We start from the raw sequence: 144,179 nt of genomic DNA, 5'->3' as shown, positions 1-144,179 counted from the left end.
CTCCTCGTTCACCAGAATTTCCCCCACTGACTTCTTCTTCTGCGGTATGCAAAAAGGAGAAGGTGTACTCAATGAAAACCACAGATGGAACACACTTGATTGAATGCATAAAGAGTGAATGTGCTAAAATCAACGGCAATGTGGAGTTACTGCATCAAGTTCATATGAATCTTGCAAAGTGCATTTTATTTCTTGAAAATATGCATTTTTGCCTATGTGTCCAGACTGAAGGGACACCCTGTACAGTTAAAGCTTCATCTCACTGAAATTGCACCCTTTTCCTACAATAACTCACCAAACTCCCCTGTCCAGGTCTAAAGTCCTACCTGGTTTCCTATGTTCCACCTAACTGCTACTAAACAGGCATCCAGATGTGCAGACATTTTCCATCTTTAATCCTCTAAAACCATTGCTCAGCATGAACAAACCAAGAGTCACTTCTCTACTTCGGTCTCCTGCTATGTTTATCTGTACCAGGATAAACTGCAGCAGTAAAGCTAAGTTCTATTCTAGCATTAATCGTGTTTGAAGTCTGGATGAAGTCAAAGCGAAAATGCTTATGTTTTAATAAGCGGAGGAACCTTCTCTCCAGCAGCCCCTCGTCATCCTGAGCTGAAAGCTAAAAATACACATGCACAGAGTGATACTAAGTGCCAATTGAGGAGCTTCGCTGTATATTTACACAGCTTATTAGTGTCCAATTGAGCATGTGTCAGATTTCCCCCCGGGCACAGCTGAGCAAAAACAACATTATGCCATTTCCCCAATTTTATCTCTTCATAACTAGAATATGTTGTTCCTATTCCATTTAGGTTTTAATAGACACTTTTGCAAGAGCACTTTAAAAGCTCAAGTACCAGTGAAGTGAACTCTACATCAGATTTCACTCTCTGCAGCGCTGAATTGTTTATATCCACTGTAGATGAGCTTGCAAATGTGTGCTCAAATTGGCAAACGGCAATTCAGAGCAAAATGGAGTTTATGCAGTTGGTTCATAAATGACCAGGAGGTGCAAATAGATGAACTGAGATTCTAATCTAGAAATGACAGATGCAAAGATTTTTCTTAAAATAAGGTAGAGGAGGATATGAGTACATGCACAAGAGCAAAAACAAGCAATTGAGCGTCTGACTGAAATGAAGTGAAGTGAAAAAGTATGTAATTCATAAACTATTATTTGAGCACAGCGATACAAATGCTCATATCTATCAGAGAGCATTTCCAGGGTCACCTGAATGGAGTGCAGCATTGCTCAAGCCCGAAGCCCACACTGCAGCAGCACTCATTAGCCAGGTCTCCATAGAGACAACCTCAGCAGCCTGCACTGGACCGGAGCCCTAAAAAGCCTTTATTTCAGGAAGCAACTCAGTCCAGAAGAGGTGTAAAATGTACTGTTCTGGTGGAACCCGCTTATTAAGGCTAATCTTTTCAGGGCTACTCATTAAAACAATGTGCAGCCGAAAAAAAATCTCATCAAATTCAACAAACAGCCTTTGATTCTATATAAAATCACCTGTTTGTTTCTGTACTGGTCAATATTCTCATTTATTAAATTAAAATTGCTACGAGCACTGAATTTGAAAGTGAGATGTGTCATAATGCACTCAAATAATTCTCATTTCTATAATATTTTAATCTTGAAATCGGTAAAAAATGAAAAAAGGTCAATGCCAAATACATCAAGTCGGTCGATATGAATGGCAGCGCATCAGCAGCAAACACAAACGTAGCCTTCGTCACAATTAGAAGTGCTGTTGCTGCCATTCAAAGTTTCCATGTAGATGTCTGTAGCAGCAGCCATTTTGCAACGCTGTTGCCTGGACCAAAGAGACTGAAAGCCATTCACAAGCAAAGCAACAGACCGTGCTCAGCAAATAGAGATTTCAGCACAACACACCGAGAGAGGTCTGAAATGGACATCAGTGTCCTCTCAGGAAATTGTCACGCCTCACATAGAGAAAGGGGTCTTTGCTACGTGCCGTAACGCTTTTACCCCATTCTCTCCTATAAATAACAACTGCCTTCATTGAACCCTTCAGCGTGGCCACAAAATGGTTTTCCTGTCATCTTTGCTTGACGCATCACCCTCTACTTTCAGTTTGCAATGTGTCCACTTTTTCTTTAACCCCTTTTTCTTGGTCCGTCTTTCAAAAAAATCTTCTAGATGCCCCAATTTTCTTTCGAGCTGATTTCTGCCCCCCAACGTGTGCACATCCCACCCTCTACCCCACAGCCCCTTGTCCTCCCTGTTGCCCCCCCTTCCTCACACACCCTTCTTATATTCGCTGTAAAAACCAGGAGCCTTCAGTCCAAATGAAGCAAAAAAAAAACAAACAGCAAAAATAAAAGAAATTGCAAAAACACAATTACCACTGATGAAAACCTATCTTTGGAGGAATTCACAGTGCACGAAGCAGGATCTGAATGCATTTTTGAGAGATGTGCACTTGGGTAAGGGTGATAAGGGCTTGTCTATTTTTTTCCCCCAATCCAAAATGACTCCATGTCTGTGCTTCTAATATGGCGGGTGTAATGCCATAAAAAAGCACAGCCAACCTATTTAATCCTTTTTCTAGTAGATACTCGATAGATCTAAGACCAGCCATGCAACATGGAATCTCATGTGATATTTATTTTATTTAATACTGAAAATAATCAGAATTATAACTTATATTCTGCAGTAGGAGGTAAATGTGACACACTGCATCTTGATTAAGAACTATTTTTCTGAACTGAATATTAACTTTAATACCATAGAAATAAATCATTTCATTTCCTTAAAGTGAATAATTGTGATATTTTATCCAAATGCTCAGGCAGATTTTAAATTTGACACAAACAACAAATGCTGCTTACACCAGGTTAACATGCAAATGTGCTTCAATTAAACTAATTTGTAGAAAATATTTTTTCTAAGCAAAATGCATTAATATCTGGCTGAAAAAAATGTTAACATACACATTAAGCATTAAAAAAAATGATCAGGGAAAATGCACCCAGACTGAGGCCCAGTGCAGTGCAGAGAATAAACAATCCTTAATGACTGTTTGACCTACTAAGAATGAAACTGAATGATTAAGAGATTTGTTCTAAGGCCTACAATTTCCAAGAATTTAATTGTACCAAAATAAAATAGAAATCAGATTAAAAAATTGTTTTGTTCTTCATGCAGTACAGGCTGCACCTATCACTCAACCGACATTACAGCCTCTCTCTGTGGAAACCTCTCTCTTTTTCCATCTATTTGATAAAAGACCAATGTCTGGATGGAATTTAATGACTAAAATGCATTAAGTGATCAAACCCTCTTATTGTGCAGCTCTATGAAGGTTAACGTTAACGTAACTATTAACCCTCCACCACCACCACCACCCCCCACCAACCCCCCCAAAAATATTCCCAATGCTTCTGTCAGGACATAGCAACAGCCTGTTCCTCCGTTCATTTTTTTTCTTTTTTGAGAAGAAAAAAAGAAGGCATGGAGTCTTTTCTTGATATTAACTGTACTTATTCCTCTGGGATAATTATCATTAAGTTGGAGTTTAATGTGCACAAATGCATCACCTACCATTCAAGATGCACTGGGAAAAGATAAGAGCCAATATCCACATGCCCCGCTCCGTTCAATATCCAAGATTATGCTTTTTCTTCTTCACTCCCGCACTCTTTCTTCTTGTAATTTCTTCCTTTTATTTCTTCAACAAGTCAACTGCAATGTAAGGAAAGGAGAGCTCGCAAATCTCTCTCCCTCTCTCCTTCTCTCTCTCTCTCAATCCTTCACGTTGGGAAGAAGATGAAGAGGAGGAGGTTTGAGCTTCTTCCTGCTGCTGATTGTCTCCTGGTTCAGCGGGAGATGGTGTATGATCCACAACTGTGCGTCTCCCCTGTTTGGACTGACCGCACCGCACCGCACCGGGCCTCAGTGCAGCCGTCCCCCCGCGTCGGAGCGCTGCTCTGCGTGGAACATGAGGGAGCTCGGCTCGGTGCGCTCCGGTCCAGGTGAGCTGTGCCGCTGCTGCTGCTGCTGCTGCTGCTGCTGAGTCAGACGCTGGAGACGCATAGGACAAACTGCCTATGCGCACACCCAACTCCACGGTTAAACAATTAAATAAACACAAACAAAAAAAAGGCTCCCAAAGATTGAAGAAAGAAAACAAACAATAAATAATGGAGAAATAAATTAAACGTCTGCGTGCGTAAAAGCGCAAAACGTCATTGCAGGTTAATGAGGGGGGGAAAAAATGCGTAAAAGTTGGATTTGCACAGGAAATAAAAGCGCACGGAGTTGATTGTTAGCTGCGCTGAAAACTCATTCTCTCTTCGCCGCCTCTCTCCGTCCGGCGAGCAACAAGCACACGCATCTTCCCCCCGCAGCCGCACACACAAACTGCGCACACTGGTCCCTGCGCTTATAACCTGCCCTGCCTGAGAGCACTGTGGAATAAACCCTCGCCTCCTTCTCCGCAGCCGCTTTTCTCCCTCTCCATTGCCTTAAAGGTGCAGGGGTGGGGGCGAGTGGGGGGGTGGGGGGGGGGGGGGGGGGGTGCGCACAGCTGAGCCTCTGAAGGAGCCTTCAAAAAAAAAAAAAAAACAAAACAAAAAAAAAAAACCCTTGTCTTTTGTTTTACCACAGAGAAGACGCATCAAGGTGTCCCACCCATTGAGGGAAAACTGTACATTTATATAAGCAGGAGAGAATTAGTCCATGCAGGACATCCGTGTATGATTTGCTTGGCACTGCTGTGGTGAAGCTGGAGGAAGGATGCTGAGGGAGGAGGGAGGGAGTGATGTAGGCTACACCTGACTGGATACTATGTAGGCATTTTGTGGGGGGAAAAAAATGCTAAATTATCTTAATTGGAGGAGATCAAATCCTGTCTTTTAATGTATTTTCTGGATAATTTATGAGCCCCAGGGGCGTTTTGGGGATCCTGCCAGCCTTACCCCTGCATTCATTAATTGACCTTGACAAATATAAGCAGCGACCCCCCCAATGCACCAGGGGGCATCAAACGGCGGCCATGTCAGACATCCACAGCCCCCTGCAGGAGTCCACCTCCATGCAAACCACACAAGAAACACTGGATTAATGTGTGAAGGCTAAATCACTTACTGGAGCAGAAGAAAATGCATTACAACAATACAGGCCTACTTTATTTTAATCAGTGTGGTTGTAAAAATAGCTTAGTTGTAAATATCTGCAGAAATCACTCATGTCACTGTGGAGTAACGAGATGAATGTGTGCTTTTGTAACGTCATGACTGTAAGATGAGGATTATGATGCATTATCCATTAATTTTAATACGCGTTTTAAATTTTGTACACAGTGGTAACAGCTGAGATATCCAATGTGAATGGCAAGAAACATTTGAGGTGTTGGACCAAGTAGAAGTGCATCAAACATCCATCTGATTATTTACAGCAATTTTTTTTTTTTTTTGGATAAACTTTGTATTAATGCATGACCTTCTGGCCTGGGTAGACATGGATAATTGTGAATAACCACAGTTTGTCAGTATAACAAAATAAAAGACCACTGTGTTGTAGTTTTGGATCACCAATCAGAGAAGGCTTATGTTGAGGATGGAAGGCTAAGTCGGGTTATGCATCTCGAGTCATAGACAATCTATGTCGGTAACCTCCCAAACCATGAAATGTGCATCATATCAGATACTGGATCTGATATGACACGCATTTTGGTTTCAGACATTTGAGTGGGTGGAATATTCATGTGCAGATTATATGCTAAATCAAACCCTTCACTCCTCCTCCTGTTTTTACATTTTTGAGCAATGTGTAGCTCCTGCATGACAGAAAAATGCAAGGAAACAGTCAATTTGGAAGTATGTTTTTATAACAAAGGAATCTGTTAGTTTCTGTCCCAATACCTGGCTTTGCTCAGCAGTGAACTGATTTTAAAGGTTTGTGACAATCTTCTAGCAGCTACGGACTTCTGGGAAGGTCCGTCTTTGTTCTTTTTTAATTCTCACTGCTGAAATCATCACACTAGACCATAATATCCTCATCTCTTGCCTGAAGCGTTGTGTTTCATTAAAGCTCTGGAATGGTGCTCATCTTACATCTCTGATAGAAGTTCATCTGTAAGCCTTGGTGATTCAGTTTCCTCCTCAACGCCTCTCCCTTGTGGAGTTCCTCAGGGCTCTATTCTCGAGCCAGTTTGCTTTTTCCTTTAAATCATCCCTTTAGGGTTAATTCTCGGAAAATACTGCACCTCATTTCACACAAATTTACCTGCCTTTGAAACATAACGATGCGAACTCTTTAAAACTACTGTTGAACTGTCACAAGGATGATAATACTTGGATAGTATTACATTTTTTACAGTTAAATGACAGGAAAATGGACCCAGCAGTACCTTTGCTCTGTGGAACCCAAATTATCAGGCCATCTGGATTTTTCCAGTCTATTTTATCATTTAATGCTTGAAACACAAAGCAAATTTTAGTGTCAGTCTGTAGATATCGCTAAATATTGCATTTGCAGTTGGAGCTTACATCAATGCTATGTTGCTGCCGTATTGGATGGGTCAAGATTAGAAGTACTCGACACATACAAGGAAAAAGTGGAGCTGCAATTTTTATGAATAGATTATAAACCCTGGAATATAAAAATGACCCACTGAAATCTATTTACATGCCATTCTTAAACAGTCCAATAGGGCAGACACATTGACGTTTCACATCAACGGGGTAATGTGGTCCGTACAATCTTACATTTGAAGGAACCCATGAATGCCACGCGACTGCTTTTCAGACCAGCCCCATGTCTTTATGACCCTTATGTTCTGAAGAGACTTTCTCACTTATTTCCTTAACCTTATTTCACATCACACATGCTGCACTTGCCCTCATAACAGATCTTAATTCAGTTAATCGTCAGTCAGTTGGTCAAGGATGGCTGTTTGTAGCTGGTTTGTAGCTTCGTACAGCTATGTTATGACTGAAAATATGCTAGAAGATGTTGTATGGAGTCTGTTGCATTGAATGTGGTTGCCATTATCATTAAAATTCATTGCTAGATAAGAAAAAATTGCATTAAAAAGTGGAAATTCTTTGTATTTCACTGAGAAAATTCTGAATTGCTGTGGTATTTTGCTTAAAAAAAACAACAACAAATAACACTATGCACTTGAAGCCTTAATTGACAAGAAAAATGTATTTGCATATGTTCTACAGGATTTTGGGAGCTAAATATTACTGGCTGGATCAACGTCTCATGCATAATTATTCGTTTGTAGATCATTATAATACTCCTAGGAAATCAAAATGAACTGAGAGATCCCACACTAATTCTTAAATGATAATGCCAAGCTTTGGGGGTCTATGATTCTATTCTGCCTGTTTATAACCTGGTCTAAAATACATTCTGATCATCCACCGTGAGAATTGAAAGAATCCTTTTGTCTTTTAAAACATGTTATTACATTTCCATTGTGTTGATTTTGTGGTTCTGGCTGTTCTTTCATTGCACAGCCCTTTGGTACAGCAAAAAAGCGCTTTATAAATACATTTGGATATAGATTTATGTTGAAATTGTAGGTGAGTCAGGTTTTAGCCCTCCGCTCAGATACACTGTCTGTCGCTTAGGCTTAGCATCCACATCAGACCTGCACATGAACATGCTCTGCACCAGGAATACAGGACCTGTCACTGCCTGTCTGGCCCTGCACAAGCTTCCAGGAAAGCATCCCAAAAATAAAACCGATCATTACCACCGACTCCAGCCACCCGAACTGAGACGGCGTGGAGGAAAACACACGTCGCTCCTCACACATTGTATACAAAGTATGTTTTGTTTGTGGTGAATTTGCCTAATCTCTTTCTCCTGTCAGTCTCTTTGCCTCTAAGCAGACCGAGGGGTTTGTTGTTCATCCAGTTAAGGTATTGTGTTCCCTAATGTACACTCCTCCTGTTCTCCTTCCTCTACCTGCCTCTGTTCAGCACTGGTCTGCAGCCTCTCAACGCCCCACTACCCTTTTCAAATGGATTATTATTAGAAACCCTACTGTACACATTTTGCTCCAGTTGCAGGCGCTCTGAAAATATGACAGCTACCTACTTAGGCTGCCTGCAAAACACACAGCGACTCATTAGAACTGGCCTACACAACAACACCTATTGATATTACATGAAAACATTCGCGGTGTATTATTTTCATCTCACACCATAATTGTCTACAAAATGAAACATGGGGAACGAGTAGTAAAATCCAAACCGCTTCAGATGTCATCTTTTATAAGAGGTGTCCGATTTCCTGAGTATATCTGAGAATATCAATTGACTCGGCGCTGACATACTGAATGTCGCCTGTTTTTCTTGCCACTCAGCCATATGGTAAATATTATTCTCTTCAGTGCTCATCCCAGTGGACTGTTTGGATACAGAGATTGGATTAAAATCACTGGCTGCATGGCCATAAAGAGCTAAATCCCTATTTCTCTAATCCCTGCTTTACCCTCATGATATGTTGCGAGGTTATGATCAAATCAAAGGTATTATCCTCTTTAAAGCCTTCTGTTATTTAAATGAACCTTCACAGACATTTCTGGAACTTCTTTTTCTGTTGACAAGGACCGTAGTTTGCCTAAATCCAGGACAAACGTCAACGCCTTTATGTCTGTACTTGTTAAAACAGCTCTGAGCACTGCTGCTGCATATTGTAGATCCGTGAAAACACATATCAAGTATAACCGATCAGTGTTTGCTGTTGCGTCAGGGGATTAAGACTAGCCAATGTAGTCACCACAATGAAATGTGATTGTACGTTTTTGCAAATAACAGATACATGTAATCTCAGTGAATGGTCTGCTAATTTTTCTCTTTTGTCAATAGGAAAGATGTGATTAGGCTGGACAGTGGGTGCTCAAAATCCCCGACTTGGCTACCAGAGATTGGAGCTCATACTGATTTTTTTGGGTTTGGGTACAAAAAGTGTGTTATTGAGTGTTAGGAAAAAATCCTAGTTTGGTTTATCTCCCTCCCAACTCATCATATATTGATGCTTGGCCGGTGTGTCAAATTCGACAAGTATTATACTCCTAGATCATCATATCTAGACATCTACAATGTTGTGGCTGTATTAACCTCCTCAGACCCAGCTATGGGTTTTCTGTCCACATTTGTAGACAAGAGTTTCACAACTTTATACAAAAAAAAGAAAAGAAAACTGTCCAACACAAAGGACATTCCATAAAAATTTTAAAGACTGCATCTGAAAAAGCTGTTGCATCATCATGTTTCCAATATAGGCACTTATTTAATAAAAAACAAAAAAAGTTTGTACTTTGCTGACACTTCCTGGGTCTCAGGAGGTTAAATTACTTTTTTAGACAAGGGGTTGGAGTGAATAATATAAGGAGACAAAACACAAAAAACACAACCTAGCCAATCTCATCAATTTTCTATGTCTAACTACTTGCATGAACTTTTTTATGATATCACGGGCATCAAAAATTGACTGCAGGACTCATGAAGCAGCAGTATGTGATAATTTGAGAGTGACAACAGGCTTATTTGGGGTGGATACTGGATGCAAACCAGAACTTGGCCACTTAAGACTGGACTTAGCATATAAATGTCACAGATCTTTACATTTAGGCAATAAAAGTGCTTTGACTAGGGTTGGGAAATAATCATGGTTTGATTTAGGTATCAAACATGTTACTCCCATCTCATCACATACCAATGTTTGGCCAGGGTGTCACATTTTGACACACAGGGTCTAACTAAACCATAATTTTTCAATATATGGGGGAGTCTGTAAGATGCGCAGACCATGCCATAGCTAAGGGGTCAACAGGTTTAGGCATAAATAACAACTTATTTAAAGTTAGACAAAGGCTCAAGGTTAGTGTTAGGGAATAAGTTTCAGGGAACATCTAAAATAAGAATAACAAAGAGAGAAAACACACACAAAACAAAAACTTTGGAGTTCCACCATAACCATCACATCCACCTCCTATTAAGTCTTTTTCTACTCAAGCTAATTTAAACTTATCACCTTGGCTATTCAGATTCAGAAAACTATATTTATCCCATACGGGCAATTCATTTGCAGCTACCCACAGACATGAGCTCACATCCGAAGTGCAATGTGACAAACATAAATAAATAAATCAGAGCACAAATACAAGATCATTGAAAGCAACTATGAATAATGCATTTAAATAATCAACAATAAATAATCAATAAATAGCAGTGCAGACTAAAAGACTAAAATACCCTATTGGTTCTGCTATCATAAAAAAAGAAAAAAAAAATCAGTTTCCATGTCTAAGAGTTTGCATCGACTTCTACCGACTTGGGGACAAAGAAAAAGCTCGTGTGGGCTGGACAATGGATATAAAATTCAAGACTTGATCTCCAAAGCCTGCACTTTGCATGTCAGCTCTCATGGAACTTTTGGTTTTGGTAAAGAAGGAACTTTGGTTAGGGTTAGGAAAAGACCATTACTTTTCTGTATCAAACCAAGCCCCCAGTTTCCAAAACTCTAAACTAGTGTTGTCTGCCTAAACATAACCATAAAAAAAACACATTGTAAATTGTTCTATATGGATTTATTTAATGAGAAACACACTTGTAGTATAAGAGTCAAAACAGTATAATTCCATAAATGTTGGGATGAAACATATTTTCAATTCTAATATTATATGTATTTAAGGTTTGCAGATAAATACAATATTGATTTTATTCTGACAACTACAGTAAGACTATGTTCTATTGTTTAAGTATCATTTATTCTATAATGAAGATGCGATCAGTAGTTGAGAAGAACATTCCGTTCTGTTGCACCTTAACACAGCAGCACATATCGATGTAAGATGTCCTAGCCTTCGCAGTTCACGGCCGGTATCAAAAGAGCTGGCACAAAGCAGCAGCAAAACAAACGACACAAACAATATCTTAGACGGATGCAGAAGAAACTATATGGAAAAGTGGTTGTAAAGTTTACTGGGAGATCAGCAAAACTGTGTGATGTAATGCGAGTACAGCAGTCAGCCTGTACTCATTATTATACACAGAGACCAGAACATGGCCTATAAATATCCCACAGAGAACATTTTGTGGCAAACACTTGTCAGGTCATGAGTATCCAGGCTTGACCGAAAACACTGCAGCTGATTTGCTCTGTAACGGTAGTTTTAATGTGAAGTGACAAGAAGTAAAAGAGCGGTGAAATGGATAGTAATGAAAACAATGGCTGATAATGTTAAGTAAACACACTTAATACGGTTCATTTTATGTATTTATGTTATATTACATTATCTGAATATCACTGTTGGTTTGTTTTCTGTCATTTCTTTGCGTGGTGCAGATTCACAGCAGCTCGTTTCTAGTGTAATGTACTGGATGTATATGAGCTCAATAAGGAGCTAGAGTACAATGGGGAATAATATCCATCAATCTTAACAACAAAGAGCTCCATTCCACAGTGGTAACTTTTATGACTCTTATTAACAAAATAGTACTTTGATTATACTCAAACAACCTAATAAATATATATTTGATAATGTCTTAAAGATGACCAATGATGGCAACTTCATCTCAATCTGCAACTCATAAGAAATGAGAGCGTTTCACAGCCTGGGTCAGACTGTTGAATAATTCAAGGCACGTTATGAGGTAGAAATGGAGAAACAGTAGTCCGACGTACATCCCGAGACCCCCATTTTATTAGATCATCTTTGAATCCCTCTCTCTGCCCATAAATTCTGAACCAAACGTGAGACCAAGTCACAATTCAACTTTAATGAGTCGACATGTCTCCAGAATAAAGAAATGGAGAAACCGTGTTCCCTTTGAGAGTAATTCCTCGCCATTAGAGGGTGGAAAGTGCTGTGTCTGCTTTAAAATAAGGATATGTACCATAAGCTCTTCCACTTCAGGAAATATAGGTCTGAGGGGAAACAGAGAATTTAAGTCCACCTTTAAATAAACCGCCTTAAACTACTGATGGGTCAGTGAAGTGATGCTAAATGTTTTGCGTCCTAATGGCCTAGAGTTAAAATGTCAAAACAAACACAAATTACTTCCATTTATTAATCTTTTAGTCTAAAATTTCTAGTTTTAATTCATCTTGAGAGAATACCTGAGAAAAATGTCAAAAAAAAACTTCCATCCAATAATTCAAACTGCTTAAAAAAGTAGAAATTCTTAATGAAGAATTTGTCTGAAGATGTTGAACTAATTTAATATTAAATACATATTAAGTCAAGTCACATTCAAGGTGGTGTAATGTAAATCATTAATTTGCAGTTACATGATTTGACATTTTCAGGTGCATTCAGTCTTACGCTTGGCTAAAAAAAATTTGCATAAATCCAATTTTAACAGACAGAAAATAGTTTAAATGAAAAACAGGGGTTGACAGTTTGGTGAAAAATTCATATTATAACTGTGGCCAATGTTAGAAGAGATTTTTTGCTGAGCCCCGCCCAAAAATGGCAACTATCCAATCCTATGTTAGCAACCGTAAGTAGACAAAGGGGTTCTGCTGGGTTTTCAAGACGAGACGATGCTGAAACTGTGTTTGTATGGAACCTAAAAATCTGACGGTAGACATCGTCAGCGTTTCTATAAGTGACAGAGATCTCACAGCTGAATCCATCTGCGATAAAGACAAACTCGTACGTTTGATTCAAGGGCAGGAGATAACTAACATTACTTACTGTTGGTCTTTGCTGTTGTGTCTTTATTAGATCCAATGTACGGATTAAACCCACGATATGGGAGCAATAGCACGATGCTGTAGCCACTTCAGCCCAGTACCTGAGGCTGCCACAGTTCCGTCTGTGTTGCCATAGTAACGCTACGTGACCTTGTATCAATATTCCCATCCTATACATCCACGTAACCAGAAGAGCCTCGCATAAAATTTCAAATAAAATCAATTATCAGACAACAGAACACAATCCAGACAACAAGCACTTAAATGGACAAATATGTAAACCAATCGAAGCGTATGTCATGAATAATTTAATAAAACAACAGACCAATGAGACAAACAATGCAGCGCTAAGCTAACACTAAGCAGATCAAACAGTACAAGTATTATTTCTTTCCCACTAAAACTCACTGAATGAGACACAGAAGAGCAAAAATAAAGGTCATGTTATGATTTTGATCATGAATTTTGTCTTACCTTTGCTGTTTTCTAATCTCAGGGCTTAAAGGGCTCATATTTTGCTAAACCCACTTTTATTGGTCTTTGGTTCATTTATTTGTGTATTTGGACCCCAATAGTTCATAAAGTTTGAATTTGAACCCTCCAGGTGCTACAAAACTATCTTTATATTCATTTTGGCAAAAATCGAGTGGACTCCTACAACCTGTTTTAATTTCGGCTTAATTTGTTACGTCTATAACTCGTTACATCATGACATTTGCACATATAAGGTCAAGACTTCCGACGAACATTTCTCCGACTACGACATAATTCTTTGTCAGCAGCAGCAATTGTAGTAAAAACTGAAAATATGTCCAAACGTCGAGCCAATTACCTAAAATGTTCAGTTGTTGGTTGAACAGGACAGAGCAGCACAACCAACAACCTGGAGGGGGCGGGGCATGAAGTGGCTCATGTGCATTTAAAGGGCCAGCGCTCAAAACAACCTTTCTGGTGTCATTACTCAGAAATAGGGTTGACGATGGACCTGTGGAGTTGAATTAATAAAGAATACAGACCCAAGCAGAGCATTTACAGTTTATGTAGATAGACCACAGGGAAATGTTTTAAAAGGCATAATTCTAATTACAAAAGCAAAAGATCGATACTTTAAACAAACAGAAAACCAGGATAATATTAAGCTAGCAGAAAGACATATGCAGACAATGAAAGCTACGGGAGGTGAAAACGAAACTTCAGCTTAAAACAACATGATATCACACACTGCCTTATGCACATGATGGTTATTTTCTGTTTCTTCTGAACATGAACTGTCCAGACGTGGGCTGTCTACATCTGTATCTTACATTATGAGCGAAGAAGTTTCACCTTTCCTCTTCCTTCACAATGTTATACATACAGATGCTAATATGAATGTAGCTCTCAAATGCATATTGTAGATCTTCCTGTCTACTTCTTTTCTGAATTTCCTTTGAAATATCTCTTGGTCATGTTGTTGAAAAGTTGTCAAAGCTTGACAGAGGTAGCAACTGTAACTAAGGGGGAGGCAGACTTTATTGAAGGGGTCAATTACAATGTGACTTTACTTGCCTCGTTTTCATGGAACATGCACAGATTTAGAAAAGTCAGGTCAAACATACAGACTGCAATTAAAAAAGAAATAAATATTTTTTCCATTTGTGCCATTAGATCCACCCAACATCTTCCTTGAATTAAGGCCTTTTGCAGTTATTGACCTGCAAATCAGTACTGCGATTTCAATTGTGACTCACACTAATTGCACAGCTCTATTACAAATGTACATTTTAAGAAACTTAAGTCATGCTTTTAGAATAAAGTCTGAATTTCTTATATTGAAAATTCCTGTCACTGATCTTGATCCATTTTACCTTGAAAAAAAGAGATTTCAGATGTGTGACAAAACATCTTGTAAAGCACATAGATGCTACTATAATATAGATACATATTCCCAGGGTTGTCTTTACTTTTGCTACATTTTCACCAATTCCATTACCATCAAAAAGAACTGCAGGGATATGTCGTACTTTTTAGAGATGTTTTATACTACTATACCGCTCCCTTTCCTTTTTGGATGAGCAGCTTCTTATGTTTAACCCATAGAGACCCAAATAGCCACCGGCAACACAAACCATTTAAAGATATAAACTGTTTAATACCTGTTGATCCACTAATCCTATCAATACATGTAAATAATTGGTGTAAAATATAGTTTGTCATCTTTTCATGGTCATCAGATATGACCCGCTTGGACGTTCAGAGGCTCCATAGTTACCATGGAAACACTGTCACCTTCTACAACAATGATTCAACAGTAAAACCCATGGAGTTGGATCAATGACAGTGGGTGGACACACTTGTTTTTACATTCAGTTAGCAATATCTTTGCTAAAAAAGTCACTTTTTCTTCATTTTTCCCTGTTTTGACAAAATTGACTTCGAATTTACAATGTGTTTTCATGAACATCTACATGATCTGTGAATTAAATATAGAAAAATACATGATTTACACCAAAAAATGCAAAATACAGAGGCTAATATTATAAAAAGAATTGGTGATAAATCAGTTAAGAAAGGTAGAAAAAGAAAAAAATCATTTGGAAACTGCCACAGAAGTAGCAGTGGGTCTTTATGGGTTAAGAATCGAGGAGTAACTAAAACACCCGCTAGAGTCCTGCTTAACAAAGCTGAAAAGCACTAATTTTCCCTCGCTGGCCTCCATAATCACCCTGCCTCATAAAGAAGTGAGTGACCAATTGAGTCGACAGTGCCGAGCTCCTTGATGGCCCACCTTAACTGATCCATACATTGATTCCACTCATTGACTAGTTTGCATCTCATGGCTCAATGCACTCCTTTAGTGACTGAGTGGATGGCAGGGTCATCCAGAGGTAATTCTAGGATTTTATGGTATCTAACCGTACACAAAAGAATTTAGAACTTGTATTTTCCATTGATTAGTACAGTCATAGCTGTGTTTTTAAGATTCAGTATTTATTTATATACAATATTAATAGTTTATTTGACATGGATAGATACAGTGCTAAGCATAAGTCTTGCTTTTCAGGGTTGAAATGAGGATATGTATTTATTTCTTTGTCTCTTTTCTTCAGATACAACAAGAAAAAAATAGAAAATATGTGCACAGTCTTAAAAGACACACAAATATTCAATACTCAGACAGAGATTCACTCACAGAAAGAGATTCGGTTACTCACAGGATCTGCTGCAATGCAAGTCTTCTGTTTCAGATTCATGCTTTTGGGTGTAATTCTGGCTTTAATGACTGAAGACACTCCTTTCAGTGAGTGATTCAGAATGACCTGGACCCTTAAAATGATCCAAGTTTCCCATCAGTACTGAACATGAACCATGGGTCAGCAACTGTCAAAGAAAAATACAGGAAAGTTATAATTAAAAAAGAAGAAAGTTAGTTTCTAAACATGACTAAAAGAGGATAAAACACATTAACGTGATGAAAATGATGAAAACACATGCAATAAGACGAACATGACCTGAAACAAATCAATGCAAGTGAATGTCAAAAAGCTGTTTAATAGTGTAAATCTTAATTATCTTGGTTTGTGTACATCATTTGTATTGTTTATTCCTTGTGGTTTCCATATTTTCCATTGTTTGTCAGTATTAAGAAGAACTGTTAACATTATCTTGTTGGCTTGCGTCCTAAAATGCATTTAATTCTACACTGTTTAGATGACAAAATTAATTTAAAAATTTAGACATTTTTTTGTAACTGTTGCAAACTGCATGCTGTTTAAGGTGAGTAGGTAGCATGTTGATATGGTTTCGTGTGAGTTCTGAAGACAGAGTGATTCATATATTGATTCCATGAATAGAAAAATAGGACCAGTGTCCCTGTATCTCACTGGCATGTTCTATCAAGAATCAATAACAAGTCGAATTTGCAAGATTGTCAGGTTCTGTCTCTATGTTAGAGTCCTGTGGTCTTGATGCGGGAGATCAATCTCCCAACAGAAGTGGGTGGTACTTTCACTGGAGGACAACTTAACTAATTCAATGAAAATCCATGTATGACTTCCTATCAGTGGTCAATAGTAACTATATTGATAGCTCTAACTATTTACATGTTATAAACCAACAAAATATGGACCATTATAACTAAAGGCAAATTTGTAATATTTCAAAAATTGGTAAATCACACTGGTCAACAAATTTATTGTTGAAGTTTTTTGAGCTGATTTAGGATCATTTTGGTGTGCTGAATCCAAAAATAACAATAATTTTGCTCAATCAGGTCAACTTTCTGAACTATGCTACATATTGGCTTTTTAACATTTGTGCTTACATTTATGGGCATTTTCACATCATATGATACAAAATTCTTTCATATTTCTTGCAATAAACGAGTTCTGAAGATTTTACTTTTGCCAATTTATGATTAATGGTTTTTTTAATATTACAGGTGAATGAAATGGCTTCGATTAGAAGATCTTGCAAAAATAAGCCTGACGTATTCTGCTACATCTGCGGTGAATACACCATTGTACCTAACAGGAATCCTGTTAGAAAATGATTTTTTCTTCTCTTAAAACCTGTTTTGGGTGAGAACTATATAAAAAAATCAACTGATAAAGTCACAAAAATGTAATCAATTTTGTGAGAAGATCAAATTTTTCAAAATCCAATTAGCAAAAAAAACCTGACCTGATTGAGAAAAACAGATGTCATTTTTGGATTTAGCGGTGCAAAATGGTCCTAATTCAGTTGGAGAAAAACCTAGACAACTTGCAAAAAACATTTTTTTGTAACCCAGTGTAATTCAAACCCTAACCCAAAGAGCCTTGATTGTTGTAGATATTTCACCATAGCTTAACCTTCAGAGACCTACAGCAGTTACCGACCTCGACCAGTTTATTTAGTCTTTCTAAAGTATTTTCTATAGTATCAGACAGGCAATATCAGGCATTAAATATCATCAGATTCAGGAGAGACTCAGAATCATTTAGTTAATTTAGTCACAGTTTTACATCTGCTTTGTCTGAGAATGAATAAATGAATTTATGATAAAAACACACTTTACAATTTTGTTTTTAAAGTGTTGCCTATAGTACGCTTGTTTTTTCTTACTTGGACAGCTGAATACATCCGTGTCAGACTTTCAAATGAATTATCATTGATATCTAATCTTTCCTGAGCAAGTTTACAGACATTTATTGGCTCACATAAAGAAATTACGATGAATCAATTCACTATGGAGTCTCTAAACATCCAAATAAAACCTATGTGGCACCATTGAAAAGCTAAGAAACAGTACTTTACCTGAATTTCTAAAGCATATGGGGAGGGTTAGTGGGTCGAACGTTAGGAAAAAATATTTGAGAAATAGCCACTTTAGGCACAGATGGAGGGTTAGATGTGAAAATGAATATGTAAAGAGTCTCTAATGAGTGTAAATGTGTGTAAGTTCGCTTTTTCTTTGCTTTCATATGTTTTATTTAGATATGAATTGATTATTTCTGGAAAAAATATTCCTTACATTGTACATAGAACCCTCTAATCTGGTGCATCATCAAAAATATCCATGTTTGCTTTAAGGCTTGATTTAATGTATTTTTAATTTACAATAATTAATAAGTGCAATAAGTGCAGACATGACTAACAGGGTTAAACCTCAAGCTGTATTCATCCAGAGGAAAGAACTGATACACTATATGGACAAAAGTACTGTATATGGACACGCTGAATTCAGGTGTTTCTTTTCTAATGGGTCTGGGATACAAAACAATAATAACAAATGTCATATTACAGTTCTATATTGGGATAAATATCTTTACAGCATGAACAGGACATCTCACAGCTGTAGACATGATGTGTCCTAATATTTATGTCCATGTAGTTTATAAACATCGATATTTCCTTAAAGTTTAATGGGAGATTTTTCTTCCTTGGTGAGATGTGAAGAAAGTAGATGGTTAGTTGTGATAGAAAATTATTATTTACAGTCAGATCATGAAAAATATTTAGGAAATTTAGAGGTAGAATATTTAAATCATAGTCACAGATAAAAAGTAATTTAGTTTAGTGATTATATCGAAATTGTGATGGGTCAACTTGTGCTTTGGTGCTTGAGGAAAGAAGTGGACTTTTTACAACAAATACATGTACTTCTACTTGAATAAACATCATGTACTTTTTCCACCTCTTCTCCTACATGTTACGTACACTATATGGATGAAAGTATTCAGACATGTTGAATTCAAGTGTTTCTTTTACATCTAACCATCTACTTTCTTGACATCTCACTTAGGAAGAATAATCTCCTATTATACTTTAAGGAAATATTGATGTTTATAAATTACATGGACAAAAATATTGGGACACATCATGTCTACAGCTGTAAAATGTCCTGTTCATGATGATTTGAGATAAAAACATCAATATTTCCTTAAAGTTAAAAGAAGAAAAATAATGAGATAAAGCAGGAAAAAATGTCAGTAGAAGTTGTTCAGTCAACCAGTGTGGAAATATAGTTAAACTGTGCCATTCCTGTGAGTTTTTATACAAGTGAATGGGAAGTTTATCACAATTATGCAAAATAAAGATGATTATTGCAAATAACTGCAAATGTAGTGATTATATAATAATTGTGATGGGTCTACTCATGCTTTCATGCTTGAGTAGAGAATATATATGTATAAATATGTGTACTTCTGCTTGAATAAACACTGTGTACTTTTCCCACCTCTTCTCCTACATGTTACACACATTATATGGACAAAAGTATACGGACCTGTTGAATTCAAGTGTTTCTTTTATATCTAACCATCTACTTTCTTCACATCTCACTTAAGAAGAATAATCTCCCATTAAACTTTAAGGAAATATTGATTGTTTATAAACTATATGGACAAAAATATTGGGCCACATCATGTCTACAGCTGTAAAATGTCCTGTCCATGAGAATTTGAGATAAAAACATCAATATTTCCTTAAAATTTAATGGGAGATTTTTCTTCCTCCGTGAGATGTGAAGAAAGTGGATGGTTAGTTGTGGTAGAAAAGTATTATTTATAGTCAGAGCATGAAAAATATTTTAGAAATGCAGAGGCAGAACATTTAAAATCATAGTCATAGATAAAAAAAAAAAAGTCAAACAAAGACCAGTGTTGAAAGAATTTAAATAAAAACCACCTCTGAGGCATTTTGGAAGCAAAGATAATTTAAACCAAACTAACCAATGCAATGATGTTTATCCCAATATAAAATTACATGTATGTTATGACATTTTTCATTATTGTTTTGTATCCCAGAGAAGAAACACCTGAATTCAATGTGTCGTGTCCACATACTTTTGTCCATATAGTGTATCTATGAGGGAAGAGACTGTTGGAGTATCAGTCACAGAGCCATAGTAAACATCTTGAGTTTGACTCTTCTGGTCTGTAACTGTCCAACATGGGGTGGCAGTGTTGCTTAGTAACCACAGCACATGGCTGACCTTATCGGTACGGTCATAAAAATGTATGAAGTCCTTTTATTCATTTTCTGTGCTCCGCCGTGCTCTCTCTGCCTCTTCCTCTCTCTCACACACAGTTCACATAAACACATTCTCCGTGCATTGTTCTGTGTGTTTCAGAGAGAGAAAGAGCAGCAGGGTGGTAATGAAGGGCTATACCTGACACATGCCACAGACTGCATCAAGCAGCATGAAGAGGGAGGTGGGGGGGGGGACATCTAGTGACAGAAAAGCAGCCGTCACAAGAAGAAGCCACACAGGAAAATCAGCAGAGGATGTGAGAGTGAAAGCAGCTTTTCCTGAAATATCTGCATTATTGTAAAACATGTAGAATCCGGAAATATGATACTGGGATTAATGTGTGACCGGTAATCTACTGATCATCGTTGTGTAGTTGTAAATCTGTTTAGTTTGCAGTGTCTTAATCTGGGTTTAATCCCCAAAACATATTTAATGAATTGAGAGATCCTGAATCACAATTTTTTTAGCTCGGAAAAAAATATTGTCAAGTTACAACCAAATTATGACAAGTTTTCCTCTAATTTCCTGTTGTTTCCTGCAGTGGCAGCTGCTCGTCTTTCAGACAGGGGAAGCTCATTGTAGACTTACATAAAAAAAAAAAAGTCAAATTATTTAAACATAAATTCGGCCCTCCGTTCCTTTTTAAGAAAATGGTCATATCGTATCAAGTAAACAAGAAAACGTTGAAATTATGTTAAATTGAAACAAGGAAGTACAATGAGTGTGTTTTATTTACAGTGCAAGAAATGAACAAGTAATTTCGTAGTGGTTTGTCTCTCGATTTCACAGCTGAATGCGCGACGGTATTAAACTGAACTCTGTCAGTGAAGAAGTAGATCTCAAAAATAGCTGTCAATCAAACGGGATTCAGCCTTTCAACTGATCCTCCAATGAGCATGTGAAAACCTGACGTCCAGTCCAGCAGAGCTCCGCCCACAGCTCCATTCACCCCCAGAGACACCCGGCGTCTGGGGGCGGGACAACATCGTGGCATTTATCCAATTACCATCCAGTTTTGAGGCAATGAAAAGAACTGTTCCACTCAGTCCCATTGAAGTGCATTGACGCCAGGCGCTTATGGGAAAATGCATTAACCATATGAGAAAACAGCGCAACGGGAATGTATGAGAAGTGAACAACATCGAGTCCGTTGATTTGTGATAAAGCTGATTCTGAACAAACTCGTCTGTGAGATGAACGCGTTCTAACACATTTGTAGTCAATGAAATCTCAACACGACCGTACATATTTAACCATTTAATTTACATAATTTTAAGGGAAGCCGGGCTTCCCTTGCAGTCTATGAGAAGTCGCCACTGGTTTCCAGTGGTTTGGACTGTGCATGATGGCTCTGTGTTGTTTAATCTGACTAAAACCTCTGCATTTTTGCATAATTTTGGACCACAGTATTGAAATCTTCTTTATATTTCATCCAGTAAATACAATTCCACATTTTTCCAACTTTACACACATCGGTGAAGGTGCAATGGGTCAATTTATTACACATAGAGCTCAAACAGTGAATCAATCAACTGAACTATATTAAAATATTTTTTCTTTAACTGAAGCCTCGTTTTCTTAATTTCACTACCTCTAAACATTGGTTCCACTGTTGTGTTTCATACGGACACTTATTGTGATGCACATGATGTCAGGATCAACACAAACAACATGAGACATTAGGACATAAAGGCAGAAAATGTTACTTCTTACACAATATGCTCACTTTTCTTCACTGGAACCATCACTTACTTTTTTAGACTTTTAAGCTTTCACACACACAAAAATATTTCTTTATTTTTCAAGTTGTACATTAGTTACATCTCAAGTTAATAGTAAGTGGGATACAAATGTATTGAAGACTCGGTGCACATATTGTTTGTAGATGTCATTTGACTTGTTTCTTGTTTATACAGTCACGGAAAAAATTATTAGACCATCACAAGTCATCAAAAACAATGGTTACGCAAACAAGTACTAACTCCTCTGTGTATTGTTACTTAAATAGACAGAAAAGAAAACATGGAATACCTAAAAGCAGTGTTTTTGTCAGTACAATGCCATACCTATTGATGTAAGAACTTAAGTGAATCAACAAAACCATGGAAAACGGATAGATATCAGGTCTGAAATTAAACTATGAGCTATTTTTGTTGTTATCATTATATTTGTCCAAACAAATGTACCTTTAGTTGTATCAGGCATTAAAATGAACAAGAAATTGAAGAAAACAAGGGCGGTCTAATAATTTTGTCCATGACTGTACCTATAGATATCATATACATAAACTTTTATACTGTTATTTATATAGATTTTTTTTGTTTGTTTTTTTTCTAAATGCTTTTACTTTTATACTATTGTTGTTTCCACTGGTTCTGGAATAAAAGACAAGTTGTCATTTTCAAACATGTCTTTTCACATTTTTACTATTTTGTGCACCTGTTAAAATAATCGTTTAATCGAAGAAAACAATGGATAACTTAATCAATTCAAAAATAATCGATAGCTGCAGCTCTAATGACATACACCATTGGCCTAATTTGTTTGCGATTTAGAATGAATCGAAACTCTTGCTTTTGGAATCTAAAGTAACACTAGAGCATCACTTGTCGCAGACACCACACAAGAAAATCAGCAGAGGACGTGAGAGTAAAAGCAGCTTTTCCTGAAATATCTGTATTACTGTAAAACATGCAGAACCAGAAATATGATACTGGGATTAATGTGTGACCTGTAATCTAGTGATCGTCGTTGTGATCTACTTAGTTGTAAATCTGTTTCGTTTGCAGTGTCTTAATCTGGGTTTAATCCCCAAAACATATTTATTGAATTGAGAGATGCTGATGCTGTGCTGGCTCTGTGTTTAAGTGCATGTGGTTTTCAAAGGTCTTTACAAGCCAAAAGCAGCAGAGAAGATTCTTCACTGCAGAGCACCACACAGGACGTTAAGCACTCCGTCTGTCAGCTCATTGACACAGTATCACAGCGACTGGCTTTCTGTTAAGTGCTACTCTGTTGTTCCCACAGGGAGCACAGATGTTAGCCTTGCTGTCGCCACCGTCGCCATCTTCCCTCCAACCCCCCCCCCGTTGAACACGACAACATCTGCACAGCTGTGTTGTCGGCTGCCGCACTCGGGCTCCAACGCCGCAACCCGTTCTTGAACTGTTGACAGCTAGGGGCAGGTCGGCACAGATGGCAGTGGGGGGTGTCAAGGGACTGGCACCAGGGCGGAGGGTGGAGGGGGGTCTGGGGGGGGGGGGGGGGGGGGTGGCAGGTAGAGACCCGGGCTCCCATCTGGCCTTGGTGCTGGCACTTTGCCCCGGGGCATCTTCAACGTTTACTCGACAGAGAGCCTGTCAGGAGTTGGAAGTCACCTTGCGCAAAATGTTGTACTCTCTGGGCGGTTTCAGAGTTGAGGAGGGTGGGAACAGGGGGAGGGGATGGCGGGAGGGGGGGTTGATGGGAATTAAACACTGCAGTCTGGGATAATTTCAAGAGGCGGTGGGAGAAAGAGAATGGGAACTAACTAATTAATCCCAAGACAATGGTTAGCTCATGTTTTTACAAAAGCCTCATCCTGGTCAGGTTTTGCGTTGTAATCGCACAACAATCTAATTAACTGTGTTCTGTCATAAACACTCAGGAGCCAGAAGACGGGAAAGGTGGTGTGTCATATAACGCACTGCTGAGACATCTGAGAACTTTGGTGTACCGATTTTATACTACAGCATGTTTTGGTCATTTAAAGTGGCTTGGATTTAATAAGTGTACAAACGAATGCAGAAGAACTGGATGTAACCACGAAATAACTGCACTGCACGACACGTTGGGTTAAAATGTTGGTCACATTTAACATGTTTTTGACGCTGAACTGTTGATAAGTAATACCTGAATCATCTGGCAAAAAAAGATCCTCCAAAAGTCTTTCGAGTTGGATCCACAGTGTGAATCACAATTTTCTTTCCTCATAAAAAATGTAGTCACATTTTCCACTAATTTTCTCTTGATGGTTTAAAGTCTAAGCCATCAGAAACAAGAGAAAATTAGTCCAAACTTTAGACCTTTGTGTGTTGTTTTATCTGATTAGAAACTCTACATTTCTGCATAATTTCATGTAAAGTGTCTGAGTTCTATGAAAAGCGCTATACAAATAAAATGTATTATTATTATTATTATTATTATTTTGGACAACAGTATTGCAACATTCTTTATATTTCATCCAAATTTCTCTAACTGTACATAACATCCGTGATGCTGTTGTAAGTCAATTTATTACATACACCGTGTCCTAATTGGTTTAAGATTGATAATGAATCAAAACTCGTTTTGGATTGTAAAGTAACTCTACAGCACAGGTGTCAAACATGCGGCCCGGGGGCCAAATCCGGCCCACCAAAGGTTCCAATCCGGCCCGCAAGATGAATTTGTGGAAAATTGCAAAAATTACACTGAAGATATTAACAATCAATGGTGTCAAAACCATTTAAATTCAGGTTCCACATACAGACACATACAGTCTAATTAGATTTCAAGTGGGTCAGACGAGTAAAATATTATCATAATAACCTATAAATAATGACAACCCCAAATTTTCTCTTTGTTTTTTGGTGTAAAAAAGTAAAATTACATGAAAATGTTACATTACCAAACTATACTTTTACAAAAAAATGTGAATAACCTGAACAAATAGGAACAAACAGAAATGTCTTAAGAAAAGTAAATGCAAGTTTACCAGTATTCTGCCTGTTACTGAATGTTTTGTGTGATTGTAATGCACATGCGTAAAGGATAAACTGATAAACCGAGGCATAATATTGTTAAAATTGCACTTGTTTTTCTTAAGACAATTCAAGTTGTTCATGTTATTCAGATTTTTAAGGAAACTTTGTAGATGTAAACCTGATCATAATAGAATTTTACTTTTTTCACTGCTATTATTTTACTGGTCCAGCCCACTTGAGATCAAATTGGACTGAATGTGGCCCCTGAACTAAAATGAGTTTGACACCCCTGCTCTACAGCATCTGTGTGAATCAGACTTGTTACTACTAGTGTTTGTTGTTTTTTCTCTAAGTGGTTTTGGACCACTTATTGCTCTTATTAGTTACGGGCCAATGTTTGAAGTGTCAAAATCTAAAGTTTTCTGAATGTCCACTGGGGGGCCAACTCCAAAAGAGTAACAATCCCTGTGTTAAAATATCATACTTTACAGTGGAAATAAACACGTTTACATCCTGGTTCTGGTCTCTATAGTTCATTTCTTCCTCTGTGATGAATCTACAGGTGGTGAATTTATATATAATTCACCTGTTTAGATTTTGTTAAGGCAAAAAGGGCGTGACCACTGTGATTGACAGGTGAGTGCCATCTAAATTGTCCTTTACTGGTATAAGCTCAGCTGTTGAGTCGGATATTCAGAGCTGTTGTTTACTGAATGAATCTTATTGCTGTTACTGATAAACAGCTCTGCTACAGTTGTGTTTATGAAGTTACAATACCCAGGACGGAGGATTGTGTCATGAAGTTTACTGGTGATTTATTACAATAACCTGAGGGACTTAGCTGCATTAGCTGATGTTAGCATTAATATGTACTGAATTCTATGGTCTGTCAGCTAGCCTGCTAATTAGCTCTTCATAGTGTGTTTGTACATTTATACTGTTATCAACACAACTATTTGTTAACATTTAAGGATCTGAAATGACCTGATGGGGTTTATTAACTTTTTTTTAACTGTTTTTATCTGTCTTACTTACTTTATATTTTTATTCTCTGACTTCCCTTTTAATCGTATTTATTGTACCCTGCCTGTAGCACTTTGGGGTTTTTAGATAAAAATGTAAAGTGCATTACAAATAAAATTTACAATTATCATTGTTAGTGGATGTGGGCTGGGTTTTCCCCTCCCACTACTCCACCCACTTCAGTTCACAAACCAATGGGTCACATTAGAGGGTTTGTTCACTATTTATTTACAGTCTATGGTCAGAATATGATGCCTGTTGCATGTTTTCCTACCCTGTATTCATGTGAAAATACAACACCTTACCATATCATCAATATGTACTGAGAACTGTGACTGAGCATGTGTAAAAACGACACAATAGTCACAGATCTGTTGACGACAAAATACAGATATTACATGTGCTTGTGGTTTATAGAAATGTACAATGGCTATTTTTTTCTGGTGAGTGCAATATCAGCTTTCATTAAGTTTTAATAATGTATTTATTGTTAGAAGGGAGTGGTACTAATGTACAACATGTACTTGTGTTTGTACATTTATACTGTTATCAACACACCTGAATGTGTTAACTTTTATTACGGCTCTGAAATGACTTGACTGGGTTTATTATGACACTGTGGAAGAGGTCAGTCCCCTGTTTTAGTTCTTAAAACCAACAGCTGCAGTTCACAAACCAATGGGTGCCATCTGAAAGGTTTGTCCACTGTTTATTTACAGTCTTTGGTTAAAAAAATGATGTGTCTGGCACATTTTCCTCCACACTGTGTTAAAATGCAACACCTTGAGAAAGCGTCAGTGTGTGACAAGTTGTGACTGAACAAAATTCATAGATATTACATGTATTTGTAGTTTACAAAAATCTACAATTTCTAAAAAAAAAAGGCCTCTGGTGATCAGGTTGCAAAATCAGCTTTCATTAAGTTTTAATAAATATTAACTATGTGGGCAAAAGTATGTGGACACGTTGAATTCAGGTATTTCTTTTCTACCAGGGGTCTGGGACACAAAACAATAATGACAAATGTCACAATAAAGTTTTACATCGTGATAAATATCATTGCATTGGTTAGTTTGGTTTAAATTGTTATATTTGCTTCCGAAACGCCTCAGAGATGTTTTTTATTTCATTTCTCTCAACAGTGATTTTGTTTTTTTTTAATTCATGATTTTAAATGTTCTACCTCCAAATTTCTCAAACATTTTTCATGCTCTGACTGTAAAAAATAATTTTCTACCACAACTAACCATCTACTTTCTTCACATCTCACTGAGGAAGAAATCTCTCCCATTAAACTTTAAGGAAATATTGATGTTTAGAAATTATATAGACAAAAATACTGAGACACATCAGCTGTAAGATGTCCTGTTAATGCTAAACAGCTGACAAAAATGTCTGGTGATCAGGCTGCACCATCAGCTTTGATTAAGTTTCGGTCATATATTTGTTGGTAGAGAGGAGTGGTACTATGCCCACCATGTATTTGTGTACTTGTGTTCCCCCCCAGGCATCTGAAAGTCAACACAGTGTTTTTGCTCTGACTACAGCACTAAGCTGCAGACTCCCATGACCTTCCCCAAACTGCAGCCTCAGACCGGAGAGGCTGACGGAGCAGACCTGCACATCCGGCTGCTGTTTGACGGCATGGGCATCACCCAGGGGGGGGCATCACCCAGCGGGGGCAACGCCCGGCGGGGGCTCTGCCTTGACCTGGACTGGCTGTCCAGGGCACGGGGCCAGCACACAAGAAAAGCGCTTTACAGATGGAGCATGTGGTCAGGCCATCGCTTCTACTTCTCTTCCCCCCTTCACAACTCCCCCTTAATCCCCCACCCCCCCTCCTTGCCTTCACTCCTCCTCCCTCCCCGTTTCCAGCATATCGCGAGGAAATGCCAACAGATGCCCAGTGTCTAAGACAGGCATTATGTTCTTAGAGGATGTCCTGGTAATTCAGGTTTTTGCCAGGCCACTGATTATTACAGCACGGACGACAACAGGTAGCATCTCTGATGGGCTGGGGGGGGGGGGGGGTGATGTGATGCCACGATCCACAAAGCAAAACAACATTTCAAAGACCCAGAGGGACATCTGTCCGTTTGTAGAACACCATGAAGAGATGAGATTAACATACACAGAAGAAACACATTCATAGATAGTTACATTTTCATTTTCATTCATTTGCTTTGGATTTGATGCTCATTTTCTTCATGTTTTATTAATTCTTATTTATTTTATTGATTATTTTGATCTATTTAGTTAATTTTGTCAGTTATTCTATTCATTCTCCTTAGCATTGCTTTGAATTTTGTTTTGGTTTTCCTCATTTTTGCTCATTTTGTTGACTGTTCTGACAATATTTAGTCATTTTCTTTTGATTTCCGACTCATTTTGTTCATTTTTACTTTATTCTCGCTCATACTATTGACAAAATTGTTAATTTGTATTTGATTGTTCAATTATTCTATGCATTTTTGATGATTTTATGCTCGTTTTATCCACATTTGCCTCATTTTTGTTGTTTTCATTCATTTATCATCTTTGTCAAATATTGCATCAAAGTACGACAGATTATATCGAGGATGGATGGATTGATGGATGGATGGATGGATGGATGATAATTCACCCTTAGTTTTAATTTTCTTGGTGCTCATTTTGTTCTTGTTTTCTTAATTCTTATTTTTTTCATCATTTTGATCTCTTTAGTTTATTTTTTAAATTATTCTGTTCATTTTTTGAGTCAGTTCTAATTTTTGCCCCTTTTATTTCTGATTAATATTTGTTGTTTTTCATTTGGTGCTTGTTTTGTTCATATTTATTATCTGTTGCTCATATTTACTTTTATTGATAAATGGATATATGGACAGATTTAGTTCATTTTGTTAATTATCCTGTTAATTTTCCTTCATTTTCTGTAGAATTACTTTCTTACTTTGTTTAGGTTTTCGTCATTTTGTCGACTGTCCTGTTAACTCTTTTTTTCATTGTCTTTTGATTTAGTGCTCATTTTGTTCATATTTTCCTCGTTTTGGAAATATTGCATCAATAAAATAAGACAGACTGCATTTTGGATGGATGGATGGATGGATGAAAAATGTCAGATCAATTAAAAAGTGGACAAAAATGGACAAATATATGCAACAAAATGAGTAAAGACAAAAAAATAAACAGCAAAATTAGTGAAAAATTAACAAAATGAGAAAACAAAACCAAAACAGGCAAGAAAACGGGCAAAAACAAACACAAATAAGTAGCACAATGAGACAGACAGACAGACAGAGGAAAAAAAACTCAGATCGATTAAGAAAGTTAACAAAATAAGGAAAAATGTGGACAAAAATGGACAAACATGCATCAAAATGAATAAAGACAAAAAATAAGCAGCAAAATTAGTGAAAAATGAACAAAATGAGACAAAATTCATTTTTAAAAAAGAACAAAATAGGCACAAAAAAAAATGGACAAAAGCAAACAAATAAGTAATAGATAGATAGCTAGATAGATGAAAATGTATACAATTGGCAAAAAGATTGGCATATTCATCCATGTACTTACACTTCTAATACGTAGGATTTTTAGATGTGTTTCTTAATTCTTATTTATTTTACTGATTATTTTGATCTCTTTAGTTCATTTTGTTAATCATTATGTCCATTTTCCTTCATTTTGTGTCGATTTACTTTATTATTTTTCTTAGGTTTTTCTCATTTTTGGTGCTTATTTATTTCATATTTTCCTGATTTTTGTAAATATTGCATCAATAAAATAAGACCGACTGTATCTAAAATGAATGAATAGATAGATAGATAGATAGATAGATAGATAGATAGATAGATAGATAGATAGATAGATAGATAGATAGATAGATAGATAGATAGATGTGAAACTAAGTGGTATTCAGGGATACATACCTAAATGAGAGCGAACCAACGGCGGCGTTTAGCCTCGTATTTTCTAACATGTTACTCATCAAGAATTTAAAACCGGAGGAGCAGGACTTCATTTACTATCAGAGAATGTGTCAATCACAGGGACTCCGGGAGAAAGTGGTTTGTCAGACCCTGAGGGGGCCACACTGACCTAAATACAAAATCGTCAACAGCAACACAACAGTGACCGACCACAAGAGGACACCGGGGAAAAAACAAACGTTTAACTCTGCAGAAAAACTCCTCCACCGGGAAATATCATCTTCAAGTGTTTGTGAAATTTAAGACCCAAGTGAAAAACATAAGGGTTTAATGTTGACGTGAAGGTTTATTTATGCGGTTTATCTGTAAATCCAGATGTTGTTGTTGTTCTTTAAGCAGATGTTTGCGTCTTATTGTTACTGACGTATGGTTTTTAAATACACGGTGAAAAGAGATTGTTAAGATTAAAGTCCAACCCTTCCAGTAAAGAGGATTTCCTCTGTGTTGAGCTCATCAATGGTGATGAGGAGGAGGTGAAGACTGATTCCCCCGTGTGGTCAGAGGAGGAAGTGCAAGCGAGGGTATAAAAAGATTTTTTTTTTTTTTAAATTACTGAGAAAAAAAATATTTCCTAATAAAAGTAAACAATGCTAAATTTTGTAAATATCTTCACATATGACCTCAATTCAAATGGAAGATAATATATGTTTGAAATAATATTGTCATAAACCATTACCATATAAAGATAATTAAAGCATTTTATCAGATATTATTGATAAATATGATAATTTGAATAATCTATTTATGCATTTTTTTGAATGACAAAATCCAAATTCTTTTGCTTTGAGGTTTTTCTTAGTCTTATCTCATCATAAACTGAATGTATGGTTGCTTATAAATAAAACTGATTACAGTTTTATTAAATGGATTACATCTGTCTGTTGGATGTTAAAATAATATTATAATAACCATTTTATGTTGTTTTATCAATATAAATAATATATCAAATTAATTAGTAATAATAACATTCACAAACTGCAGCCATAGAATGAACATTAGATTCGTATAAACATATTTTTTGATAAATGCAACACTGGAAAATATTAATTAATAGGAATTCTGGAATATTAGATTGTCATCTAATGATATTTCATTCATACTGATATTATATATAACATACGTTACATTTTAAAGTATGTAAAAAAAAAAAAAATGCAACCTCAGAGTATTTCAGTGTCAGATATTGGTAAATGTGAACAGTATTATTTAAATTAATATTTTATAAAGTTTTAGTGAAAACTGTTTCATCTATTTGATTTTTGACAAATATTGCATCATTAAAATATGAGAATATATCAATTATTTTTAAATCAACTCTTCTGATTTAGTGCTCATTTTATTCTATTCAGGTTTTCTTAATTCTTGTTCATTTTATTTATTATTCTGTTCATTTCAGTTCACAGTTTTGATTAAGTGTTAATTTTCTTCATGTTTCACCAATTCTTGCTAATTTTGTTGGTTCTTCTGTTAATTTTTTTTATCCATTTTGTTTTCATTTGATGCTCATTTTGTTCATGTTTTCTAAAATGTTATTTATTTTATCGATTTTCATGTCTTTAGTTAATTTTGTTAATTATTCTGTTCATTTTTATTAATTTTCTCTCAATTTAGTTTTCATTTTGTTTATGTTTGCTCCTGTTCTATTAACATTTGCTCAGTTTATTTTGATTTAAAGCTCATTTTGTTCATATTTACTTCGTTCTTGTCCATTTTATTGATGATAGTGAGGTTTTTTTGTTCAATTTGTAAATTCTTTTGTTATTTTTTCACAATTTAATGCTAATTTCATTCATTTTTTAAATTATTGTTCCTTTTATTGATAATTTTGATGTATTTAGTTAATTTTGTTAATTACTCTGCTCATTTTTGTTCATTTCTTTATGATTTATTGCTCGTTTTCTCACCTTTTCCTGATTTTTGTAGTCACTTGGCATCTTTGACAAATATTGCACCACTAAAATAAGATGGACTGTATCTGAAAATAGGATTCTGACCTTGAATGATTTCTAGTTTATATAAACAAAAAAACTGAACATATTTAAAGGCGTATAAACAGACACGTTTCATTCTTAATGTCATATGTAATGAAAAAAAATGTCTTTTTTAGTATTTAGATGCCTATTTTGTTAATTTTTGCAAATTTTGTTGATTATTTTCCTCATTTTTTTCCACGTTATTTTGAGTTGCTGCTCAATGTATTCATATTTTCTTCATTTGTGTTGATTATTCAGCTCATTTTTTCCGTTTTCTTATGAGTTATTGCTCACTATGTCCATGTTTTCTTTAGTTACAGTCATTTTGTTTTTTATTTTGTTATTTTTGGGCATCTGTCTTTTGATTTAGTTCCATTTTGGGTCATGTTTTCCTCCTTTTTGTTCATTTTCTTTCACATTATCCTTATTTTGTCCATGTTTTCTTCCTTTTTTGTTCATTTTGTTAATTAGTATGTTAATTTTTTAATAGTCCACCACTAAAGACTGATTATGCATTTTTCTACATGACATAAATGAATGTTTTTAGACCATATTTAGCCTACTATAGACAATCCTGCTGTTTTCTACATGTGTTGAATGTAGCTTCACCAATGTTTACTGTGAAATTAGACTTGCAGATCATCGCTTTAAAAAAAAAGAAAAGATTAAAAAAAAATCAATAGACAGTTTTCTTCCCCAAATCTGGCCAATATCCTGGATGTTTGTGAATGAAATTTCCTATATGACCTTTGCTCCGTGCGCGCTGAATAAACGGCTGCACACGTGTACATGTGTTTGCGAGGCTCGATACTGGTTGACCTACAAAACCAGTGAGAGTGCTGATGTTCATCACAACCGCAGGACCCTGGTGTGTCGTAAAGACTCACGCTGATCTGAGAGTCTATGAGGCTTGACGCGTGACATCGACCTCACGAAAGAATGGGGGGGGGGTAAACACATAACTGCCCGGTAACAAGGGCTCGCTCCTCATTGGCTGCTCAAGAATGTTGCATTGATCATACTCTTGGTGCAAAAATGACACATGTGGTTTTGATCCACACGCACACGGGTGGGATTACAGCGGCGTGCTCGCTCGCGTGGATGCGCATGCACCGTCTGAGGCTTAGACGTGCACTTCCTGTCACGCACAAACACACCAACGTCCAAACCTCACGCACACACTGACAAAGTGCTGGTGAGAACTAGGGCAGAATCACACCAGTAAGCCTCTTTTTTACTTAAACATCCTCTGAGAATTCATTTTTTCCCCCCACCCAAGATTAGCACTTAGCCCCTAGTAACAGCGCTGTCATTTTGTTGTTATACGTCACCCACCGCCAACACTGTTTCCTCCTCAGCAAATGAGTTTCACAGCAGCACTTCATCCTGGAAATGTGCAGCGTTTGCACCAGAGCTGCAGTGACTAGTCGAGTAATCCATCGGTTTGTCGACGGTTAAATTCATCAGCCCGTATGTTGATAATCAATGAATGTTAAAAAAAAAGTCTGATTTCAGCTCGAAGACATCTTCAAGATCTTAAATATTAGATCAGGACATTGTAGATCTGCACCATTTACAGTTCAGTTCAGTCTAGATATTTCAAAGGAAAGATTCGATATATTATATACTTAGAATTTAGTATTTATATGTGTGTTTTGTTCATTTTTGCCAATTTTATTGATCATTTTCCAATTTTTGTTCTTGTTTTTTTGATTTGCTGCTGATTTTGTTCAGGTTTTCCTCATTTTTGCTTGTTTTGTCGACTGTTCTGTTAATTGTTTAATCAAAGGAGTTACTGTTTTTTTTATATATATGTATTCTTCATTCACTTACGTTGCTTGTCACAATATGGCAACTTTGGCTCTTAAAGGGATAATATTTGTTCATTTCATTCATATTTCCTTAATTATTCTTCAGTTTATTGATGATGAAGTGTGCAGCGTTTGCACCACAGTTGCAGCGATTAGTCAAGTAATTGATCAGTTGTGGATGGTTAATTAATCAGCTGATACATTGATAATCGATTCACTGCTTTGAGGTTTTTTTAAAGAGAAAATGAATGTCAAAAAAGTTTAATTTCAGCTCAAAGGCGTCTTCAGGATCTTAAATATTAGATCAGAACGTTGTAGATCTGCACCATTTACAGTTCAGTTCAGTCCAGATGTTTCAAAGGAAAGATACGATATATTATATACTAAGAATTTAGTATTTATATGTGTGTTTTGTTCATTTTTGCCAATTTTATTGATCATTTTCCTAATTTTTGTTCTTGTTTTTTTGATTTGCTGCTGATTTTGTTCAGGTTTTCCTCATTTTTGCTTGTTTTGTCGACTGTTCTGTTAATCGTTTAATTAAAGGAGTTACTTTTTTTATATATATGTATTCAATTTTGATATCAAGATTTCAAAAAAGCTTCATTCAGTTATGCTGCTTGTCACAATATGGCAACTTTGGCTCTTAAAGGGATAATATTTGTTCATTTCATTCATATTTCCTTAATTATTCTTCAGTTTATTGATGATGAAGTGTGCAGCGTTTGCACCACAGTTGCAGCGATCAGTCAAGTAATTGATAAGTTGTGGATGGTTAAATTAATCAGCCGATACGTTGATAATCGATTCACTGGTTTGAGGTTTTTTAAAGAGAAAATGAATGTTAAAAAAGTTCAATTTCAGCTCAAAGGCGTCTTCAGGATCTTAAATATTAGATCAGAACGTTGTAGATCTGCACCATTCACAGTTCAGTTCAGTACAGATATTTCAAAGGAAAGATACGATATATCATATATTTAGAATTTAGTATTTATATGTTTATTTTGTTCATTTTTGTTCATTTTGTTAATCTTTTCCTCATTTTTGTTCTTGGTCTTTGGATTTCCTGTCTATTTTGTTCAGGTTTTCCTCATTTTTGTTCCTCAACTGTCCTGTTAATCCTTTAGGCAAAGGAGTTTCTTTTTTTTAAATATTCAATTTTGGTAAAGTATTTCAAAAAGCTTCATTCAGTTTTTCATTCAGTTATTTTGCTTGTCACAATATTGCAGCTTTGGCTCTTAAAGGGATAATATTTGTTCATTTCGTTCATAGTTCCATAATAATTCTTCAGTTTATGGATGATGAAGTGTGCACCGTTTGCACCACAGTTGCAGCGATTAGTCAAGTAATTGATCAGTTGTGGATGGTTAATTAATCAGCTGATACGTTGATAATCGATTCACTGGTTTGAGGTTTTTTAAAGAGAAAATGAATGTTAAAAAAGTTTAATTCCAGCTCAAAGGCGTCTTCAGGATCTTAAATATTAGATCAGAATGTTGTAGATCTGCACCATTTACAGTTCAATTCAGTCTAGATATTTCAAAGGAAAGATACGGATTTAGAATTTAGTATTTGTAAGTTTATTTTGTTCATTTGTGCTAATTTTGTTGATCTTTTTCCACCTTTTTGTTCTTGTTCTCTTGATCTGCTGTTTATTTTGTTTGCGTTTTTGTCCTTTTTGCTTGTTTTGTTGACTGTTCTGTTAATCCTTTAGGCAAAGGAGTTAGTTTTTTTTATATTCAATATCAACAATTTCAAAAAGCTTCATTCAGTTTTTCATCCAGTTATTTTGCTTGTCACAATATTGCAATTTTGGCTCTTAAAAGGATAATATTTGTTCATTTCGTTCATATTTCCATAATTATTCTTCAGTTTATTAATGATGAAATGTGCAGCGTTTGTACCAGAGTTGCAGCGATTAGTCAAGTAATTGATCGGTTGTGGATGGTTAAATTAATCAGCCGGTGCGTTGGTAATCGATTCATCGGTTTGACATTTTTTAAAGAGAAAATGAAAGTTAAAAAAGTCAGATTTCAGCTCAAAGACGTCTTCAGGATGTTAAATATTAGATCAGAATGTTGTAGATCTGCACCATTTACGCTTCAGTTTAGTCCAGATATTTCAAAGGAAAGATACATATTTAGAATTTAGTATTTATAAGACTATTTTGTTCATTTTAGCTAATTTTGTTGATTATTTTCCTCATTTTTGCTGCTCTTCTTTTGATTTGCGGTTTATTTTCTTCAGGTTTTCCTCGTTTTTGCTTGTTTTGTCAACCGTTCTGATAAACCTTTAGGTAACAGAGTTGCTTTTTTTGGTAATGATCTTCACATATGACCTAAATTCAAATGGAAGATAATCTATGTTTGATATAATGTTGTCATAAACCATCACCATATAAAGATAATTAAAGCATTTTAATAATCTTTTTTCCTTTTTTTTTTTCTTATTTGCCGTATTTTGTTTGGGTTTTCCTCATTTTTGCTTGTTTTGTCGACTATTCTCTTAGTATCTGCAAATTTTTTTTGTAGACATCCTGCTCATTTTGTTCATATTTCCTTAATTACTGTTCATTTTATTGATAATAACATGTGCAGCATTTGCACCAGAGCTGCAGCAATTAGTTGAGTAACAGATCAGTGCGTCGACAGTTAAATTAATGAGCTGATACGCTGATAATCGATTCATCAGTTAGAAGTTTCTTAAATAGAAAATGAATGTTAAAAATGTCTGACATCCCCAGGAACCAACTACGACTATTAGATCCATAAAAGTCAGTTACTGATGCTGTCAACACTCGTTTTACTTTATCTGTGGTCTTTGGGCCTTTTGGGGGTTTTGTTGAATTTTAATAACAATGTCAAATACAACAAATAATGCATTTTTTTTAGTTGAAGCTAAAAAAAAATCATGTTTTCCAAATGCAGGAGGACATGTTTGTTTGATACAGACTTCAACAAAAGTCACATGAATGTTTTGTCCGAGCGAAGATGAAATAAAAATATGATCCTTCCCACTAAAAGCATGCCTCATCTTGCATTTGCAGTATGTATCGAAATAACTGAAATATGCCGTTTTCTCACAGACCTACTGACTTCATTTGATAAAGACAATTAATAAAACAGGACTTGTATTTTAAACGTCACCCAATGCATTCATATCATTTGAAAAGACTGCAATTCAGAGAATTTAGGGTGAATTATTTACAGAAATATGAGGAAAACTTACAGTCAACCTCTATTTTCTGGGGATATTTTGGATGTAATGATGAACAGAGAGAGAACTGCAGTATTACTCACAATAATCATACAACTTTTTAACCAAATCATGCAACAATTTACAGAATAAGACCAGTTACGGTAACCGTCATGATAATAAACCTTTAGTTGACAATTATCTGTAGAAATAATTGTGATTAATGATAGGGTTGTCATTGTATGCTAGTAGTTTCATTTAATTTAGTTCAACTAGGTAAAATTTAAATCAATAAAACAAAAGTCAAATTAAACAACTAATTCTCAAGATATAAACAAATAGCCATGTCCATAACCATAATTTCAAGGAAGTTAGAAGTACTTATTAACCTCTAAACAAAAACCTTTATAATTATATTATTTGCACTTCATATTATCAGTGTGCAAATGCAAATAAAATGATAACAAATTACATAATCACCAAAACAGATAGTGATCACTGCAGTCCAGTTATAAACCATGATGAATGTCTAATTACAGGCCTTGTCAAACTGAATTATATTTGTACTTTGACAGCTCAGCTTTTCTACAAACTGAAAACACAGATGCACTGAAACTAATGAATAAAATAGTAAAAATGATTGCATTAACAGTAATTTATTTATACATATTCGGCCCATCTAGTGACCAAGAGTTGCACACTGGAACATATACAAAAAAAAAAAAAAAAAAAAAAAAAAAGCATTTGTGCAGCTTTTTAGCTTTTGAAAATAATGAATAGTTAAGCAGGTTATGTAAAAATAACTAAAAATGGCCAATTCAGAAACAGAATAGAATCAGAATAGCCTTTATTGTCATTGTGTGTGCAATGAAATTAGGACTGCTACTCCAGCCAGTACAACAATAAGAATAAAAAACAAACAAATAAATAAATAAATGCAAGAAAATAATAGTGCAAATATAAAATTACAAAAAGCAAAACAAAAATAGGCCTAAAATAGAATAAAATGAAAATAGACATAAAATATGAATAAACAAAATATTAACAATATTAACATTATTTATACCTATTAACAATATTAATAATATGTATATCTATGCACAAGTCTATAAAAGTGCATTTATGTTTGACTAAATACTGAATAAGTATTGCATTGTTCTTGCAAGAACAGAGGATTTTGCACGAACTGCAGAAGATTATTGCGTGAACTTTTTGCACACAATTCCCTTTACACAGGGTTATTGCATATTATTGGACGTTTCTCAAAATGATGAGGAAACAGTGATAGAAATATGACATTTCTGTTAATTACAAGTGAATGATCACAATTATGAAAAATAATCACAATTAACTCTATACCAGGAATATGGTGATAATATAATAATTGTAATGGGTCTAAAAGTAACCAGTAAAAGCCGTAAACAGCTGATCATGGATCAGTTTTACGTGGCATCCGGCCTTATGTGCTTTTCCAATGCTTTGGCCTCATCTGAGCGGTACCGGTGCCAGTCTGGAGAGCTAATTTAAGGATGGAGTGAATAGACTGTTTGCTCAACACACCGGGGTTCCCAGGCCTTCCCACGCCTCATTTGAGAGGAAACAAGAAAAAAAAAGGCAAATAGTTGAAAGGCGGACCCCTACCCAGTTGGAGATGATGCAACAAGAGTCCTCACGCTAAACAGGCAGCCATTCAAATGAGTGGCTAATTGTGGCATCTGTTAACCCATTGAAGAGGTGTCAGTGCAGTATCATGGCTCTGTTAATTGGTACAAACAGGTAGCAGATGCAGCCTCTGGGATTGAGCATCTGCCAATTAGTGAGCCAACCTCCATGAGCGCTGATTAGACAGGCCGGTGATGGCGAGAGGAGAGGGGGCTGATGGGAAAATGTACAACAGGAAGCAGGAAAATGTGACTATGAGGACGTACAAAAGTATTGGGACACGTTGAATTCAGGTGTTTCTTTTCTAACAGGGGTCTGGGATACAAAACAGTAATGACAAATGTCATAATATAGTTTTATATTGGAATAAATATCATTGCATTAGTTAGTTTGGCTTAAATTATCTTTGCTTCCAAAATGCCTCACAGATGGTTTTTACTTAATTTCTCTCAACACTGACTTTTTTTTTTAATCCATGACTATGATTTTAAATGTTCTACCTTTAAATTTCTGAAATATTTTTCATGCTCTGACTGTAAATAATAATTTTCTATCACATTGAACCATCTACTTTTTTCACATCTCACTGAGGAAGAAAAATCTACCATTAAACTTTAAGGAAATATAGATTTTTTTTTATCTCAAATCATGAACAGGATATGTTACAGCTGTAGACATGACGTGCCCCAATATTTTTGTCCATATAATTTATAAACGTCAACATTTCCTTAAAGTTAAATGGGAGATTTTTCTTCCTAAGTGAGATGTGAACAAAGTAGATGGTTAGATACAAACGAAACACTTGAATTCAATGTGTCCGAATACTTTTGTCGATATGGTGTATGTAACATGTAGGAGAAGAGGTGGAAAAAGTACATGATGTTTATTCAAGTAGAAGTACACATATTTGCTGTCAACATCTCTAATCAAGCATGAAAGCATGAGTAGACCCATCACAATTATTATATAACCACTAAATTTGCAGTTATTTGCAATAATCGTCTTTATTTTGCTTAATTGTGATAAACTTCCCCATTCACTTGGATAAAAACTCACAGGAATGGCACATTTTAACTTTACTTCCACATCATTTGACTGGACTTCTTCTACTGACATTTTTTCGTTTAATTTGAGTCACAGTGTTTTTTTTGTGCCATAGTTGAATATTTCAATAATGTACATTGTATGTTTAAAATTGTCATATCTACCAGGTCCAGCTTTATTAACAAAAGGAAAACAGAAATATAATTTATTTTATAGATTAAATTCCGTCTTCTATATTCTTCCTCATAAAGTGTATTTTTATAGTTAAAATTTTACTAGATTTTTACTACAGTGGCAGCATGAAGTTAGCAGAACAAACAATAACATAAACTCAATATGACAATTAACCATCTTAAATTTAGTATCATGAGAAAGAAGAAAGAATCTCTGAGACAGTGGACACCAGATTCATGATTATTGGACTTTTTACATTTGTATTTTATCATTATTATGAATGTATTTAGTTATAATCATGTTAAAATAATGTGTCCTGTATAATCATTATATATCATAGATCATACCTTTAAGGTCACATCTCCTTTTCCTCTTTGCTGTTTGGTTTCTGTCTTTTAATGCTTCATGTTTGTAACCAACTCTTTTATTTTATTTCTGTATTTTACTGTTGTGCTGCTGAAGTGGTTAGTTGAGCATCAGTGACTTTATCAAATGTGCAAAAAAGAAATACAATCACAAATATAGACACATTTGAGAGAAGTAGACATAGTTTGTTTTGTACAATTCTAGTGTTAGTTTAAGTTGGTAGGTATGTTTTTATCTTTCTGTTTGTCACAATTTTTGACCGCATATCAGGAGAACCTGAGTAAATATTCTGGCCGTGGATGAAGGAACTTAACGTCATCCACTGCTTTCTAATTTCCTGTATTGAAGCCAGGAGCTTGTGATTTTGCCATATTAGCCTTTTGAAACCAGAAGTGACCATATTTGATCAAAAGGGGCAGGACTAGGAGCCCAAGAAGTCTGGGATGTGCTAATGCTAAACACTAGCTTATTAAACTCAGTAAAACTGGAAACTTCATCAAACGCTGCAAAACGCAATCACGTTATGGGCTTGTCTGTTTGATTACATAAACAAATACTCTGAAAGTCATGACTCGACGTCAACACTTCTATTTGATCTGAGGTTTGATTAATGGAGGAAACATTTAAAGAAGGACCAGATCACTTATTAGCGAAATAAAAACAAAAATTGATGAGTGAATCCTGGATAAAAAAGAAAATGACTTATTTGAAAAGAGAAGTTGTAGGTGAGTCTACAGGAGGCGGGGCTTTTTACAGCAGCATCTAGTGGCCGTCAGTGGTATTATAGCTTTAAGATACTGCCACATCGTCTTCAGTCTGGAGCTGAGGTTCTGATCACCTGTAGTGAATTATTTTTACCTGTATCTGCTGAGAGCTCTGGTCCACAAACATGTACATGAAGTTCTGTTGTAGGGCCACGTCTCTAACCAATGCTTTGTGTATGGTCATTGTAGAAGATCCAGGAGTGGACTTACAGCTCGTCTCCAACCCTTGACACATAAACATACACATAGGTTCAGTTGATGTCCATAAGCAGGTTTTGATTAAAAGATCTCAGATCAGTTTGTCACTGATAAGAATACATTTATTTTTTATGTTTAATGACATCTAAGACAGCTTTGTTTCCAGGAACCATAGTTGTAAAAATACTGTATATAATGTTGTTTTAATGCATCAAAGTGAATATAATGTGGCTTTTTATCTTTCACTTTACCACAATATGGTTCGTTCCTTGTTAAAAATGTCACTGAACATGAAATATGCTTGAATTCATTGTGTTAAAACATACAAATTCTGTAGTCACACAGTGAAGAGAGTTTACAGTGAGTTTAAGTTACTTATCAGGCCATGAAATTAGAAAACAGGACAAAAACTGACATTGCCTCCAGTTTTCTTACCAGTTTAACCAGTCAGTGAGCAAACGTCTCCATGAATATTGACAGAACGGCCCAAATCAGACAATTAAGAGCGATTAAAAACCTGCAGAAACACATAGAAAAAAGAAAATACATTAGTATATGAAACACAGGCTTAAATTAGTTTTTACAGCTTGAAAAATCAAGCAATAAATAGATAATAAAAAATAAAATTATATTTAAAACTTCATAATGCGATGTGGTCATGTCACCACTAGAGGGAGCTCCGCCTCTACTGTGATACTATGATTTAATCTGAAATAAATTTTTAATTCATTTTATTTGGCTTTGTGATATTGGTGATAAGACTCACACTTAAACTCCTGTTCATCTTTTTTTTTATCTTTACGTCTTTCAGGGCACAGTCTAGATTTCCAGCTTTTTTGGCATTCTATTTGGAGTCTATGTGACAGAATATTCAACTCAGGTCACACACTCTAGCTTTCACTTGACCCCTTATTAGTTTCACAAATTTCCCTTCTACTGACAGCTTATGCATTATAAATGAAGAGGAATGTGTCTTTCATTCAACACTCATTCCACTGTGACCGATCCCTTTAGCTCTTCCACTGACTGTAGCACTAATTCAGCCATAACACATTTTAATAAAAATACAATTAGGGGTTTTAATATTTTTTTCACATTTAAGGTTGAAAACAAGTTACTTGTCATTTGTAACTTGTTTTCAACAGATGTTAAACTTGAGATGTTTGTATGGTTTATGTAGATGAATAATAATAGATAAAAACATGAAGGTAAATAATCAGTCCTGGTTCAGACTTAGTCAGGCTCTGTCCCAAAATGAGTTCTAATCTGGTCCAAAGTCAGGGATAAATTAATGCAAGACTGCAAACATTATTGTCACATATTGTCACTTCATTTTCCAGAGATGTGCACAGTAGATATTTTTTAATTTTTATGATTGAATTTGGCAAAAACAGGGTGATAAATACCAACAAAAACTAAAAATAAAAACAGAAAATAAGATCTGGATTCATATTCAGAAAAAAATGTCATTTTAAGTATTGGTGCGTCCACGTGTGTTGGATAAAACATCAAAAATATGAGGTGAAAACAGGTAAACTGAGTTATTAAGTTATTTTAATGAGTTATTGTGTCAAGATGATTAAGAACAGAGTGTAGACATCATTCATCACAAAATGTCAGGCTTTCTATTAACACAGATCTTTAAAGGAAAGATGAAGAGAAATAAAAATTAAGATAAATAAAAACCTGAGGATTTTGTCAAAGGATCAGTTATGAAAATGTCATGTATCAGATGTAGCCAGAAGGGGCCACTGTAAAGAGGAGATGAGGTTTGTGGAGTTAATCCTTTTCTTTCTTTTTCATTTCTGATGCTGTTGCTTCTTAAACCGAGGCAGACAAATTTATGGCTCAAGGACAATTAATTTTAAAACCGACAACGGGCCAGTGTCAGAAGAATGGAGAGTGTTTGTGTGAACTAAGAAAATAACATTTAGATTCACATTACCTTTAGTTTCAGTGGGAACACTCTTGTTGGGCGCCCCTTTTTTGCCAGTGCGTCAAAGATTGGTTGTGACAGGTTCTCAGGAGGGATCTGAGGTGCTCATCACTTAAACTGGGATCTGTGGCGAGTGTGTTCATGTTCACCACCTGTAGATCTGCTCACACACAGGTAGAGCCCAAATCGATGATGCTGGAGTAAATAAGTTTTATAGCTGGCATCACTACACGATTAAGCTGTAACACAGACTTACACAGGGCTTCCTGGTGGATTACAGTGGAGGGAAATTACATCCAGCTCAGGATTTTCTTCTTTCACCTTATCCTGGATTCTTTTCAGCAGCCCGACGTTTTTTCTTGCCAAGTTTGGTGATCCATCTGTGGTGACACTGGCAACTATACTCCAAGGCATCTTCAGCCTCTTGATAATATCAGTCCCTTTACTAAAATTTAAGAGTTGAGCGGTGTCTTTTATGGCATTACTTTTGTCCAATGCAAACAATCTAACTCAAATGAAAGTTTTTTTCTTGAACTCCCTCAGTCTTTGTCAATTATTTCTACATGGTGAGTCTGTGTCCTACTGAGAAACTTTTTCAAATTACTTTTTTCTCTCAGGACACAAAAGACCTGCTGTGTCTAATATGAATTTTCAAAAAACTCAAAGGCTAACTGGTGTTGTGCCAAGGTACATATCCCAGCTCAGATGCGTTTCCCATGGCCACAGGAGCATAATTTCAACTTTTTATCTCATAATTATGACTTACCATGAGAATTTTTTATTTTTCAGTGGTGGAAACGGGCTTCCATACATAGAAAGCCCACTTCTACCACTGAAAAAAAAAAATCCCCATGGTGAGTCATAACTATGTGATAAAAAAAAATAATTCTGAGATAAAAACCAATATTATGACAAAAAAAAGTCCTAATTATGAGATAAGAAAGTCATAATTATTAGATAAAAAGTCAAAATTATGAAACAGAATTATGAGATAAAATGTCAAAATACTGATATAAAGTCATAATTATGAAATAAAGTCATAAATATGAGATCAAGTCAAAATTATGAGATTAAAAATCATAATTATTGGATAAAAAGTCAGAATTATGAGATAAAGTCATAATTGTAGAGCTGCAACCGATTAATCGACTAAATGCTTGAAGTCAATGCAAAAAGTCCCGATTCCACTAATCGACTCGAATTGACTGAAGGGAGATATTCTATTGCAGTTTTCCTGAATTGAAGCTTCTTTGTGCATCACAATAAGCGTCCGTGTGAAACACAAGAGTGGAACCAATGTTTAACAGCAGAGAAATGAAGGAAACAAAGCTTTGATTCAGGAGAATTGTGGTTGAAGGATTTTTTTGGATCACTTTGAGTCAATTAATCGGTTGCAGCTCTACATAATTATGAGATAAAATGCCAAAATTGTAAGATAAAAAACTCATACTTGAGAGATAAAAAGTCAAAATTATGAGATTAAAAAAGTCATAATTACGAGGGGAAAAATATCAAAATTAAGAGATAAAAAGTCGCAATTATGAGATAACGTCATAATTATGGCATAAAAACTCTAAATTATTAGATAAAATGTCACAATTATGAAATTAAAAGTCTTAATTATGACATAAAAAGTCAAAATTATGAGTTAAAAAAAGTCATAATTATGAAATAAAAACTCAAAATTATGAGATTAAGTCATAATTGTAGAGCTGCAACCGATTAATCAACTAAATGCTTGAAGTCAATGCAAAAAGTCCCTATTCCACTAATCGACTCGAATTGACTGAAGGGAGATATTCTATTGCAGTTTTCCTGAATTGAAGCTTCTTTGTGCATCACAATAAGCGTCCGTGTGAAACACAAGAGTGGAACCAATGTTTAACAGCAGAGAAATGAAGGAAACAAAGCTTTGATTCAGGAGAATTGTGGTCGAATGATTTTTTTTGGATCACTTTGAGTCGATTAATTGGTTGCAGCTCTACATAATTATGAGATAAAATGTCAAAATTATAAGGTAAAAAAAAGTCATAATTATAAGATAAAAACTCAAAATTATAAGATTTAAAAAAAAAAAAAAAGTCATAATTATGATGGAAAAAATATCAAAATCAAAAGATAAAAAGTAGCAATTATGAGATAAACTCATAATTATGACATAAAAACTTGAAATTATTAGATAAAACGTCATAATTATGAAATAAAGTCTTAATCATGACTTAAAAAGTCAAAATTATGAGTTAAAAAGTCATAATTATGAAATAAAAAGTCTTAATCATGACTTAAAAAGTCAAAATTATGAGTTAAAAGTCAAAATTATGCTCCTGCAGCCAGGAGAAACAATTCTGAGGGGAGGTACTTACCTTGGCACAACACCGGCTTTAGCTAATTTCAATGCCAGCCAATAACTTGTTTTGGTGCTTGACTCTTGAATAGTAGTTTGGAAAATATCTTGGCAGGTCTGTAAATTAGCTCCAACCTCTGAGCAGTAACCGCTGTCCTTTGACCGGATGCTAATGTAGTTAGCATAGTTGCAAGCGTAGTTAGCATGACTACGCTAGTTGCTAGCGTAGTTAGCATGACCAGGTGAAGAGTGGACTGATGTTGTACTCTTTAAAAACTGCAACGGTTTCTGAGTAATTAACACATAGAGCCTGTGATCGGACTTAGGTAAAAAAAAAAAAAAAAAAAAAAATTTAGCAGTCCACTCCACTCCATTCCTTCTTAAACATCCGGCCCTCGCTGTGGACGTGGGGTCAAAGGTCAAAGGTGAAGCTCAGACTCCAGTAAAGGTCATCTGTGTCTGTAGTGCGCCCTCTAGTGGGAGCGCCTAATGAACTGACTATTGCAGGAAAAAGGCTGAATGAATTTGGCGTTTTCTATAATTTTGACAACTTTATACCTATATTTGACAGGCCGGATTAAAAAGCCCAACGTGTCGTGTAAGTGTTTCAGCTATGTTTATTCTAAAATCTTCCTGATCAGTACATTTAACCTTTTACTTTCCATAGGGATGTAACGATATGAAAATTGCATATCACGGTTAATGTGACCAAAATTATCACAGTTATCATTATTATCACGGTGTTATTGTTTGCACCTGGAGGATTCTGTTGGGTTTCTGTAAATTGGCTTAGAGTCTGGTTTTGACCAACTCTATATGTAAAGTGTTGAGATAATTTTTGTTATGATTTGGCGCTATATAAATAAAATTTGATTGATTGATTGATTGATTGATTGATTGATTGATTGATTATTGAAATTGTGCTCGAAATGTTCAAAAAGTACTAATACACACAGTGAAATAATTTAATAAAGTTGTATTTAAAAATAAATAAAATAAAATAATAGGCACAATGTCCCTTCTGTTGCAGAAACATTTAAGTATTAACTCTTAGTGGTCTGAGCCTATTTTGTCCATTTTTCAGTCCTTTTGATTTTGCCTTAATATACTATATAAACAAATGTTTACTATACCCATGTTTGGAATCTTTTTTTTTTCACCATAACTTCATTTATATCATCTGTCTATTATTTTTTTTCACTTTAACCTACTATATCAACACAAAAGGCCAGAAAACACAAAAAAAATTAAATCTGAAATGAAAAATGTATATACTTTATTGCATAAATAACACACAGATGCTTAACGAACCTTTTCAAAGACTTTAAAAGTGAATATTGGTTCCAAATATTAGGTATATAAAATCAAAATTGTAATAAATTAAAACTATACTCAAATATTTGACATAAAAGCAGATCTTTACATAGGCGTTTTTACCCCTAAAAGTGCAGTAATCAAACACTGTTATCATGATAATTACAATTTAAACGGTAATACTAACTGTCTGCAATTTTACCACCATTTATCGTTATACTGGTAATTGTTACATCCCTAGTTTTCCAGTATGTCGTGATAGTGATGTAATGTAATGAAATGAACATGTGATATTTATGAGTGAAAAGGAATAGTTGATATGAATGTCTTTATTTATGATACTATAGAAAGTGAAAGATTATCATAAAATATGCTCTATGTGATCTGAAAAATGTGAATTATTTGTCATCAGCGGCTGTGTTAGTAGTCAGCTATTTCATTAAAAAAAAAAAAAAAAAAGTTACATTAAAATCTGTAATGTATTGATAAAATATAGCTCTTTTTATTATTTTCTTGGCTGAATTCATGGCATTATCACACTGAGAAAAAAAAACAATTTGTTGTATTTTATTTCAACGATCTATGAACAGCATTTACAACGTATCATATACAACATATTAACTTTATCATGATTTATATGAAATGAAGGATGCTACAACAATAAGGTGCAATGTGAAATAAATAAATTCAGTCTTAATTTAAGATGAGCAGTGAAGAGAAGTATTAATAAGCACCCTTCTGTTGGGATTAGAAAAGGTGGAAATAAACCACTCAGATAAAGTAGTAATACCACATTGTACAAATATTCCATTACAACTGAAAGAGTTCAAATTGTTACATCAGTAAAAGTACACCAGTAACTAGAAATACTGAATAAATGTAATGCGATGAAGTGCAATAAATGGAAATACACCGGTAAACTATAAGTATTCCATGGTAAACGGATTCAACTTTAGGAAGTGAAAATGTTCAGGTGTCTATATGTAATATTTCAACTTTAAAATATAAAAAAAAAAAAAATACTTGAAATTCTTATTAGTGTTTAGAATAAAGAGCTGTGAAGTTCTGCAAAGATGACAATGTATTTCAGTGGTCTCAAACTCATTTTCTTTCAGGTTCCACATTCAGCCAAATTTGTTCTCCAACGGGTTGGACCAGTAAAATAATAGCAAAATAACCTATAAATAATGACAACTCCAATTATTTGTCTTTGTTTCAATGCAAAAAAAACCCATTAAATTATGAAAATACTTACTTTTCTAAACTATCCAAACAAAAAAGATGTGAATAACCTGAAAAAACAGAAATTTCTTTAAAAAATTAAATGCAATTTTGACAATATTATGCCTAAACTTATCATTTCTACATGTGCATTATGGTTCAGATCTACAAAGACAATGTTGTTCATCCATCAGTCTCTATGACAACCTTGACTTCAGTTTTTGTGGGTCCTGGAGTGGCTTGTCGGCCCAATTTTTGCCCTGAAGTATTTGCCACAAAGACAATAAACACTGAGGAACAGACAGAAAATTGTTAAAATTGTGTTGAATTTTCTTTAGACATTTCAGGTTGTTCATATTTGTTCAGGTTATTCACATTTTATTGTTTCAGGATAGTTTGTAAATGTAAATATTTTCATAATTTAATGTTATTTTTTGCACTAAAACAAAGACAAAAATTTGAAGTTGTCATTATTTATAGACATAATGTAATATTATTTTTTTCACATCAAACCGAGAAGAAAATATGGAGTCATTGTTTTTTGTAATTTATTACCTCTGGCTTTGTGTGTTTGTGTGCGTGTTTGTTTGTTTGTTTGTTTGTTAGCAAGATAACTCAAAAAGTTATGGACGGATTTTCATGAAATTTTCAGGAAATGTTGATACAGGCACAAGGAACAAATGATTACATTTTTGTGTTGATTGGGGGGGTGGGGGGCTGATCTGCCCTGGTGGAGGTCTGCACTCTTAGTGCTTTTCTAGTTCCTCCTCCAATCACTCCTGCTCAAACTCTCATTTTCCCATTTGTCCCACATTTGCTAATATTCCCTCCACTCTTTCTCCACAGCATGCACACACACTCACAGCACGTTACATTCCAAACATCCAGTGTTGTGACTTCATTTGTCGGCCAAAAACAATAGTCAATTAAAGGGTTCGGCCTGTCAATCATCACACTGTACTTCATATCAAAAATATGAAATGTTTATAGAATCAAAATAAATCATGAATAACAATGGGTTTTTTTTTCCATTAATTTTTTACTGCCTCTGGACATACAATTTAATGCTTTTTAATGCCATTTAAGGACTCAAATTTCACAAAATCTGTTGAATGACTTTTAATGTTTTTTAATGACCCCTGTAAACCCTGACAATGTTTGTCTGAGTTTGGAATTTGGAACTGAACTATGAACAATTTCTACAACTTCACTTTGCAAATTCATTCCATTATTGGAGCCTTTGGTGGGCCGCATTTGGCCCCCGGGCCACATGTTGGAGACCCCTGATGTATTTAACTGTAGAGAGTGAATTTATTCCCAGTGATGGGTTGGGGGGGTTTACGTGGCCACTAGAGGGAGTCTCAAAGCATCAGGAAATGACCAGATGGGATGAGAACTATTAAGAAACAACTTTTAGAGTAAAAAAAAAAATAGGTGATTATAAAAATAGAAGCTGTTGTTTTCTCTTCTGAACTCAGCTGTAAATGGATAGAATGGCGTTTGATGCTGAAATGTCTGCGGTTCGTTGGTTCAGACTAAACTGTGACAGTTCTGACCTTGTTTGTTGGATTCCAAACAGATCTTTAGTTCAGCTACTGACAACACAAACTGTACAGAGAACAGCGGCGATTTGAGCTTTTACTGTGTCTGTTTTCAGTCTAAAAACACAGCTAAGCTAACAGAGCTTTCATGTAAACTATCAGCTGATGCAGCATGTGAAGATTATAAGACACTGTGTTATTTTGAGCGACTGTTAAAATAAACGTCTATGAGTTTTAGTTTGAAGAAGAAAACTTGATGATACCATAATACAGATGTGCGGGAACAATTAGCTTTATATTTTATACAGTGAGTGATACCGTCTGTGGATGCATAGGGTTGATTTGTAAGTGTGTTCTGATCCCAGACTGACCCCTGCTGGAGAGAGTTTGGAACAGTAATACTAAATAGACCCTTTTCAAAGTCTAATTAGATTGCATCTTAAGGTGATTTATCTTATTTTCATAAGACCATGTTTTTCCACTGTAATGTACATATAAAGTGGGTGTATCGTGTTTTTACAGGAGTCATTATCTGCTCAGTGATTTTCTGGACCAGAATTATGTAAAATTCTGCCTACTTTCACAAATTATAATGATTATTTATAAGACAATGTCATCTTTAAACTAAACCTCTATTGGAAACTGTGCTTTATTTCAATAAATAGTGAATCTGTGATAATGACAGTAAAATAAAACTGATGAAATGATCATACATCCAGTTGTTTTTGGTGAAAATGTTGTCCTCAGAATGCTTCGTACATGAAAAGGCTCAAAGACATCTTCATTAATTATTCTGTAAGAAAAAGAAAATTACAATCAGTTTTCTGCATAAGGATGCCATTTGTCTCACTGCTGTGTCCATGACTAGACTGATATGCAGCACATCCAACAGAGAATATACAACCCATAAACATATATGTTTATATTATAAACAAGTTATAATTTATGAAAGAATATCTCATCATTTCATGCAACATAAAAAGCTGCTGTAAAACAGATTCCACGGAGAAACAGATGCAGCTTCAACTTGGTGCAACTTTTAAGCTAATTTATTGATGCATAAGGTTAATGTATGAATAAATGTGCAAAGGAAACAAAAACATCACAAATCATTCCAAAAATTCACATTGGACTAATATTATTCAGACTTCTGTGGTTGTTGAAGTAGTGGAGGTTGCAGTGGAAGATTTACTTTACAGTTTACAGACACGGAAGATTCTCAGTTAAAACTAGTTCCATCTGCTTTTCGTTCCTGCCTGTGGCCATTAGACGGTTTAATTCCACATTATAACGACATAATTTTTAATAACACAATTCTTGCACACTTATTTCTGTATATTTCTTTAAATATAATATTCACAACAGCTACAGTATATTGATAGCATGTTGTCTGGCACACATTGAACTGTTGTATATCATATTGTATGTACATATATATACAGGGTGGGGAAGCAAAATTTACAATATTTTGAGGCAGGGATTGAAAGACAGTGTATGACCAATTAGTTTATTGAAAGTCATGAGAATTTATTTGCCACAAGAAAATGTCCATAATAGAAAATGTTTTTATTCTATGTGTCCTCCTTCTTTCTCAATAATTGCCTTCACACGCTTCCTGAAACTTGCGCAAGTGTTCCTCAAATATTGGGGTGACAACTTCTCCCATTCTTCTTTAATAGTATCTTCCAGACTTTCTGGTAATAGTTTTGCTCATAGTCATTCTCTTCTTTCCATTATAAACAGTCTTTATGGACACTCCAACTATTTTTGAAATCTCCTTTGGTGTGACGAGTGCATTCAGCAAATCACACACTCTCAGACGTTTGCTTTCCTGATTACTCATATGGGCAAAAGTTTCTGAAAAGGTATGGATAATAGTGTTAGGTATGATTATGACATCAGTATATGTTTGGTTTCAAAACAATTGACGTAGTGCCTGCTGAGAAAAAACAACTAAATGTTCAGTGTAAATTTTGCTTCCCCACCCTGCATATATAAAACATTTTCTTTGTTTGTCATATTGATAAATTCTTTCCTGCTATTTTTTATTCTACTTGAATGGAGCACCTTTAACACACAAAAATTTCCCCCTGGGATTAATAAAGTATTCTGATTCTGATTCTCTGATAATTATAGATCTATGGAATAACATCTCGTACCTTCAGCTGCTCATGTATCCAGTCAATAAAGTAGGTGACGTTGGTGTAGACTCCAGGTTTATTAGGCAAAGCACATCCAATCCCCCAGCTTGTGACCCCCATCACCCACCATACACCTCCCTTCTTGACCACCAGGGGGCTGCCGCTGTCCCCCTGAATGCACACGAGTCAAATATTCATCAGGTTAGAGCAAGGGTGTCAAACATACGGCCTGTGGGCCAAAACCGGGCCGCTACAGATTCCAATTCCACCCATGGGATGAATTTGTAAAATGCAAAAATTATACTGAAAACATTAACAGTCAAGGGTGTCAAACTCATTTTCACCCAATTTGATCTCAAGTGGGTCAGGCCAGTAAAATAATAGCAGAATAACTTATGAATTAGGGGACTAAAACTCATTTCTTTCAGGTTCCACATTCAGCCCGATTTGATCTCAAGTGGGCCGGACCAGTAAAATAATAGCAGAATAACCTATAAATAATGGCAACTCCAAATTTTTGTCTCTGTTTTAGTGCAAAACAACCCCATTAAATTATGAAAATACTTATTTTTATAAACTATCCAAACAAAAAAGATTTGAATAACCTGAAAAAACTGACATTTCTTAAGAAAAATAAGTACAATTTTAACAATATTCTGCCTCAACTTATCATTTCTACATGTGCATTATGGATCAGATCTACTGAAGACTTAGTAATAGGCAGAAAATTGTTAAAATGGTGCTTAATTTTCTTTAGACATTTCAGGTTTATTGTTACAGGATAGTTTGTAAAAGTAAATATTTTCATAATTTAAGGTTATCTTTTGCACTAAAACAAAGACAAAAATTTGAAGTTGTCATTATTTATAGGTATAATGTCCTATTATTTTGTTCACATCAAACTGAGAAGAAAATATGGAGCCACTATTTTTTAATAATAATAATAATACATTTTATTTATAAGTGCCTTTCAAGACACCCAAGGACACTGTACAACAAGATAAAACAAACAATCCATAAAATACAAAGAAATAAACAGATTAAAACAAATAATTACTATATATAGAAATGAAGTAGTAGAATGGAGATTAGAGCTTATGGGGGGTAGGCTGTTCTGAAAAGGTGAGTTTTGAGTCTGGATTTGAATGTGGGGAGAGAGTCACAGTTACGGATGGATGGTGGGAGGGAGTTCCAGAGCTGAGGAGCAGAGTGGCTGAAGGCTCGGCCTCCCATGGTGCTGAGACGGATAGGGGGCACGGTGAGGTGGATAGAGGAGGAGGACCTGAGGGAACGGACTGGAGTGGTGACATGGAGGAGGTCAGACAGGTACTGAGGAGCGAGATTGTGAATAGATTTAAATGTGTACAGGAGGAGTTTGAATTCAATTCTCTGTTTGACTGGGAGCCAGTGTAGTTCCTGGAGGATAGGGGTGATGTGGTGGTAGGAGGGGGTTTTGGTGATAATGCGGGCGGCAGAGTTGTGGACCAGTTGGAGCTTATGGAGGGACTTTTGGGGGAGACCGAATAGGAGGGAGAGTTTTTGTAGGTTCTTCTGCTGTTATTATTTGACCGTAGATCATATTGGTCTGTATGTGGAACCTAAACGAAAATGAGTTCCACGGCCTTGACTGTGGAATTTTTGCACTTTGCAAATTGATCCCATGGGCCGGATTGGAACTTTTGGCGGGATGCATTTGGCCCCCGGGACGCATGTTTGAGACCCCTGCTGTAAATACTGACAACTACAAATTACATACCAAAATTTTAACAATAGTCTGCCACTAAATGTTTTTTGCCATTGTAGATGCACTGTCATCTGTAAAACCCCCTTTACAGAAGAGCGGCGATCGTTGAGAGATCATTGAGCGATGAAAAAAACGGCCAGATCTCTCAACGGTCTTTCACTAATCTCCACATTCACCATGGTCTCCTCAAAGTTTTGACTCAGTCCAAAACAATCTCTCAACAATCGCCAAGGGAAGCGATCTCCCAATGAACACTCAAGGTGCCCTCAACGATCTCATCGATCTCCCAGTGATCTCTCTGTAATCTTTCAATGATCGCCAAATTTTTCCACCCTGAAGATACAGATGGTTGGGAGATCAGTGAGGGAACGGGTACAACTATCTCAATGAACCCCCCCCCGCCTGATCCAACTGACCAAACAGTTTAAAGTAGGGGGTCAAAGCTTCAACAAGTGCACAAGGGTCTCCCAAACATTTACACAGACAGCTTTTTTTGAGGCTTAAGACATTGTTAAGAGATCGGGCCAATTTTTGATCGATCAATGGTCACCGAAAAACTCTGTGCTGTGTAGAGGGCCTTGAATGCACATATATAAATGATAAGTTGATGCATAATATTGTTAAAATTGCATTTATTTTTCTTAAGAAATTCCCGGTTGTTCAGGTTATTCATTATTTTTTTTAAAAGAATGTTTGTAAAAGTAGACATATTGACAATTTTAGCATTTAATTGGACTTTTTTTTGCTCTGAAACAAAGAGAAAAAATTGGAATTGTCAATATTTATAGCCTTATTTTTCTATTATTTTACAGGTTAAGTTCACTTGAAGTCATATTAGGCCTTATGTGGTCCCTGAACTAAAATGAGTTTGACACCATGGGTTAGAACAGGGCTGTCAAACTCCTTTTAGTTCAGGGGCCACATTCAGCTAAGTTTGCTCTGAAGTGGGACGAACCAGTGAAATAATAACATAATAATATATAAATAATGTCAACTCCAAACTTTTCTCTATGTTTTAGAGTGAAAAAAGTCAAATTATATTATGAAAATAGTTGCATCTACAAACTATCCTTTCAAACAATGTGAATAATATGAACAAACTGGGGAAAAAATGTGTAATTTCAACAATATTATACTTCAGTTTATCATTTCCACATGTACATTATAACTTACAGATCACAGTGGATCTACAAACACACAAAACATTTAATAACAGGTGGAATATTGTTAAAATTGCATGCACTTCTCTTGAGACATTTCAGATTGTTCATATTTGTTTAGGTTATTCAGATATTTGTGCAATATTATACTTTGTTTTAGTGTAAATACATGAAAACATTTACATTTACAAAGAGAAAAATTTGGAGTTGTGAGTATTTATAGGTCACTATGACCCACTTGAGCTTGAATTGGTCTGAATGTGGAACCTGATTGTTAATTTCTTCAGTGTAATTTTTGCATTTCACGGATTTAGCCCCCGGGCTGCATGTTTGACACCTGTGGGTTAGAATCTGAACATATCTACAGGTAGAACGTGAGGCGAGGACTAACCTGACATGCATCGACTCCTCCCTGCAGAGTCCCAGCACAGATCATGTCCTCCAAGACCTGCCCGTTCAACACCTGCCTTGCGTTGCAGGTTTCTCTGCTGTAAATGGTCACCTGGGCCTGATTCATGGTGATGGGACGAGTTCCTGAAAGACATTAATGATTACAGATCTGCGTTTGACTCAGTCTGCAGTTAATTAGGCGTTAAATTGAACTGTACTTGTACTTTAAGCCCTAGAATGAACTCACTAATGCATGGATTTCCAAAGCTTTCATGATTAAAAGAGAAAAACTATGTCTCCACAGGAACATAGAAAAAAGAAAAAAAACATCATGAACTACAATAATTTAACATGTTCTCTGTTTCTTCCGTTACAAATGAACTGACCAGTGAAGCTACATATGACTCTGGTGGAGGTGTAGAAAGTATTCACATGTAAAAGAGTTCAAACTGCTGCTTCAGTAAAAGTACAGTAGTAACTTGAAGTGCTGAATAAATGTATTAGAGTAAAAATAAGTAGAAATGTAGCAGAGATGAAGTAGAACAGAATGGACATATACTGGTAAACTACAAGATAAAGTTAGTATTAATGTTGCACTTGAGTAAATATAGATCAAGTGAAAGTGAACATCAGTGTCAAAAATTACAGTTTCACCTATCATTTCTCAAATAGGCTCATTTTTTAGCTTAAGAACTCTATTTTATTGAACTGTTTACAAAATGTCAGTATCACTTGTCGAAAAAAAGAGATAAAACTGATTATGTAAAGTTATACTTCTGACATATATGTAAATGTACAGAAGAGGATTAGGGCCACTGGAAAAAAAAAAAAAAATTAAGGCCCAAATATATATTTTTTATTATTATGATGAGAAAAAAGTCAGAATTCTGAGTTTAAAGTCAGAATTCTGAGATTAAAGTTAGATTTCTGAATTTTAAGTCAGAATTCAAGTCAGAATTCAGAGAAAAAAAGTCAGAATTCTGAGATCAGAGTCAGAATTCTGAGATGAACCCTTTCATGCACAAATTATGAGAACCTTGCTCAAAATTTTTTCCAAAGTGTTTTTATTCCTCTTTAGGCATGGAAAAAAACAATGCAATTGAAAATTTTCTTCTGAAAAATACATTTAAAAAATAAATACATAAAAACATTTTTTTAAAAAAATGAAAAAAAAAAAAAAAAAAAAAAACATAAAAAAAAGAATTAAAAAAATATTCTTATTAACCTGTTTTTCATGAAGTTACAAAAATGTCCACTCAGCTGGACACCACACGTTTAATTTTTGACGCACAGAAACATGTATTTAGTGATAAATTGTGTGAAAACTATGGGGAGGGCTTGTGATTCTGGGGGTTTATACTCAGGAGAGATCTACATAATGTTACCAATTCATTTCAGAAAAGATATGTAGTGTCTTAAAACTTTAATAAAGATATGTGTAAAAAAAAAAAAAAAAAAAAAAAAAAAAGGACAACAAAATCCATGCATATATAAGAATAGCTGTCCACTGTAGTGACCAGTATGCATGAAAGGGTTAAACAAAGAATTCTGACTTTTTTTCTCAGAATATAAATAAATAAATAAATACATACATACATACTGGACCTTAATTTTTATTTTTTTTCCCGTGGCCATAATCCTCTTCCATATAAATGCACTATTAACTCTAATAATAACATTTTTCTTGCTTGTATCAGTGATATTTTAAGTCTGTGAACCTGTAGGAACTAATTATTCAACAGTACAAGAATATAGAAAGGTTATGTACAATCCAATTATCAGTCAAATATTCTCTGCTATTAGCTGTATATATTACTTCAGTTGTAATATGTGTGTTAAATAAAAGTTTATGAGTATATTTGTAGTGTTTTAGTCCCAAAATATTTTATTCTGATACTCAACAAAGGTACAAACTGCTGTCCCTGTGTCACAACATATTTGTGTTCATAAGAACTTAGCATTTTAACATTTTTTATTCAATATTGATCAAAATTGTATTTTAACATCAGAGCTAAAGCCCTATGTTTCATTCAGGATCAGTTTCTCACGAGAACAGCATGTTTTGTACATTTGCGTAAAAGTGGAAAAAAAAAAGAGTTCATTTTGCATCCCTTTGTCACGCAGCAGTAATTTAAGCATTTTTGCCCCAAAGTTTTATTTCTGTACATCGTAGCATGTGTCATGTGAAAGTACTTACTGAGACTTATTCATACATGTATTAAACATGGAGATCAGTTATTTAATTTTCAACACAGAGGTTATTGAACAGGAAATGTATCCCTGTGTCATCGCTTAATCTGCCCCTCGTGTAAATTACATCCATCCCTACAATCAGGAAAATGTATGTATGTCATTGCATTTTTTTAATGTACTTTACCTAGCCATGTGTGCCCTAATAAAAAAGACTGAAGGACAAGGACCTTGGCTCCAATATGAAGTCAGTATTTTGTTATCTTATAGTGTAATACCACTGTAGACCACTAGGTGCTGCTGCAAAAAGTCCATAGGCGAGCATGGAACATCTTTAAAAATATTAAGATAATAAAAATACATACAGTACGTATCAAAAGTCTTATTCCACCTTTATCTTTGTTGTTTTTCAGGGTTTAAATGAGCTTACATGTTTATTTCTCTGTCTATTTTCTTCACATACAACATGAAAATACAGGAAATATATTCATGGCCTTAAAAGACACACCAAACCCTGTTAAAACATCTACATCCACGACTGAAAAGTGTACAAAGGTGCTTTTAATTTTCTGTTTTCTGAGCCAACATAATGTCATTTGTGTCTGTCTCACCATGAACGCTCAGGTATCCATATCCTGTGATCCAGCCTTTTTGTTCAGTCAACAGATCCGTTCCAACATGAGGGAGACACACCGGCTTTATCGTACCTAAACACAGAAAGTCGCAGTTTAATTATGTGGCTGAATTTCTCTGTATCTGTAGATTAAGACAACAATTACAACTGACAGATGAGAGAATATAGAGGACCAACCATGTCATATTTAATAATATATACAGAAATATAAAAAATGGTTCGATAAATTAATTCGTATGCCAATACATGATACAAAAAAAACCCATTAAAAGGCATTTTCTATGAAGTTATCTGTAAAATGTGACAAAAATGGTTATTTGTATTGTCATTTCTAAGCGTTGTAATTAAATATTGTGTTAAAAACCCTAGTTATTTATTTTAACATTTCATTTTCTTCATTTATTTTATCCGTACTTATACTTTTCCTTCTTTAATTTGTATCCAGGCATTTATTTTTTGCATAGTTTTCATTTACATTTTACATACAACTTATTTATTTCTATATTTTATTTTCATCTGACATTTTATTAATTTGATGCCATTCTTTTTTAACCCTTTCATGCATGAATATTGAGAACCTTAATCAAGATTTTTTTCCTGAGTGTTTTTATTCCTCTTTAGGCATGAAAAAAAAAACAAAAAAACAATGTGATTGAACTTTTTTTTTTTTTTTTAAATCAACCTGTTTTTCATGGAGTTACAAAAATATCCTCTCAGCTACACCATGAATTTTATTCTTGAAGCAAAGAAACATGTATTTAAAACCCAATATCATAAAGTGATATGAAAACAGTGAAATGAAACCATGTTTAATGCAGCTAATCTGATGTTTTCTCACATTTTAACATATTCTAATACTAGTTATTACTCACTTCATGGTGATAATATGCAAAAAATAAATATTAACAATTGATTTCCACTCAAGAACCAATCAAGAACAGCAAAGTTACAATAATGGTATGAATTGCAGTTTATGAGATGATGCATAAGTGTCCACTGTGTTGGCTGATATGAAACTAAAACAACAAAACCCATGAATATACAAGAGAACAGCTGTAGAGTAACTGTCCACTGGAGTGACCACTATGCATGAAAGGATTAAATTCATAGTAATATTTACCTCCCCAGTATTCCACCTATTGCATTTTCTTCCTCTATTTATTTCTCCAAGCCTATTTATTCCTGCATCTTTATTTTACATTTCTGTGTGTTCCTCTTACATTTCTGTATGCATTTTTGGTTCATTAGGTAAATGAAGGGGTGGTCTTTAAAAGTGTGTCCTTGAGTCAGCTCTTCAACCATTTCATAGAAAATGCCTTTTAAGTTTTTTTTATTTCATGTATTGTCACATGAATGAATTTATCAAGCCATTGTTATATTTATATATATATATGCATATATTTGTTAAATATGGCAGAGTCAGTCCTCCATATTATTCTTGTTAAATAAGGAAAATGTGAATCCAAGAGTCAAATGTTTACTTGTTAATGTCAGAGGTGTTCTGAGCTTCAGCAGAGCGATGTCATTGGAAGAGGTCTTTGGGTTGTATTTTTCATGAACGATGATTTTATCGATTATGTTGCCCAAATATCCTTTTGATGTTAATAAGCTCACGTCGCCAGCGAATACAGTCCACAGGTCGGGTGTTCTGTCCCTGTCACCGACCAGAAAAACACAAAAATAAACATCCTAAAGAGTGAAAGAATCAGAATCTGAATACTTTGTTAATCCCAGGGGGACATTATTGTGTCTTACAGCTGGTCTGTGCAAGTGTAATTAAAATAACAGGAAAAAAATTATCAATCCTACAAAAAAAAAAAAAAAAAAAAAAAAAAAAAAAACTATATGGACAAACGTATTGGGACACATTGAATTCAAGTGTTTCTTTTCTAACAGGGGTCCGGGATACAAAACAATAATGACATCATATAGTTTCATAATGTGATAAACATCATTGCATTGGTTAGTTTTCTATAAATTGTTATTCTTTGTAGTTCTTCTCAGTTCAACTGGACTGGTTTAGCTCTTTTGAAAACATTTCGTCTGTCATCCAAGAGACTTTCTTCAGTTCTGAACTGAATTTCTCTCGACAATGATTTTGTTAGTTTTTTTGTTGGTCTTTTTCTTTTTCTATCCATGACTATGTATGTAAATATTTTTCATTCTCTGACTGTAAATGATAATTTTCTACCTCAACTAACCATCTATTTTCTTCACATCTCACTGACGAAGAAAAATCTCCCATTAAACTTTAAGGAGATATTGATGTTTACCTCCGCCAAGGAGGTTATGTTTTTGCCAGGGTTTGTTTGTTTGTTTGTCTGTCTGTTTGTTTGTTTGTTTGTTTGTCCGTCCGTTAGTGTGCAACATAACTCAAAAAGTTATGGACAGATTTGGATGAAATTTTCAGGGTTTGTTGGAAATGGGATAAGGAAGAAATGATTAAATTTTGGTGGTGATCGGGGGTGGGGGGGCCCACGGGGGGGGGCCACTGATCAGCCTTGGCGGAGGTCTGCGCTCTCCAAGTGCTTCTAGTTTTATTTTGAATCGTCATGAACAGGACATCTCACAGCTGTAAGCATGAAGTGTCCCAATACTTTTGTCCATATAGTTTATAAACATCAATATTTGCTTAAAGTTTTATATTTCCTTAAAATTATATATACAGTATATACCAAATATAAACTAGAAGCATTCGGAGAGCGCAGACCTCCGCCAAGGCTGAACAGTGGCCCCCCCCGTGGGCCCCCCCACCCCCGATCACCACCAAAATTCAATCATTTCTTCCTTATCCCATTTCCAACAAACCCTGAAAATTTCATCCAAAGCTGTCCATAACTTTTTGAGTTATGTTGCACACTAACGGACAGACAAACAAACAAACAAACAAACAAACAAACAAAAAAACCCTGGCAAAAACATAACCTCCTTGGCGGAGGTAATAATAAACACTCTATTAAACACAGAACAGCAGTTTGTACAATATGTACAAAACAAATATCAACATAATAATTACAAGAAATGTAGATAAATAAATGAGTAACTAGAAGCACTCGGAGAGCGCAGACCTCCGCCAAGGCTGATCAGTGGGCCCCCCCGTGGGCCCCCCCACCCCCGATCACCACCAAAATTCAATCATTTCTTCCTTATCCCATTTCCAACAAACCCTGAAAATTTCATCCAAATCTGTCCATAACTTTTTGAGTTATGTTGCACACTAACGGACAGACAAACAAACAAACAAACAAACAGACAGACAAACAAACAAACAAACAAACAGACAAACAAACAAACAAACAAACAAACAAACCCTGGCAAAAACATAACCTCCTTGGCGGAGGTAAAAATACTGTTGTGTGCCATTAAAACTATGAGGTTATAAAGTGGAATTAAAGAGTCTGGTGGCCATGGACGGGAGTGATGTCCTGCATTTGCCTTTGGGTGGAATCTAGGGCTGTGTATTTGCAAGAATCTGACAATACGATACAAATCACAACACTAGGATCATAATACAATATATCACGATATATCATGATACTGTTAAAAAAAGGCAATTTTTTGTTTGTTTCATTTTTTTTTAAAAATGATTATTTCCTTGAAGAATCAAATGACACCAGAAATCTGCACAAATACTAAAAACATTTTTATTTGATCAAAGCAGGATCTAATGTTATATCACAAAAGGTTCCTGTGTTCAAACTGAAATTGTGTTTTACAGACATTACAGTTTCAGATCCTGTTCAAATGTTTATATTCTATTAGTTCAGAACTAACATCAGAACATTATTTTAGTTCAGTCCCAACAAAGGAACTACCATCTGCCTCTCAGACTGTAAAAAGTGCTTTTAGGATGATTCAAAGAACCGTTATTTAATAAAACTGTCTTAAATTATAATAAATAAGATATAAAGAATAAAGAAAACAAAAAACAAAAATGAGCCTCCGTCATATCTGCATATGAATAAATACCTAAAAATATCAATACAGTACTTTTTAATATCGATACAGAATTGTAAAATGAAATATCACGATATATTGCAGAACCCATATTTTCGAACACCCTTAGATATGATATATCGCAATATGTCACGATACTGTCAAAAAGACAATTTTTTTTGGTTTATTTTGTTTCTTTTTTAATAGAAATCTGCACAAATACTAAACACATTTTTATTTGATTCCAACAGGATCTAATGTTATATCATAAAATGTTCCTGTGTTCAAACTAAAATCCTGTTTTACAGACATCACAGTTTCAGATCCTGTTCAAATGTTCAGTTTCTATTAGTTCACAACTAACATCAGACCATTATTTTAGTTCAATCCCAACAAAGGAACTAACATTATTTAATTAAAGAGTGTTAAATAATAATAAATAAAAGAAAAACAAAAATGAAAAAAAAGAACCTCCACAATATCTGCAATTGAAAAAAAAATCGATACAGTACTTTTAATATTGATACAGTATTGTGAAATGAAAAATCGCGATATATTGCAGAACCGATATTTTCTTACACCCCTAGTGGAATCCGTCTGTCACTGAACCTGCTCCTGTGACTGACCAGAGTGTGGCGGAGTGGGTGAGTGGAACTGTCAGCGTCTGTGTGTGAAGCTCACGTTTTGAAGCAGTGAGCAGCAGAAAGGATCCAGACGGGGCTGATGATGGAGCCTCCACAGACGTTTTGGTAGTCCCTCTGGAGACTGATCTGCCACGGCCAGGCCCCGTTCACCGCCTCGGTCCCACCGACGATACGAGAACTGGGCTGAACGTCAGTCACTCCACACTCTGCAGTCAAACACATTAAAACCCAGTGAGGATACAAACAGAAAACACATAGAAATGTACTCGCCTTTGGTTCTGGAAAGTAATATTTACACTTCATTCTCATATTTATTTTATTTTATTTTTTTATTTAACTGTATTTATTGGTTTATTTAATCCATAAAGACCCAGGGCTTGTTTTATGTCAGTTCCCAAATGAAATTTTCTCTCTATTTAACCTTTCTTAAGTGATTTATCACCATTTATTAAATGGTAAATGGTAAATGGACTGAACTTATATAGCACATTTTCTACACCTTCATGGTGCCCAAAGCGCTTTACAGTTCCTCACATGCACCCATTCACACACACACACACACACACACACATACACATACACACACACACACACACACACACACACACACACACACACACACACACACACACACACACACACACACACACACACACACACACACACACACATACACCAGCTGCCATGCAAGGCGCTGCCTAGCCCTGCTGGGAGCAATTTAGGGTTCAGTGTCTTGCCCAAGGACACGTTGACATGTGGACAGTCAGAGCCAGGATTTGAACCGCCGACCCTTTGGTCATTGGACAACCTGTTTTACCAACTGAGCCACAGCCGCCCATAATATTATTATAATATTATGGGCGGCTATATAATAATAATTATAATATTATAACATTATTATAATATTATCCTCTGTATTTTACATTTTTACCTGCAAATCTTTTATTTTCCTATATTTAATTAAGATTTCCATGGAAACTCAGAATTGATTCAAAGGTTATTATATCAAAATGGAGAAAACTGAAGAAAAAGTGACTTTTTCAGCAAAGATATCAATAAGTGAATGTAAAACCCAGTGTGTTCATCCACTGTCATTGACCCAACTCCATAGGTTTTACTGGTGAATCAATGTTGTAGAAGATGACAGTATTTCCATGGTAACTATGGAGCCTCTGAACTCCCAAAAAGGTCATATCTGATGACCATGAAAAGATGACAAACTGTATTTTACTCCAATTATTTACATGTATTGATAGGATAAGTGGATCAGCAGGTATTAACAGTTTAGTTCAGTAGATGCTTTCGGTCGCCAGTGGATGTTTGGGTCTTTATGGGTTAATGAAATAACATACATTTAAATTTCTCTCAATATATTTAATTTGGAAATTACCATTTTGTTGTTCTTCTGAGCAAATATGTTTAGTTTATTGTTTCACTCTAATGCACATTCATCAGCTCTTAATAAAATCTTCATACCTATATTCTCAGTTAACACACACTATGACACTAGACATGCCAGTATGGGGTGACAGGTATTAAACAGTTTAGTTCAGTAGATGCTTTTGGTCACCAGTGGATGTTTGGGTCTTTATGGGTTAACAGGGACTTTGTACATTAATTCACATTGCTGTAAATACCTAATGGCTATTTCTCATCTGTAGTCCCTTACAGGTGTTAAATTGTCACCATAAAAGGTAGCACAAAGTCATGAACATGCAATTTCTTTTTAAAATCTAAATTTAAAATACTTAAACACAGATGAGAACAAGACGATTGTGCAATACAACAATTTACAATTTATTACACACTGGACAAAGTAAGTAAAAAAAATGGTTAAAACACACTTTGCACTTAGACATATTAAAAACAGAACACAGACAGGACTAAAACATTTGAAACGTCGGCAGCTCCAGTTATTAACCCTTTCATGCATGAATTATGAAAACCTTAATCAAGATTTTTTTCCTGAGTGTTTTTATTCCTCTTTAGGCATGAAAAAAGACAACGTGATTGAATTATTATTTTTTTTATGAACCTGTTTTTCATGGAGTTACAAAAATGTCCACTCAGCTGGACACCATGCATTTAATTGTTGAAGCAAAGAAACATGCATTTACTGTCATACTGTGTGAAAACTATGAAATAAACGTTTTTTTATGTTGCTAATCTGATGTTTTCTTACATTTTAACATACTATAATCGTAGTCATTACTCACTCAAATAATATGCAAAAACCAACAAAACACAACTTAAAAAAACCCCAAACCTGTTAATTACAGTCTAATAACAATTAGCAAATGATTTACACTCAGATATGTTACTGCAGATCAGGTTTATCAAGGACAGGAATGTTACAGTAACAGTATGAATTGCAGTGTATTATGGGATGGTGCATAAGTATCCACTGTGTTGGTTGATATGCAAGTAAAACAACAAAATCCATGAATATACAAGAGAACAGCTGGAGAAGAACTGTCCACTGGAGTGACCACTGCGCATGAAAGGGTTAATGTAGATGCATTTTGAACTCGTTATAAAATGTCAGTTGTCTGATTGAACTGGAATAGAGCTCCACTCTTGTGCAGCTGCTCAAATATTTGCATCTTTGGTTTGGGCATGGGGGGAAAATTATATAAAAGGCAATGTATAATGAATGCACTGTAATTCCACTCCTTTGTATGTACTGTTACATTGCTTTAAAAAAAAAAAAAAAAAAAAAAAAAAAAACATTTGCATCTTACCAATACACTGAAGTGTGACGCCTCTAGTTGAACAACTTTGGCTGCAAAGACCAAACAAAACAAAATATGTGATTGTAGTGTTAAACTTAATTGAACTGTTTAACCCTTTCATGCATGAATTATGAGAACCTTAGTCAATATTTTTTCTTGACTGATTTTATTCCTCTTGAGGCATGAAAAAAACATTGCAATTGAATTATTATTTTTGTTTATTAACTTATTTTTCATGGAGTTGAAAAAAAAAAAAAAGTCAATTTTTGTAACTCCACTAATTTCATTAATTTTTTAATGTAATTTTTGAAGCAAGAAACATGTATTTAAAACGCAATAACAGAAAGTGATATACTGTGTGAAAACTAAAAATAAAACCATTTTTAATGCTGGTAATGCTCACATTTTAACATACACTAATACTAGTTATTACTTACTTGGTGGAGATATGAAAAAAAACTTTTTGTTTAAGAAAACTGTTAATTACAGTCTAATAATAATTAGCAATTAGTTTACACTAAAACATGTTACTGCAGATCAAGTTTATCAAGAACAGCAAAGTTACAGTAATGGTATGAATTGCAGTGTTTGTGATGATGCATTAGTGTCCACTGTGTTGGCTGATATGGAACTAAAACAACAAAACCCATGAATATACAGTCGCAGAAAAAAACTTATTAGACCATCAAAAGTCATCCAAAACAATGGTTATACTATCCAGTCCTAACTCCTGTGTGTGTCATGTGACTAAAACAGACAGAAAAGAAAACATGGAATGCCTAAAAGCACTGTTTTTGTCAGTACAATGCCAAAGATATTGATGTAAGAACTGAAGTGATTCTGGTTTTTATCAAGAAAACATGGAAAATGGCTAGATATCAGCTCTGAAATTAAACTCCTATGAGCTATTTTTGTTGTTATCATTATATTTGTCCAAACAAATGTACCTTTAGTTGTACCAGGCATTAAAATGAACAAGAAACTGAAGAAAACAAGGGCGGTCTAATAATTTTTTCCGTGACTGTACAAGAGAACAGCTGGAGAATGGGCGTCCACTGTAGTGACCACTATGCATGAAAGGGTTAAAGAGGAATTTTCTGACAGAAGTTGACATGTTGAACCTGTGAGAAAGTTGGAAGGATCCGAGGTTACTTTCATCCGACAGCCTCAAGTATCCGTTAGAGGACGAAGAACCGACGGTGGTTTCACTGAAACCCACATAATCCTGACTGTGAAAGACACACAAAGAGAAAAATGTGAGGTTAAAACATCATATTTAACTTTCCATGTCGATATCACAGTGAGTGGAGTTCAGGTTCTTCAGACATGCTTTGTGGGTTTCACTGTTGGGTTTAATATTGAGGATGGAATAAATGCAGTGTTTGGAATTTAACCACTGAAACTGGAAATAAGGCTGAAAATGCCTGAAACATACATTTAAACCCAGAGCGAGTTTGTTTACATGAACAGTATCATTCTGATGTTTATCCAGATGGTCTGATTTCGACAGGTCTGGATGTCCTAACTGAGGCCTTTTTCCAAATGGAGCCGGACTGATACTGTACTGATGCCATTCCAATATTATGATGATTCATAAAATGCGTTCACACTCATAATGGACTTGTTTTACTGCAGATAACCATATATGATTCCTATTTCCATTAGTTGCAGCACAAAGATCCTCTCTGGTGGAAATGGATGAACTGTGAACCCACATTTCTGATCAGAACAAGAAACTTAAAGAAAAAAATAAATCTTCTATTTCCTATTTATGTGCTAGTACGTTATCAGCTGCAGTTATTACACTTTCAGAAGATTTTCTTAATGCTAGGCCTATAATGTAATAACACTGGGTTACAAAAAAATGGTTTTTGCAAGTTGTCTAGGTTTTTTCTACTGAATTAGGACCATTTTGCACCACTAAATCCAAAAATGACATCTGTTTTTCTCAATCAGGTCAGGTTATTTTTGCTAATTTGATTTGGAAAAATTTGATCTTCTCACAAAATATAATAATTAATACCAAAATAAGACTGGTAAGCACACTTTATGAAACTTGTGACTTGATTCCTGTTAGGTACAATGGTGTATTCACCGCAGATGGAGCAGAATACGTCAGGCTTATTTTTGCAAGATCTTCTAGTCGAAGCCATTTCATTCACCTGTAATATTAAAAAAAAACATTAATCATAAATTGGCAAAAGTAAAATCTTCAGAACTCGTTTATTGCAAGAAATATGAAAGAATTTTGTATCATATGATGTGAAAATGCCCATAAATGTAAGCAAAAATGTTAAAAAGCCAATATGTAGCATAGTTCAGAAAGTTGACCTGATTGAGCAAAATGAATGTGATTTTTGGATTCAGCACCAAAATGATCCGAAATCAGCTCAAAAAACTGAAACAATAAATTTGTTGTTGACCAGTGTAATCAGCCAATATAGTATTACCTTTATACAGCATATTATTAGCAAGTTATAACATTATTGGCTTTATTATATTTAAAATGGTAAAATTATGACATTAGTGGGTGCTACAGAGTTAAAGACATGTTAAATGTAAAGGGAGGTCACGCTAAATACGACCACTTTGGTTTGTAGAAGTTGTTTTTTCCCTGAAACTTTAGGTTTTCTGCTATACGTACATACTTCACAGACACTGACAAATGCATGTGTGTGGGCGTTAAAACTTTACTAAACCAACAAACAGAATGTTGGTCTATGACTGTATGTTTCTTCATTTAATGATTCGTCATTTCCTGATTACACTGGTCAACAACAAATGTATTGTTTCAGTTTTTTGAGCTGATTTAGGATCATTTTGGTGCTGAATCCAAAAATCACATTAATTTTGCTCAATCAGGTCAACTTTCTGAACTATGCTACATATTGGCTTTTGAACATTTTTGCTTACTTTTATGGGCATTTTCACATCATATGATACAAAATTCTTTCATATTTCTTGCAATAAACGAGTTCTGAAGATTTTACTTTTGCCAATTTATGATTAATGTTTTTTTTAATATTACAGGTGAATGAAATGGCTTCGACTAGAAGATCTTGCAAAAATAAGCCTGACATATTCTGCTACATCTGCGCTGAATACACCATTGTACCTAACAGTAATCAAGTCACAAGTTTCATAAAGTGTGCTTACCAGTCTTATTTTGGTATTAATTATTATATTTTGTAAGAAGATCAAATTTTTCCAAATCAAATTAGCAAAAAAACCTGACCTGATTGAGAAAACAGATGTCATTTTTGGATTTAGCGGTGCAAAATGGTCCTAATTCAGTAGAAAAAACCTAGACAACTTGCAAAAAACATTTTTTTGGAACCCAGTGTTATCTGACTACAAAAGTAGAGCGTTCAACTGGAACTTTAGTCACTTCCCCAATTCAACACTGTTTATGTTTTCTTTCCACTGCTGAACAATGCATCTGAATGTACACATGGTTCCTTTTAGTCAAATAAAAGCTGATGTGACCTGCCCTGATTGTTAAACACATCACAACAAAACTGATCTCATAGACACTGTTTTTTTTCACACTTGTGCATAAATCCAAAAAATAACTGTACTGGATATATTTTTGTTGCACTTTGAAAAGAAATGGTGTTTGGGAAGTTTGGGTAGGCAGCAGTTTCTAAATAGAGAACCTGAGTTTTTGTAAAAAAAAAAATAAAATAAAAAAAATAAATGATATTACAGCTTAATTAGCGCACTGGTTTCCAACCTTTTTTGGCTCATGACCCCATTTTAACATTACAAATTTCTGGCGACCCCAGACATTCGAAACAGATACTTTTTTTTTTTTTTTGCTAAAATTAATTTGTTTTTGATCATGTAATTGTTTGCTATACTATGTTGCAAATAAATATTAATTTCACACAGCATTTAGTCTATATAATGTATATTATTCTGGACAGAGGCAGTAAATCCAGGTGTAGATTACTGCACAAAGGGGGAATTGGATTTTCCTTGGTCAGGATATGTACAGTCAGTCCAGCTGTGAGTTACAAGGAGGACAATTAATACTGAACAAACAAGAACTGAAACTATGAATTATGAAAGAGCTGCAGCATCTGAAACTGACCACAATGAACATTTGACAGATACACTTTCACCTGATCTGTTTGTTCTTCTTGATTCAATTACTATTTTCCGTAGTTAGATAACTTCTTAGTTTCATTCTGAATTTCGTTTCATAGTTTTGTCGATTCTTATTTATTTCTACGTGCATTGCTTACAATGTATTTATTTATTCATTTATTTCATTTATTTATTCTTTTTTTTTTGTTATACGTGTTTATGATTTATTTCCTTCATTTAGTTAATTTTATTTACTTATGATTGTATATCATTATTAGACACTGCAAATACTTTTTTTATTTCAAGTCTTTGGGGAGGCCCTCGATAAACCACTTTGGTTTTTGGCTTCCCCGGCATGTCTTTTACTGTTATTATTATTGTGTTTTATTGTCATGTATACACGCGAATAAACAATTCAACAATTCAATTCAAAAACAGAACCATAGTGCTGCAGTTTCAGACTCACAGTTTGTCATGTCTTTTATAGATTGGGATTGTCTCTCCCAACTCACCATATATTTTTTATTAGTAAGGTTTTTTTTTAAATTATTTTTATTAATTACTAGAAATTCCAGGCGACCCCACGTGGGGTCCCGTACCCCAAGGTTGGAAAACACTGAATTAGTATCTTTGTTAACATATAAACACCCAAACAGCTGCCGGCGACTAAAACCATCTACTGAGCTAAAATGTTTAATACCTATTGATACATAAATCTTATCAATACATGTAAATAATTGGTATAAAATACAGTTTGTCATCTTTTCATGCTCATCAGATACGACCCATTTGGACGTTCAGAGGCTCTGTAGTTACCATGGAAACACCGTCATCTTCTAAAGCAGGGGTGTCAAACTCATTTTAGTTCAGGGGCCACATTCAGCCTAATATGATCTAAAGTGGGCCGGACCAGTAAAATAATATAAATAATAGGATAAGAACTTTTGAGTGAAAAAAGTAAATTCTGTTGCAATGAAAATGTTTAAATCTACGAATTGTACTTGAACATAACATGAACAAATATGAACAACCTGAAAATTCTTTAGTAAAATAAGTGCAATGTTAACAATATTCCACCTTAGTTTATCATTTATACATGTGGATCACAACTTACAGATCACAGTGGATCTACAAATACACAAAACAATAAGTAACAGGCAAACTATTACTGAAATTCCACATACTTCTCTTAAGACATTTCAGATATTCACATTTTTTGTAAAAGACTAGTCTGTAAATGTCAACATTTTTGTGTAATTTTCCTTTTTTTGCACTAAAACAAAGAGACAAATTTACAGTTTTCATTATTTATAGGTTATTCCTGATAGTATTTTACTGGTCTGATCCACTTGAGACTGAAATGACCTAAAATGACTTTAACGTCCTTGATTATTAATATCTTCAGTAATTTTTGCATTTCACAAATTCATCCCAGGGGCTGGACTGAATCCTTTGGTGCGCCGGATTTGGCCCCCGGGCCGCATGTTTGACACCTGTGTTCTACAGCACTGATTCACCAGTAAAACCCATAGAGTTTGATAGACTACAGAAGTCGTAGATACTTGTTTTTATATTCAGTCATTGATACCTTTACTGAAAAAGTCACTTTTTCCTAATTTTTTTCTGGTGTAAAATAATAACCTTTGAATTTACTCTGACTTTTCATGAACATCTACATGATCAGTAAATCAAATATAGGGGAAAATGCCTGATTTACACTGAAAAATGCAAAATACAAAGGATAATGTTATAATAAATGATGATAAATCACTTAAGAAAGGTTAAAAATAGAGAGAAAATTCATTTGGGAACTGCCACAATAGTAGCACTGGGTCTTTATGGGTTAATTACTGTGTTGCTCTTCATAAGGATGTGGCTGACAATATAATAAAAGCCAATATTTAGGTGAAACTGGAGATAGAAATTAGTGTGGTGCTCCTGCTGTTTACAGGTGACACAGTCTATATGATGCAGGTAAAACTGAAGTATGCTGACAGAGATAACACACACCTGTTGAAGCCCATCTGCTGACAAACGGCTCTACTGTGGCCGTCGTCCCAGTTATCTGCACAAACCGGTAACCACGTCTGCCTGACCGACGAGTAACTCTCCAGAAGGGAGTTGGTTCCCTGAAGTCGGACTGTAAAGGAGACAGAGATCAGTTCAGCTACACAATATGGACAAAAGTATGTGGACACGTTTGAATTCAGGTGTTTCTTTTTTTAACAGAGGTCTGGGATACACAACAATAATGACTAATGTCAGAATATAGTTTTATATTGGGATAAATATCATTGCATTGGTGTTAGTTTGATCTAAATTATCTTTGCTTCCAAAATGCCTCAGAAATGGTTTTTATTTAACTTCTCTCAACAACTTCTCTTGTTTTTTTTTTTATCCATGCCTATGATTTTAAATGTACTATGCCTAAATTTCTAAAATATTTGTCTGACTGTAAATAATAATTTTCTACCACTACTAACCATCTACTTTCTTCACATGGAACTATGGAAGAAAAATCTCTTATTAAACTTTAAGGAAATATTGATGTTTTTATCTCAAATCATCATGAACAGAATACCTTGAACTTGAATTTCCCTCAGGCTCAATAAATTATCTATCTATCTATCTATCTATCTATCTATCTATCTATCTATCTATCTATCTATCTATCTATCTATCTATCTATCTATCTATCTATCTATCTATCTATCTATCTATCTATCTATCTATCTATCTATCTTAGACATGATGTGTCCCAATACTTTTGTCCATATAGTTTATAATCAAGTAGCAGATGTAGATGAAAGAAAGTAGATGGTTAGTTGTGATAGAAAATGATTTTTTACAGTCAGAACATGAAAAATATTTTAGAAATTTAGAGGTAAAACATTAAAAATCATCGTCATGGATAAAAAACAGAATCACTGTTGAGAGAAATTAAGTCAAAACCATCTCTGAGGCATTTTGGAAACAAACATAACAATTTAAACCAAACTAACCAATGCAATGATATTTTCCCAATATTAAACTACTAGCACGTTGACCGTGAGGAACCACGGGTTCTAGATCCTCTGATCCAGTTCATTCCTTTACTTTCTTGGTAAATTCCACTGGCGTTTTCAGTTGAATAACCTCTCAGCTGGCATGTCTGTTTCTGCACATGAAATTTGAGACCATAGCAACGTGGCCCTATTGCTTATCTGTTGCTATGTAACCCACTTCAATGATAACTCTATGATTCTGGGCATTTGTAAGGCTACTGTATTCAAAAATGTGTAATATCTCCCAAAATATTGATCCTATCAACTTATCGTTTTCTCTAGTCTCTTTCTTGACCAAAAATGCATAAATATGCCAAACTGTAGCAGTCAGCTCGGTACAGATTTTGTGTGATGCCCAAAACACACACACACACACACACACACACAGACAAAGTCCGCTTCACTTTTAGAATATAGATTATGATATTTGTCATTGTTGTTTTGTAGCCCAGACCCCTGTTAAAAAAAACAACCTGAATTCAACATGTCCCAATACTTTTGTACATATAGTGCACAGGTGTCAAACATGCGGCCCGGGGGCCAAAACCGGCCCCCCAAAGGGTCCAATCCGACCCCTGGGATGAATTTGTGAAATGCAAAAATTACACAAAAAAAATTAACAATCAAGGGTGTTAAAATAATTTTAGGTCAATTCAATCTAAAGTGGGTCAGACCAGTAAAACACTGTCATAACAACCTATAAATAATGAAAAAAGCAAATTTTCCGCCAAGTAAATTACACAAAAATGTTTACGTTTACAGACTAGCCTTTTACAAAAAAATGTGAATAACGGTACAAATATGAACAACCTGAAATGTCTTAAGAGAAGTATGTGGAATTGGACCAATATTCTGCCTGTTTTAAATGTTTTGTGTATTTGTAGATCCACTGTGATCTGCAAGTTGTGATGTGTATGCATAAATGATAAACTGAGGCAGAATACTGATAAAACTGCACTTATTGTTCTTAAGAGTTTTCAGGTTCATATTTGCTCATGTTGTGTTCAAGTACAATTTGTAGATGTAAACATTTTCATTACAAAATTGTACTAATTTCACTCAGAAACACAGAGAAAACTTTGGAGATGACATTATTTATACTAATAATAATGGATTAGATTTATATAGCGCTTTTCTATGAACACATACTCAAAGCATGTACAGTGGATCCATTATTCATTCGCTCTCACATCCTCCCTCTGGTGGTGGTAAACTACATCTGTATCCTCAGCTGTCCTGGGGCAGACTGACGGAAGCCTACGGCCCCTCCCACCACCACCGAACATTCACACACATTCATACACCAGTGTGAGGAGCAGCACTGGAGGCAAGGGGGGGGAAGTGTCTCGCCCAAGGACACAACAGCACATGGACAGAGCGGGATTCGAACCACCAACCCTTTGGTTATTGGATGACCCACTGAGCCATGGCCGCCCCTAAGTTCTTATCCTATAATTTATATTATTTTACTGGTTCATCCCATTTTAGATCATATTAAGCTATATGTGGCCCCAGAACTAAACTGAGTTTGACACCTGTGATACAGTGTATCAGTGTAGACATAAAGGCTGCAGGAGAACATCAGAAACGTCTTACAACACTGAGATTCGTCGTCTTCATCCGGACAGTCAGCGACTCCATCACACCACTGAGAAGGTCTGAGACACCTCCCATCGCCTCCACACGACCTCCCCAGGAGACACTGGTACTCCACTGGAGGACACGGAGACAGTAGACAGCATGAAGACGAGAACACACAGGTGTCTGATGGGATACGGCGAGGGAGTCTATACGAAACATAACTTACACAAGTACCAGAGCAAGACAGCGACCAGCGCCAGGATGAGAACAACGAACACAGAAACACACAGGATGCATCTGCACGGACAGCGCTTCAGTCCTGCAAAACACACACGGAGATACAGTTACAAGTGGGTTCAAGGGATTAGAGCACAGGTGTCAAACATGCGGCCCGGGGGCCAAATCTGGCCCGCCAAAGGGTCCAGTCCAGCCTGCGGGATGAATTTATGAAATGGAAAAATTACACTGAAGAAATTTACAATCAATGGTGTCAAAATCATTTTAATTCAGGTCCCACATACAGACCAGTTAGATGAACTGGACTGAACTTTAAAGCTCAACAAACACCATAAAACATCTTCATCTGTATCTAATAGTAAAATAGAAATGTAGAACTGGTGACTAAAACTATGGCTGAATGTTTGAATTTTTTACTTAACGTCCAGATCTTATTCTATGTTTATGTATAATATCAGGGGGTATAAACCTTTTTAAGGGTTTGTCCCATATTTGATCTATTCAATTTATCCATTCTGTTCCACAAAATTTACCAGATGCACGCACACACACACACACACACACACACACACATACACGCATACACAACACACACACGCACGCACGCATACACATACATACACACTTTTCTTTAAAAATGTTTATACCCCCTGATATTAAGAAACTGTGATAGTTAATAATGCTAATAACTAGCCAGCAGTTAGCTAAGTATAGTCAGTTAACTTTGAATACACTGTCGATAATGTTTGATCCTCTTGCACTAAATATATAAGATTGTACGTGGTATATGCAAGAATTTCGACAAAATGAACTGTTCACCAAAGAAAACTGATCACCAATTACCTTTGAACATGTGTCCTTGATAGGAAGCAAGGAAGTTTGGACAACTGAAGAAAGTCAATGTCAGAGCATTGCCCTCTAGTGGTCAATTATGGGAAATCAAAAAATCCTTAACAGTGAAAAAAATCCCTGTCTTCAAGAGTGAGTTCCATGTCATAAATGTCATACATATTTCATTTCATACCATTGTCTATGTTTGTAAACATGTGCTTCCATTTCATTTGGAGATACAGTAGCTTGAAAGGCTAAGAAGCAGACAGGACTAGAGATCATTTCAACCATCAAGTTAAATCGACAAATACATGAAGAAGAGGAAGGGGGATTTTTTTTTACAGTTATATCTCATAAATGAAACTTAAATACAGTGATATTAATATATTATTACGTTATTGGCTCAGTTATTAAATTTTCAAAGATTTTTTTTATCAGGCCAATAACGTAATAACCAACCGATAACGTAATAAGTTATTACGTTATTGGTCAAAAGTTATTACGTTATCAGTTCAGGACTTTTATTATGTTATTGGTCAGTTATTATGTTATTGGCTTCTACAGGGCCACATAAGAAAATAAATACACTTGTCACTACAAGAATAAATTTGTTATTTAACGGGAATAAAGTTGTTAATTAACAAGAATAAAGTCATAGTTTTAAAAAACTCATTATTTAACAAGAATAAAGTCGCTGATTAACGAGAATAAAGTCATTATTTAAGGAGAATCAAGTCATACTTTAATGAGATTAAACTCGTAATATTTTGAAAATTCAACAGTTTCTGGTTTTACAGCGAAGACAACAAGCGAAGCAGCAGCTATCCCTTCTGTTGGACTAAAAACTCAGACTAGAATCCTGACAGTTTGTTCAGAAACACAAACCCTCTGTGCTCAGTTCTCTGGTGTTTCCACTGATAGCCCTGCAGCTGAAAGAGGCAGTTTACTACTAATCAGTTCAGTTCTTACAACAAACCCAAACGTGTGCAAACTCTCTTCAAAGTCCTTAAACTAATGTGTTAATGGAGGACAGACTCAATATTTGGCCTTTGTGTCGAACCCCCAAATGAAAGAAGAACTGCACTAAATGTTCACAGTTCTACATCGATGAGTGGGTACAACTACTCATTGTATTATGGCTTTATTCTCAAAATATAACAACTTTATTCTCGTTAAATAATGACTTTATTCTCATTAAATAACGACTTTATTCTCATTAAATAACAACTTTATTCTCATTAAATAATGACTTTATTCTCATTAATTAACGACTTTATTCTCATTAAATAACAACTTTATTCTCATTAAATAATGACTTTATTCTCATTAATTAACGACTTTATTCTCATTAAATAACGACTTTATTCTCATTAAATAACAACTTTATTCTCATTAAATAATGACTTTATTCTCATTAATTAACGACTTTATTCTCATTAAATAACAACTTTATTCTCATTAAATAATGACTTTATTCTCATTAATTAACGACTTTATTCTCGTTAAATAATGACTTTATTCTCATTAATTAACGACTTTATTCTCATTAAATAACAACTTTATTCTCATTAAATAATGACTTTATTCTCATTAATTAACGACTTTATTCTCATTAAATAACTTTATTCTCATTAATTAACGACTTTATTCTCGTTAAATAATGACTTTATTCTCATTCATTAACGACTTTATTCTCATTAAACAACAACTTTATTCTCATGTTGACAAGCGTTTTTTTTTTTTTTTTCTTATGTGGCCCTAATACGCCGTCGTAGATGTCGACCAGATCTGTGTTTTGTTTTTTTTGTTTCTTCTTGTTGCTCAGTTTCTGTCTGTGTTTGGTGACCCGAAAAAAAAAGAGTCATATGAGCTGTTTTTAAAGAAAAGTTAATGATTCTATGAAAGTACATAACATTTTTTTTGCTGTTTTTGACTCAGTATCACATTTTATTCATAATAATCCTGCACCTTTGGTTTGTCGGGCGTCCTTGGGTATTCCAGGTATTCCTGTGTGGTGGGTGTTGATGGTTTGGGGGGTGGAGGCGACGTAGCGGGGGGTGTTTGGTGGGAAGGAGGGGTATGTAGACCCATGTGGGGAATATGGAGGGGGGTTTTCTTCGTCATTACAAAATCCTGTGTTGTCATAGATAGCGATGCCCTGCATGAACAGAAGGAAAATAAGAATCAGGGTTTTTTGTGTAGAAAAGACAGAAATTCTATATTTGTTCTGTATGGGAATATAAACCATAATCCATTGTTAAACTACAAAATAATAGTCAATAAAACATGAAAACATACTGCAACAAACTACTAAAATACGCATTACACAGAAAACACATCTACTAATACAAAAATATTGAAGTTTTATGTGCAGATTACAGCCGTCTGTTTATTTATTGACACATTATGATCATGTAAGCCTCTTTAGTGCAGCTGAAGGTAGTTAGTGTTGTGGTTTTTGTGTGTAGCCTGAAACTGGTTTAACTAATTTGCAGAATTTGTGCTTTTGACACAAGCCAGAGGGTTAAAAGTGAGTCTGGATTCAGTTAAGGATCAGTAAAGCCCAGTTTAAAAGGGCATGTGAAGGACTTTTTGCTGAGACTTTTTATAGATACGATCAAAATTTTCATTAAAACAAAAAAACAAACAAACAAAAAAACGGAAAATAAGTTCCTGCAGGACGGGGAAAAATGTCTTCTCAGTAAATTGATATGTTGGCAAAGTAGGATATATTCTGTTAAAAAGGTGTGATTATTCAAGGAAAAAATAAAAATAAATGGACTGTATTAAAAGTAAAAGCACATCGAGTGATAATGATGAGGTTTAATCACAGAATTTAGTCTCTATTATAATGTGAGATGATTCTAAAGATTGTTTTATGTAACTACCTTCTCTGTTGAATATATTACAATCCACACTTTAACCTTTTCATGCATAGATTATGAGAACCTTCGTTAAGTTTTGTTTTTTTTCTCCTAAGTGTTTTTATTCCTCTTTAGGCACAAAAAAAAAAAAAAAAAAAAATAATGCAATTAATTTTTATGAACTTTTTTTTCATGGAGTTACAAAAATGTCCACTCAGCTGGACACCATGCGTTTGATTTTAGAAGCAAAGAAACATGTATTTACTGATATACAGTGTGAGAACTATGAATAAAAACATTTTCAATGCTGATAATCTGATGTTTTCTCACATTTTAACATACCTGCACGAACATAATATGCAAAAAAAACCCTTTTTATTAAAAAAAAAAAAAAAAAGTTAACCCTTTCATGCACGAATTATGAGAACCTTAATCAAAATTTTTTCCTGAGTGTTTTTATTCCTCTTTAGGCATGAAAAAAACACTGTGACTGAGAACTTTCTTCTGAAAAATAAATTTAAAAAATAATAATAAAATAAAAATAATAAAAAAAAAAAAAAACATAAAAAAAATAATAATGAAAAAAAAAAAAAATTCTTATGAGCCTATTTTTCATGAAGGTGTAAAACAATGTGACTGAGAACTTTCTTCTGAAAAATAAATTTAAAAAATAATAATAAAAAAAAAATAATAATAAAAAAAAAAACATAAAAAAAATAATAGTGAAAAAAAAAAAAATTCTTATGAACCTATTTTTCATGAAGGTGTAAAAATGTCCACTCAACTGGACACCACATGTTTAATTTGTTACAAACAGAAACATGTATTTACTGATAAATTGTGTGAAAACTATGGGTAACGCTTGTGATTCTGGGGGTTTATGCTCAGGAGAGATCTACATAATGTTACCAATTCATGTCAGAAAAGATATGTAGTGTCTTAAAACTTTAATAAACATATGTGTAAAAAAAAAAACAACCAAAAAAACAAAAAACAACGAAAAGAACGACAAAATCCATGAGTATACAAGAAAACAGCTGTAGAAGAGCTGTCCACTGTAGTGACCAGTATGCATGAAAGGGTTAATTACAGTCTTATTATAATTAATTTTTTATACTCAAACGTGTTAGTGCAGATCAGGTTTATCCAGAACAGAAAAGTTACAGTAATGGTCTGAATGTCAGTGTATGGGATGGTGCATAAGCGTCCACTGTGTTGGCTGATGTGGAACTAAAACAACAAAATCCATGAAAATACAAGAGAACAGCTGGAGAAGAACTGTCCACTGGAGTGACCACTATGCACAAAAATGTTTAAAAAAAGTCACTGGCCCGATAGTTGAACTGATTTGTGTTTTCGTGTTACATAATAAAGAGAGTGGTAAATAAACGTGTATGATATTTACAACACTGTGAAAACAACCAAGCTGACGTTTTCCTAAAACTTTTGTACAGAACAGTTTTCACTTACATGTGAGAACATTTGTTTATTTTATATTATGACATATTATTGCTATTACTTATTATTACTACGATTCTTACTATTACCATTTTTATTATATAATTACTGGTGCCTCCTCAGAATTAACTGGTAAAAGACATTGATCCTCATTTTCGTGTTTTTATTCATGAAATCAGTCCTACAGTTCAGTTCAGACATGAGTTCATACCCAGTATGAATTTAACTGCATTTACTGAAACTATGAATCAACAACACATGTAATAAATAAATGAATTCTAACTCTTCACTCTGAATTATGGATCCTCCTGGTCACTGTTTAAGATACTGGCTTCTGATTACATTACTTATAATTTTAGGGCAGTTTTATATATTAATACCTAACGTGTTGACCCGTGGAGAACCACAGGTTCTCGGTCCTCTGAAACACTTCATTCCTTTACTTTCTTGGTAAATTCCACTGGTGTTTTCAGTTAACCTCTCAGCCTGCAGGTCTGATTCTGCACATGGAATTTGACACCATGGCAACGTGGTGCTATTGTTTATCTGTTGCTAGGTAACCCACTTCAATGATGATTCTTTGATTCTGGGCATAGTAACGTGATTGTAAGGTTACTTTATTCCAAAATGATTAGTATCTTCCAAAATATTGGTCCTATCAACTTACTGTTTTCATAACTGTCTTCTTTGACCAAAAATACGTAAGTATGCTAAACTGTAGTAGTCCGCTCTGTCCAGATTTTGTGTGATGCCCGAGACACACACACAAAGAGTCCACTTTCCTTTTATAATATAGGATTATAATACAGGATAACAATACTACTACTACTACTACTAATAATAATAATAATACTATTAGTACTACTACTACTACTACTACTACTACTACTAATACCACTACTATGACTACTACTACTACTACTAATACTATTACTACTAATAATAATAATAATACTATTACTACTATGACTACTACGACTACTATTACTACTACTACTACTACTATTACTATTACTACTGATACTGTTACTACTACTATTACCACTACTACTAAAAATAATAATAATAAGAATAATAATACTATTACTACTACTACTACTATTAGTACTATTACTACTACTACTACTAATACTATTACTACTACAACTACGACTACTACTACTACTACTACTACTACGACTACTACTAATACTATTACTACTACTACTACTACAACTACTACTCATACTATTATGACTACAAATACTAATACTATTACTACTACTACTACTATTACTATTATTACTACAACTACTACTAATACTATTACGACTACTACTACTACTACTACTACTACTACTGATAATAATAATAATAATAATAATAATAATAATAATAATAATAATAATAATAATAATAATAATAATAATAATAATAATAATAATAATAATAACTGTTTCAGTGGATACTCGTCAGTAAAGTACATGTACTCTAGTTATATTTGCTGTGTAATGGGCTCTGTTCACAGCCCCACTACTTCCTGAACTTCAGGAGGGTTCTTTATTTCCTGTCTTTCATTATTGGACACACTGATTAATCCAGGTGTGTCTAATTAATCAGTAGTCACAACAAGAAGTAGCAGACACACCTGGATTAATCAGTGTGTCCAATAATGAAAGACAGGAAATAAAGAACCCACAGTAGTGAGGCTGTGAACAGAGCCCATTAGGATTTACATCACATATCATAGTATTGTCAAGGATTTTATTCAGTTGCGACCCATTTTGTTTCCCAACCCTAAGTTTTTTGGAAAAGCTACTGTATATTAGATATAAATGCACATGAACACTTGAATCTGTACGACTACACCCTGGCCCTGTGGTTTTTGATCTTTTTATGTGTGAGGTAGAACACACACTTTGTCTTTTTAATTCTACTTCTGTTTTTAATGTAACTCATTTTTAGCTATTTACACTCTGTATTTATTTATTTATCTATTGTTGCTGTGGTATGACTGTTTCTGTGGAGCAGTGACCAGATTTTGAATTTTCCCTTGGGGATTAATGAAGTAAATCTATCTATCTATCTATCTATCTATCTATCTATCTATCTATCTATGGTTGATATAATCTGTTTTGTTCCATTAACTTTATATATTTAACTTTATAATATTTCTCCTAAATCTTTATGCCCTTTTCTCCAGTTTAAGAAACTCTTCAGCTTCTTAAAGTCATCCTCCCTGATCTCCCTTTAAGGATTAATAACTCGTCTTTACCAGGATCTATATGAGGAGTACATTCTTGAAAAACGTCACTAGTTTCATTAGATGTAGTGATTCTTTGTGTAATTAGTACAGACTCAGATTCACAAGGAATGAAATGAACATATGATCTGCTTCCTTTTTAACTTTTTGACTATATTATTAAATGTTAAAATGAATTGGACGGTAGGATAATAGAGCTCAGATGAAGACTAAAAAAGGAAACTTATGACAGAAAAAACAGAAGACATCCTGGTATCATAGAAACTGAACCCACCTGATTATTATTCATGATGAAACTGCTTACAGCGCTCACACAGAGACGGACAAATCTGGAAAAATAGTCACAAAATATTAAAAATATAACACAGAAATACAAAAATACTACTTTTTCGGTTTTTAGAGTAAATGTACGTGAACACAGTCAGTCCTACCTTCAAAATAAGCCTTAAAAACGTCCCAAAACTTCAATAAGAACAAGTCCGTCCGTCCTCCACTCTGTCCGTCTCTGTTATGTTCAGTCCATTCCTCCGGGTAATTAACAGCTAATGCCACACCTTCTGCTTTTTTTTTTTTCCCTTGTTCACAATCCAACCTGTTGTGTTCTGGTTTATTTATACAGCTCTTAAAATCGACAGAGGCAAACATCAGGCGTTGATACAAGTCGACAGTTTCCCATCAGTCTTAAAGATAAGGACAATAAACTGAAAATAATGGACAAACAGACTCCATCCAGCACTCACTGTCTACGAATTAAGTGGTTAATCAGGAATTCAGCTAAACATGAAATACACTGTTGTTGTGTGCATCTGTAGAGTAGAATTCAAGGTGTACAAAACTGGAAAACCAGGCCCTGTTATTGATTTCTTTCGGGTGCAAAGTGCTTTACTTATGCAACCTTATTAAACTGTGGAGAACAGTGTTTACATTTAGAACTTTCAGAGCAAAAATCAGCTGTTTTTCCACCAAATCACACAAATAAGCATTTAATTTGTATCTACCTATTAAAAAAATTTAAGTTTTCCTTGTTTGCAAAGATGTTAAATGAAAATTTCCAGTAACCAAAGCTACTTCATCTACAATGATCCCAATAAAACTCCATGCTCTGACAAACAATACCTATTAGACAATGAGAATTTACACCATAAGAACTATAAAAGAAGTTAAAAGTCAGTTTTTGTTGTATGTAATTGTACACTCTGCACTAAGAGATGCATTTGCTGCTTAATCAGTAACAAACTTAAAAAAAACAGGGTCAAGTATGTCCAACGATACAGTGAAAATGTGAGTTTGAAGGGTTGGCATGCCCCGTTAATAGGTAACCCAATGTTTAACTGTATTAACTAGCAGAAAAAAAAGAATGAAAGTCAAAGAGGAAAGAACATGATGTGCAGTTCTGAGGCATCAGTTTCATTGATGCCTTCTTAAATACTCCCACTAGTGACGTACAGGGGTGTGGGTTTATACCTACAGACTCAGAGAAACCTGAAACATGTCATTTTTTCCAGGTAAGTTTCATAATTTCATCTAGAAATGTGCAAACAGCTTTGTCTCGGGTGAAATACTTATGTAGCGTCCCTTTGCTCTTCATTGCTTTGACAGGGGTAGCTAACCTGGGTCCTTGTTAAATATGTAATCTCTTACAATATTAAAGACAAACTATGGTTCTATTTTATTTTTTATATTATTTTTAGTGAAATGTAACTTAATATACTTTTTTAAAGCATTTACCCTTTAAATGAAATCTTTTATAAACACTGTATGCACTTTAAATCTTCCATCTACAATGCAAAACACACATACAATTTATAAAAAAAAATATTCAGCTATTTACTTAGATTAATATTCAATTAACAAACCAAAAATCATTGTTTTCACAATCAAATGTTTTTTTTCAATAACCAGTAATAATAACTTAAATAATAAACTCAATTGTTCACTGTTGCAGGGCTTTACGTGGCTCGGGTATGCTGCAGCCTAAAACCAAATGGCCTCTTCACTTAACTTATGCGTTTAAGTAACAAACATGTCTAGAGAGGTAGAACAGAGACAAAAACAGAAAAGTTCATAATAATAATAATCCTACATCTTTATGTTCAATTTTTATATTGAAATGGAAATAATGAAACCATTACAGCAGATGCCTTTAACTAATACAGGATTATATGAGAATGTAACTCACTTTGAGTGTCCAAAAAAGTGCTCTAGAAATCTAATCCATTATTATTATTATGAGATGTTAACGTTAAAATGAATGAACAAAAAGGAACTCAACATTACAGAGGAAACAGCAGCATCTAGTGGACAACTCGAAAACAACAGTGCAAACTATAAACCAGGGGAGTCGAACTCACTTTATTTCAGTTTTCACATTCAGCCCAATATGATCTAAAGTAGGTCAGACCAGGAAAATAAAAGCATCATAACCTATAAATAGTGTCAACGCCAAATTTTTGTCTATGTTTTAGATTGAAAAAAGTAAAATTACATTATAGAAATGTTTACATCTGGGTGCTTCTATGAAACTGGGTACGTTTTGGAACCTGGCACTCAATTGCATTGTTTTTTTCATGCCTAATGAGGAATAAAAACACTCAAGAAAAGATCTCAAGAAAGGTTCTAATAATTCATGCATGAAAGGGTTAAAGTTGTCATCATTTATAACATTTTTATTTTACTGATCTGACCCACTTGAGTTCATATGAGTCTATATGTGACCCTGAACTAAAATTAAATGATCATCCTTGATTGCTAAATTCTTCAGTCTAATTTTTGCATTTCACAAATTCATCCCACGGCTGGTTTTGGCCCATGGACCGTATGTTTGACATCCCTGCTTTACACCAATCAGCCATAACACTGATCAGAAGAGAAGTGGTAATAATATTATTTCATTCATTTAAAATAGTACAACTACACAAATAAACCAATTAAATACTAAAGTGTCATGTATGGTAGAATCTAAAACATCTGTTATAGAACACCAAAAACACCAATTGCAGTGGTTTCATAAAAACTATTTAATCAGCGGTTTCCATTCAGAGTTAAATATCATTTCATTTTTTGCACTAAACGTTCAGATAGAGGAGTGCTTTAACACTGGAGTCATGATGTCATTAGAGTGAATTCCTGTTTTTCTGATGATTAAGGCCACGAGCTTCACATGTGTCACAGATTGGTTCTTCACAGCTACAATGTCTGAACATTTTGGAAGAGTCAGGTTGTAACCACACAGTCTAACAAAGAGTGTTTGAGGGAGGGAAAGTGTTCTGGATGACATTCCTACAACTTCTGGATAAGAATGGAAGAGGCTCCTCCGCCTCCGTTGCAGATGCCGGCCAGTCCGTACTGACCCGATTTCAGGTTGTGGACCATGTGACCCACGATGCGAGCCCCAGACATCCTACACCAAGAAGAACAAGAAGAAGGAAAGGTTAGCAGGAAGACACGATAAGGTCTTTACCCACATGATGATGGAAATATTAGTTTTTAGACTTACTGAAGGTGTTACTGGGGTTTCATTTAAGTACTGAAAATATACTATATGGACAAAAGTATGTGGACATGTTGAATTCTTGTGTTTCTTTTCTAACAGGGGTCTGGGACAGAGTCATGACACTTCCACAGACTCCTGTTGTAAAAAATGGTAGAAAATATGGACCTACTTACAGATTACGGAGGGGCCGGTAGTTCGTACACTGAGTGTAACATTGTCAGAAGACATTCATTTCTACTGCAGCTGATCTAGCTATTCCACCGCAAAGTTCATAAGATATCGTCATCTTTCAAATTATCAAGTGTATTTCCTGTTACATTTATGGTGTAATTTCTGTTTTCTTTGGTATGTGTTAACGTTTGTATAAATTTATACCTTAAACAACTGTTATGTTTGATTTTCAGCTGTAGCCCTATAGTTAGTTACCTTGACTTGTCCAGCTGTTGAGATTTAACCACTATAACCACAAATTATGGAGTTTTTCAGATAAGGAAACATTAGTCCAAATGTTATCAGTGGGTTTTATTTTAATAGTTTTGCTGAACATGGTGGTGTTTGGTGAAGTTTGTCAGCTGAGGTCATGTGCTAATTAGGAGGAGAGTTGCTGTAGAGCTGAGCTCTGCCAAAAAAAGTTCATTAAAGTTATTATTCATGAGTTAAAGAAGGAGAAACTTCTGTAACTTGACCTTTGTAATAATATCCAACTCGTCCTACAAGAATTCTGTCGAGTTTTGAGTCTGCTAATGTTGAGATTTTGATGAGTTTAGCGTCTGTGCTAACATTAACATGCTAAGTTAGCGGCTATGCTAGCCGTATTGTGTGTGTTACCAGAGCAGAGCTTGACAGACACACAGTGTTCACAGCTAACCACTGTTTTCTGCTTGGACCACAGTCCTATGATAGTAAAACTTAAAAATGGTGAATTGTCCATCTCCTTACGAGTACAGTACAATTGCAGAATGAATGAACTTGTAAAGTTAGCACCACTCATGTAAGTAGCATACCCAAGCTAACACCAACCTTTCCCCCAAAATTTAAGTTCTCAAAGTAATAAATGCACTCCTTTCAGTGGTCAACCCCACTACTCACAAGTATAACACACACAACTATACATACTGTAATGACAATGGTAGTGTGTGGTTTATTTTGACATTTACCGTGTTCACCGCTGTTTCTCACATTAAATAACATGAGAGCGCTCAGTTCATTTGGAACTGTTCAGGCTGACATGAACCACGAGATCACCAGAGCGGCGACATCAAAGTGTGTCATAACTGTCTTTATAGGGCTCTAGTCTGGGATACAAAACAACAATGACAAATGTCATAATCTATGTTATAAAAGCCAAGTGGCCTTTGTGTGTGTGCGTGTATGTGTGTCTCAGAATTCACAAAAAACCCAGAACGAGCTGACGGTTACAGTTTGGCATACTTATGTATTTTTGGTCAAGGAATAGACTAGCAAAAATGGCAAGTTGATAGGACCAATATCTTGGGAGATATTAGTAATTTTGGAATGCAATAGCCATACAATCATGTTGCTACACACAGAACGTTTTGGCGGTGACTGCTGGACAAAGGCAGTAGCGCACAGACGAACACACAACAGCATAAAAACTACCACATCTGGAACCTGTGGATCCCCACGGGTCAACGCACCAGTATAGATTTATATTGGGACAAATATCATTGCATTGGTTAGTTTAGTTTAAATTATCTTTGTTTCCAAAATGCTTCAGAGATGGGTTTTACTTAATTTCTCTCAACATTGATTTTGTTTTGGTTTTTTATCCATGATTATCTATCCTTTCAAATGTTCTACCTCTAAATTTCTAAAATGATTCTCATCCTCTGACTAAATAATTTTGTACCACAACTAACCATCTACTTTCATCACATTTCACTGAGGAAGAAAAATCTACCATTAACTAAAAGAAAATATTGATATTTTTATCTCAAATCAGCATGAACTGGACATCTTACAGCTGTAGACATGATGTGTCTCAATACTTTTGTCCATAAAAATTAATATTTCCTTAATTTTGTTCTTATTTTTTTCTAATTGCTGTGAATAACAGCCCATTTTTAACCTAAAATCCAAACAGAAGAACACTCGTCATGCTAACTGCAGGTTCTTCCAGCTGAATGTCGGAGCCTTGGCTCCAGACTTCGTCCTTACCCGATGGGGTGTCCCAGAGACACGGCTCCTCCATTGACGTTCACTTTGGTGGGGTCGATGTCCAGCATCTTGATGTTTGCCAGAACAACCACGCTGAACGCCTCGTTGATCTCCCACATGGAGATGTCGTCCTTCTTCAGCCCTGCAGCATCCAATACCTGTCGGCCACGTTAGGAAACAGGTGTTAAAGCAGTGGGAGACTTTATATAAGCCTGAACACTCCTGTCTGTGGCCAGGAGACTGTTTAATTCTACCGTATGACCAAATAATTTTAAGAACACAACAATCTTTCTGCACACATATTTATGCATTGGCAGGAGACTGCGGCACATTCAAGCACAGACCACCAGACTCTGAAACAGTTTTTATCCAGAGGCAATTAGGCAAATGAACTCTTGTTGAACTTTGAAGCCCTGGAATGCACTTTTAATTTTTTTTTTTTATCATTTTTTTAAATCAGTATTTTAGTATTTTTACCAGTATTTTATAGTATTTACTAAATGCTGTTGACAATCCAGACCTGAATACAGTGTTTCGTTTCTGTGTATTTTATATGGTGAAATGACAAATAAATTTGAATCTGATTTGTCTTTTAATTATCATATTGATAATATATTGACTAGTAGGCTTCAAGAAGTTTGTGGAAAAATGATAGTTAGAAAAAAAAATATTTTTCAACATATCATTAGCCTCACAGCGTAATTGCCTCAGTTATAATATTTTTGGCCAAATTGTGATCCCCATCTAACTTTACTCTCCAAACACTGCAGCTTCATTTTATCCAGATATCACAATTCTGCCAAAAATATGACTCAGGCAATTATGCTATGAGGCTAACAAAACGCTCCATTTAGGTCGATACACTTTTGCAAATGTAACCAACCTTTACGTCCATCTGTGTAAAACTGAGGGCCGTATGACTTAAACCATGTCAAAGCTGTGTTCTTTTTACTTGAACCTGAATGGAGCAACTGTAACACAACTTCCCCTTGGGATTAATAAAGTATTGTGACCTGTTTCCATGTACTCTGAGATTCCTGAAATCACTTCTCATACTCACCTTTGGAACAGCGTAAGCAGGAGCAATGGGGAAATCGATGGGTGCAACGGCAGCGTCTGCGAAAGCTATGAAAATAAAATATATCAAAGGTAGACTTTATTATCCCCGAAAGTCAATTCATTTTACAACCAGCAGTAAGTCAAACATAAAAAACAAAAATCCACACATAAACTAATAAAAAATTTAAAAAAATAAAATACATCAAGAGACAGAGTGTTATGTAATACTATAAAAAAAGCCAATGGAAACAGGTTTGAATGAGTTCTTCAGTCTGTTTGTCCTGCACTTGGGCAGACTGTATCTGATGGCAGCATTTTGGATTCAGCAGACTGAGGGCGTCTACTGTCTGCAGTCATCGATCGGGCCTTTTCACCCACTCTCACTCTGTAGAGGAACGAAAGCTCCTGGAGGTTTATGCCTGCGATCTTGCTGCACACCCATACAATGTGTTCCAGGTGTTTTTTATAGATACAATCATCAACATGCTGAGTTCAGAAAACACCAACAGGGTAGGGTTTCTTTATACGTTCGACAGAAGAGAGGAAGGGTTGAGGTTTTACTGGACAAATTTACCAAAACAACACAAATTAGCAAAGGCACCATCCAGAAAAGATGCCAAAAGGAGTGGAGAGTTTTTTCAGGTGATGTACAAAAACTCACAAAAATTATGAACACAAACAGAGCCAATTTATTTCGATAATGACCAGCGTAAACTAATACTGAGTTAGATTAAATATAGATACACCTGATTACTCAAATGTGTTAAAATATGCTTTTTGAAATAATGTTGCAATCACCAGTAAATTGACGGTGACAAAAATGAATAAATCACGCTATGCAACTCATTTTTAATACTTCTACTTTTGTATTACAATCACAAGAGATAACTCAAATAATAATAAATGTGTGTCTTACAGACGACTCTGGCCAGTGGAGTGACGTTGAGTCTCTTTGCAGCGTCGGCCGTCATTAAAACCAGAGCAGCAGCTCCGTCATTCAGTGTGCTGGCGTTGGCTGCTGTTACTGTGCCTGAAACATAAGTGACTGATTAGGTTTAAAAAAAAAAAAAAAAAAAAAAAAAAAAAAGCATTTTCTGACTAAAAGTGTTTGTTAAGTAGGAGTCAGACAAGAACATGTGAACAAAGGAGGAAATTCACTTGACTGAGGAGGACAAATTAAAAATATTGAACAATGAGCCATGTAAAATACAGGGTGCTTGCCCTTTATCCAAATAAAAATTCCACACTTAAAAATTCCACACTCCACAAACTCTTATTTTTTTTCCCCAAGACCTTGACTTTATGTACTTTTACACTTGCGTGCCTACTTTTTTGGTTGACGTTGTACCTGTTGTGTGTAGTAGAAAAGTTACATCTTTGACAGAAATGTTTTCAAAATATATGATATTCACAAAAGTGCATGGATATCACACAAACATGTGTCACTACAATCATTCCAGTACCGACTGGTTAGCCAAAACATATAAAGTTTTTTTATATGCTTTCCTCACGTACTTCTTATCTTACAAGATTATGTGCCTTTGATCATACTCTACAATTCAACTATGAGAGAAACTTTTTTCCATATTTTAAGACTTTCACACAAATTCCAGACTTTAAGGCCTGGAAAACAGCATTTCAAAATTCCATACTTTGTAAGACTTTCAAGACCTGTGTAAGCACCCTGAAACTATGGGCTTATGGAAGATCACATTTAAAACTCTATATAAAAGTTATAAATGTGTGTAAACTGTAACAGACTGTCGCTTAATGTTTCACTGAACCTTGTGAAACTGGTATCCGGAGATTTATGATGTGGACTAAATACCGTTCTCTTTCTGGAACACCGCCCTCAGTTTGGGGACTTTGCTGAAGTCGACGCGCCGCCACTCCTCATCCTCAGACACAACTAAGTCAGGTTTTCCTAAAAAACAACAAAAATACGTCAGCATTAACGGCTGTCAATTATTTATTGACATTAGCATTTGAGTCCATGTCCCTGTACCTCTTTGGGGAATGCTAACAGGTACGATCTCCTTGGCCAGGACTCCGGACTCGAACGCTGCTTTGCTGCGACTGTACGATCCGATGGCGTAGGCGTCCTGCTCCTCTCTGGTGATGCTGCAGTTCTTGGCTGTGTTTTCTGCACAGTTGCCCTGTTTAAGGCAGATGAGAAAATTAAACATACATGAAATATTTAGCTGAGAAACGGACCATGGATATTAAACACAAAAAAAATCAGTTTACTCAGACTTGGCTTTATTGTCATTCAATCATTAGACATGATCAGAACGAAATACAGTTACCCAGGTCTCAATGTATGAAATAGGACAAAATAATGAAGAAAATAGAAAAAAGCTAAATACAGTAGAATAGAATGAAAACTACTATTAAAAAAATCCACTAAAATATTAAATAAAACTCTGAATATGTACCATATTTACTCATTTGAGTTCCATATTTCCACAGTTCTCTCATGTTCATATACTGTACATTGTGTAGTCTATCTGAGTGTTACCATGTGGAACTTGTTGTAGACGTCAGTCAGTCCATCCTTGACGATCAGGTCTTCCATCCTCACTCCTCCATAAGATGGAGTTTCTCTGGCCATTACATAGGGTACGTTGGACATGCTCTCCATGCCGCCCGCCACCATGACGTCCTAAACAGCAGACACAGATACATCACATACACAGAATAGAATAGAATAGAACAGAATAGAATAGACTATATTATCATTGTGTGTACAATGAAATTAGGAGCGCTACTCCAGTCAGTTTAACAATATTAAAAAAAAAACACTTCAGAAAAGAAAAATAGAGCGAATGTGAAATTGAAACTGTAAAAATAAGATCAGAAAATAGAATACACAATTTTACAAAAGTATGAAAAGCTAAATCCAGCATATTTACACAAAGTAATGTTTTTATTTGTACTCAGTGTTCATTAATATGCACTGTCCTCATCAAATAAACAAATAAAGAAAGAATAGAGCCAAGTAGAATAACAAAAAAAAACAGACAAAATATGAATAGATACAATATTAACAGTATGTATATCTATGACACAGTCACACTGAGATAAATTTTTACCCTCTAGAGTTTTTATTACCAGGCTATAAAATGTCTGTGAACTGACATAAGGTCATCTGTAGTTTACAGTAATACTGAGTAATTAGGGCAGCTGTCTCAGGAAAGACCAGTACCAGACCTAAGACGACATGTGTGACGAGTGATGTAGTGAGATGTTCAAGAGTTTTTAGTGAAAACAGCCTGTTTCTTTGGCACAGCAGAGGCTTCAACAGCCTGGTCAGGGATCAGATTATCCACATATTTACATAACAGATTTCACAGAGGAAAAGGGACTGCTCTGAATATTATGTCATTTTTTAAGAGGACCCAGAGGTCGTGTTTCTTAGCAGCCTGTGTACAATGATGACGTTACCTGGTGTCCACACATCAGACTCTGAGCTGCCATCATGATGGACTTCATCCCAGAGGCACAGACTTTGTTAATAGTTGTTGCTGGAGTGCCGAGAGTCAAGCCTGAGAGAAAAAGACAAAACTAAATCAACATAACAGAAATATAACATCTGGAGAAGCACATGTTATACCCATATTATTAAAAAGAAATAAGATGTTCCCAAGTGAGAAGATTTACATCCAGGTCAGTTGTTTATAATCTGATATTTAACCCTTAGATGCATACAGCTGCAAGAAAAAGTATGTGAACCCTTTGGAAATTTCCTACAATTCTGTATAAATTGGTCATAAAATGTGATCTGATCTTCACCTCAATCACAAGAATAGACAAACACAGTCTGCTTAAACTAACACGTCACAAACAGTTATAAGTTTTCGTGTTTTTACTGAACACAACATATAAACATTCACAGTAAAGGGTGGAAAAAGTATGTGAACCCCTGGGCTAATGACTTCAACAATAGCTAATCAGAGTCAGGAATCAGCCTACCTGGAGTCCAATAAATGAGACGAGATTGGAGATGTTGGTTAAAGCTGTCCTGTCCTGTTCTATAAAAAACACACACCAGTTTTGAATTTGCTATTCTCAAGAAGCACTGCCTGATGTGAACCATGCTTCGCACAAAAGAGCTCTCAGAAGACCTACCATTAAGAACTGTTGGCTTGTATAAAGCTGGAAAGGGTTACAAAAGTACCTCTAAAAGCCTTAATGTTCGTCAGTCCACAGTAAGACAAACTGTCTATGTCAAGGCCCGCTCGTGGAGCCTCGACAAAACAAAAACTCTGGAGGATGCCGGCAAACAAATACTGTAATTTCCAGTCTGTAAGCTGCTACTTTTTTCCACACGCTGTGAACCTGCGGCTCAAAAATGATGCGGCTAATTTATATTTTCCAGGCTAATGATCGATCCGGCTGTCGAAGAAGGAAATAGAGCTGCTGCACGTAAGCTTGGCATCAATGAACTGATGGTGAGATGTTGGAGATGGGGTGAGGGCGACTTATAGTCAGGTGTGGCTTATAGTCCGGAAGGTACGGTAGAATTTATTAAGTAACTGGTGCAATAATTAAGACACAATAATAAAGTAAATCCTATATGTAATCAGCATCATTAATAGTGTAGTGTATGCCTGGGTGTGTGAATGTGATGGATGCATAAAAAAAAAGTGAGCACACAAAAGAGAAGGCGGTGCTGGTGGAACTAATAAAGTTCATAGGAGGACACCACGGAGGAAGCCGCTACTGTCCAAAAAAAACCACTACTGCAAGTCTGAAGTTTGCAAAAGAGGACCTGGATATTCCGTGGCACTACTGGCAAAATATTCTGTGGACACATGAAACCAAAGTTGAGTTTGGAAGAACACACAAGGTTATGTGTGGAGAAAAACAAGGCACAGCACACCAACATGAAAACCTCATCCCAACTGTGCAGTATGGTGGAGGGGGCATCATGGTTGGAGTGTGCTTTGCTGCCTCACGGCCTGGACAGATTTCCATCACTGACGACAAAATGAATTCCTGAGTTTATCAGGACATTTTGCAGGAGAACTTAAGGTCATCTGTCAGCCAGCTGAAGCTCAACAGAGGATTGGAGACGCAACAGGACAACGACCCAAAGCACAAAACTAAATCAACAACAGAATGTCTTCAACAGAAGAAAATCCACTTTCTGGAGCGGCCCAGTCAGAGTCCTGACCTCAACCCGACTGAGATGCTGTGGCATGACCTAAAGACAGAGATTCACACCAGACATCCCAAGAACACTGCTGAACTGAAAGTTTTGTAAAAAGGAATGGTCCAAAATTCCTCCTGACCGTTGTGCAGGTCAGATCTTCAACTACAGGAAATGTTTGGTTGCGGTTATTGCTGCCAAAGGAGGGTCGACCCGTTATTAAATCCAAGGCTTCACATACTTTTTCCACCTTGTACAGTGAACGTTTACATGTTGTGTTCAATAAAACCATGAAAACATAACTGTTTGTGAGGCATTAGTTTAAGCAGACTGTGTTCGTCCATTCTTGTGACTTAGATAAAGATCAGATCACATTTTATGATCCATTTATGCAGAAATGTAGGTAATTCCAAAGGGTTCACATACTTTTTCTTGCAACTGTAAGTGGGTAAAAAATGACCCAGTGAAGCTGTTCTCTTGCAATATCTTTGTAATGAAAGGTTGTTGTTATTTTTTACTCCAGGTATTCCTTACAAACATGTTACTGACATCAAGCTACTTCAACGTCCTTTTATAGATTTTTTGAAACTGTAATCTTTGTATTAATTGCCAAGCTTTCATAGGTGGGTAAAAAATGACCCATGTTCATTTTCAGTGTAATTTCATCTGAACCTTTGAATCATTCTACATCAGTTTATTTATTCTACAGCAAGATCAACCCCACCCACCCACTACATGGATGTTGACATTGTTCTATTGCCATTATATACTGTCTATCATATACTATAGATACACACTTTGCTTTTCAAATTTTCCAAATATATTTAAAAACCAAAAATTTGAGTCGTTAAAAATTAAAAACAAAAAATATTTCAAACATGAAATCATTCTATTGTGGACCAAAATATAAAATGCAAATGATTATTTTTAACATGGCAAAAGTGTCATAAAAACCCAACAATTTTAACACAGGTAATTTTTGACCCATTTATGCAAAAGTGGAGGGTCCAAACACTCATGCATCCAAGTGTTAAGTAGGTGTTTTTGTAGCATCTGGGCTGTAGTATGTGGTTCATTGGAGTATTTTTCATGTGCTGAACATGTGGCCTGACCTGCTCCGAGCAGGGCTTGTCTTGTGGGGGCCTGTCCTTCTCCGGCCTGGAGAACATTACCCATGTAGACTTCCTTCACATCTTCAGGAGTGATTCCTATACACAAGAAAAAAGAAAAAAGAAAAACTACGGCTGAAACTACCAAACGTTCTCATTAGCAAGTGTTAGCGGTTAATTATTCAAGTAATTATTTTTAAAATGTCCAGTGTCTTTTAAAAAAAAAAAAAAAAAAAAAAAAGTCAAATTGTCCCAAAGAAGATGAAACAAACACAATCATAGTTGCTGATTGTTTTTTTCTTTTATCAATTAATCCACTGATTTTTATTTCTTCAAATCTCTAACATACACAGTCGTTTGCTTCTTAAGATGTCGTTATCAAACCAGGTCCAAAAAAATGCAGTTGCAGAACATCTACAAAAAGTAGAAAATAAGAAAATTTAAAGAAGTCATGTCTTCATTTTTAAAGCTGCTAAACCTCTCCAATCTGGCTCAAATTAACATCATCAAAATATTTTATTAGCAGCTGCCTGATTTGAGGCCATTCATGGTTTGACTGAAGTTTAAATAAGATAAAAAAACCTGTGGATCTCCATCTGAAGTGAACCTACCTGCCTGCTCTATGGCTCCTTTTATAGCGATAGTTCCCAGTTTGGTGGCTGGTACCGCTGCCAGGCTGCCTTTGAAGGAGCCCATCGGAGTACGGGCTGCGCTGACGATGACGACTTCCTAAAACCGTTAAAAATCCGGATGAAATAGGAGGTAGACCAAACACTGCATTTGTGGTTGAGGTCACTGTACTTACATTGAGCGAGGGCCGAGTTGTGTAGGTTCTTGACAGGTGAGCCTGAAATGGAAAGAGTATTTAATATTTAACAAAATAATTTTTTTTGCAGGTTTCCACAGACTAAATCCAAGATTTTTTATATCTTTAAGACCATTTTGTGTGCAGTTGACAGTCCAGTTGTACAGGAGGTGTTTGCTAGTTGCTTTTTCTTCAGTTTCATGCACTTCTATTTCCTTATGGCTCCTTTCCCTTTATTTCCTAATTTGAAGGTGATATTGGACACTTATTTTTTTCCAACTAAACACTCTCCGTCAACAACAGTCATTTTTGTCCTGTCAATATCATATCTGATTTTAGAATTTAGGAGTTGCACGGATCTCTAAATATAAAGCTTCAGATATAATTGCAAGGTCTTGTGTAATTTTCTGTAAAAATTCAATATAAAAACCCTTCAACATGACATAATTCGGGACATTATGTTCTTGGAATATTGATTGTCTCTGTATTGTTTTCCAATACAAAACTGGCTGAAAACGTAAGAATGATCATCGTTTCTGTCCAATTTAAAGGGTAGTTTTAGTGGTTATTCATGGTCTTCGATTTTTCAGAAATCTAGATGTAGAAGATTAAAACTGATCAAAAGGCTGAAGTGTTTGTTCAGTGTCAAAATGTACTCCTGCATATTTTAATGTTGCAACAGAAAAGAAATAAATCCTAAAGATTAAAAAAATTATGGTGATTCTCACGAAATAAATCATCATGTTAATCATAGCAACTGATATCCAAGGAAAATCACTTCATAGCACCCCGTTTAAACATTAGATGCTTGTCATTCATATGTTAAAGGTTTTAAGAAAAACTGGTTTATATTTTCATCAGTTTAAGTAAGCAAACTTTATATGTGTATATTTGCCTCGCATTGCACACAAGGAAACTAATAAGGAAATGAATAAGTGATATAAATGAGAAGAGAAGTAAAAGGTTGAAGGAATTAAACAGTATTATCCTGAGGATTTGAGGGGGCTTAAGTTCTGTCTATTTTCAGAATACTTAAGTAAATGTATGCACATCCTACCACATGAGAACTATTATGTTTTACAACACAAGACGGATCATTCTGGACCATTGTCATCACATATTCCTTAAGCAACAAAAAAGATGGACAAAAGACGGACAGCCCACTACTTTGATTTATAACTTTTGAACCAGACAAGTTTAAGGCAAATACTACACATAATTGGAAAGGTCTAAATGCCATCTTAAACATACTCAAAGGGCAAAATTTAGTTTCAAAAAATATTTTTAAATGAAAAATATCAAAAACTGCTGTGTCATGGATGAACAAAAACTTAACGTCTATTTTTTGCAAGAATTACAAAGTTCTCAAAAGTGAAGTTCCTATGACATTTTGATCCTAAAATGTTTTCAGTGTAAACCTTAAACCCTCTATTTTACAACCTAATAATTGGTTGGAGGAAAAAAATATTTTATCATACCTAAATCACAAAAGTTTTGACAAACGGCAGCGTCACGGATGGACAACAAAAGTAAATATCAAATTAAACACATTTTATTTCAATTATCAACATCATATACTTTTTTTTTTATACAGTATTTACAACAACTTATACAACTAATATTAACATTATATTCAAATGTATTTTGCATAGATATATGCATTTATCAATTTTAAACACTGTGTGTTTAGAATATGACATAAATAATATAATAGTCAAATATCAATGTATTTGGAATTAATGTAGTTTATTTATGAAAGTTTATAAAATGAACCCAGAATGACGGCACAAAACTGTCACTTTCCAAACGTTCACACTCACAAAACCCCTCAAAAATAATTTTCACAAATTTTTTCTCATTTCAAAATACATTTTCCTGAAAATATAAGTACTTACATACCTAAAAATATATGTTTTGGTGTAGATTATAGTAATTAATTTTTTGACCAGATGTTAACCTTCCCCTGACTTCGACCAGTTTTAGAAGCTACAGATAATGTGTTTCTCCAGCTGAGTAATCAAAAATATTGTTTTAGAGAAAAAACAAATTGACCCTGATGTTCAACTTTGGCTTGGCCAGGCCCTTTGATTTGTTGAATTAGATGCTGCTTAAACTGTCTTACGAGCCTCATGAAGGTGGAGAAAAGCCTGGAATGAATGAATAGTTAGTCTTACGAGAATATTTTTCTGTCATTCTCCAAACATACGAGTCTTTCCAAATAAACCTGATGCTAATACAGTTAGCTTTAAACAGTAAGCTAGAGTAAAAGTCACACAACTTATTTAACATAAGCCATCTCCAGTTGACTTAGCTTAAATGCTACAGAGCTAAATGCTGTTATACAACCTGTACAACTAAACCCACAGTCCTTATTGGGTTAAATGTTGTCATTTACTGGAGTTGTTAGCTTAACTATGGCTTGTTTTGTGGGTGTTTTCTTACAGTGTTTGTAAGTTTATCCCCTTGAAGAAACGCTGATACAACAGCTGCAGCCTGGGACACTTGGAACGGTTATCAGGTGTTTTCATGGAGTTAAAATCTTCAAGGACGACCCGCAGTTACACACACAGGTTTAGCCGAGCAGCGTGCAACTTCCCCGGGCCTTGTGTTTACACTCAGCCCGTCCACTGAAATGCGTCTACAGCGGCTCTGACACGCTGGGTAATAATAAAAGGGATGGTTTTCTGCTTCCAGACTTACCAGGCGTTTGCAGACGTGGGCGCGCATGGTCAAAAGTCCACTGGATGACATGTCGGACCGACACCGAGAAGCAGGTCTGGAACCGCTTCACCTTCAGCTGCGGAGTAGGAATAAAGACAGCAGCCAATCACAGCGAGGGGTGTGCGCTTCCATGACGACAGCTGAGGCGGTGCATTGTGGGTGTTGTAGTTTTATGCAATTCTACTGTTACTGAACCACTGTATGTGAGAAGGAAACTGTGTCCTCGACCTGTAGAGCAAAATAAATCTAGAAAAGACACGTGGGACGTGTTTTGCAGATTCGGTAAGGAAATAAACTGTATAATCATATTTCTGGATTTACATTAGTTTGGAAAATAGCTCAAAGAAAGAAATCTGATAATTTATTCACCACACAAGTTGAATTTCAGGAATCAGTTTAACCCTTTGATGTATGAATTATGAGAACCTTTGTCAAGATTTTTTTTTTCCTGAGTGTTTATATTCCTCTTTAGGCATGAAAAAAAAAACAGTGTGATTGAATTTTTTTTAATGACCCTATGTTTTAATGGAGTTCCAAAAATGTCCACTCCACTAATTTTTGAAGCAAAGAAACATATATTTAACTCTTTCATGCATGAATTATGAAAACCTTAATCAAGATTTTTTTCCTGCGTGTTTTTATTCCTTTTTAGGCATGGAAAAAAAAAAAAAAAAACATGCCGATTGAATATTTTTATGAACCTGTTTTTCATGGAATTGCAAAAATATCCACTCAGTTGGACACCATGAGTTAAATTTTTGAAGCAAAGAAACATGTATTTACTAATATTCTGTGTGAAAACTATGAAACAAATTATTTTAATGCTGCTAATCTGATGTTTTGTCACATTTTAACATAGTCTAATATTAGTTATTACTTTATGGAGATAATATGTAAAAAAAAAAAAAAAAAAAACTCTTTTGGTTTTTTAAAAAAAAGTTAATTACAGTCTAATAACAATAACAAGGAATTGACTTATACTCAAACATGTTACTGCAGATCAGGTTTATCAAGAACAGCAAAGTCACAGCAATGGCACGTCCGCTTTATTGGCTGATATGGAACTAAAACAATAAAATCCATGAATAAAAAGATAACTGCTTTGAATAGCTGTCCACTGTATTGACCACTATGCATGAAAGGGTTAAAACGCAATAACAGAAAGTGATATAGTGTGAAAACTATGAAATAAAAACATTTTTAATGCAGCTAATCTGATGTTTTCTCACATTTTAACTTATGCTAATACTAGTTGTTACTCGCTTCATGGAAATAATATGCAAAAAAAAAAAAAAAACTTTTAAGAAAACTGTTAATTACAGTCTAATAACAACTAGCAATTGATTTACAGTCAAACATGTTACTGCAGATCAGGTTTATCTAGAACAGCAAAGTTACAATAATTGTATGAATGTCAGTGTATGAGATGGTGCATAAGTGTTCACTGTGTTGGCTGATATGAAACTAAAGCAACAAAACCCATGAATATACAAGAGAACAGCTGTGGAATAGCTGTCCACTGTAGTGACCAATATGCATGAAAGGGTTAAAAACATATAAAACTAAATTACTGATTAAATACATTAAATTGAAATCTATTTAGTCAGCAAATTTAAATCAATTAAATAATAAGAGGGTCTGATATTGAAAAATACTATATAAAATACCACAATTCCAACAAGTGAATATCAAAAGATCACATTGAAGATTAGATTATATTAGATTAGATTAAATTATATTAGATTATATTAGATTAGATTAGATTAGACTGTATTGATCCTTTGGGCAGAGCCCTCCGGAAATTGAAAAAGAGCTGTTATATTGAATTTCTACACATAATAACAGATCTGATGATTATTTCCAAAGCTCATTATTAAAAAAACAAAAACTTACCCAGGTTGATGAATTTTATGAAATAAAAAATGTATTAAGACTGTCAAATTCTAAAAACCTTATGGAACTGTCCAACTGTATAGTGAACTCTTGAAGAGACATTTCATAGTGGATTTTTAGTCATAATGTTAAAGTAACATCATGATTTTTTCTCAACAGTTTCTTATTCTTATCATTACTATTCAATAATGCATTTGTTTAATCATGTATTTGTGTTTCTCTGTATGAAATGATGTTGAACACATAGTTTTATTTCATTAAAAATGTTTTGTATTTGTTGCAGTTTTGGAAAAACCTTTGCACTGATAGATAGATAGATAGATAGATAGATAGATAGATAGATAGATAGATAGATAGATAGATAGATAGATAGATAGATAGATAGATAGATAGATAGATAGATAGATAGATAGATAGATAGATAGATAGATAGATAGATAGATAGAGTATATTTTCTGTAATGTTCCAAAGTCATGTGAAATGTTTTCATTTTCCTTTTAGATGCTTTATTGAACTGTGTTTTATGACTAATATTCCCCAAATACTGTTTACAAATCTCTGTACATAGATAGACACCAGTGTTAAAAATGAAAACAACATAAAAAAGCTTCTGCAAACAGATTTGTGTAAACAATATATGTACTATAATTATTATATGCATGTTTTCAGTTATGTTTTTTTCTTTGTTAAAGATGATGATAATGTGAAAACTGTCATATTCATAATAAAGAATTTCTGTCCTCTCACTGGATGATAGGTTGACAGTAACTGTAAATATTTGTCTCAAAGATGCTAAAAGGCATGCAGGAGTTGAATAATATCCCCAAAACAAAATACTACAATCAGTAGTTGTCTATAAAATGATGCTATTTGTAAAGTATTTTAGATTTCTAAAGAAAATCCTAATGACGCACAGGCTCCACTAGTGAATTAAAACATGCTTAGTTTATGTGTAAATGCATTTGTTTCTTTGTTCTTTAATCACAGTCCATCCATCCATAGTTTAACAGAGTGCGAATCACTCTCCTCCTCTTGTAGTCGTACTCCGTCTGTCCGGATCCAGATGAAAAATACAGGTAACCTAAAGACAAGAATAGAATTATTTTTATTTCCAAAAGCAGGAGGAGTGGTTGTCCACATTTGTCTACATTCGATCATTTCCTACCTCTGTTCTCAAAAGCAGCGTCCACTTTGGAGCCAATTCCAGGGAACTCCCTCTGAATCCGTTTGGGATACCCACGATCCATTTTACCCCGTCTCTCATTGTAGCTATAAACACAGAAGGATTGTGAATATTTAGAGAATGTCCAGATTCAGACATGTTTTTTTATTATTTTATTTAACCGTTATTTGACCAGATAAAATCCCATTGAAGTCGAGGTCTCTTTTACAAGGGTGACCTTGCCAAGAAGTCAGCAGCACGCACCATAATGAAAAACAGGGCGGAAATAACAACAAATTTAAAACAGGTCATAATTTAGTAATAACACAAAGTAATGACAAAAGTTCAATAATATTTTTAAAGCGTAATGTAGTTTAAGTCGGCAGCAAATTTTGCAAGATTTCGTTGAGGTCGGCAAACAATTAAAAACATCAGCACTGTCCAAAGGATTTTCACTGTCTAGTCCAGGGTTGTCAAACTTATTTTAGTTCCGCTTCCACATTCAACTCAATATGATCTCATGTGGGCCAGACCAGTAAAATAGCATAATAAATAGCATAATAATCTGCAAATAATGACAACTCTAAATTTCCCATTTGTTTCAGGCAAAAAAACCCCCATTAAATTATGAAAATATTTACATTTACAAACTATCCAAACTAAAAAAATTGTGAATAATCTGAAAAAAAGAAAATTCTTAACAAAAGTAAGTGCAATTTTAATAATATTATGCCTCAACTTATTATTTATACATGTTCAGTACAGATCAGATCTACAAAGGCACAAAACATTTAACACCCCTTTAGCCCTATCAGCCCACCCGCGGGCCGAAAAAATTATATTAATATTCATCTACTATAAAAATATAATAAATCAGGACAATGAATGTTTTTTTCAACTTTTGCTCAAAGTTTAGACCCTAATGTTAATAAAAGTACATCAAAAGTGCATTTTAGTGCAAACTTTAATGTTCAAACATGATTTTTAATCTTTGTGGGGTGAAATATACGCTATTAAAATCTCCGACACGAACAATTAATTTATGCATATCATCGTCAATCCAGATGAAAAAAACACAGGCAAGGATAAAAAATTCTAATTTCTCTTTTAGTTTGTTACAGTTTACTCAGGCATAGTAATAGATACAATATTTTAGACAATGGGAATAGATTCTGTGAGGTCTCTAAATGTCCACAGACACCAAGAACATCCATGTGAACCTTATTATTGTGAAGGAATTCTTCATTTACTTTGGGTATGTCTGTTTAGGCGTTTTTCCCCTGAAAATATGGTCAGGGTTAAACAGGTTAATAATAGGCAGAATATTGCTCAGATTACGCTTAATTTTCCCTAGAAATTTCACCTTATTCACATTTTATTGTTTAAAGCAGCGTATGACGTTTATCACCAATTTTTCATCAAATCTGTAAAACCCGAGCGATAACCTAAGTATCACAAATCCGTTTTTTTTTTCCGTGATTACGCACCTGAATCAGTTCCCTCACGGTGAACAACTTTGAATTTGACTCCATCACAAGCAGTCCGCGTGTTTACATACCAAACCAACACCGAAACCAAACCGTCATTTGGGCCTTTTTGGAAGTCCACGCAACTGCAGCAGCAAGACGCAATGAAGCGTTTCCATGGTGACGTATGGGTTAGGAATGTAAACAAACAGACTGCTTGTGATGGAGTACACTTCGAAGTTGTTCACCATGAGGGAAGTGATTCAGGTGCATAATCACGGAAAGACGAACAGATTCCTGATACGTGGGCTATGACTCAGGTTTTACAAATTTGATGAAAAATTGGTGACGAACATCATGCGCTGCTTTAAGGATAGTTTGCAAATGTAAATATTTTCATAGCATAATATTTTTTTCACATTTAAATCAAGAAGAAAATTTAGAGTTGATACAATTTTTAGGTTATTATGTTATTAATTTACTTTAGATTATATCGGTTTGTGTGGAACCTGAACTATAACCAGTTCAACACCTTAGACAGTTAATATCTTCAGTGCCATTTTTGCACTTTGTAAATTCCTCCTGCGGGCCGGATCAGACCCTTTGCCGGACCAGTTTTGGCTCACGGGCCGCATGCTTGACACATGCGGTACGATGATATGGGTACGAAAAGCTTGTAGTGAAATGAGTTCTGTTTTTTTCAGCTATGATTGCAGAGGATTCTAAATAGAGAGGGCGGAAAAACTGAAGGTTCGCGTCCCCATTTCAGTTTGAACCTTGAGAACATTCAGATAATAAATATCAAAAGTCTGTAGGGCATAATGGTTACTGGTTCTCTGAAGTAGAGGAGACAGATATGATGGAACCAATCCAAGACGAGCCTTATAAATCAGAAACAACCAATGAGTGAAACTTCAGGAGTTCAATAAAGGCTACTTAGCTTTAGCATGCAATTCACAAAGGGGCGTGAGGCGACTAAAACCGGTGATAAAACCTAAAGTACAGTCCTACTATATAATGCACGTTCTGTGTCCGTCCAAACGATGTTGCAGCACAGGAGGGCGTTTGTACGGATTTTCCTCAGCCTTCACACGCCCGATCGCCGCCAAACGCGCCAAATGAATACAAACATTACCTGACTATCTACTCCGCACAATTTTATGTCCATATTCAAATGTTGTGAGGTATGCTGGGAGAGTTTAGCCTCTCATGCTATCGAACAATGGCACCACGGGTACAATGTCGCTAGTGTTGTTAATGTGCCTCCAGAGCGGACCTACCTCCAGTACTGGTTCTTCACAAAGAACAGAGTCCTGCTGGTGGTCGACACGTGGACTGCAGCATCTACGCTGGTTACAGACGAAGGGAAGCCAAAGTCTTGGATTGGTTTGGGGTAACCAGGTTGGACGAAGCGACCGATGACTTTCCAGTAACGATCACCTGTGACGAAAGCACAGCAGGAAACAAAGGCAGAGATGTCATTGATTCTGAGGTTGTTCTTCTTCAAAGACAAGAGGCGTTTCTCAATATGAAGTTCGACTTTGAGTATGGTCTTGGTAAGAACGGCCCCAGAGGACGGACTTCCTAAGAAAACAAGTCTCTCTGTAATTGGAACGGTTGGTGCTTGTGAACTTTCCTCCCTGGCTCTGCTGTATTTCTGCCATCGGTTCCCACAATCCACCACAATATGTCACAGATTTGATTTGATTGCATTTGTATTATTGAAAGGCTATAAAAGGCTTTTTAGTCTCCCACCTGACCCAGGGCCACCATGAACTGATTACACTCTATGTATTCATCATAACGTACTCCATGTGTCATCCCCCCCCCCCCCCCCCCCCCCCCCAGTCTCTCTATATCTCTATCGCTCTCTCTTTTCTCCTCCTTTACTCTCTCTCTCTCTCTCTCTTTAACCCCAACTGGTCAAGGCAGACAGCCATCCTTCAGGAGTCTGGGTCTGCTCGAGGTTTCTGCCCTCTAAAGGGAAGTTTTTCCTCGCCACTGTCACCAATCACAAATGTTTGCTCCTGAAGGATTCTGTTGGGTCTCTGTAAACTTCATTTGATTCTGATTTGAATTGATAAAGCACTTTGTGACTCTGTCTGTGAAAAGTGCTCTATAAATAAAATTTTACTTTACTTTTACTTTTATTGTTACGACCCATTGGTGGGTCGTAGGGTCATTCTGTGGGTGTGTCCACTTTTTTCTTGCGTGAGTGGATTATATGTTGCAGGTGTCAAGCCAGATTCTCCCCTGTGATTGGAGCAGCAGCTGGAGGCGGACCTTTAAAGACCGCGGAGCTGGGCCCGACCCCCGTCGCTCTTCCTCTACTCCCAAACCCGCCTTCATTCCGCCAGTGTTCCTGTTCAGAAGTAGGGGTGGGCTGCCCTGTTTGTTTTATCTCGTTTTCTCCCGTTTTTGGTAAGGAAGGTTAGACCTTGTATTTTGGTTTCTTTTATTTTGCAGGTCAGCCTAATTTCTCATTAGTGCAGTTTTGTTTGTTGTTTTGGCCAGAGCCCACCCCGAAGTTTCAGTTGCCTTTTGTCTAGTTTTCAGTATCCTTATGTTGCACCTGGTAAAATAAATCACCTTTTTTGTTAAACTTGCACAACCCGTGTCCAGGGTTTTTTTCTCTGTGGCTTGGGAGTGAGGAAAAGTGACAACACTCTTCATGTTGCACCCTAGGGTCCCCTAGCGTATGATTATATTATATTACATGACACTTATATTTTTTAGACATTTTGTATGTTCTTCAAAACTGGATAAACAAATTCCGTTGAATCCCATGTCATGATAATAGACATATTTTCTTACTATTCTGCCTCTGGCGTGTGTTCCAACATATATCACATCATCTGGTGACGGTCATCGACTCAGTTAAACATTTCTGAGGTAAGTCATCTTTGAGAGTAGCCTGAAATGCATCATGGGATATTTGCCATCCAAGTCTACACAAGTCACCAACCAAGCATCTGTGTTTTAAGCTAACAGACAAGAACAACATCCAGGAATTCCATCTGACCTTGGTTTGTGCGAACTTTTAAATGGAACAGTACTTAGGCCTCGACTGATTACCTTTCATGAGATTGCGAAAACAGAAGAACATGTATTGAGAAATGCGTGTTCACTTCTATTGGATTCATTTTTACCTTCGAAGAGGATGGCATAGGCATAGTTGCGCCTCTTATACGCATAAGCAGCGTCGACTCTTTGGATTCCAGGCCAAACAGACTGAATCTTCCTGGTAGTGATGCCATCCCAGTAGCTCCTCTTCTTCCAGTAGTATCTGAAAAAAAAAAAAACACTTCAACATTAAAACCTGGGCCATTTTTTTCTAGTCAGAATCATTTCCTTATAACCTCATAATTATAATTACACACAACTATATTTTTGCACACTTATTATGTATATATTAGTTTAATTATCATATTGATAATATATTGTGTGGTACATATTGTACAAATTGCTCTTCTAATTTTGTGTCTAAATAGTGTTTTAATATGTATATTTAGTGTGTGTGTGTTTATATTTATTTATTTATTCATTTATTTCTGTTGTATTGATCATTTCTTTCCTGCTACTCTTCATTATACTTGAATGGAGGGACTGTAACACCCAATAATTTCCCCCTGGGATTAATAAAGTATTCTGATTCTGATTCAATGTAATGCAAAACAATGGATTATCTGATAGTAAAAGCTTCATTTGTTTAAATCAAGTTATGATCAGAATAACTGTGCAACATTGATCCTTTTACTTGACTGGTGGTTTTTATTACTGATCATGGTTTTTATTCTAGAAATATATTTATTTTTATACTTGACAAATATTTTTTATATGCATATTTATTTTTATCTTGTATATGTAGTGCCTTGCATCAAAATGTCATTTTTAGATTTAAATCTGAAATGACAAAGTCTGTCTGTGTCTAAAACAGCAAATATGAAATGCATAGTCATGGCTTCATTAAGGGGAGTTGTGTATTTGCTCTTCTTTGTACTGTTTAGTGGTTACGTAGATGTATAGAATGTATTATTGCTACAAGGTTTGTGTAGCGTTACCATGGTAACACAGACAGAACTGCAGTTGATTCTACACCTTTTGTCTGATGGAGTGCTGCATTTCATTTCGCACTAATATCTCACCCGTCTTTGAAGAAGTAAAGATTGCTGTCAATCAAAGCTGCAGCATCAAAAATCAGGTCTCTGCTGCACCTGTCTGGAACAGGTTCTGGCGTGGGACCAGGTTGTGGTTGAGGATCTGGTCTGGTGGTCGGCTGTGGACCCTGGTCAGGTGTGGTCACTCTTGCACCTTTGGGACAGAGAACACAAAATCTTCTGTTATCCGTCAGAGATGGAGCTGAATTTTTGACATAAATACCCATTAGTATCAGTGTTGTTGGGGCTCTCACCGTACAGCGCCTGTATTCCCTGCCTGTCATCATTCGGTAGTGTGTATCCCTCGATATTCACATACTGGTAGGTTGGAAACATCAGCGCTGTTTTGTCCTGAGAATGAGATAATCCCAAAGCATGGCCGAACTCATGGGCTGCCACCAGGAAGAGGTTGGCTCCTACATTCACAGACTGATAATGTTAGAATGGGAACAGCAGGTACACCATTAGTTTTCATTATTAACCATTTAAAGGTTCAGTGCGTGATCTGTAGTGGCATCTGGTGGTGACTTTGGAGATTGCAACTGAGTGAACACCCCTCACCTCACTGTCCCCTATGATGGGCACTAAAAATGCAGAAGAGGCAGCTTTTGGTTTGGGGAATTTTTAGTAAAAAGCAAAGTATGCGTCTCATTTTGGTGCATCTACCTCCAGAGATCCTGACCTCTATTTATATTTTCTTGTCTGTATCATATTTTAACCCTGGAAAGACTGAACCATTAAATAATTGATGGAAAATTGCAATTTTTTGAAACTGGAGCCTTTATTGGTCCTTCTGAACAACCCCAGTTTTTTTTTTTTCAAATATCAATTTCCATATATGACTTTCATTTTTGTATCATATTTGATACATCGGGTCTCAATGCTCAAATATTATTGTTTTTGAACAAACAAAAACATAATATAAGACAAACATGTCTAACAAATTGGTAATTTCTTTTCAAAGTTGTTAAAGTTCTGCCTCCTTCCTCATTAATGACAGTCTTTTAGTGTCACTGGAAAGGCCTCTGGTGAATGAATTCCTCCCCCCTGGCGGATTATCTGTGTATTGCATGTATCTAATTATATACATCAGGTTTTTAAAGAAAAAAAATATCACACTGATCATGCAGAGGGCTGCAAAACTCATGCATCAAATACGATATGTCTGGTGTTATAGGGTTAAAGTCCTTGATGTGAATTACCCCTAGAGAATTGTGTGTTATGAATGGTGCAATATAAATAAAAATGCATTAAATTGAACTTCATTTTCTATTTTCCTTTCATTTTATTGTGTTCGGGATGTTTCTGAGAGTCAACCTTCAGGCAGGGAGTTTGTAAATGCAGTTAATAATAGAATTTCACTATATAAATGCTAACTAACTCTGGCTCTCATCTCTACTGATTGTTGTTGTATGTTGTGTTTTGAGATAAATAAAGTTGTCTGTATTGAACTGAACTCTTCTCCTTCAACTTTTTCTGCCTTAGAGACAAAACCCAGGGAAAAGCTCAGAGAAGTTTCAGTCACTAATGGATCTGTTGGAATATTCTAGGAGAGTTATGCAAAGGTGTAGGAGTGTTTATTTGTACTTTTAGAACATAACCACTGTGACATAATCAGGGAATAATATTTATTTTTCTTGATACACCTCGTGCTCACCAGTCTGTAGCTCAGATGACCACAGCTCGATCTCTGTCGTTCACTGAGTGGAGGCAGTTCTGATTGCACGTGTAAGCAAGAAATGTTACATAATATTCCTTTAACTAGGGATGTAACAATATGAAAATTTCAAATCATGGTTATTGTGACCAAAATTATCATGGTTATCATCATTATTATTATTGCGGTAGGGTTGAAATTGTGCTCAAAATGTTCAAAAAGTACTAATACACACACTGAAATAATTTAACCAAGTTGTATTTTGAAAAAAACAACAACAACAACAACAACAACAAAAAAACAATAAAATAATTGGTACAATGCACTTTCTGTTGCAGAAACATTGAAATATTAACCCTTAGGGGTCTGAGCCTTTTTAGGCCATTTTTCAGTCCTTTTGATTTTGCCTTTATACACTATATTACCAAAAGTATTCACTCACCTGCTTTGACTCTCATATGAGTTTCAGGTCCATCCCATTCCTAGTCTATGGGTTCAGTCTGACGTGGCTCCACCCTTTGCAGCTCTAACAGCTTCAACTCTTCTGGGAAGGCTGTCCACAAGGTTTAGGAGTGTGTTCATGGGAATTTTGGACCATTCTTCCAGAAGTGCATTTGTGAGGTCCCACACTGATGTTGGACAGAAGGCCTGGCTCTCAGTCTGCGCTCTAATTCATCCAAAGGTGTTCTATGGGGTTGAGGTCAGGACTCTGTGCCGGCCAGTCCAGTTCATCCACACCAGACTCTGTCCTCCATGTCCAAATGGACCTTGCTTTGTGCACTGGTGCACAGTCATGTTGGAAGAGGAAGGGGCCAGCTCCAAACTGTTCCCACAAAGTTGGGAGCATGGAATTGTCCAAAATGTCTTGGTCTGCTGAAGCATTCCCAGTTCCTTTCACTGGAACTAAGGGGCCCAGCCCAGCTCCTGAAAAACAACCCCACACCATAATCCCCCCTCCACCAAACTTTACACTTGGCACAATGCACTCCCACAAGTATCGTTCTCCTGGTGACCGCCAAACCCAGACTCATCCATCAGATCGCCAGATGGAGAAGCGCGATTGGTCAGTCCAGAGAAGGTTCCTCCACTGCTCTAGAGTCCAGTGGCGGCGTGCTTCACACCACTGCATCCACCGCTGTGCATTGCACTTGGTGATGTATGGCCTGGATGCAGCTGCTCGGCCATGGAAACCCATTCCATGAAGCTCTGTGCGCACTGTTCTGGAGCTAATCTGAAGGACACATGAAGTTTGGAGGTCTGTACCATTGACTCTGCAGAAAGTTGTCCACCTCTTCGCACTCTGCGCCTCAGCATCTGCTGACCCCACTCCGTCAGTTTACGTGGCCTACCACTGCGTGGCTGAGTTGCTGTCGTTCCCAAACACTTCCACTTTCTTCTAATCCAGCTGACAGCTGACTGTGGAATATTTAGGAGCCAGGAAATGTCACCACTGGATTTGTTGCACAGGTGGCATCCTATCACAGTTCCACGCTGGAATTCACTGAGCTCCTGAGAGAGACCCATTCTGTCACAGATGTTTGTAAAAGCAGTCTGCATGCCTAGGGCTGGATTTAATACACCTGTGGACATGGAAGGGACTGGAACACCTGAGTCTGATTATTTGGATGGGGGAGGGAATACTTTTGGATATATAGTGTATATTTTGCTGAAAAAGTCCCTTTTTCTTCAGTTTTCTCTGTTTTTGATATAATAACCCTCAACTTTAATCTGAACTTTTATGAACATCTACATCAGGGCTGTCAAACACATTTTAGTTCAGTTCCACATTCAGCTAAATTAGAACTGCAGTGGGCCGAACCAGTAAAAAAATAACATAATAATATATAAATAATGTCAAGTCCAAACTTTCCTCTATGTTTTAGAGCAAAAAAAGTAAAGTTACATTATGAAAAGGTTTACGTCTCCAAATTATCCTTTCAAAAGATGTGAAGAACATGAACAAACTGAAAAAATAAGTATAATTTTAACAATATTCTGCCTCAGTTTATCATTTACACAAGTACATTATAACTTACAGATCACAGCGGATCAACAAATACACAAAACACTGAGTAACAGGCAGAATATGGTTAAAATTGTACTTATTTCTCTTAAGACATTTCAGGTTATTCACATTTTTTGCAAAATTCTACTTTGTTTTAGTGTAAATACATGAAAATATTTACATTTACAAAGAGAACAATTTGAAGTTGTCATTATTTCTATGTTATTATGATCGTATTTTACTGAATCCTGCCCACTTGAGATTGAATTGGTCTGAATGTGGAACCTGAACTAAAAGGATTGTTAATATATTAGTGTAATTTTTGCATTTCACAAATTCATCCCAAGGGCCGGACTGGACCCTTTGGCGGGCTGGATATGGTCCCCGGGCCGCATGTTTGACACCTGTGATCTTCATGATCAGTGAATTACACTACCAGTCAAAAGTTTGGACTCACCTTCTCATTTAAATGACATGAGATGGACCGCAGATGGCCAACAGTGTTCAGCATCACTGGGAACTCCTTCAAGACTTTTGGAAAACATTTCAGGTGACTACTCCATGAAGCTCATCAAGAAAATGCCAAGAATTTGCAAAGGAGTAATAAAAGCAAAATGTGGCTATTTTGAAGAATCTAAATTATAAAACACACTTTGAGTTATGTCACACTGTTTTTTTTTACTACATAATTTCAATTGTGTTCATCTATAGTTTTGATGCCTTCAGTGAGAATCTACAATGTAAACAGTCATGAAAATAAAGAAAAACCAGGTGAGTCCAAACTTTTGACTGGTTGTGTAAATATAGGAAAAGATCAGATTTTCACTGAAAAAATACAAAATACAGAGGATTATGTCATAATAAATTGTGATAAATCACTTTAGAAAAGTTAAATATAGAGAAAAAAAAGTATTTTGGAACTGCCTTCAAAAGTAACACTGCTTCACAAAATTGACCTAACTCCAGTAAAAATGCATAGAATATCAAGGGATATCTCATCAGTGTGTCATAGATGCAAAAAGAGGGAAGGGACATTCATGCACATGTTCTGGGACTGCGACCTTTTCAAAAGTTATTGGAGCTCAGTTCACTCTTTCACTCAATCAGTCTTGGATTTACAATTTGATTTAAGCAGCAGTCTGTATATATTAAACTAGAAGCACTCGGAGAGTGCAGACCTCCGCCAAGGCTGATCAGTGCCCCCCCCCGTGGGCCCCCCCACCCCCGATCACCACCAAAATTTAATCATTTCTTCCTTATCCCATTTCCAACAAACCCTGAAAATTTCATCCAAATCTGTCCATAACTTTTTGAGTTATGTTGCACACTAACGGACAGACAAACAAACAAACAAACAAACAAACAAACAGACAAACAAACCCTGGCAAAAACATAACCTCCTTGGCGGAGGTAACGACACATGTAAGTTACAGTTAGATCATAAAAAATGCAGGATACTAATTTTGATCACTTACTTCGCAAAGAAATGCATACTTTTATTTTAGAAGAATGACTCCCCTCCATCTTTTAAGATCTTCCATGACCAACTGTCTTCTTTTTTACCTTTAGAGAAACTGACTTTGGATAAATATAATCGGGGCCATCTCTTTAATGAATTTTGGTCGCCTTTACTTTCTGGTATGGAGAAAGTTTGAGTTTGTAGATCATGAATACTGCCCTATTATTGCTATTTATGTTACATCACGCATAATTATGCTCATGCTTATGTTGTTACCCTTATTAATGTTGATGATGATGAATTTTTTTTTTCTATTATTATTATTATTATTTTTTTTTTTTTTTAATTTTTTTTTTTTTTAGACATGTATATTTTTGGTCTGTTACTTTTGAGTGTGTTTAGTTGATTTATTTCTTTAGGGATGGGAGGTGGGAAGAATGCACAAAGGAGAACTGTAAAAAGTGAGACCCAGAATGACTATGTTTGTACTGTATCTGGAGGATTCTCTTGTGTGAAATAAAAAGATATTTAAAAAAAAAAAAATTTTTAAAGTAACACTGCGTCTTTAAAATTCGGTGGAAGGAACTGGATAAATGACTCAGTCTGAGATGACAAAAAGTTCAACATTTTTTATCAGCAGGTGAATGTACAACTAATGAAAACATTATTTTGAGTATGGCATTCATTGCACTGAGATCCACTAAATCTAATGCTCTGAACCTTTAAAGAGTGTTTCATCAGTGTCAGAACCTGTTGAAGTCAGAGTCCATGTTTCATCTTCATCAAAATGGGTGTCCCCTCCATGTCCGTCTCCAGGGGAAAAGGCATGGGCCAGGACGCCGTTGGGTCCATCGAACGGAGCGAAGTCTCCATGGTCTGGTTTGGAACAGAGAACAGGACGCTGAAAAGCAGATCCAACATCGTCTAAACCAGGGGTCTGCAACCTATGGCTCCTGAGCCAAATGTGGTTCTTCAGCCTCTCTTTATGGCTCCCCACGTCAAAAAACATAAGGAGCATTTTGAAATGACCTGAATGAACCATTACTTTTTAACATTCTTATAGGCCTAAATCAATTCTAACATTGTCCGTCTGCAACAATGTGCAGGCTATATACAGAATGAAATAATTTTTTGACAGTTAAACTAAAATGTATGTCACACTACATTATTTTCTTGCCAAATTTAATACAAGATTCTCAGTTTGCATTTGTTAATAGTTTGGCTGTTTAAAAGTCAGCCCATATACATGAAAGTTGAGCTTTTTATCTATTATACAATGTCATTTTCTTTGGATATAGTGTACATCATTAGAAAATTGTACTAATTTTGAATGTTTTTTTTACTGTAGTTGTATCATTTCATAAATGCACCAAATGTTACATTATTGTAGTGGAAATACAAAGTTAAATAGTTAAATAACAAACTAATCACAAATAGGCTACAGGAGAACAGCCCCCTCACGGTAAAAGATGAGTAGATGGGTTTAAATATTTTTCCCTTGACAATAATAAAAGAAAATTGGGAGCAGGATATGGGCACAAATATTACTGATGATCAGTGGTTACGTATACTTCAAAGAATCCACTCCACTTCTATTTGTGCAAGACATAGTCTTATTCAGTTTAAAATTGTACACAGACTACACATGTCTAAAGTTAAGCTGTCCAAAATTTACCCAGGAGTTAATCCTATTTGTGATAGACGTAGACAAGCACCTGCTACTCTCTTTCACACTTTCTGATCATGTTCAGGTCTAACCACATTCTGGTCTTCAATATTTGAAGTATATTCAATAATTTCAGGTCTGACCATTGCTCCGTGCCCTTTTATTGGACTTTTTGGTGTACCATTAGAAGATCTCCCTCTACAAAGGCCACAATTAAATAGTATGGCCTACTCCTCCCTTTCAGCACGGAGACTCATTCTTTTAAATTGGAAGAATAACAAACCCTCCTCCTTTGGCAGATGGATATGTGATGTCATGTTTTTTCTAAAAATAGAAAAGATTAGATACACAAGGGGTCAATGGGGAAGTTTAAGGTGGTATGGCAACCTTTCATTTCTTATGTAGAACAGCTGACAGTGCACCTTGACTCCAGTTAATGTGTTTTGTGTACAAAAAGTTTGTGATTTCACAGTGGAACCTTTTTTTTTTTTTTCTTGTATGGTGGCTTATTCCTCTGTTATATGTCTCAGTGTTTGTCTTATTTTTTGCATGTTTGGAAAACTAAAAATGAAGAAAAAAAATACATTGATAAAAAAATTTTATATTTTTCCTATGGCTCTGGTCACATTTTTTCGTCTTTTTTGAGTCAAAAACAGCTGTTTTGATTGTAAAGCTTGCAGATTCCAGGTCTAAACACTGAAGGTGGAACGGCGTTACCTTGAGCCTTGAACTTGATCATAATGTCAGCTTCACCGCTGTAGATCTGCTGGAAATCCAGAGGAACCACATCGCTGTAGAGTTTCAGAGCGTTCGCTAGGGTGACGTCCACAACGCTTTGGGTCAAGTCTGGAGTGTAGTCAGTGATTCTGAGGAAAAGGATGTTAGGCAGGTTAAAGCTGCAACACAAATCAGGAAAAACACCCCCTGGCCTGTAGATCTCTACTGTCTGTTTGAACCTTTAAAGGCCCAAACAGCTGCTGGTGACCAAAAGCCTCTACTGATGGAAACTGTTTAATACCTGTTGATCCACTAATCCTATCAATGCATGTAAATAATTGGTGTAAAATACAGTTTGTCATCTTTTCATGGTCATCAGATATGACCCATTTGGACGTTCAGAGGCTCCGTAGTTACCATGGAAACACCGTCATCTTCTCCAAATGACAAAATAACAAAATAATGTGGAAAAAATAAGCTAAAAATTAACTAAAATGCAACAAAAAAATAGTAATTTCAGCAACAAAATGAAAAAAAAAAACCAGGAAGATTAGCCAATAAAATGAACAAAAATGAAACATAAATAAACAAAATAATAAGTAACATGAAGAAAACAAACCACAAAAAATAAAATATGCAACAAAAACAAATAAAATAACATGTAAAATGAATAAAAATGAACAACATAATAAGTGTGTCCGTAGTTACCGTGGAAACACCGTCATTTTCTACAACATTGATTCACCAGTAAAACCCATGGAGTTGGATCAATGACAGTGGATGGACACACTGGGTGTATGATCAGTCAATGATATTTTTTACGGAAAGAGTCACTTTTGCTTCAGTTTTTGCTGTTTCTAATATAATAACCCTCAACTTTAACCCATGAAGACCCACTGCTACTTTTGTGGCGGCTCCCAAATGAATTTTTCTCTATATGTAACCTATCTTAAATATTTTATCTTCATTTATTATAATATTATCTTTCTTTATTTTGAGTTTTTTCAGTGTAAATCATGTATTTTCCTATATTTAATTTACTGATCACATGGATGTTCATCAAAACTCAGAGTAAATTCAAAGATTTTATATCGAAATAGAGAAAACTGAAGAAAATGTCACTTTTTCAGCAAAGACATCGCTAACTGAACATAAACTAAGTGTGTCCATCCACTGTCATTGATCCAACTCCATGGGTTTTACTGGTGAATCAGTGTTGGAGAAGATGACGGTGTTTCCACGGTAACTACGGAGCCTCTGAACATCCAAATGGGTCATATCTGATGACCATGAAAAGATGACAAACTGTATTTTACACCAATTATTAACATGCATTGATAGGATCAGTGGCTCTAAGGTTATTAAACATCTGACATCAGTAGATGGTCTTGGTCACCCGTGGTTGTTTGGGTCTTTATGGGTTAATCTGAGCTTTTATGAAACTCTACATGATCAGTGAATTAAATATAAGAAAATACCAGATTTCAACTGAAAAAACCTCAGAACAAAGAAGATAATATTACAACAAATCGTGTTAAATCACATAAGCTAGGTTTAACTCTTTCATGCACGATTTAGAGAGAACCTTAATCAAGATTTTTTTTTCCTGAGTGTTTTTATTCCTCTTTAGGCATGAAAAAAACCCAAAACAAAACAGAAAACAATGCAATTTAATTTTTTTTTCATCAACCTATTTTTCATGGAGTTACAAAAATGTCCACTCAGCTGGACACCATGTGTTAAATTTTAAAGGCAAAGAAACATACATTTACTGATATACGGTGTGAAAACTATTAAATAAAAACATTTTAATGCTGGTAATTTGATGTTTTCTCACATTTTATCATACTCTAATACTAGTTATTACTTACTTTATTGAAATAATTTGCAAAAAAAAACCCAAACTTGTTGTTTAAAAATGCAATAAATAAATAAATAAATAAATCTTGTTCATTGCAATCTAATAACAATTTGCATATTTTTTGCATTCAAACATGTTACTGCAGATCAGGATTATCTAAAACAGTCACGTTACAGTAATGGTCTGAATGTCAGTGTATGGGATGATGCATAAGTGTCCACTGTGTTGGCTGATATGGAACTAAAACAACAAAACCCATGAATATACAAGAGAACAGCTGGAGAAGAACTGTCCACTGGAGTGACCACTGTGCATGAAAGGGTTAATAGAGGGAAAAAACCATTTAGGAACCACCATAAAAGTAGTAGTGGGTCTTTATGGGTTAAAAATTGACAGAATAAAAAGATACACCTATCTAACCTCACCCAACCCGGAGGGGAAAATAATTAACAGTTAATTGCTCTTCACCAACTTTGCGTTGTATGAACATGTCTCCAAGCTCTTGTTGTGCTGGGATGACCTACATTCACATAAAAAACCAAGAATTTATGAGGAAAATCTGAGCCTTGAGGCTGAAAAAAGACATTTGACATGTAAAAGTGGGAAGAACAGTAAGTTTATTCATATATACAGTATTTTAGCCCTGGTCAGACTGGTGTATTTCTGTACTTTAACCCTTTCATGCACAGTGGTCACTCCAGTGGACAGTTATTCCACAGCTGTTCTCTTATATATTCATGGGCTTTGATGTTTTAGTTTCATATCAGCCAACACAGTGGACGCTTATATTTCATCCCATACACTGACATTAATGACATTACTGTAACTTTGCTGTTCTTGATAAATCTGATCTGTTCTAACACGTTTGAGTGTAAATCAATTGCTTGGTATTGTTATTAGACTGTAATTAACAACAAAAGGTTTTGTTTTTGTTTGTTTTTTTTGCATATTATCTCCATGAAGTGAGTAATAACTAGCATTAGAGTATGTTAAAATGTGAGAAAACATCAGATAAGCAGTATTAAAATGTTGATATTTCATAGTTTTTACACAATGTAACCCTAACCCTAACATGTTTCTTTGCTTCAAAATTAAACGCATGCTGTGTAAAAAAAAAAAAAAAAAAAAAGATAGGTTGACTGAACTTAACTAAGTGAAGTCATTTTGTTGTTTTGACTGAGTTAATTTCAATCAACTTGTAGTGTCAAGTTTATTCCACTTTAAAACACAAGTTGATGCAACATGCAGTCTGATGACTCACCTTCCTGGATCAAGTAAGTTGAACTTGAAAATATTATTTGAGATACCTTTAAGAGATGCTGATTGAATTTATTTTATCAAGTTCCTACAACTGTCAATCAAGCTGGCTCAACATGGAACATGTAACTGATACAACTTGCAATTTGTGGACTCAACTTGCTGTGTCAAGTAATGTGGACTTCAAAATATTACTTAAGAGAACTAAAAAAAGATGGTGCTTAAACTTATTTTATCAAGTTACGGCAACATTTTTTTGTTTTTGCTCATGCTCTATTGAAATATAGCTTTATAAAAAAATATTTAAAAAATTCTATCGCATTGTTTTTTTCATGCCTCAAGAGGAATAAAAACACTCAGGAAAAAAATCTTGAGTAAAGTTCTCATAATTCCTGCATGAAAGGGTTAAGATGAAATATTGTGCCAGTAAGTGGATAAATCCTGAAGCTCTGCAGTAACATGTTTGAAAAACCATGAGTTAACTGCATCACTAATGTTAACTGTCTTATTTTAGTCAGTTACAATGAACTCAAACTTCTTTCTTCTTTTTATCTGTGTCTGCTTCAACTATAAATATATAACAAGGTCCATATTCTCTCTTACGTACAAAAACATTTTCAATTTTCAACCCAATAACGTCATATTTCACTTTTATTTCACAGTTTAGTTCTTACACATACATGTATTCCTGATAAATAAGAATTCGATTATTTCCCATCAGTGCTTAGTTTGTCAGTGTACCTTTTCCTGTGGGGTGCCTTTTGTAATCTGATGTATTTAAAGAGATTTGGTTATTTAATTTATGTTTTATCCTTTGGTTTCATATCCTGAGGAAAAATTAAGCAAAATTATCATATGTTTTGTAGATGCCACAGAGTTTGAGTAATAGAAACACCTCATATTTTTAATAACACACTTTAAAATGGTCTCTGACTGGACAAAAATCTTAAATCATGGGCTAATTATTATTTTTTTTAAATTATTTTTTAGATTTTACAGTGTTGATTTTTTTCTTAGTTATATCAAAATGATTGCTTCTTGCAGCTTTAACATTTACATTGAATAATTTTGAACACTTTTGCAGCTCCATCTTGTGATTTTGATTTTATCCTTCGGTTTCATATTATGAGAAAATGTGAAGTCTGCATATGATGCCAGAGTTTATAAAGTAGAAACACATCATATTTTTAATCCTGCACTTTAAAATGATCTCTGACTGGACAAAAATCTTAAATCATGGGAAAAATTTAATTATTTTTTTGATTTTACAGTATTGATTTTTTCACAGTAATATCAAAATGATTGCCTCTTGCAGCTTTAATATTTTGACTGAATGTTTTTGAACACTTTTGCAGCTCCATCTTGTGATTTTGACTTTTCTTTGGTTCAATATCACGAGGAAATGTGAAGTTAACATATGATGCCAGAGTTTATAAAGTAGAAACACATCATATTTTTAATAACACACTAAAATGATCTCTGACTGGACAAAAATATTAAATCATGGGCTAAATTTTTGATCATTTTTTTGATTTTACAGTGTTGATTTTTTTTCTTAGTAATATCAAAATGATTGCCTCTTGCAGCTTTAATATTTTGATTGAATGTTTTTGAACACTTTTGCAGCTTCATCTTGTGATTTTGATTCTATCCTTTGGTTTCATATTATGAGAAAATGTGAAGTCAACATATGATGCCAGAGTTTATAAAGTAGAAACACATATTTTTAATAACACACTAAAATGATCTCTGACTGGGCAAAAATCTTAAATCATGGGCTAAATTTTTTTTATTATTTTTAGATGTTACAGTGTTGATTTTTGCACAGTAATATCAAAATGATTGCCTCTTGCAGCTTTAACCTGTAGATTGAGTGTTTTTGAACATTTTTGCAGCACCATCTTATGATTTTGATTTTATTTTTGGGTTTAATATCACAAGAAAATGTGAAGTCTATATACAATGCCAGAGTTTATAAAGTAGAAACACATCATATTTTTAATAACACACTCTAAAATGATTCTATGAGTGGACAAAAATCTTAAATCATGGGAAAAATTTATTTTTTTTAAATTGTTTTTTATTTTACAGTATTGATTTTTTCACAGTAATATCAAAATGATTGCCTCTTGCAGCTTTAACATGTAGATTGAATGTTTTTGAACATTTTTGCAGCTCCGTCTTGTGATTTTGATTTTATTTTTGGGTTTAATATCACAAGAAAATGTGAAGTCTACATACGATGCCAGAGTTTATAAAGTAGAAACACATCATATTTTTAATAACACACTCTAAAAGGATTCTATGACTGGACAAAAATCTTAAATCATGGGAAAATTTTAATTATTTTTTTGATTTTGCAGTATTAATTTTTTTCACAGTAATATCAAAATGATTGCCTCTTGCAGCTTTAACATTTAGATTGAATAATTTTGAAAACTTTTACAGCTTCATCGTGTGATTTTGATTTTATCCTTTTGTTTCATATTTCAAGAAAATGTGAAGTCAACATATGATGCCATAGAGTTTATAAAGTAAAAACACATTGTATTTTTAATCCAACACTCTAGAAAATCTTAAATCTTGGGCTAAATTTAATTATTTTTTAGATTTTCCAGTATTGATTTCGTTCTCAGTAATATCATAATGATTGCTTCATGTAGCTTTAACATTTAGATTGAATGTTTTTGTTTTAACTCTTTCATGCACAGTGGTCACTCCAGTGGACAGCTCTTCTACAGCTGTGTAAAACAAAAAACAAAAAACAATGAAAAGAACAACAAAACCCATGAATATACAAGAGAACATACCTTTATTAAAGTTTTAAGACACTACATATCTTTTCTGACATGAATTGGTAACATTATGTAGATCTCTCCTGAGCATAAACCCCCAGAATCACAAGCCCTCTCCATAGTTTTCACACAATTTCTCATGTTTCTGTGCATCAAAAATTAAACATGTGGTGTCCAGCTGAGTGGACATTTTTGTAACTTTATGAAAAATAGGCTCATAAGAATTTTTTTTTTCATGATTGTTTTTTGTATGCATTTTTAAAAAATTTTTTAAATAATTTTTATTTATTTATTTATTTTTTATTTATTTTTCAGAAGAAAATTTTCAATCGCATTGTTTTTTTCATGCCTAAAGAGGAATAAAAACACTCAGGAAAAAATTTTGATTAAGGTTCTCACAATTCGTGCATGAAAGGGTTAACTCTGTCCTGTCATTTTCTACCTGTACGTGACCACAGGCTTGTCCCACTTGGGCTGACCGTCAAAGTGACCGTATCTGGTGACGTCGGTGAAGCCGCAGCGAGGCCGAGACATCACATCCAGGGTGTTGGAATCCAGCTGCCCCGTCACCTCCAGGCCGAAAAACTCCTGCATTTTTTTGAGAGTGTCCTCAAAAGAATCCAAAGAGCTTCGCCACACGTTGTTGGGAGCGCTGACCCCCACATCAGAGAAAAACTTGGACAGATAGTCCTGAATGAGACAAAAATTTAAGAGGTATGAATGATAAGATATTGCTTTTCTCTAAATTAGTAACAATAACAATAGTAAAACTTTTCTAATTACTTTTCTGATACATGTAATGCATATATATTATATTTTTACAGCTAAAATCTGCTCATTATACTGATGTTATCATAAAAAATCATCTTGCTGGAAGCATAAAAAAACATGCATTATCTGTAATACTGTGTAAAAGTTGTAATTCAACATTCGGTTTATTGGTTTAGTAAAGTTCTAATGTTCACACATATGCATTTGTCTCTGTATTAGAATCCAATCTGATATGTGTGAAATATGTACAGCTGGAAAAACAAATGGTTCAGGGTAAAAACAGCTTCTCTAAACCAAAGTGAATGTATTTAGTGTGACCTCCCTTTGCACTTAACATGTTTTTAACCCTTTTATTCAGACAATATGAGATTTATTGATGTTTTATACGAGTAATAAGCAAAAGGAAGCAAAAATGAAAAGAAAAAAATCTTCAAAATGTACAGAATAATCAACAAAATGAACTAAATAATCAAATAAAATGAGCAAATTAATCATTAGATGAATAAAATAATCAACAAAGAGAGTAAAAAATGACCAACATAATCAATAAAATGAACACAAATGAATAAAAATAATCAGATTTCATTCAACACGTTAAATATTTTTTTCTAATTGTTTTTGCTGCTTCTTGTCTTGGGGTCAGAGGTCACACTAAATACTGACTTTAACCTTTATAACCCATTTAGTTCAGTTTTTTTGTGTCTTTTACGGCTGTGTACACATTCCCTATATTTTCTTGTCGTATGTGAAGAAACAAAAGTGAGAAATAAATACGTATGTTCACCTCGACCCTGCAAAGACAACAAAGATAAAGGTGGAATAAGACTTTTGCACAGGACTGTACACACATGGAATATTGTTTTACATTTACAAAGTGGTGCATTTGCTTCGTCTGATGTGTATTTAAAGCTGACACCTGCTGCAAAAATCACAGAAACAGAACAGGTCTGTCTGTATGCGTATCTAATCTATCTACCTGCGTGCATTTGTTTGTTGTTTACCTGGGCTTTAGAGACGTCCTCCTCACTGGGTGGATTCAGGGGAACAGCTCCACAGACTGCACCCACCACCACTATTATCAGGGTTTTCATAACCAACGTTCCGTCCATGGTCCTTTCTTCTGCTGCAGAGAAAAAGGAAGCGCTCAGTGTATGAGTTTATCCTCCGTCTGGACCGCTGTAACGCTCCAGTTGCTTATGTCAGAAGTGGGGTGCATGATTGGGCAATAAAACATTCCTCCAGGTGTCTGAACAGGCCCATTTAAAGCAGAACAGAAGGGGAGTGATGGGCACGTTCAGGGGCACCGGAGGTAAAACCAGGTCGACACTCAGACCTGCATCAACACGAAGATGGAAAAGGAAAATAGAGCGGGAAAATCAACACAGCTGGTTTTTAATTGTATGTTTATGTGTTTGCAAAGGCTATCACTGCTGGCACGGTTTGTGTTTTTCTTTCTGTTGACTGATTTTTGACAGATTTTGTTTTTCATATTCAGTATTTTATTTCCTTTTTGTGTTTTTATTACTTCCATATGTTTTTTATATGTGGTGTTTTACTTCCAAAAAGATCCTGACTAGAGATGTCCGATAATATCGGCCCACCGATATTATTGGCCCGATATTGGCATAAAAATGTAATATCGGTGAATATCGTTATCGGTTTTTTTGCCTATCATTAAAACCAATAAAGTAATGTCTTGATTTCGCTGCCATTTACTGACGCGTAAATGAAGCATTGTTTGTAGCTGAAAGGAATGTGCGGTTTTAAAAATTGTACAGTAAAGTTGCCACACTGTAATAGACTCATGGAGGGAGGGAGAGAAAATAAATAAATATGGCATTTTTTCCACAACTTCAGTTGAAGTATGTATTCTTTGCACAGACAGTGTTTACATTTTGAAAGCCTTGTTGCATTTGAGAATGCATCCAATGGGGCATCACAATAAAATTAAGCATGATGTGTTAATTCCATGACAGGAGATATGTGATGTCACCTAAAATTAGTTTAATATCCCACATATATCGGCAGCGGTATCGGTAGTTATCGGAATTGGAAATTAATCGGACAATATCGGCATATTGGTTGTTGGCAAAAAAGCCAATATCGGACTTCCCTAATCCTGACAAATAAAAATAATACAACATTAACCTTATCACGCATGGCAACCACATTTGTCAACACATAGTTTCAGCTCCCTTTCCAAAGGGTTATAAAGGCAATATTCTCTAAACCACATGGGGGCAGTCGGGGTAGTATGGAAGGGGATTAGGGCCACTGGAAAAAAGAAAATTAAAATTAAGGTCTAATATATTTTTTGAAATTATTATTCTGAGAAAAAAACTTCAGAATTGTGACAAAAAAGTCAGAATTTTGACGTTTTTCAGAATTCGGACTTTTTTCTCAGAATAATAATTAAAAAAAAAAAAATTGGACCTTAATTTTTTTTTCCCTTAATGGCCCTAATCCTCTTCCGTACTATAGACCCTATGCAATACGATGAAAAAAAGTCTCATCTTAGTTTTAAAATGTTTACTGCTCTGTGATCTCATAAAGTTAACGTCCTAAGACCCAGCTATGGGTTTTCTGTCCATGTTTGTGGACAACAGTTGCACAGCTTTACACAAACACAAAACAAAACAAACAAACAAAAAACTGTCCACTGCAAAGGACATACCATAAAAACGTTAAAAATGCATCTGAAAAAACTGCTGCATCATGATGTTTCCAATATAGGCAATTATTTAATGAAAAAAGCCCAGACTTGTACTTTCCTGGGTCTTCTTAATAAAACTAAATTTAAAAGAACAAAATTCAAAATGCATTTCAGTTTCAGCCTAATTTTGAGTAATAAAATCAATCTAAAAAAGTCTAGATACTTTTTTTTTCATAATTCATGCTTGAAAGGGTAAAGATCTAGACAAAGGTTTAGACCAAATCTCAGAAAATAAATAGTACTGTGCAAAAGCTTTGTTTTTTCGGGTCGAAATGATTGTTATGTTCTGACACCACCTCGGTCCTTGCTTTTCCTTTGAAACTTTGTTTTTTTTTTCTTTAGGGCACGGGAAGGGGTACGTATGTACGTATACATCTATACGTACCTTTAAATAAAATAAAGAACTTTGTCATTTGAATCATTTTGCCTCCTGTGTCCTATGTTAACCCTTTCATGCATGAATTATGAGAACCTTAATCAAGATTTTTTTTTTTTCCTGAGTGTTTTTATTCCCCTTTAGGCATGAAAAAAACCCAATGTGATTGAATTTTTTTTTTTTTTTATTAACTGATTTCACATGGAGTTACAAAATCATCCATTTAATTTTGGAAGCAAAGAAACATGTACCTACTGATACACTGTGTGAAAACTATGAGATAAAAACATTTTTAATGCTGCTAATTTGATGTTTTCTCACATTTCAACAACACTTGCATGGAGATTATATGGAAAAAAAACAAAACAAAAAAAAAAAACAAAACAAAAAACAAAACTGTTAATTGCAGTTTAATAACAGCTTGCTTTTTTTTTTTTTTTTTTTTTTTTTTTTTTTTTTTACAATCAAACATGTTAGTGCAGATCAGGTTTATCTAAAACAGCAAATTTACAGTAATGGTATGAATTTCAGTGTTTGGATGATGCATAAGCGTCCACTGTGTTAATTGATATGGAACTAAAACAGCAAAATCCATATATATACAGGGTGGGGAAGCAAAATTTACAATATTTTGAGGCAGGGATTGAAAGACAGTGTATGACCAATTAATTTATTGAAAGTCATGAGAATTTATTTGCCACAAGAAAATGTACATAATAGAAAATGTTTTTATTCTATGTGTCCTCCTTCTTTCTCAATAACTGCCTTCACACGCTTCCTGAAACTTGTGCAAGTGTTCCTCAAATATTCGTGTGACAACTTCTCCCATTCTTCTTTAATAGTATCTTCCAGACTTTCTGGTAATAGTTTTGCTCATAGTCATTCTCTTCTTTCCATTATAAACAGTCTTTATGGACACTCCAACTATTTTTGAAATCTCCTTTGGTGTGACGAGTGCGTTCAGCAAATCACACACTCTTTGACGTTTGCTTTCCTGATTACTCATATGGGCAAAAGTTTCTGAAAAGGTATGGATAATAGTGTTAGGTATGATTATGACATCAGTATATGTTTGGTTTCAAAACAATTGACGTAGTGCCTGCTGAGAAAAAACAACTAAATGTTCATTGTACATTTTGCTTCCACACCCTGTACAACAGAACAACTGTAGAATAACTGTCCACTGTAGTGACCACCATGCATGAAAGGGTTAAATATGTTGCAACCTTTGGGTCATTACAATGATCATACAAATCACTAGCCTCATTGCATAAAGTCCTATTTTTGGCCAAATTGTGTTATGTGCATAACGTCAGTCTCCTAAAACTACTGATTCATTTCATGGAGATATCACAATTTGGCAAAAAATATGACTTATGCAATTATGGTACGAGGAGAGGGCAGAGGGAACAGTGAGGTGGATGGAGGAAGATCTGAGGGTGTGAGAGGGAGAGGAAACATGAAGGAGGTCAGACAGATACAGAGGAGCGAGCTCATGGATGGCCTTGAATGTTAACAGAAGGATTTTAAATTCAATGCGGAGCTAGTGGAGATGTTGCAGGACAAGCGTGACATGGTGAGTGGAGGGCGTCCTGATGATGCGAGCAGCTGAATTCTGACCCATTTGAAGTTTATGGAAGGATTTGTGTGTGAGACCAAAGAGGAGACAACTGTAATAGTCCAGGCGAGAAGTGACTAAATCAGTGGTTCCCAACCTTTTTTGTCTCATGACTCCATTTTAACATCACACATTTCTGGCGTTCAAAACGGAGACTTTTTTTTTTTTTTTTTTGCCAAAATAAATTTGTTTTTGTTTTTTTGATCATGTAATAGTTTGCTATACTATGTTGCAAATAAATGTTAATTTTAGATGACATTTAGTCTATATAATGTATATTATGATGGACGGAGGCAGAAAAAACAAGAACTGAAACTATGAATTACACTGGTCAACAACAAATGTATTGTTTCAGTTTTTTGAGCTGATTTAGGATCATTTTGGTGCTGAATCCAAAAATCACATTAATTTTGCTCAATCAGGTCAACTTTCTGAACTATGCTACATATTGGCTTTTTAACATTTTTGCTTACATTTATGGGCATTTTCACATATGATACAAAATTCTTTCATATTTCTTGCAATAAACGAGTTCTGAAGATTTTACTTTTGCCAATTTATGATTAATAGTTTTTTTTAATATTACAGGTGAATGAAATGGCTTCCACTAGAAGATCTTGCAAAAATAAGCCTGACGTATTCTGCTACATCTGCGGTGAATACACCATTGTACCTAACAGGAATCAAGTCACAAGTTTCATAAAGTGTGCTTACCAATCTGATTTTGGTATTAATTATTATATTTTGTGAGAAGATCAAATTTTTCCAAATCAAATTAGCAAAAAAACCCTGACCTGATTGAGAAAAACAGATGTCATTTTTGGATTTAGCGGTGCAAAATGGTCCTAATTCAGTTGGAAAAACCGAGACAACTTGCAAAAAACATTTTTTTGTAACCCAGTGTTATGAAAGAGCTGCAGCATCTGAAACCGACCACAATGAACATTTGACAGATAAACAGAACCACAGTGCTGCAGTTTCACACTCACAGTTTGTCTTTTATGGACTGGGATTGTCTCTGCAAACCACCATGTATCTTTTATTAGTAAGTTTTTATTATTATTTTTATCAATTACTAGAAATTTCAGGCGACTCCAAGATTGAAAAATACTGGACTAGGCTGTGAACGAAGATAACAGTGGTACGGGGGGTGAGGGGGGGTGGAGGCGCTTAATGTTACATAGGTGGAAGTATGCATGTATTATTAACAGTATAAGCAATTTAACATTATAAAGAACTGTTAAAATGTCTGAAAATTACAAGCATCTACTTGCGTTCCATAATTTGGATTGTGTTGATTTACTTTTCAGGAAAAAATGCTTTGTTAAAATATGTTTGAGAGTAATTTTATTTGCAAGGCTTTCGTCAGTTTTGACACCTGTAACACTTTCACATGCATATGAAACAGTACAGAATAGATATCCTGGTTTACCCCGAATAAAAACACAACTACAGGTTTAACCAGCAAAAAATGAAAGAAAACAAACTCCCAAAACAATTCAAATACATTCTCTGGATATTTTAGTTCATGTTAAAGAACCTTTTATTTATTTGTGCGTTTTCTAGCCCATCTTTTACTGTACACTTATCAGATAATGTGTTTTGTACTCATTCAAATTATAAATAAATAGGATGATTAGTGTATTTTCAATGTGCTAATTATTTGCATTTGACTCTACAAATCAGTTATATAAGATTAATAAACCAGCAGCATCAGAATAATATTCTCTAAATGTCGTGAGTAGATGGTTCTTTACAGCAGAAACAAGTTTATACTGTGAATTTCATAAAGTGTGAATTCCATATTATATGTACATTCAACAGAACAGACATGAAAATGTATACAATTATGTTTGTTCATACTCCTGTGCTCTGTTTATTGATTAATGCTAAACTGATTCATTAGAAATAGAAAAACCTGACGTGTTCTTCTGTCTAATTTCTTGTATTTCTTGTGGTTTATTGGTTCGTGCAGCGCAGGAAGTATCCGTTCCTCAGAACTCGGAACAATCTGCCGCTCCGATAGTCGTACTCGAACATGTACGGTCCGCTGTAGATGTAGGTGAAACCTGAACGGCAGAAGGTCAGGGTTAGTGTTTATGTTGGAGAAGGTCAGACCGAGGAGTTATTCATTTAGTAGAAAAACCACGATGGTGCATTTTTACTGTCTGTAACTGTAACGTTCCTCACCTTTGTACTGGAACGCTGCTGTCACCTTCCCGTTCAGACCTGAGAATTTCCCGTCGACCCGTCCGTATCCCTCTGTTCTCTGTTTGGCCTCATCATATCTAAAAAATACAAAAAATATCATGGGATTCAGATTCAGATTCCTTTATTGTCATTCAAACATGTTTAAAAAAAAAACATGGAGGCTAATTTACAAAAAGCTGCGGCCTTGGCATCCTTACTAGCTAAGAGTACCATTCTCTTCAAATGGAAGGACTCATCACCTCCAACACATGATCAACAGATCAAGGTTATTATCGTAAACGAAAACTAACGAAATGACGAAAACTATAATTGAAAAAACATCTTCATTAACTGAAATAAATAAAAACTATAATTAAAAGAAAAAAACTATAACTGAAACTGTATTGTGTGCTTACAAAACTAACTAAAACGTATAAAAATTTGGATAAAATTCCCTTCGTTTTCGTCTTTTTCAATGTCGGATTGATACGAAAGCAATTTATTTCGCTCTAGGAATTTTAGCTAGCGTCATCATGCGGTACTTGACGGTCCGTCACTTGTGTTCACTTGTAGTTTCCAGTCGTCTTCTGGTCCCCACTCTACCTGGAAACATGGAGACTAAAGTTGGGAGAAAGCAGCAGAGTCCTGTCTGGGATTTATTTGAATACGACGACAGAGAAGAAGAGAAAAGAGACGACAAAACTAAAATTAATACTAAAACTAAGCGTTTAGAAAAAAATGAAAACTAATAAAAACTAGCAAACCTGCTGTAAAAACTGATTAAAACTAAGTGAATTAGAGAAAAAAAGTCAAAACTAAATAAAACTAAACTAAAATGAAAAATCCAAAACTATTAGAACCTTCCAACGGATCAGAGACATGATGGTTAACATAAAGTTAGAAAAAATTAGGTGCACCTGAAATAACTCTATCAATAAATTTTACAAAATATGAGAGTCTCTTTTACACTGTGTGAATATGTTACCTGGCCTGGAACTTTAAATACATTTTAGGTGTTTATATTGTTATTGACCTGTTTTGTTTATTTATTTCTTTTCTTTCTTTCTTTAACGGTACCAGAATGCACTGTCTTGACTATCTTTTTATGCGTGTCTTGTTTATATTGTCCTTTTTTTTTGCCCTTGGGTTCTGTTTGTATATCATGTGCAGTGTCAAGCTCTGTATCATGAAAACATTACTTGAAATTATAAATGTTATACTTGCTAAATGAACAGTTCTATAAATGTTGAAAAGCTCTATAAATAAAGTTAAAAAAAAAAAACATGGAGGAAATGTGTGGACATTTTGCCACCGATTTCTGGACACTATCTCACATCACGTAATAGTCGCCCATAAAGAGCAGCGTCCTGTCAGAGTCCACATCATGGAAAGCAGCATCGATTCTCCTCATCCATCTGGGGAGACCGTGGCGGGTGAATTTTTTAGGAAAGCCGTCGACAAGATCATATCCAGAGTAAGCCCACACCCTGCGATCTGTGGAACCACAAAAACACAAAGAAATGTAGAGTCATAACAGACTGGGGCTGGAGATGGGTTCTGATTGGTTGCAGTGATCTGGGTTCTCCTGCAGGGGTCACCAACCCTGGTTCTCAAGAGCTACTATCCTGCATGTTTTAGATCAGGGGTGTCCAATCCTGGTCCTCAAAGACCTGTATCCTGCATGTTTTAGATCACAGGTGTCAAACATGCGGCCCGGGGGCCAAAACCAGCCCACCAAAGGTTCCAGTCCGGCCCACAGGATGGATTTGTAAAGTGCAAAAGACATTAACAGTCAAGGGCGTCAAACTCGAAAATAATAGCATAATAACAGAGAAAGAATGACTCCAAATTTTCTTCTTGGTTTAATGTGAAAAAAATAATATGATATCAGGCCTATAAATAATGGCAACACCAATTTTTTCTCTTTGATTTACTGCAAAGAACATTAAATTCTGATATCCTTTAATAATAAAACGTCAAAAACCTGAACAAATATGAACAACCTGAAATGTCTAAAGAAAAATAAGTGCAATTTTAACAATATTCCGCCTGTTTTGTGTCTTGGTAGATTTGATCTGTAATGCACATGTAGAAATCATAAGTCGAGGCATAATATTGATCAAATTTTTCTTATTATTATTTCTTCTTATTTTTCTACAGAAATTTAAGTTTTTTCAGGTTGTTCACTTCTTTTTTTGTTTGGGTAGTTTGTAAAATGTACATGTTTTCATAATTTAATGTTATTTTTGCATATAAAAAATTTGGAGTTGTCATTACCTCCGCCAAGGAGGTTATGTTTTTGCCAGGGTTTGTTTGTTTGTTTGTCTGTCTGTTTGTTTGTTTGTCTGTCCGTTAGTGTGCAACATAACTCAAAAAGTTATGGACAGATTTGGATGAAATGTTCAGGGTTTGTTGGAAATGGGATAAGGAAGAAATGATTACATTTTGGTGGTGATCGGGGGTGGGGGGGCCCACGGGGGGGGCCACTGATCAGCCTTGGCGGAGGTCTGCGCTCTCCGAGTGCTCTAGTTATTTATAGGCTATTATGTTATTATTTTACTGGTCCGGCCCACTGGAGGTCAAATTGAGCTGAATGTGGCCCCTGAAAGAAGATGCGTTTGACACCCCTGTTTTAGATGTATCCCTCTTCCAACACACCCAGTTCAAATGATAAGCCTATCATCCAGGTCTGCAGAAGCCTGATACGGACCCGTCTAAAACATGCAGGACAGTAGCTCTCAAAGACCAGGCTTGGTGACCCCTGTATGGCATATGGCATCACAGGTGTCAAACATGTGGCCCGGGGGCCAAACCCAGCCCACCAAAGGATCCAATCTGGCCTGTAGGATGGATTTGTGAAATACAAAAATTACACTGAAGATATTAACGATTGAGGATGTCAGAATCATTTTAATTAGGATTCCACATACAGACCAATTAGATAGGTTAGGGGCTGAAACATTAGACCCTGACCAACCATCTGTGAGTGTGAACTTCAGACTAACCCAGTCTTCATGTGCTATGGGAATTATGGTAAATACTATTTACGAACTCGAAAACTGCACACGAACACCCCGTCATGTAGTCTTTTCCACTGGAACGCTAGAAAAAAATAACCTTTGACTTTTTTAAACATGCCAGAGAGCAACAACAGATTCCCTGCAAATGATAAGCAATGCTTTTATCACCGTTCTGCTGCTGTTAGCTGATGATTTTGCATGTTTATAGCACACACAATTTGCAAAAAAAAGAAAGTGCAGAAACAGATTAATTCACATGTGCAAAATTCTTTTATCCACGTGGCAGGTCACGATAAATTGTGTCAGAAATTTTTCATTTGGCTACGACAACAAAAGCACTTGAACACAACGCAAATGGAATTTCAAATTTAAAAGTAGAAAAGATTATCTTCCCAATGTGTAGGTTGTTAATTTTTTTTTACACGACTTACCTTTAAATAAATACACTCTGTCTGATTGCCGGCTTTCATAAGCAGCGTCGATTTTGGTCGGTGCATTGGGCCAGAATCTAGTGATGAGGCTCTGCTGATATGTGTTGCTCTGGGGGTTGCTACGCCAGAAGAAACTGAAAAAAAAAACAGACATAGAATGTAAGTGATCAGAATCATCAGTGGGCTCCTGCAGATGTTTTTAGTCCCAGGGTGCCGAACACAGCGTTATAAAAACAGCTGTGTTCCTGTCGCCGTCACTGAGCTCAATAAGAAATAGTGACGTTGCATTTTATTAACTTATTTCAGTTATTTATTCTGTTTCTTTGCTCTATTTATTATTATTGTGACTTCATTTTTCTTTAAATTTTATGTTCTTATCCTGGTTTTTATCCCAGACTTTTTTTTATCCTCTCTGGGTTTTTAATTGTGTTTTATTGCATCTTGTTCTTATTTATTTGATCTTATTTATTTATTTTATCCTTTTACTTATCCATGCTGCTATACTGATAAATGGTGGAACACTGAGCACTTCTGGCATACTCCCGCTGAGTATGCCAAGTGTGCCATAGAGGTCAACAAGAAGATCAACATCAGTTCATCTCAGCAGAGGTCATCCAACAGAGGATTCCAGCTCTCAACATCATCTGGGGATCTGTCCTGTCCATTCCTGGAATCCAGTCTGTTCACTGCATGAGGACGCAGTCCTTTGGTCAGGTTTTTGTATCCCACTACTCTGAGCAACCTGGACGCACCCATAACCTCCTTCCACAGCCTGAGCCTGAGCCTGTACCTGTAGCAGCTTGGTGGTATACAGTTGTGAAGCCTGACTAAGTGGTGTATAACACAAGCCATCAGCGTGGAGGAAGGTGCCAACATGATGCCGTGATCGGTGCTGAATATACAGACTTTACTGAGCATTAAATGTGCATTAAATGTGCTTAATGAATCACTTTCTACAGCTAATATGTGTCCTTTGTATATCTACGTGTAAATATGTATAAAAATGTATAAATTTGTTGCCAAGTGCTTGAATAAACTATTGAAACTGTCTTTTCTTTCCCTACATAACCGAAATTCCTAATTCCCTACATGACCATTCCATTCTTCAAAACTCTTGCCATAAGTCATAGTTATATTTTAAAAATAAAAAATGCATCCATGGTTTATTAAAGTAGACACCTTAAAGAACATCTCAGCAAATTGTCATAGTTAGGAGACACTTGCAACCGCACTTTTAAAACGTTTAGAAAAAAAGGAAAATTTAGATGTTAATTTTTGTTCCCTACATAACCATGCAGTTTTTCTCATTTTTATGGCGGAAGATAACGCTATATCTTTTGTTTCTTTTTATGAGCTTCAAGTACTAGTTAATACCTTTAAAATGATGTATTATTAATTTTTCTATCTTCAATACTTTTTGAATTACAGTATAAAATGTAGTCGGGCACTCCATACATAACTGCGTGACTTGACCCTCCTGTCTTTTTGTCCTGTCTGTAAATTTGATCAAGTACCTGCCGAACAGGTTCAATGTATGTCTTGCTGCAATACCAAAGCAATCACCTCGTCTGCAAAACAAATCTACCCACAGGTACAAATAAAGTAACCTTGAACCTTGATTGGCTCTGGGTCGGATACCTGTCCTTGAAGAAGAGCATTTCTCCTCGCAGAGTGGTGACGGCGTCCAGAACCATGGTGGAGTCACAGGCGTCGGGGGTGGCGGGGGGTTGGGTTCCAGGGTCATCAGGGGCCTGGGTGGGATTTGGACCATAAAGAGCCTGGATGCCCTTAATGTCGTCCCGGGGCAGAGTGAAGGTGTCGGGGTTCCGGTATGAGTACGTGGGATACATGAGAGCACCGGGATCATCCGAGTGGGACAAACCCAGAGAGTGACCGAACTCATGGGCGGCGACCATGAAGAGGACGAAACCTAGAACGAGGAGCACAGAACCGACATGTCAGCTCTGACGTAGATGTAGACGAACGGTGCAGGTCGTCACCGTTGAATGGAACTCACCTCTGTTTGAGCGGAAGGTGAATCTCTCATCTTCATCAAAATGAGCGTCTCCTCCGATTCCAGGAGATGGAGCGAAGGCGTGGGCGAGGGTCCCACCGGGTCCATCGAACGGGTAATAGTCATTATGTGCTGTGAATAATACGAAAAACATGACTGAAACCTGCTGAAACTGGAGAAAGGTTAGATTCATTATTACAGAATGACAGATCCATGTTCCCACAAACACAACAGCATGATGGAACAGTAATCTGTCACTTCCCTTTTTTTAAGGCTCATCAACTCATTGATCTGAGTCAGGGATGTCAAACTCATTTTAGTTCAGGCTCCACATTCAGACCAATATGATCTCAAGTGGGTCGGACCAGTAAGATAAAAACATAATAACCTAGAAATAATAACAACTCCATACTTTTCTCTATGGTTTAAAACAATTCCACTCCACTCAGCTGTAAATATGTACATAATCTATATAGTTTTATTACTTTCCTTATTATTTTATGTTGTTTATGCACTATTATGCATTCATGCATGTACACTTTTTCTTGTACTTTCTTCTGTTGCTGCCTTCACCATTAAATTTCCCTGTTGTGGGATCAATAAAGTCTCATCCAATCCAATCCAATCCAATCTGATCTAAAACAAGTCAATGTACATAAGAGTAGTTACATCTGCAAACTATCCTTTAAAAATGTGAGTAACATGAACAACCTGAAATTTCTTAAGAAAAATAAGGAATGTTAACAACATCATCTCTCAGTTTGTCATTTACTCGTGTTCATTACAACATACAGATCACAGTGGATCTACAAATACACAAAACATTTAATAACAGACAGAATATTGATAAAATTACACTTTTTTCTCCTAAGACATTTCTTATTGTTCATATTTGTTCAGGTTTTTTTGTTCACACTTTTTGTGAAAGGATAGTTTGTAAACAAACATTTTCATGTAATTTTACTTTTTTTCACTAAAACAAAGAGTAAAATTTGGAGATGTCATTAATTACAGGCTGTTATGATTGTATTGTAGTGGTCCGACCCATTTGAAATTGAACTGAGCTGTATGTGGAACCTGAACTAAAATGATTGTTAATATCTTCAATGTAATTTATGCATGTCACAAATTCATCTCATGGGCCAGATTGGACCCTTTGGTGGCCGGTTTTGGCCCACGGGCCGTATGTTTGACTATTCTTATCTAAATAATCACTTTAACCTTCTGAGACCTAGGAAATGTCAGCAAAGTACAAGCTTTTTTTTGTTTTTTTATTAAATAAGCGCTTATATTGGAAACATCATGATGCAACAGTTTTTTCAGATGCAGTTTTTAAAATTTTTATGGAATGTCCTTTGTGGTGGACAGTTTTCTTTTCTTTTTTTTTGTATAAAGTTGTGAAACTCTCATCCACAAATGTGGACAGAAAACCTATAGCTGGGTCTGAGGATGTTAAGACACACTGCTAATACAGTTCCATTAATAATTAACCTGTTCCTTCCAACTAATTTGGGTTAATTTTCTCCTATTTACAAACTTCTAAAGCTTATAATTGAAGAACCATAGAACAAAATGAATCAATGACATCTCATTTGAAAGGTGATAACATGAAGTTTCTTTTTCAGTATGTGGCTAAAATACAGCCTGAACTACATATTCTAGTCCCATTAGCTTCAACCATAATCCATAATCTTTCACAGGTGCTCTGGAATACTGTAAAATAATTATAGAAACTCAGAGAATCTAAGCTCTCTTACAAGGTTTAGTTTGTCTATACTGACAAAAGTTTTATTGTAGAAACTGGTGATAAAATGGCGACTAGAATGCCAGTGATCCAACGGGAATAGAGAAGTTAAAATACACTACACAAAGGCTGCCGGCTCTTTAACCAAATAAAAATTCCAGACTTTTTCAAAACTGCTATTTTTTTCCTCAAGAATGGTCTTTTACACTTGCATGCCTACTGTTTTGGTTGAAATTGGACCTGTTGTGTCTAGTAGAAAAGTTACATTTAATAAATGTAATAAATGTATGTATGAATAGATGCATAATTCACAGTAAATTATGTTTTACTGGCAGAAACATTTTCAAAACATGAAAATCACAATCACAAGTGCATGGATATCACACAAACAAGTTTCACTAGAATCATTCCAGTAACGACTGGTTAGTGAAATCATATCTAGTTTTTTATATGTTTTCCTCATGTAGTTCTTATCTTACAAGACAACGTGCCTTTGAGCATACTCTAAAATTCGACTATGAGAGAAACTGTTTTCCATACTTTCAAGAATTTCACACAAAATTCCAGACTTTTCTAGGTCTGGAAAACAGCTGAAGTACATATCTTATGTTAAATGGAAGTTGAATGTCTAAAATGTCAGATGGATATCACACATCATGAACCACAATGGAGAAGAGGAAATGTAATGTTATGAGTTGTCTGCTTAATCTTTACATTACAAAGTTGTTTTGCTTTTAGACTCTTTTTATTTTTGTAAGTCTAAGTAATATTCTGAGTAATATTCCTATATAAAAGTAATATTCTTTTTATTTTAGAGGTACTGAAGAGTCAGGTTTGATTCGTGTGTGTGTGTGGTTTTGATTGAACTCACACCTGCCTGTGCTGAACTCAGAGCAGAGGTCATATTCTACCTAAAAGATCTAATTTTATAGCTTTAGAAAGTAGTTGTGGTAAAGAGAGTTGAGCAGAAAAACCAGATTTTGAACTTGGGGATTTTTGTGGTCAAGACATGCTAGCCTAACAGTGCAGGTGTTAAGCAAAAGCTGTGCACATGCAAAAGCATGTGCTTTTCTTAGAATTGGCTTTTGGCGTGACTGACATGTTCTGCCCAGTAACTACCATTAACCAATAATAAGCATACGATGAATGACAACGTCATTGAATAATGGGAGTCTCAAAGAGTCACTAAAGACTATAAAAAGGTAACAAAGGAAGCTCTTTTTTGGCGGGATTTTCCTGATTCCCTCTGTGACAAATGTGTGTTTGATGCTAGATTCTTTTTGTAACTTTTTTTTATTTTTGCCTGAAGCAATAAATTAAGCTATTGTCTTCACTTTTTAAAACCTCAAACCTTCTTTTTTGGTGAATTCTTCATTTTCTCCTGGTTTGGTCCGTCCATCTGAAATGTAACTGATGAGTTAATTTAAATTACGTGACCCCCCTCTGGTAAGCAGCCTAAATGGAGTAGTCCAGAGCCATCGTTGGTCTAAAAATCTCTAGAACACGCAGCCTTTTGTCCAGATAACCTGAGATTTTTGGTACTGAGGTGGTTTAAAGTTAAAAGAAACTGGAACAGTAGTTCATTAACCGTAATAAATTGTGGTTTTTGAGATTTACTGCTGCGTGTTTACACAGCGTTTTAAAATTCCATACTTTTTAAGACTTTCAAGACCTGCACAAACACCCTGTATATAGGACCATTACATTCATTGAATAAGTTTGGAGATATAAAGTCTCACCTTGACCTTTTATAGAACCATGACCCAATGTCAACAGCATATCAGAGCTTAGTTTCATCAGTACTGTTTATTTTTACACAGACTGACTGAAGCTTTTACATTTCCAGATGTTTTTTTCTCCAAACAGATACAAGCGGTGGTACGTCATTTGTGGGATTGATATTTTGTTTTGTTATGTTCCAGTATGTTGAGAAAGATGCCTTATGTAACTGCTGTACAAACAATCACCGCAAGTCATTTAGGGATTAATGCCACTGAAAAATGTACCGTACATATAGAGGAGATGTCGACATACAGGATACGTACACTGTCAGATTCAGGGTGGAGCCTCTAAACTACACCACTGCCTTGATAAATATGATCATACTAGTCTACGAGTAAAAAAACAACAGAATAAAAGTAACTTTACCAAGTCTGAGTCAAAAATGCTGGTTGGCTGTAGTTTCACAGATACAGTCTTGGGTCAAAATGTGAAATAGTGAGAAGTAATAATAGAATGGGTTTTAGTCCAAATGAATGTTTGTGTCAGAGCAAAACACTGTCTGTACATTATAATACATTCACTTTACAGGGTCTTATACTGGAACATTTATAAATCTATTGGATAAATGGAGATAAATCAGTATATATGTGGAATAACACTTTGTCATATACATTGAAAACATCAGATAACCAGCACTTTGGTCATTTGTTTTCCAATTCATCTTATTAACGTATGTAAGATTTAGCACAATTAATGTCTGGGGCAGTTAATTTATAAAGAAAAATGTAGAACAGTGAATTGTAAGTATTGAAATATGTTCATAGATTTTCATGGATAATAATAATAAAAAAAAAAAAAAAAGAACAAAAATGAACAAAAATGAAGAAAGTACTTAAAATGAATAGAACAATCAACATAACAAAATATATATATAAAAAAATTGGGAAAATCATTAAAATGAAAATAAAATTACAAAATACAGAAAAAAAATGAAAAAAATAATCAACAAAAGGAACAAAACTGAATAAAATAATTAACAAAATGAATAAAATAATGAAAAAATAATGAGAACAATCAAGGAAATTACAAAATAATAAAAAAAGGGGGAAAAAAATCATCAAAAGGAGCAAAAAAAAACATATATTTGTCTAATAACACAGTCATATACATTGAAAACGTCAAATAACCAGCACTTTGGTCATTATTTTACCAATTCATCTTATTAAAGTATGTAAGGTTGAGCAGATTTTAGCTCTGAAGCAGATCATTTATAAACCAAAGACCATTGTAATCTGGTGAAGTGGTGGAAGTAGGTGCAAGGATGTAAAATAACAGCGTAGGGATGTAACGATTCGTATAATGATAAACCGCAGTAAAATTGCCAACGGTTAGTATTACCGTTTAAATTCTAATTATCATGATAACTGTGTTTGATTACCGCACTTTTCTGGAGAAAACGCCTATGTAAAGATCTGCTTTTATGTCAAATACTTGAGTATAGTTTTAATTTATTACAATTTTAATTGTATATACCTAATATTTGGAACCAATATTCACTTTTAAAGTCTTTGAAAAGGTTCGTTAAGCATCTGTGTGTTATTTATGCAATAAATTATATACATTTTTCAAATTGGATTTTATATTTTTTTTGTGTGTTTTTTGTCCTTTTATGTTGATATAGTAGGTTATAGTGAAAAAATAACAGGCAGTTGATATAAATGAAGTTCCGCTGTAAAAAAAAAAAGATACCAAACATGGGTATAGTAAACATTTCTTTAAAAAGTATATAAAGGTAAAATCAAAAGTACTGAAAAACTGCCAAAATAGGCTCAGACCACTAAGGGTTAATACTTGAATGTTTCTGCCAAGAGAAAGTGCATTGTGCCATTTGTTTTATTTGGTTTTTTTGTTGTTGTGTTTTTTTTTTTTTTCAAAATACAACTTGGTTAAATTATTTCAGTGTGTGTATAAGTACTCAAAGACATCATAGAACTACAAACAACACAAATCATATTCAAAGCTAAAAATAATCTACTACCAGGAAACATACAGAAATTATTCACTGAAAGGGAAGGGAGTTTTAATTTAAGGGGTAGATTTAATTTCAGAATTCAGAGGGTGTGCACTACTAGGAAAAGTTTGAGCATATGTGTGTGTGGTGTTAAAGTCTGGAAGAGACTGAGGGAGGAGCACAAGGAATGTTCAAACAGAAGACAATTCAAAAACACTTATAAGAACATGTTTTTCACAAGATATAGGGAAGAGCGTTATTAATTGTCATCATATGTTCACTGTTGTTTATGTATATATTTCCTACCTTGAGTAAGTTATTATTTGTTTATTTATTCACTAGCACAACTAAGAAAGGCATCGGTAAAAGATTATATGTGTATTTGTATGTTGTGTGTGTGTGTATATATATATATATATATATATATATATATATATATGTATGTATGTATGTACATATATATGTGTATATGTATGAATGAGTGTGTGTGTATGTGTGTTTGTGTGTGTGTGAATAGATATATAAATATAGAAGAGTAATGTAAAAGGAAGAGGGACATATATTATCAATAATATTGTAGGGAGAGAGGGTGGGATTAAATAAGTTGCACTTCTTCCCACCCCTTTTCGGACGTGTAAATGGAATTATTGTGCTTTTCTTCTGACCAAGATTGTTATGATTCTTGATATTTGTATTATTATGTATGTTTTGCTAGTGCATATATGTTAAATTTCATTGCATGTTTGGAATAAATCACTAAATTCAAAATCAAAATCTTTTTGAACATTCTGAGAACAATTTCAACAATACCATGATAATAATGATAACTGTGATAATTTTGGTCACAATAACCACGATATGAAATTTCATATGGTTACATCCCTCTAACTGGGCATATTTTATACTTACATCGGCGACCGAAGGAGATCATAATGTCTGCAGTGCCGCTGGAGATCTTTGTGAACCTCAGAGGAGTAACTTTGGCCCAAACCTGCAGAGCTTTGTCTATAGAGCTGTCGACCTCAGACCTGGACATGTCAGGTGTGTAATTCTCAATCCTGTAAAACAGAAAAACGTCCAATTAAAACATGTGCTTATAGATACTAGACTCTGCTTCTACTCTTCTCCAACACATCATCTCAGACCTGTAGGAGAGACTGTGTTTGTTCCATTTGAAGTCTCGTCCAAATGTGGAGTATCGGGCGATGTTGCCGTCAGGAACGCCACAGCGGGGCTTCTTCATCAACTCCAGAGTGTCGGCATCCAACGTCCCCGTGATCCTGAGACCGAAGAACCGCTGCATCTCGCTCAGCTTCTTGGTCACCGGGCTGATCCCTCGTCTGATGGATGGACCCTGATCCTCCGTCAGGTTGAAGAAGTTCTTCAGGTAGTTCTATAAAAGAACACAAGTACATGTCAACACCACAGAAATCATCTACAACAACACTGTAAAAAACAAAACAAAACAAAACAAAAAAAACAGTATTATTCCTGCAGCAGGGGTGCCGAAAAAATACTGTTAAATAATGGAAAATAACCATCTCATAAAAATACGGTAATTTTTCATAATTAAAATAGTTTTTTGGCCTAACTTTACATGAGATTTTGCATATTTTTTGACTTTTTAATGTTTAATAAAGAATATTTACATGTATTAAAACAATCAAATTGCCTATAAATATATATATAAATAATTTTCAATGAGACTAAGCTGTAAAATCCACTGATAAAAACTGTATTTGGACAGTTTATCAGTGCTTATACATGTTATACATTCACAAAAATACATTTATTCAACATTTTTGTTGTGAAACCTCCTGTAATTACTCAAGATATTTGTCAATTAACAAACAAGTCTGGTTAAACTGACAGAACTAATACTTCTTTTGTGGTTAATGGTCAGTAATTTTATCTCATTTTATTTTATTTTTTTTTACAGTATTAAACTTTTACAGTCTAATCTCATGAATAGAAAAGAAATATTTGTAAAATTATGATACATTTGCAAATGTATTTTAACTGTATTTTTCTGTGAAAAAAGAAAAAAATTTCTTTTAAAAAATTAAATTTTTTGGTTATTCACAGTTAAAGTTTTTTCATGTTATTTTACATTCGACAAGTAAAATCACAGTCTGTTTTTGTAATTTCATTGATATTTTTCTGTAGCTTAAAAATACAGGAAAAATTTGTAAAATAAACAGTGAAAATTCTGTTAAATTACAGATTTTTTTGACAGTGAAGGCTGTCAAACTCATTTTACTTAAGGTTCCACATTCAGCCCAATTTGATCTCAAGTGGGTCGGACCAGTAAAATAATTATATAATAGCCTATTAATAATGGCAACCCCACATGTTTCTCTTTGTTTTAGTGCAAAAAGATACTAAATTATGCATATATGAAAAAAAATTATCCTTTCACCAAAAAAGATGTGAATAACCTGAAAAAACTGACATTTCTTAAGAAAAACAGCTGCAATTTTAACAATATTATGTCTCAATTTTTCATTTACACATGTGCATCACATGCAATGTTACACAAACACTTAGTAACAGGCATAATATTGTAAAAATTTTGGAGTTTGTAACTACAATAAGAACATTTTCTACAATATTACATCTCAAATTATTATCAACACAACTTACAGATCACAGTGGATCTACAAAATACACAAAAAATGTAACATTTCAGCCCAATTCCATCTCATTTGGTTCAGATCAGTAAAACAATAACATAATAACCTGTTAATAATGACAACTCCAAATTTTTCTCTGTTTTAGTGCAAAAACACATGTAATTATGAAAATTCGAAAACAAATTATCCTTTCAGAAAAACAGAAGTGAATAACCTGACAAAAAATTACATTTCTTAAGAAAAATAAGTGCAATTTTAACAATATTATGCCTCAACTTATCATTTATACATGTGCATTATACGCAATGTTACACAAACATTTGGTTATAGGCAGAAAATTGTTAGAATTTTAGCATTAAAATAAGAACAATTTCTACATTACATCTCAGCTTATGAACACAACTTACAGATCAGAGGATCTACAAACGCACAAAACATTACATTTTCAGCCAAGTTTCATCTCAAATGGGTTGAACCAGTGAAATAATAAAATACTAGCCTATAAATAATGAAAAGTCAAATTTTTCTATTTAAGTGCAAAAAAAACCCCATTAAATTTGTAAAATATTTACATTTACAAACTATCCAAACAAAAAAAGATGTGAATAACCTTAAAAATTACAAGAAAAATAAGTGCAATTTTAAGTTAACAATACACACAATATTATGCCTCAGTGTATATCATTTATACATGTGCATTATGGATCACATCTACAGAGGCACAAAACATTTAATAACAGGAAGAATATTGTTAAAATTGCACTTTATTTTCTTTACACATTTCAGGTTGTTCATATTTGTTCAGGTTATTCACATTTTATTGTTAAAGAATAGTTTATAAATGTAGATATTTTCAGTGTAATGTTTTTTTTTTTTTTCACATTAAACCAAAAAGAAAATTTGTAGTTGTCATTATTTATAGATTATTATGCTATTATATCTTACTTTAGATCCCACTGGTCTGTATGTAGAACCTGAACTAAAATCAGTTCAACACCTTTACCATTAATATATTTAGTGAAATTTTTGCCCTTCACATTATTATTATTATGTTTATGTTTTGTTATTGGCAAATTCATCAAACAGGCCACACTAGACCCTTTGGCGGACCGGTTTTGACCCGTGGGCTGCATGTTTGACACCCCTGCTCTACAACCACAAATTAAATTCACCACAATGCATTAAAAATCAGGTAAATCATACACACCTGTGCAAAATCTTCATCTTGTAAAGTAACTGCCGTTGTTGGAACACAGTAAGCTGTGACCGCCAGTGATAATAAAACACACAGACTGAAAAACGTCATGTTTCCTCTTTGGATGCAATGCCTCAGTGCAGGATCCAGCTGTTATTTATAGGCTGAGACGGGGTTGCTTTGAGGAGCGGGCGTGTTGAGCAACAAGCATTTTAAGTCAGTGACTCAAGAAGTTTTCCATGTATGGATGACAGGTCGGGAGGACACGATCGACACTGATTGCTCAGTAAAAAATCCCTCGATGACACCCTGTAATTATGAGCACATGACACATAATATATCCCAACGAAACCACAGATCAAATATTAACGCCTGTCTTGCATCTTGACGGCTGTAATCATCAGCATCAGATAAATCACTGAAGAACGGCAACACCTGTAAAAACCTTGTATTAGAGACACACAGTATTAGTGCAGAAAAATGCAAGAAAATAATCCAATCTAACTGTATTCATAAAGCACTTTAAAACAACTGCAGTGGACCAAAAGGCTGTAAAGAAGAATAATTAAAACCAAAATAGAAGAATAAAGTACAGAATAGATTTAAAGACATAAAAACTGTACAAAAAGGAAAAAGTGCTATACAGAAGTAGGGATGTAACGATAGGAAAATTTCATTTCACGGTTATTGTGACCAAAATTAACACGGTTATCATTATTATTGTGGTATTTATACTAATACACACACTGAAATAATTTAACCAAGTTGTATTTTGAAAAAAAAAAAAAAAAGGCACAATGTACTTTCTGTTGCAGAAACATTCAAATATTAACATGTAAACATCAAACACACAAATGTGCATTAAAGATGGAACCTTATGGCCATTGTTCGACCATTTTACAGATCAAGTTTGAGTTGTTTGAGTTTCTTTTTCAGAGATAGATAGATAGAACGATAGATAGAACGATAGATAGAACGATAGCACGATAGAACAATAGATAGATAGAACGATAGATAGAACGATAGAACGATAGAACGATAGATAGATAGATAGATAGATAGATAGATAAATAGAACGATAGATAGAACGATAGATAGAACGATAGATAGAACGATAGAACGATAGAACGATAGATAGAACGATAGATAGATAGATAGATAGATAGATAGATAGATAGATAGATAGATAGATAGATAGATAGATAGATAGATAGATAGATAGATGCAAACAAACTTAATAAAAATGTTGAATATAAGCAACAAATGAACAAAATAAGGAACAAATTGGACAAAAATGCACAAACATAAGCAGCAAAATCAATGAAAAATGAAGAAAAAATGAGATAAAATGAATAAAAACTGACCAAAATTGGCAAGAAAATGAATAAAAATAAATGTAAATAAGTAGCACAATGATCCAGGAAATGTGCCGTACTGTGACTTTTCAAACTGCGGTAATCAAACACGGCTATCATAATTAGAACTTAAACGGTAATACTAACTGTCGGGAATTTTACCACGATTTATCATTATACCGGTAATCGTTACATCCCTATACAGAAGAATAAATAAAACCAAATAAAAGAAGAAAATACAAGAATAGATTAAGAAGCCATACAATTTAAAAACAACAAAATAAATAAATAAAATAGATAAATAAGAACAATAAATCACTACTAAATAAAAACAACAGAATAAAGATAGTACCTTCAAATATTTCACATGGTTTCAAAAGCCAAGGAGAAAAGATGGGTTTTAAGAAGGGATTTAA

General features: G+C 35.0%; 5 protein-coding genes across 6 annotated transcripts in view; all 5 read right to left on the bottom strand.

Moving 5' to 3' along the window:
• dscama (Down syndrome cell adhesion molecule a) overlaps window positions 1–4,443 on the bottom strand; it is a 176,558-nt gene extending 172,115 nt beyond the window's left edge. For both annotated transcript variants that reach the window (XM_030153377.1, XM_030153378.1), the window contains exon 1: window positions 3,569–4,443. In XM_030153377.1, the coding sequence (XP_030009237.1) occupies window positions 3,569–3,611 (43 nt within the window). In that variant the 5' untranslated portion in view covers window positions 3,612–4,443. The remainder of the gene's footprint in view (window positions 1–3,568) is intronic.
• Window positions 4,444–50,072: 45,629 nt separating this feature from the next.
• tmprss2 (transmembrane serine protease 2) lies at window positions 50,073–81,875 on the bottom strand. Its single transcript, XM_030153390.1, has 14 exons — window positions 81,790–81,875; window positions 81,633–81,687; window positions 76,763–76,952; window positions 73,953–74,045; window positions 73,742–73,858; window positions 71,112–71,241; window positions 66,134–66,241; window positions 65,022–65,062; window positions 62,318–62,486; window positions 59,182–59,354; window positions 57,678–57,773; window positions 54,878–55,020; window positions 51,601–51,753; window positions 50,073–50,234 (listed from the first exon to the last, which is right to left on the bottom strand). Exons 2-14 carry the CDS (start codon window positions 81,645–81,647, stop codon window positions 50,226–50,228), a joined length of 1,437 nt encoding a protein of 478 aa, XP_030009250.1. The 5' UTR covers window positions 81,648–81,687; window positions 81,790–81,875; the 3' UTR covers window positions 50,073–50,225.
• A 2,476-nt stretch (window positions 81,876–84,351) lies between these two features.
• Window positions 84,352–97,980, bottom strand: acat1 (acetyl-CoA acetyltransferase 1). Its single transcript, XM_030153393.1, has 12 exons — window positions 97,855–97,980; window positions 95,155–95,196; window positions 94,961–95,078; window positions 94,353–94,448; window positions 91,533–91,633; window positions 90,607–90,750; window positions 90,094–90,244; window positions 89,917–90,012; window positions 89,005–89,118; window positions 88,090–88,154; window positions 87,030–87,187; window positions 84,352–84,758 (listed from the first exon to the last, which is right to left on the bottom strand). The coding sequence occupies exons 1-12, from the start codon at window positions 97,903–97,905 to the stop codon at window positions 84,638–84,640; spliced, it is 1,257 nt and encodes a 418-aa protein (XP_030009253.1). The 5' UTR covers window positions 97,906–97,980; the 3' UTR covers window positions 84,352–84,637.
• Window positions 97,981–100,430: 2,450 nt separating this feature from the next.
• Window positions 100,431–121,901, bottom strand: LOC115432518 (macrophage metalloelastase-like). The gene is made up of 10 exons (XM_030153389.1): window positions 121,743–121,901; window positions 120,413–120,660; window positions 114,058–114,206; window positions 112,425–112,550; window positions 106,808–106,969; window positions 106,542–106,707; window positions 105,546–105,682; window positions 103,677–103,836; window positions 100,934–101,037; window positions 100,431–100,849 (listed from the first exon to the last, which is right to left on the bottom strand). The coding sequence occupies exons 1-10, from the start codon at window positions 121,848–121,850 to the stop codon at window positions 100,746–100,748; spliced, it is 1,464 nt and encodes a 487-aa protein (XP_030009249.1). The 5' UTR covers window positions 121,851–121,901; the 3' UTR covers window positions 100,431–100,745.
• Window positions 121,902–126,779: 4,878 nt separating this feature from the next.
• LOC115432520 (collagenase 3-like) lies at window positions 126,780–142,550 on the bottom strand. Its single transcript, XM_030153391.1, has 9 exons — window positions 142,421–142,550; window positions 139,726–139,973; window positions 139,490–139,638; window positions 133,107–133,235; window positions 132,728–133,019; window positions 131,090–131,223; window positions 128,973–129,132; window positions 127,639–127,736; window positions 126,780–127,517 (listed from the first exon to the last, which is right to left on the bottom strand). The coding sequence occupies exons 1-9, from the start codon at window positions 142,517–142,519 to the stop codon at window positions 127,408–127,410; spliced, it is 1,419 nt and encodes a 472-aa protein (XP_030009251.1). The 5' UTR covers window positions 142,520–142,550; the 3' UTR covers window positions 126,780–127,407.
• Between the last annotated feature and the right edge of the window lie 1,629 nt (window positions 142,551–144,179).

The sequence above is a fragment of the Sphaeramia orbicularis genome, chromosome 14 (assembly GCF_902148855.1).
Source record: "Sphaeramia orbicularis chromosome 14, fSphaOr1.1, whole genome shotgun sequence".
In the NCBI taxonomy this organism is placed as follows: domain Eukaryota; kingdom Metazoa; phylum Chordata; class Actinopteri; order Kurtiformes; family Apogonidae; genus Sphaeramia; species Sphaeramia orbicularis.
Note: the sequence above shows the minus strand (reverse complement) of the source record. Positions and strands in the feature narration are given on the sequence as shown.

Coding starts and splice junctions, on each gene's coding strand:
- tmprss2 (XM_030153390.1), bottom strand. Junction 73,859..73,952: donor TGTCTTGCTCTGGTACTTGT/GTAAGTTATGTT, acceptor CGTGTCCTCCAG/TGGAGTACCAGTGTCTCCTG. Junction 51,754..54,877: donor GAGGAGTCGATGCATGTCAG/GTTAGTCCTCGC, acceptor GTGTGCATTCAG/GGGGACAGCGGCAGCCCCCT.
- acat1 (XM_030153393.1), bottom strand. CDS start 97,905: ATGTCATCCAGTGGACTTTTGACCATGCGCGCCCACGTCTGCAAACGC. Junction 91,634..94,352: donor ACAAGCCCTGCTCGGAGCAG/GTCAGGCCACAT, acceptor TTTTTCTCTCAG/GCTTGACTCTCGGCACTCCA. Junction 87,188..88,089: donor CTGCTTACGCTGTTCCAAAG/GTGAGTATGAGA, acceptor CGTGGCCGACAG/GTATTGGATGCTGCAGGGCT.
- LOC115432518 (XM_030153389.1), bottom strand. CDS start 121,850: ATGGACGGAACGTTGGTTATGAAAACCCTGATAATAGTGGTGGTGGGT. Junction 120,661..121,742: donor AGGACGTCTCTAAAGCCCAG/GTAAACAACAAA, acceptor TGTCTCATTCAG/GACTATCTGTCCAAGTTTTT. Junction 106,708..106,807: donor GGGAATACAGGCGCTGTACG/GTGAGAGCCCCA, acceptor TCTGTCCCAAAG/GTGCAAGAGTGACCACACCT.
- LOC115432520 (XM_030153391.1), bottom strand. CDS start 142,519: ATGACGTTTTTCAGTCTGTGTGTTTTATTATCACTGGCGGTCACAGCT. Junction 131,224..132,727: donor ATGCTCTTCTTCAAGGACAG/GTATCCGACCCA, acceptor TTTTTTTTTCAG/TTTCTTCTGGCGTAGCAACC. Junction 129,133..131,089: donor CAGAGTGTATTTATTTAAAG/GTAAGTCGTGTA, acceptor GTGGTTCCACAG/ATCGCAGGGTGTGGGCTTAC.